Raw genomic sequence first — 121,896 nt, forward strand, 5'->3', positions numbered from 1 at the left:
GTCTGCGCAATTTCATGATGGATATTTTATGTGTAAAATTTTGACATAATTTATCTGAAAAGTGCAGAATTTTGGATGCTCATGGGACATATTCATTGACCAAAAAGTTGGCAACCATGGACACAGCATACCAGTAAGATAGAAAAAAAATCTTGAACACCGAACACCACTGCCTGGAACGCAGACGTAGTGAAATCGCCAAATCTTATGATAAAATCACCAACGGTGGCAACCCTAGTCATGTTAAGCCAAAACACTTTTAGATGAATGAAATTATTGCTAGCTGAAACCTGAAATCAGAGTTACCATTTTTCAAGGCACGTCAGCTTTTCAAAAATTGTTCATTAAAAAATACAATTGCAAAGAACATTTAATTTTGAATCAGATTTTGTCACCCGGAATGACGGGGTACGTACTTATAATGAATTATTTACTTTTCTTTTATTTTAAACAGCACCCCAAATAGTAGGTTGATTATAAAAAAGCGATTAGTAGTTTTAAAGTAATAACTTGGATCAATTAGTTTATTCTGCAAGTAAAAGTGCTTTCATGCTATACATCTACTAAAATGTTTTGAGGGGCTAGTAACTTCAGTTTTAATTTACACATGGAATCAAAGAAGAAGAAAGTTTTCAGAAACAATCAAACAGTTCGTAGTAACGAACTGTAAGTAGCCTAACCAGCGATGTGGCTCAATAGTAACCGCGAAAGTCTAAAAAACGGAATTTTGACATAAAAAAATATATCGAAAGAATTTGCTTATTATGCTGATTCCAAATATATAAGATTGATTAAGTTTAGTGTTACTTATCAAAATCTACGAGCCTGAGAAAATTTACCGGATTTTTGAAACAAGGGGGGAAACTCCCCCTAAAATTAAACAAATCTTAATGAAATTTACACCATCACATATAGCGTATCCGAAAATCCTACTGTTGAAGTTTTAAGCTCCCATCGAGAAAAATGTGGAATTTTGTAGTTTTTGCCAGAATAAGATCACGAATGCGTGTTTATTCCTTTGTTTTTTGTTTTTTTTTTGTTTTTTTTTTAGCTGTTTTTTTCCCTGGAGTGATCGAATAAGACCAATAATCCGAGAATATCGGGAAAGGCCTCATTCAAACTGAGATTAAAAGTTCTAGTGCTCTTTTTAAGTGACCAAAAAGATTAGAGGGTAAACTAGCCCCCCTCCCACGCCTATTTGCACCCAAAGTCTTCCGATCAAAATTTGAGATAGACATTTTGTTCAGCATACGCGGATTATGAATCATCCACTTTAAAACTAATTCTCTTAGTAGAGGATCGTTGGTATTTGGAAATTCATCAGAAAAAAGGTCATCAATTTCGACTGGATTACAGATTCGATCACGAGGACTCATGATCAACAGCAAAGAATCTAAGAATTTAAGAACTAGGTATTTGAGGATGTCTTTATCCCCCACAGCCCCGGGGGAAGGGGTACAAGCTATGAACTTTGCCCATTATTTACATATAGGCCTAGTAATTGATATTGGGAAGCATAAAGACACTTTTCGGGGGGGATTTTATTCCAGAGGTGTTACAGGAGAGCAAGGTCATATCCAGGGGGTTAAGGGGTTTGAACTCCCTGAAATGTTTATCCGACTCGTAAAAACCTAAAAGAAATAAAAATAAACAATTTTTTTATGAGTTTTTTGAATTTTTTTGAGAGCCCCCCCAAAATAGTTTTTGACCCCCCCCCCAAATTTTTTTTGATATGGCACTGCATGAGAGGATCTTTCCACGGAGGAATTTTTTTGTGGGGCAAGGGATTTTCTATGAAGGAGGGTCTGGATTTCCAGGCGTCATTTAAAAATAGTAAGAAATTAAATACAAAAAGGGGTACTCCTGTATTAAACGCACTTTTTTATACACTGCTAGTTTGGTTAATGCTAATGAAATAATATAAAATAGGATGAATATATAATAGTTTAGAAACAAATTTGGGCTATATATTTGCACATTAGGGGTGGGGGGTGGGGGTAAAGTATAGTATATATTATTACGTAACCTAACCTAACCTAGGTACCTTCTCCTCCCCCCAAAGCAAACCCCAAAAACAACAGTTTAAATATCGTATACGCAATGAAAAACACGCTATACATTGTATTACCCTATAGTGGTGTCTTAAATTAACACGTCAAAACCAGTTTTTTCGTGACTGGTATCCATTGCAGTATATGAAAGAGTGCGTTTAATACAGGATAACCAAAAAAGTTTTTTTTCTCAACTGAAAGTAAGGAGCAACATTAAAACGTAAAAAGAAAAGAAATTATTACGAATATGAGGGGATTGCCTTCCTCGATACCTCACTCTTTACACTAAAGTTTTGTGACCCTTTAAAAAAGATTAGGTACTGTTCTATTAGCTGTAAGCCACTTGAGAAGTGAAATTTGGTTAATGCTAATAAAACAAAATATGATGAAAATATAATAGTTTAGAAACAAATTTGCACATTAGGGGGTGGGAGTGGGGATGCGGGGGTGGGGGTAAAGCATAGAATATATTAAATGTGTAACCTAACCTAGGTACCTCCCCCTCCCCTAAACCACAAAAAACTAAAGTTTAAATATTGTAAACACAGTGAGAAATCACTGTTTGCAATCCAATTCTCCGTTGAAAGAACCTTTTTGACTAGTTTCTTTTATCATCTATCTCTCGTGGTTTACAGCTAATAGAACAGTACCAAAGATTATTATTTTGAACTTTATAAAGTTCAAAAAATACCTCGCGTAAAGAGCGAGGTATTTAGGAAGTATTCGTAATAATTTTTGTTTGTTTTAAGTTTTAATCTTGCTCCTTAGTTTCAATTGAAAAATCTTGTTGTTTTTTTATTTAATATACATATAAAGGAATTAGGATTTTATGGTAATTCCAAATTACTCCATGTTTCTGCTTCTATATTTCGATTATATGCGTTTTACTTATTACAAGTCTTTTTATGTCCTTGAATTTGTAATATGGTATTATCAAAAAACATTTACACAAAATTATGTTACTTGAAAATGTACATTAAAACTATTTGTGTTTCATCATTATTTGTGAAATACGATGTAAAGTTTGAAACTATTTTGTCTTAAATGACTATAAATATTTTGCGAAAACTAAGAGTAAAAGTATCACGTTGTTGTTTTTACGAGTAAAAGTATCACAATTTTTGAAAAGCTGACGTGCCTTGAAAGACGGTAACTCTGATTTCGGGTTTCAGCTTGCAATTTCATTCAATTAAATTTGTTTGGCTCAACATGACCAGGGTTGCAACTGTTGGTGATTATATCATAAGAATTGGTGATTTCACTGCGTCTGAATCCCAGGCAGTGGTGTTCGATGTTCAAGATTTCTTTCTATCTGACAGGTATGCTGTCAGGGTTGCCAACTGGACATATTTTATGTCCAAAGGACATATTTCTGTGTGCCGGGACACAATGACATAATAGGGCAAAAAAGGGACATATTTTGTAAGTTTCTGACATAAAATAGAATATTTCCCGCTGGATAAATATTTTTGCTAAAAAAAAATGTAATTTTTCACCAAATCAGTATTAAAACTACTTGTCTAGCACTAAATTTACTTAACTACTTATTTCTACTAATTTTTTATAAACGTTATTTTTTTTACAAACGTTATTATTTTTCAGAGTTGCTTGCTCTTTCCCGCAGACAACTATTTGCAAATACTCTTGAAAACTCTTTACTAGTTTGTATTCTTTCATCTATAAACGAATTTATTTCTCCTTGCTTTTACGCTACAGTCAAGATAATAGACAAGCAGGCACCTTTTTAGTTATCAATCGCTTCCGGCTTCCAATAGTCAGGCAAAAACATCTATTTGTTTATCAAGTATTACTAACTGAAAATGAAAAGTTAGCAAAAGAAAAAAATTAGATTCTTGATGATCTGGAATCAATTTTGATATCAATAGATGTACCAAAAAATTAGCTTTTTGTGCTGATTCCAAATATATAATATTTTTTAAGTATAGTGTTACCCATTAGTGGGCCTCAGAAAATTTGCCAAATTTTCAAAAAAGGTGAAAAACACCCCATAAAAGTCAAAGAATTTTCATGGAAATCACGCCATCAGATTCAGCGTATCAGAGAACCCCACTGTAGAGGTTCCAAGCTCTTATCTATAAAAATGAAATTTTATAGTGTTTGCCAGAAGAAGCATCACGGATTCGTGTTTATTTGTTGTTGTTGCTTTTTCCAGGGGTGATCATATCGAGCAAATGGTACTAGGATTTTGAGATAGCCATTTTGTTCAGTATTGTTGAAAGGTACAAGAGATATGTCTTTGGAGATGACATGCCCCCTCAGAACCACCAGAGGAAGGGCCTCAAGTTATGAAATTTGCCCATTGTTTACATATAATATTTGTTATAGGGAAGTATACCGATATTTTCCAAGGGAGGAAGGAGATCTTCTGGGGATGGATATTCTATGCCGGGAGTTTTCCATTGGGATGGAAGTTTCTGGGGGTGAACTTTTCAGGGGAAATTTTACATGGGGGGAATTTGACAGAATTTGTATACAGAATGTTTTTTATTTGTCTTTTTTCTCGTTGTTGATCCCATTGTACATTTAGAGACACTCTGAGGGAAATGTCAAGGGGAAGTTTTCAGCGGAGTTGGAATTCTCTTGGGATCTTTTTTTTTGGGGGGGGGATTTTCCAGAAGAGAATTTTCCATGCGGGAATTATCACCAGGAGAAATTCTCCATGGAAAATTTCTGGGTGATAAACTTTCTAGAGGGGGATTTCCCAAACAGGAATGTTCCCCAATGACCTTAAAAAGGATCAGAAACTAAATGAATACAAGTCTTTCTTCTAATAAAAGTATGGTAAGGAGTATTTTTCAGGCAGAATCGTAAGCAAAAAATTTTTTGGGAAGGATTCGTAGTAGGGATATAATTGTCCGGGTGTAATTTCCCGGCGGAAGAATTTTACATGGGATGATGGGAGGAACTTTATACAAAGGAATGCTTTGTGGAGAAATTTTCCACAGAGGGGGTGGATTTCCTGGGATTATCTGAAAAACGATCAGAAATAAATACAAAAACTAGTTTTTTCTACAGAAAGATAGGAGTAACAGTAAAACTTAAAACGTACAGAAATTATTCCCTATATGACGGGAGCTACTCCCTCCTCAATACCCCCCTCTACGCTAATGTTCGACCTTCTGTCTAATTTTTAAAGAATGATTCTTGTAACACAAGGGCCGTGCCACCCTTGGAGTAAGTCCCCCACCTTCACCCTTGGTGGAGATGGGTGGAGCAACCCCCCTCTGCACAAGTGTTATTTTCCCTAGATGCATCCAACAGAAATTTTGAGATAGAAATTTTGTTAAAAGTGGTCCAAAGAACATATAACAATGCCCTCAGCGTTTACACAACCCATAAGAGCCCTGGGACAAGGCTTGTAAGTTATGCCCCAGGGGTATATAAGATTTTATGGAATGTGTAGTAGTATAAACTTCAGTTGGGGCTCATTTGATTGAAGTTTAGTGCCCTTTATAAGAGTTAAAAGAGATTTGAGGGCAACCCCCCCACCGATCAGTTCCAGAAACCAGAATCTAATCAGACTTTGTAGACATCTATTTTGTTCAGCATTGTTCAAAGGTTCAGTAATTATGCCTTTTGGGGATGTCACCCCCCTGATTGAAGGGCAACCCAGCATACCTAGCGCTCCGCAACGTCGCTTGACTCCTGGAATGCACCTTATGACATTTACAAGAAATACTCCTATTGGCAAAAAGCTACCAAAAGAAGTGAAAATACTGACCCTCATGCCGGCCATACCTGTCAAGCGGAACTCTCATAGGAAGATGAGCGTTAAGCTCCGAAAATTAGTTTTTTTACTGTTTAAATGTTTTTATGATTTTTGTGCCTTCACACTAGTTAATTTTAAATGGTTGAACTAAATGAATCTTTTGCATTATATTCGATGTTAACTGACCACTTTGAAAGAGGTTTACAAGTCGTAAAAAAACTAGTTTCTGAGATTTCAAGATGGACATATTATAGACAAAATATGGAAATAATTAGTCAAAGAAGAACAAATTTATGAATGATTAAAGGATATATTCGTCGAATCAACCAAAAAGTTGGCAACCCTGTATAATTGATCAGGGCTTCCACTATCCCCAGATTTTCGGGGATTTCCCCAAAAATCTATGTGTCTCCCCGAAAAAAAAAATTTAGTTCCCCGTATCCCCGAAAATCAACCAGTCACGGTGTCACCCCACCCCTAGTGACTATCCCTAGCAAACATTACTTTACATATCATAATTTTTCACTTCTCTCTTGTTCGTTAATTTTCGTCTCCTGTGTTACTTTGCATAAGAACCAGACCGATAGAATTTAAGTATAGACGGTTCTTCATATTTTTGCAAAACTATCATTTTACTGCATTTAGATTAAACCAATGTTATTGCAGTATTCCAAATGTTATTAGGATTCTTACATGTATGTCATTTGTGGTCAAGACAATCTTGACAAAATTAGATAAGAGTATTGCTTTAAGATATTGAACGCTCGGTTGGATTTTGGGTTTGGAAATTGAACTTCTAAAGAGGGAGAATTGTTTTGAAAGCCGAATCGTAAGTTTAAATTTTGTTTTCTTTTGCTATTTTTGATTTTGAACATACTGTATTAATGTTTAATACTTAATGAATGAAGGCATAACATATTGAAGGAATCGATCTTTTTGCCAGGAATTCTTACCATTTAAATTTTTTATTTCATTCGGTGTGTAAAATTTAACTTATTTTCTTTTTTATCTGAGAATTGTATTTGTCAGTGCTCCCCTCACAATTATTATTCTGGTCCCTTCACCCGTGTAATATTTTCAGTGGGCCTAATATTTCAAACTGTATTTGTAGGATCTTTTTACAGTCTTGCAAAGCTGTTAGTTAGGCCAAGGAAATTGTACTGAAAATATGTTCTGCTCAACTTCGAGATAGCCAAGTAAACTTGCTTAAATGTCTAGGCCTACCTTTACAACTTCTAAAGCTTGAACAATTTTAGTGACCCTGTATGAAGGCTAATTCTGAGATAAAAACAAAACAATTTAAAGGAATTGTGGTATAATTTATTTTATCGGGAAAACTGTCCCTAAATATCATATTCTTACCATAAAAAATGCAACACCCCCTCCCCCTCCTAATGAGGTAAAATTTAGCTATAGACTATTTGCAAGGTTGGGGAATAGGGAATTTAAACGGAAATGACCCCAAAAATATTATTCATAAGAAAATTTTCATTACAGCTTAAAGTACGAATTTGATTATTTGACTCATATTGTTTTCCTGTCAAGTTTTATGTTACTCTCGGACTTATTTACCATTAACTGCCGGTTAACAATCCAAAATAATCTTAGTGTGAAAAAAAAGAACAATTATGTTGTACACTATTTGCAGTTTAGATCTATCAGGTACAGGTATTAGCAGGGCTAATATAAAAAATAGAAGGCAATAACTGCGTTATTTGATACATTGTGGGCCAGAGGGTTGGTGGGAGGGGTGGGGGGTTAATCGGTGACTATACAGTAATTATTAGGTAACAAAAGAAAGGAAAGCATAGCAGAAACAAACAATGAAAAAAAATGCATGTATCGAGGGGGTATTTTCCACCGGGTGGGGGGTATTTTCCGATGGTATTTTCCACGGGGGTACTTTCCGCGGAGGGTATTTTCCGCAGGGGTACTTTCCGCGGGGTATTTTTCGCGGAGGTATTTTCAGCGGGAGAGTATTTTCTACGGGGGTATTTTTTGTGAGGGGGAGGGGTACTTTCCGTTTTTTTTTCGTGGGGGGGATTTTACGGGGGATAAACTTCCAAAACCTTAGAATCAGCATGAAACACCAATAATGTGTCAATTTTAGTTGAAATTCCCTTTTAATTTAAGTTTAAATTTACTTGTTTAATCTAATTCTTGTTTGTTTTAAGTTGTAATTTTGCCCTATACTTATAGGTTGAATTTTGTCTATTTAATTTATATATTTAGAAACCGCAAACAATATTTATTTTGAAATATCGTTAAGGAATTTCTCAGATTAATGACGGAATGAAGAACTACTTCTGGTATTTACAATTCACATTTGTTCACTATTTTTTTGTTTTCGAAGTTTTTGCCGCAATAGCAGCAATAAGTATTTTCAGCTATGTTTTCCAATCCCGTGCTCTGGCTCTAAAACCTACTCTGTAATAGGCTTGATTTACTATGCGGATCCAAGCCCTACTTAAGCCTGAAACCGAAGCTAAAACCTATTTTGGCTCCCGAATTCTAGCGACGAAATTCCATTTTGTTTTTTCCGCGAAAATTCCCCGAATCTTGAAGACTTGTCCCCGAAAACTGCCCGAGTTTTTTAAGGCTTGTCCCCGAATTTCAAGATTTGAGAGTGGAAGCCCTGTACTTGCTAGTTGTGAAAATGGAATACCAGCAATATCTAATGAACGGCTGAGGGTATTAAGTTGAAACTTCTATGGCATATTGAGGAGATGTTGAACAGAGATTGGAGGGCACGCATCCAGCCCCCCTGGCCCTTTTTAGTTGCTCCCTTTCGGTATCACTGAAAATAACTTTAAAAAGCGATTTTGCTCAATACGGTCACAAGCTCTAGTAACTATGCCTCCGGGGGTGCAATGCCCCCCACAGAACTAAGGGCAAGGATTGTAAATTGTTCAATTTGCCCTTTCTTACATGCAGGATATATCATTAGGAAAAAGAGGGATTTTTGATTGTGGGTGTGTTCAGAAAGACTAAGGGTATTAAGGCAAATCATCGAGGACTGTTGCGGGGCATGTCAAACTAAATCAAAAGATACTATGTGCGTCCAGTTTATCAAAAGATTTATCTGCAATATTTTAAAAACAGTTTAGGGTATTTAAGTTTAAACTTTGAGGATACGTTGAGGAGGATGTTAAAAAGTGGTCGGAGGGCAACCAGTCCCTCTCCCAATCCCTTTTTAGCTGCTCTCCCTCCAAAGATATCTGATCAAAATTTTGGAATAGCCATCTTGTTAAAAATAGCAGAAAAGTCAAATAACAATGCTTCTGGGATGAAAAAACCCCCCACAGCCACTGGGGCTAGTGTTGTAAGTTATGTAAGCTGCTCATTGTTTATATACAATGTTTGTTATTGAGAAAAGGGGGTATGTTCGGTCCTGAGTCTCCAAAAAGGCTAAGGGTATTAAAGTAAAACTTTCAGGAAATCTTGAAGTGGATGTCAAATAAAATCAAAACACTATATGCAGAAGGGCTGTGAAAGGAAACAACAGCGATGTCTAGGGAACGGCTAAGGGTATTAATCTGAAACTTGAGACGTGTTGAGATGGATGTTGAAAAGGGAAAGGAGGGCAACCATCCCCCCTCTTTCCCTTTTAAATGTACCCCTCAACACTGATAGAAATTTTAAACAGCCGTTTTATTAAAAACAGTCACAATTTCTAATAGATATGCTTCTGGGGATACCATGCCTCCACAGTCCCCGGGACAAGGAATGTAGATCATACAATTTGTCCGTTTTTGACATGCAGGATTAATCGTTAGGATAGGGAGAATGTTTGATCCCGGATGTGTCCGAAAAGGCAAAGAGTGTTGTGGTGAAATTTTTAGAAATGTTGAAGGGCATGTCGAACTAAACCAAAAAAAGCGTATCTCCATTCAAGTTATCAAAAAGGCGTATCTGCAATATCTTATAAACGTGTAATGGTTTTAACTTTAAACTTTCAGGACCATTATTACTACTACCATTGCGGCTGCAAATACGACTGGTTGCGACTGTGACTACTTCCAACGGTGACATATTGATACTGTGACTGCAACTGCTTGTGATCACTACTATATTATACTATATATACTACTATATACTACTATATGTAATCACTACTAGTTGTGACTACTTTCAGAAAATGTTGAGGGGGATCTTGAACAAAATCAAAACATTATGCACCAACTGATTGCCGAAGGGCGCTTCAGCAGCATCTTAGGAATGACTGACGGTATTAAGTTGGAACTTTCAGGGCATGTCGAACAGTGCATGAAAGGCAAAGGGTTCCTTTGCGCTTTTTAGACCCCGCTTAACACTGGTCAAAATTATGAAATAGCCACTTTGTCCAATTAAGTCAATAGGTCTAATAACTATGTCTCTGTGAATGTAATATCCCCCACAACCCCTAGGAAAAAAGGTTGTAAATTATGCAATGTTCCAACCGTTTACATACAGGATTTATCATTGGGAGGAGAGGTCGAATGTTTAATCCTGAGTGTGTCAAAAAAGGCTAAGAGTATTAAGGTAAAACATCATGGAATGCTGAGGGGAGTGTTACACTAAATCAAAAGACATTTCGAGGCTATCAAAAAGGTATATCTTCAATATCTTAGGAGTGGATAAGGGTATTAACTTTACACTTTCAGGATCACTATTGCTACTACTACTGTTACTGCATTTGCAACTATTTGCAACAGCGACAATAAATACTTGGGGCCACTTGCAAGTATGACAACTTCTGACGCCATCTGTGACTATTTCTATCTACTAATAAGACTACTTCCAACTTAATAAGAACTATTATACTAATACTAAGAAGAGTATTTAAGACTGTAACTATTTGTGACTACGAATACTATCGAATGCGGTTACTTCTGACTGTGACTAGGACTACTTGCAATTGCAACTTTGACTACGACTGCTTGCGAGTGAAACCATTTGCAACTGTCATAATTTGCGACCGTGATTGCTTCCAACTACTAAAGCCAACAAATACTTGCAACTAAGACTATTTGCGATCCCAATCACTTACGACTGTGACTGCGACTACTCGTGGCTGCAAAATGTGAATGCAACTCGACTGCTACTACAACTACTTCGACTGTGACTGCTTGTAACTGCGACTGCACCTGCGAGTGTGACAAATTTTCACGAGTGTGACAAATCCTGACTACTATTGCTTACGACTGTGACTACTTCTATTAGAACTGTTATTGCAAGTGTCATTACGACTCTGGCTGTAAATACTGAACAACTTCTACTATTAAGGAAAGGTTTGCGAAAGCATAGGTTGGCTGGCCCCCAGCCCCCCATTGCACTTCCTGGCTGAAGGGCCACGAAACGGAGATCAGCACCGCCGGTTTGGACCTTAAGGGTCTAGTGCCGCATCCTTTACTTTTACCTTTAACTTCTACTATTACAACTAAATCAAAAGAGTTTAACGGCATCCTGCTTATCAAAATGGCGTAGGGCATCTAGGTTGTCAAAAGGTCTAATATGTAACATCTCACGAACGGCTAAGGTTATTAAGCTGTAAAATTGATTGAATAATGAGTAGTATGTTGCTCTAAATCACAATACTCCAGGCGGATCAAAGTTGTCAAAAGGGCGTATCTGAGCGCATCTGTATTTATCTCAGGAATGGCTAAGGTTATTAAGTTGAAACTTTCATGGAAAGCGAAGGGGGAATTTAAACAAAATCAAAAGAAACTATATGCATCCAGATTGTTTAAACGCTATATTTTAAATACATTTAAAGAATAGTTATGGAAGGATAGTTATAGATAGGAAGGTAGTTAGGTTACTGGGCGTAGCTGCTATTGTTGAGATGAAAAGTTCAGGAAATGTCGAATGGGATGTTAAACTAAATCAAAAGAAACCGTATGCATTCTGGTTATCAAAATGTCATGTCTGCAATATCTTAAAAATAGGTAAGGGTATTAAGTTGAAACTTTCAGAGAATGTCGAGGAGGATGTTGAACTTAATGAAAATACAACTAAGCGCATCCCGGTATAGGTAAGGGTATTAAGCTGCAACTTTCAGAGTTGAGGGGGATGTTGAACATATTCAAAACACAACTATATGCATCCGGGTTGTCAAAAGCACGCATGTGCAATATCCGATTATTGACTGGCTAATGGTATTTAGTTGAAGCTTTCAGGGGATGTTGAACTAAATCAAAACATACTATGGACACCCAGCTTGTTAAAATGGTGTGGGCTGTATTTCAAGAACAGCTAAGGGTATTAAGTTTAAACTTTCAGAGAATGTCGAGGGAAGTGTTGAGCTCAATCAAAAGATACATTGTGCATCTCGGTTTTCAGAAGGTCGTATCTACATTATCCCAGGAACGGTTAATTAAACTTACTCAAAACTTTAAGGGAATGTCGAGAGGGGAGTTGAAATAGATTAAAACACAATTTAGATCTAATAAATTAGAATCAGATAATTCAACTCTTACACCGGAAACCTCACAAAACTCCAGAAATATTCATTATGTTAACCAATAACAAAACTTTTGCAACAAAAACGAATTTAAATTAATTAAAAAAAAGCTTTCCGAAAAAGAAGTTTTTCAAAGAAGAGTAAAGAGTCATGTTAAACTGAAGACCAGCAGAAACAGGTACTATTATAAATGAATAATTAAATTTTAAAACAAGTAAAATTAAATTGAATATTCAAGTCAAACTTAAAACGAACAAATATCACTACAAACAGAAGTTTGGCTACTGCCCCTTCCCCGTCCCCAGATCGTAAAAGCATAAAGCTACTTGTTTTGTTATTAATTTTAGTATACTCTAATCTTTTACACATATAAAAAAATAGCTGAATACAGAAAGTGTGAGCCCAAGTAGATAACTTCTTTATCTTTTCAACTTCCTTTCACACAGAGGATAGAAAGTCATTGGTTATAAATGGTGGGAACTTTTATAGATAAGTCAATTACTTCAAAGAATCTCCTATCTGGTTTCCAAGCAAAGGCATATCTTGCAATGGCCATGATAAAGCCATAAATGATTCTCAGTTTGGAAACTACAACTGGTTTATTGAAACAGTTGACGAGATCCAACTGGAGAAAACAGTTCAATTTTCAGTATAGGAACATATATATATATATATATATATATATATATATATATATATATATATATATATATATATATATATATATATATATATATATATATATATATATATATATATATATATATAATATATATATATATATATATGACCATTTTTTACATACTTGGAAACAGCATTAAATTGAGATTTTTTCATGAATATACTGTGATTAAGAGTGGTTTCAAAATTTAAAACAAACTTAGATTATCCCATATATGAGGGAACATTCTATCTCCTTCTACTCTCCACTCTTTACTCTAAAGTTTGACAAGTGTTTTTTTTTTTAAAGATTTGACAATGAAAAAAAAAAACATAGTTAGTTGACAGTTTCCAGTGTTTATTTACTGTTGTTCTTTCAAAACCATTGAACAGAAAATGTTATTGTTTAAAGCAAATGTATATTAATAAGCCCCTTCCTTTCCGAATTACACAAGTGTAAATTATCACATTAAACTTGTGAGCATTCACTCTTGAATATTGGACAATTTTAACTCAAGTTAAAATTAGCTTTAACTTGAGTTGAAATTGAGTTAAATTTAAAAGTACCTTCAAAGTAGCTCAGTACTTTCATTAAAAAAAAATCTTTTTAATTTGAATTGTTGTACATTTTAATATAAAGTTCAATTTTCATAAATTACAAGCCCCCCCCCTTAACCCTCCACTCTTTACGCTGACGTTTACCTTCCGTATGATAATCGATCCGTGGGGATTTACTTTACGCAATACTATATGATCATCCGAAATATTAAATTAATTATTATTATAATATATATAATAATAATATTATTATAATATTATATATTATTATAATATATTATATATTATAATATATTTAATTATATTATATATTATAATATATTATTATAATATTACTATAATAATCATTATAAGCGCCTCCATTAGGCTCTTTAAGCTAAAGTTCAACTTTTTTTTATTAGAATGTTATGATATTCAGAAATACAATTTATCGTTCAAGTTTACTAATTTTCCCAACAAGAAGAAAGTTATCACTCCCTTAGGACCCATATTGCATGTTAGGTCCAAATATAACCCTCCAAATTCAAGGGAGTGCGAGTAAGGCCTATTTTCCTCCGTATTCACTTGAAAGACTTCTAATAAGTTCGAAATAATTGAGCCTAAAAATACAGTTTCAGGGTATTTGGTACCTTGTCTTTACGAAAACATTCACTGAAGTGACAACTCTTCCTAATATTTACTGCGCGATTTTACAATTACTGGATACATTATTACTGTTTAAACTGATCCGTTGTAACCGTTCATTCAGTATGGACTGCATATGTGTTGAGATTAAAATGCACCATCGAACAGCAATATCGATTCAGATATTGAGAGGTTATATAAGTAGCATTCCCGCAGTTTTAAACGAATTGGCTACCCCATGTTTTAAATCGACTTTATTCTGTCCCTATTAAGGCTAGAATTGTTGTTTTGTGCTTAAGAGTGGGCAAAAATCGCACTGTGGTGCGGTGTGATATCATTGTTAGTTAAAAAGCGTCATAAAACTTTAGATTTATGTTTGAATTAGCTCTGTCTCAATATCTTTAACCACTGGTTGGATACGATTTCTCCTGAAAAAAAAATTACAGTAAAAAAATAATCACACATCCGTGATCATCCTTCACACGCCCTTCGGAAATTTATTATTATTATAGATATGAGGTTTTGTTTCTATCGTCAAGAATTAACGATATTCAAAATTCAGTATTAACAAAGTTTAAATTTAAGCATGTGTGAAAGCGTTGTTGGTCATTTGCAGAATCATTTTTTTTAAATAATAGTTTTAATTAGTAAAAAAAATATATAAAAAGTTCTTTATCTTTAATGATATTATTTTAATAACCATTTAAAAAGGTCTACCATTTTTTTCTTCTACTTTCGCTGTCCAGCCTGATGTCAAGGTGCATCAAGGTTGAAGCATCCCCCCCTCCTTGTGTACGTGCGAAGTTAGATCATATCCTAAAAGGGCTTGGTTTTACAAATTCAAAGTAGATGACTGAGTATAGTTTATGATGAAAAAAAAACTTATACTTTAAGACTAAAAGCATCAGAAATACTGCTAATTAGCCATTACAACAGGCTAAGCAGTAATGCCAGAAAAGTCAATTCGGGAAAATACATAGTTCAAGAGCTAATTAGTAAGAAAACGTAAATCTTTGGAAGCAGAACGTGACCCTTATTTCAAATTGATCCGGTATATTAAAACTCAAGCAGTGTCAAACCTAAGAATAAGTATAATGAAAAGTACTTCCATGAAGAAGTCTGTTAAAAATTAACATGACTCTTTATGCCAGGAAAGATGAAAACAACTTATTAATTACGTCTTATTATTGATAAAGAATTTTTCAGTCTGGAATTATAATCGATAATCCATTATGATCATTATCAGCAATTGAGACTTCTGCTAACACCGCTAACTGATCTACTAATTTGACTAGTAATCTTCAAGGTTGCCTTTCAAATATTATTCGTCAGTTTCGGCTACAATGAAAACTTGGCGGTGGGAGGGGCAGGGGTGTTGTAGATTGGACTAAAGGTTGGATCAAAATACAGCTTTAAACAATGAATATACCTATCCTTCTGGACCAAAAGTTAGCAGGGAGAGGGGGATCTTGGAGGGAGCACGGGACTCCTTTACGCCATACGTCGTATATATTGGCAATCATTGCACGTTTCTGATTTAAACTAGGATCTGCCTGCCCACCTTTTTGCCATAAAGTTAGCGGTAGATAGGCTTGGACATGGCTAATTTTTTTTACTGAGTCACAGCTTTTTTTTTGCTTCAAACCGGGATCTGGTTTGTTTTTGCAGAATCATCATTCGACTTTTCCCAATGTGCAACATTTGAATTCTGTGGCAGCTTGCCGCGGGGTGTACGACATATTTGACAGATGTGTATGGTTCCATTTATAACCTTTTACTGTGTCAAAAATTGAGCTAGCCACTGGTGTATCCAGGGGGGCGGCCCCCCCCCCATATTTTTCCTTGCGCCCTCTTATCCTGTGTTTTTCCTTTTTACTCTTTTTGTAGAATAAATTTGTCAATTTGGTCAATAATTGGCCCCTCCAAGATTTTGCTCATTGGCGCCGTTGTCACATTAGGGCTCCCCCAAGATTTTGCTCTAGATCCACCCCTGGAGCTAGTGATTATAGGATATATGAAGGAACAGTTTTTGGCTTCCTCCCCTGCAAAGTGAAGCTTGTCCTTGTGGGCAAGACAAAAATAAAAAACAACAAAAACACTTGACCCCCAACACCAGTAGTACCAAGAAACTAATCAACAAATATACACAACTTTTTTTTACGTCCGAAAATTATATGCCATTATAAATGCTCACACAAGTTTTTTTTTATTTCCTAAAAACTGATGTTCTACAGAAAACAGCTATTTGATCTGATTTCTAAATAAGGAGGGATCATCCACCCCTACCTCCCAAGTTTTTAATAATACCCCTTTTGGTATTTTCATTGAAAACAGTTTTTTGGTATTATGACTGAAAAGATTGAAAAACAGCAAACTTGCCTTCATCGATTTTAACCACCCCCTACATTTCACTGAATTGACACTACTCATGGGCGTATCCTTGACTACTGTTCGGAGGGGGGGGGGTACTTTTTTCCTGGGATGTTCTACAAGAAAATTAAAAACGCACCAAATATTTGTTTATATGCATTTTTACTTACAAGTCGAACAAAAACATTTTTTTTTGGGGGGGGATTCAAACCCGGCCCTTGTACCGCGAGAATGAACATTAGAAATTAATATACAATAAATCATTGAAACAACGAGGCTAACAATACTGCTGCAATCTAAAAATAAACCACAATGTATAAAATTTACGAAAGCCCACAGCCAGCAAAACCTTAAAATTCCGATAACTCTCCCGGGCAGTCGACCCTCTCATCACCGAAACTAATGGCAAGATACCCACCGGGAGTTGGTAATTCCATGTAAAACATTAAGTAGCCCTATTCTTTAGAATTTTCAAATTTTCATGGAATAAACGAAATTCACGATGCGGGATTGTACAAGCCCTGATTAGTTTAAAAAAGCTATGTTTGCCTTCAGCTGATCTATCCATATATACTAGCTTTGGTGTTACTCATAACGCTGGTATTGAATAAGGAAATGAAACTTCCATGAGCTAATTACAAATTTTTAACAATGATTTTTGACATTTCTACACTCATTAATTGAGTTACATACGAACTTCCGCAGTTTCAATGTCTGATTTCTTTGTTCAATACTGAAGGTAATGGTTTAAGGTCCTCAGGTCGAACAGGATGATCGATGAAGCGTATATGATATCATATCAATTGAGCTTTACACTATGTGTTGATTCTCGGCTGACCGATCAATTCGACATGGTTAAAGTTATGAACATATAGATCTCAAAAATATTTGATTGATTGTATTGGAATATATACTTTTCTATATATATATATACTATACGTTTTTGCTCCGTTTTCGAAATGAATGCGTTTGTGAAAGAACTGTTTTGGGCTGTCAAAGGTGATACTCTTTTAAAGAGGGCAACGTACATTCTACGGTTGAAGTTTATGGGCTTAAGCATGGGCGCCCATATTGGGGGGGTTCCAGCCCCCCCCCCCCCTGGCTGAATGATGCTGCTTTATATTTTTGTTTTGAGATTTCTATTATACAGCATTGGCAGTGCCGATTAGACCAGATAACCCCCCCTAAAATTCAGCTTATGGGTGCCAATGGGCATAAGTAACTATACAAACTATGTAGCACTACCTGAAACGGTTAGTTCCTAGTGGAAATGAAGTTTTTGACGAAATATCTTGAAAAAAAGATAAAGGAATCAGTTTGTGACCTTTAAAAATATGTCCCTATCCTGATCGTCATGTAAAAAAAATATCTTTGAGGTTTAGAGCTAATTTTAGGATAAGCTGGCATTGATCTATTCATTTCTTCCCGTTTTTATAGATTTTCATTGTTCTTCCTTCTAGTCAGCTATGAAATCAAGTATTTTAGTATTTGTACTTGTAGCAGAATCAGGCTTGTCCACCTCGTCAGTTATCCAAGACCTCTGACTCCTAAATTGACCATGCTGATTCATCTGTAGTTAGCTGTTCGGCAAAATTTAGCTAATGGGTTTCCCATTTAATAAAATCAGTAATAGTAAGAAAAATAACCACTTTTGAGACCATTAGCGTCAACGCACGAAAATTTAAGGAGGGGGCAAAATTAATTTTTCGGCGGTAACTTTGACGTTTTTTCTTTTCCAATGAAAATATCCCAAAAATGTATTTTCCAAATAAAGTACAGGGGATACAGCCCCCCCTCCAACCCCACTTTGCGCTACTAATTACAATTTTTTGTATCTTTCATCTTTGAACAGTAACATTAGCAAAAAAAGCACTTGATACACAATTTGCATTACAAAATACTTTTCCAGCTCCTGACTTAAAACAAACATTTAAAGGAGTAAAATGATGTTGGTTCATCTTCCAGTTTTGGTTCTATTTTGAATGTATGACTTATAGTTCTTCAACACCCAAAAAAAGATTTCCCCAGACCAGCTATTCTGTAAGTCGAAAAGAGTTTTGTGAATCGGATATAAAAGTGCACAGACTTTAATCCCGGCTTAAACAAACCAAGGAAGCCATGAGCCTCCCCTGACTTCAAAGTAATGGTAAGAAGGCCAAGGTAAGACCAAAATCAGGCCTCTCGTCTACACCCATACTTTGGAGATTGCTTTTCAAACATGAACGAAACAAAATACTGCTAGATTACAATGAATTTCGTCTAGATCAGAAGCGTTGGAGCACATTAAAACTTATGAAACATGTTTAATGGCAATTGTAACCGAGGAATCCCAAATTTCAGTAGCCTCTATGAATTAATTTCAATAAAGTCTTTGAACAGTTTTGAAACTCGTATTGGGTTTACTCGCGGAAATCTTCCATAACTGCGTGGTACCCAGGCTAAAGAACCGTAGTTTATGTTAAAACTTTCCAAGAATGGTGTTGAAGCCGCTCAAAATTAGCAAAAATCATAAGGATATCATTAAAATGTGTTCGGTAAATTGTGCTAGAAAAAAATATATTTAAAAAAGTAAATTTCTTTGAAATAATGGTATTTGTCTTGACAGAATTTTATACTCATTTTAAAGAAGAGCGTCACCAGGGCCCAGGCAAAAAAAGGACAAACGGCAGAGAGCCAGGGCCGGGGCAAAAAAGGGACAAATGGCAGAGAGCAAACAGAACTGGATACAGGGAAGTGTCTGTAAACACACAGGAAAAAGTCTTCGGCTGTTTCTTTTTCTTAGCAATTTCCTTTAAAACAAGTCCCTCAAAAAACCCTCTATGATGTTGCAGTGCGCCGCTAGCAGCGGCGAAAAAAAAACGAGAAAAAAGAGGACACACCACTGCCTCCCACGCAAAAAAAAAAAAAAGATTTTCCTTGTTGTTCAAGCCAGGGGACTGTAAGTTTCATGCATAGGGTTTTCAGCCATGATGATTTCAACGGTGTACTTTTTATTTCGATCTGATTTCAAAATAATTATTTTTGGGTTACTATTAGCCGAGGTTTGCCATTTACTAGATTACACCTACCGCTGCAATCACGGTAAGGATATCTGATGATGCTCAAGTATGAATAAAAAAGCTATTGTTAACATACAGTCCAATATCCTTTATGATACAATGCGCAAATGCTGAAAGAGCCAGTTAGCCTACTTGAAGTCGTCTCCCCTTTAGATTCAACTAAATTTGCATCTAATTGGTCATTGTTTCTTACCTAATCCAAGCTTTCTAAGTTTCTAAATAATCTCTCTGAAAAGTGAAGTACCCTAATGCTTGAGTTCAAGCAATGAAATAGGCCCTCTTCTAAAGACTTCTTCAAAGTTAATAAGCAGACCTCTTGAAACAACCAAAGGCTCTAAAGGTCTTCTCTCATTCTCATGCTCTTAAGATTCTACTCTTTACCAAAGCAATTTTTTTACATAAACGTTTCCAAAAATTTTGCTTTTGGAAATCGGCAGACCTCTTAAAGAAGTAGAGTTTATGCTGCCATTTTTCGAAGTTTCTAAATAAATAAAATTAAACGACAGTAACTTAAGCTTTGTTTATTGTAAAGCCTTATTATTTCTAATAAGCTTGGGAAAAACAACAAAAGAACTTATTTTTCATTATAAACTAGCAGCGAAGCCTGACAGAAAATGCATAACAAAAGAATAATAAAAAAAGGTAGCCCATAGTGTTCTGTGAGGATCCGAGAAGAATTGTTGTCCCTTCGCACACAAACACAAAATGTAAAGTCATCTTGCCCTCCCCAAAACAAAATTGTCCCTAAAAGCTTAAAATTGTTCTCCTGCTAAAGACAAAATAGAGAAGACTTACCAAAAATATAATTTTGAAAACATTCATTTCCGAAGAGAAAAGATCTCTTCCATCTCCTCTCCTCATTCATTTTTTTTATTCTTGATCATAAAACAATCCATTATCAATATTTACTTCACAAACGCAACTTTTACCGGTACTTATATATTATACCAAACACACTCAAGAACTGAAGTTAGGTTAATCACAATAACATATACGAAAAAAATATTAATACTTTAGTTTACATAATAATATAATTTGGTTTATATATTTGCACATTAGGAGGGGGGGGGGGGAAAAGTAACATAGCCAAACCTTACACCCAACCCCCCTAATGTGCGAATATATAGCCCAAATTATATAAGTCCAATGCATTCTATCACCCGTTTTTTGCCTTTGTGGCTATGTTTGGTATAACATATAAGTATCCCTTTACCCAAATAGAAATACATTCTCAATATTTTAGTTTTGACAAATGGGAATAAACGCATAACGTCGAGTTCAAACCTGTGACATCGAGATTAGAATTCTGATACTCTAACTTCTGATCCAGCCGGGATTGGTACATGTTTTTACATATATGCTGTATCATATAAAAATAAACTGGTTTTCTCTAGATTTGCGAAAAATTAAACATATGGATCCTTCTCCTCAGATTTGTTGGCAATAAATGGAATTTGCAGGACAGTCCTTGGAAGATTCTAAGGGAATTCCTTTGAAAAGGCGTTAAGATCCTATATTATGTACCACATTAGAACTGTTCTAGGCATAAAGACGTAATCTTGCTTGAAAACCCTTATTAAGAAACAACGGTTGCAACATCTATTCTTCAGCAGTCGTTTATCAATGCTGCATATTACATTATGGAACTAATCTTACTTTTAAAATGAAATATTTTCAAGATTTCTTGAAAAAGAAATAAAGATTTAGTTCAATAGAGATTCTCTACAATTTTCGCTTGTACAATTTAACCAGTTTTTCAATATAACATTTAATTTGACTTAAACATTCTAGTTAGAAAAGAAAATTCCGAAATAGATGCGTTAATGCCAGTCAAATTTTCAAAAAAAAAACAAGCAAAAAAAAAACAAAACAATTGTAATAAAAACATAATAGGGGTCAAGATCAGAATTTTCCTGTATTGGCTTCTATTCCACTGTTCATGAATTAAAATAAAAACAAAGCTGCAACATTATCATGAAGCGATAAATACAATTAGCCAAATGTTGCACATTTCTAAGGCATTATGTAGATCCTTCAGATATGACTTTTAGCAGATGGACCTGTACCCTGGGATTTTAAATCCATGGATAGCCTAGTTTTAAAAAACGGTACTAGTGCATTAGATGGGCCTTTACAAGAAAACCAGTCACGGAAAACCCGCTACAGACGGGTTAATTCAAGAGACCGCTATAGAGTAATGCAATGCAAGGCGTGGTTTTCATTGCGTTTACGATATTTAAACTGTTGTTTTTTGGGGTTTAGGGGGGGGGAAGGTACCTAGGTTAGGTTACGTATTCAATATATGCTAAGCTTTACCCCCCCCCCTAACGTGCAAATATATAGCCCAAATTTGTTTCTAAACTATTATATATTCATCCTATTTTATTTCATTAGTATTAACCAAACTTGACTTTTTAGAAAGGCCCATATAATGCACCAGTACCTAAAAAACTTCAGTTACAACCTCTAGGTTTAACTGTGGTGAATTTTCAAAGACCTTAAATATTTACCGTTAAGATTTCAACTTAAAGCAGTTTCAGTTTTATTTTAGTAATAAGTAGATTAGCAAAAATTAGCTTTCACTATTTTTTTCAAAAAGGAATTTTTATTCAACACTTGGTTTAGCAAGTTCCAGAACCTGGAATCTAGCAACAACATTAGAAGTTAATATTACACAATATCTTTTATACACAGGCTAATTTCTCAACAAGGCTAAAACTTGGGTGTCACTTTCGGAGAAGCTTAAACGAATTAAAGTGTAGACAGAAAATGGAGCCTTCACTTACCACTAGCAAACTTGAGAAATAGGACTAAACGAATTTTACAAGATTCATAGGACGTTTCCCTCAGATAAGTTTGCAGTACCCATAGGAGAAACTTTACAATTTGAATTTACTCAACCTGTTTTTCAGGCTCTTCAAAGCAGAGGAAAATAGTTGCAACATTTTATTTTTACGGCTAATGTTCCCCTATCAAATCGAGTTCAAACACTCCTATGCTTTCTAAAATAACCAGGTTTTTAAAATATTGTAACTTAAGTACATTCGATTAACAAGTAAGTAAATACTTTAATTTCAGATATGACTTAATATCTAAGCATAAAATTATAAGCACATGAATTACTTTTAAGGGACTAGTGGGACCATTGCCCTGCTCTGGACGCTGCTAACCCTTGGTTCTATTTAAAAAAAATTCTTTCGAATATTTCCGAATTTCTATTTTTGGTGTCATTGCTATTGATATTGTGTTATTTTTGTCATAATCATGTGGCTTATACTAGCAATATATATCTACTCTCTTCAAAGAGTAGAGTTTATGTATGTATGTATGTATACTGTATGCATGCATCGAATTAACGAAGCTACTGAAGCCCTTGCGTCGGCCCTATAGTTTGCTGCTACAGCCAGATTCCATCTCTGGGTCCAAAATGACCAAGGCAGTGGCTGATTCAGAGGGGGGGGGAAGGGGACGCCACCCACCCCAAACGTAGCCTAAAGTAGTGTAATTTACTTAATTAACGCAAGTTTGCGTTAATTAAGCTTGCTCCTAACGCAAGTTTATAGGATCAACCTATTACCCCCCCCCCCCCGCTAAAAAATTCCTGGATCCACCCCTGGACCAAGGTGAGGGCAAACCCGCTGTATGAATAATTTTTTTTTCATGGAAACGGTTTTGAATGAATCCGAACATATGAAACAAAAGACATAGAAAAATATCTGATGTAAAACCGAAGCGCAAACGAGATATGTAGCTACATGCGCCGAAATTTCTTCGATTATGCTAATAAATGATTCGAGAGTCGAATATATACAAGTCTTCTGCGTGCCAAGTGCCGCCATTGAATGTTATTCATTGGGACACTAGACAAAGGAATACCTGTCTGAAGAAAAGTCACATATACAGGAATGCAATACAAAAGATACGTAAAATGTCCAACCCTCAAGTTAACATAAAAATAACTAGAGTAAGTTCAATTAATAACTCGAAAAAATTTAACACAGAAAATCTGCAGGAAATTTAAACCCCTATTCCTAGGTACAGCCATTCTGTACCTAGCAAAAGTTATCTATTGTCGACTTAGTTTCATTTTTTGCTTTAATATAAAAAAAGAAGCAAAAAACGCAGTAAAGTAACTGACAAGCAGTTTAATAGCTAAAACAAATCAAATATAACTAAAACAAACCCCTGGGGATAGTGTATATATATATATATATATATATATATATATATATATATATATATATATATATATATATATATATATATATATATATATATATATATATATATATATATATATATATATATATATATATATATATATATATATGAATATATACAGAAATATATTTCTGTACAATCGTTTAAAAATCAAAATCATGTCTACAGGCCAAGCAACAACGTTCGTGGGTCTTCGATGGCAGACTTAATTTTTCTCAGGAAAGTCACAGCTTCCCTTCCATCAATGAGTCTGTGGTCATATGTCAAAGCTACATACATCATCGGACGGATAACAACCTGAAAAGTAAACATATATCTGTTAGTATATTAATACTAAGAATAATAAAGTTTATAGTACATAAATTTATTAATCTTTCCGACACTAAAGGAAAAAAAGTTTTCCTTCAATTATATTTTTCATATTCTAAACATTGATAAGGTTTCTACGTTAAAAGGGGAAACTCTTACAGATCAATGTTCAGTCAAAGCGAAAAAAACACAACAAAAAGAACGGTAAATTAAGACGAAAGGTATAAAAAACAAACAAAAAGCGAACAACCTCGTTAACAATAAGCGAAAGATGAAATAAAAAACTTTTGAAATTAATATATAAACCACAGGAATTTACTGTTCACGCTAATTGGAAACATATCAAATTCACTAGAATTAAGTTCATGTATCAATAGTTATGAATACATGGAAACTTGCATCGATTTACGCAAGGGACCCCCCCCCCCAAAAAAAATCGTATAAACTTCGGATGGGGCTCATTGAATTCGTAATCAGAAGTTCTAGCGCCCTTTTTAAGATTCAGACTGATCAGAGGATGTATACCCCCCCCAAACTTCGTATTTCCCGAAATGCACCTGATAGAAATTTTGAGATGGCCACTTGTTGTCGTAGAAAATTCGAAGAAAGCTCATTCAATTGGAAATTGAAAGGCCCATTGCCCTTTTTAATAGTCAAAAGTGACTGGAGGGCAACTAACCGCCCTCTCACGACCACCGTTTTGTTCAAAGTAATTGAAAGGTACAGGAATTATATCTTTGAGGATGACAACCCCCATGCAGCTCTCAGGGCAAGAGTTGTAAGTTATACCCTGGGGGCATATAAGGTGTATATATATATATATATATATATATATATATATATATATATATATATATATATATATATATATATATATATATATATATATATATATATATATATATATATATATATATATATATATATATATATATATATATATATATATATATATATATATATATATATGTACAAAAAGGGTGATTGTATAAACTTCGGAGGGGGCTCATTGGATTCGAATCAGAAGTTCTAGCGCTCTTTTTAAGATTTAGAGTAGTCGGAGAGTGGATACCCTCCCCCTCCACACTTCGTATCTTCCCAAAATGCATCTGACAGAAATTTTGAGACGGCCATTTGTTGTTGTAGAAACTTAGAAAACAGCTCATTTGATTGGAAATTGAAAGGCCCTTTTTAATAGTCGAAAGTAATTGGAGTGCAACTAACCCCCCTCCCACGCCCACAACTTCCCCAAACACATCCAATCAAAATTTTGAGATAGCCATTTTGCTCAACGTAATTGAAAGGAACGAAAATTATGTCTTTGAGGATGATTATCCCCCCCAGCCCCGAGGGCAAAGTAAGTTATGCACTAGGGAATATAAGGTATATACCTTTAACAACCCAATACCTTCTCAAGACCAGAATATAATTTGCACTTCACTGAAAAAAAAATGGCTGTGAATTGTCAGTTTAGTATACATATACTGATATAATGTTCCTTAAAGTTTTAATAACTCTTAATTTATTAAAGTTTAAAAAGTTAAAACATTTTAAACATATTTTGTTTATTTGAATCATACAATAAATAACTGAGTCAAACTCAAAACGAGCAAAAATTAACATGAGTAGGGCTAACAACCCCCATGCCTTCTCAACACCAGAACATAATTCGCACTTTACTGAAAACAAAATGTTTTTACTAGATATATGAAGGGGGAAGTCCTCGACCTTGCACTCCAATTACAGCATGAGTGTCTGGCGCCTTTTTCAAGAGAAAAAACATATTGGAGGGCAGACAGCCCTTTTTTCAAGCCCATACATGTTCCAATTGAACCAAGTTAAACCTTTGGTACATCCATTGTGTTCAGACTAGTAAAACGGCTCAGAAACAAAGTCCATGGATATACTAGACATGTCAGTCCCCCCCCACAACTATGCACCTGGTCCATTATGCTTTAAAACGAAATGTTGCTTTAAAATAAATCAAAAGGCAATGTATTTATGGTTGCCAATAAGACACCTCAACAACCTATCGAGAACGACTGGGGTATTGAGCTGAAACTTTTGAGGATACTACTATTACTACTTCTGCTCTTACAATTTAAATAAATAAAAAGAGTGTAAGTGCATCCAGGTTGTAAAAGAGTATAGATAAAATCTTTTGGGATTAATATTAAGTTTTATTTCTCAGGTCATTTTCAGAAGCTATAAAATTAAATTGAAAAATAATGTTTGTTTCAGGATTAAAAATTGTTGAAGAGTTTTTCCAACATACAAATAGCAACCCATATTATGGATTCTTATTGAAGAAAACTGAAAAGATATACAATATTATTTTTTCCATGAAAAAGACTGTGTCAATAAAAAACAAACAGAAATTAATTTAAAAACTTTTCCACAATACAAGTTTTTCAAAGAAAAGTAAAGGGCTCCATTAAGCCAAGAATGAGCAAAAATAAAATAAAATAATTTCCCAAGCGTAAACCTATCAAAAATCACTGTCAATAAATAAATGAAGCTCAAAACAAACATAAATTAAAATAAATAGCCAAGTCAAACTCAAAACGAGCAAAAATTAACATGAGTAGGGCTGATAACCCCTGACCCGAGCATAATTTGGGCTTATGTTCTAAAAAAAAACAAAAAAACAACCAAAAACAAATAAACAAATGACCGTGGATTGTCAGCTTAATTGACATATACTGACATTTCTTTCTTATGTTTTCGATAATTGTTTCTTTACGAAGATGTAAATTGTGAAAACCTTTCAAAGGTATTTAGTTTTTAGTAAAGCACACATGGTATTCTGGTCTCGAGAAGGCATAAGGGTTATCAGCCCTACTCATGTTAATTCTTGCTCGTTTTGAGTTTCACTCGGCTATTTATTTTAATTTCTGGTCGTTTTGAGTTTCACTTATTTACTGATTGTGATTTGTGATAGTTTTACGCTTGGAAGATTATTTGACTTTATTTTTGTTCATTATTGGCTTAATGGAGCTCTTTACTTTTCTTTGAAAAACTTGTCTCGTTCAAAAAGTTTTTTTTTTTAATTAATCATAAAGAGACGGTGCGTTTTTATTTATATACATACACACACACATTCAGATATTTTTCTGACGGAAAGAAATGTCTGAATCTTTTGGCCAGCGAAAAAAAAATCTGGTCATCATAGAAACTGAAATCGAAAACAGTTGTAACCAGAACTATTTATCCATCAAACTTGTTTTAGTTAGAACAATTTAACAGATTTCTGGTAGTTCTGGCATTATAAGTCGACGCAGGTCTGAGCCGTAGGGTAGGGTCCAAACCCCCCAGTAAACTTTACTTTTAGGCTCATATTTTCAAATGTTACGGGAGTGGTTCTATGAAACAATATACACGGGGGGGGGGGCATGTCCCATCCCAAAATTTGTAGGCCTACATCTATGCGTGGTATCATTAACATTGCCAATTATGGCTTATTACAAAATACGAAAGTGATAACAAAATCAAGTTAGATGTAAGCTAGTAAGACTGAGTAAGACAATTGGGCATTGAATGTTCCTGCTTACTAAAAATTGGCCCTACAAAAAGGACTATGCTCCCAAGTCAGGTTTAATTTTTCGTAGGTTGAATGCCTTCAACATGCCTACATCCTAATATACATCCTGATTTAAAAAACATAGAAATAGAGGAACGTAAAACCAGAAGAAAAAACTTGTCGAATAAACTATTCATATCAGATTTCAGGGGGAAAAAGAAAAGAAAACCACCAACAAAGCAACCATATCAACTAGATTGTTCAGCTTGACTACCATACATCTCGACTTTTAAAGAGCTAGTCTTCTTCCACTTAGAACAGGTCTTATAAGCGTTTTGAGTTACAGGTAAATGCTCGTTTCCATTTAGAAATATAAACGGGCATCCAGCCATTGAAACGATAATCTCCCACGGTTTTTGTTATGGACGAGTGAACTTATTTTCAATTTTTATTTCCGGTTACCGCCCGAAGGAAATACCATTGTCTTTTCGCACTAATAATTAAAGTAAAACAAGTAAAAAAAAATAAATAGAAATAAAATGTGACCGTTCAGAGGGCCACATTGAAGTCCTAAAAATAACAACAGGAAAAATTAAACTTGACATAAATATACCCATCGTTTGGTGAAACAAAACGCAGGAATATTCTTATTTTTACTTAGATGTCTAAATATCAACAACACGCTTAGGCGTATATTTTAACATGCAGTTAGTTAAATTAACTTGTAACAAAATTTGTTATCACTTAATGATCAGAATATTTGTTGACATTTTTCTGATTTAAATGCTAGTTGTAGAGAAGAATCAAATTCTTTATGAATGTACAAAGTTAAAAAAAATAATTGAAATATTAATTTGAAAACAAAAACATTGATTAAGATGCATTTTTAGGGGAGGGGGTTCTTTAAAAACTAGTTAAATCAAAACCTGAAGGTATTGATATCGATTTTCAATAGTCAAAGTACTAATATTTCAATTTTGCTCAAAGTCATCTGACTGAATGAACTGCAAGTGCCACGTGACCAGTCAAAAGCGAACCCGGAAGTCCACTCTTGAACGACTTATTTTAAAAATTTGAAGTCATAGGTATTTAGACGACCGGAGGTCCATCTACCCACAAGTGCATAGAGAGCCGACCGATATGGTGGCTCACTGAATTTCCAATCCCTGAAAACTCTTACCAGCTAACACAGGAGATACCAAAGAGGGCATTAAGAGCCACTGAGGAGGAACCTCTCCGGGTAGCCATCAAGAAAAAACAAAACAAGATCTTTTATTGACAAAAACACATGACAAATAAATTTCTAAACTGGTCGACTGAGAGCAGGGCTCGATGTGTCGGCCATAAACAAATATAAGAAAATGCCGAAATAACAAATACAGGATATAAAAAAAAAAAAACAATAAAAAATGTACAAGGTAGGAGATAACAGAGGAGGCCACCCCAGCGCAAGAACACCACAACACAATTCCTACTAATGTCAATTATTTATCAATCCCAACATCCAGACAAAGAACCATTTTTGAAATATGTTTTTTTCAAAGAAGATCTGCTCTTGAAACTTGGGAATATTTCTACTAAATTAAGTTTATTTACAATATGAGGAATCTGGTATCTGATTCAGAATCTAGCTCTTTCCGATTTAATTGGAGGAAGGCGATACTTCTTGGAGCGGACGGGGTGGGCAGGAGAAATGGGAATCTCGATTATAACAAAATCATAGAAATAATTTGTTCAAGATTGAATATCATAATACCACATTGCTGTATGCAGGTCTTTCAAAGATGTATATCTATCAAAAATGTATAAAAATTATTTGGCCCTCCTGGTTTCTTTTTTGATTAAACTTTTAATTTAAGACTTTGTTAAATGTGGTCCTGATTAGTAGCACGGAATATGCCGGTTATGATGGCGTTATTAAAAAAGGGCGACCGTATATTACATTGTAATAATCATCCTATTAGTATAGTACCGACAGCTAGCAAATTTTTGGAAACAGTTCTAGATTTTAATATCCCTCCCCTCCTCCAAAGGCAAGAGCTTTATTAGCACTTTATTTAAAACTAAATAGATTGCTTAAATTAAAATTATTCGGCCAATTGTTGCTTTCTACACATTTGAAAGGAAAATGTTACTACTAATAAATGTCATGCTGCTGCCACTAGCTTCCATTGTTATTCTGCATAAATTTTCAGGTTTCTAGCTTAATCAGGTAAATCGAGTGCACTGGAAAAGCTAGAGTGTCACTCCTATAGAGTCGTTGGTTCTTTATTGAAAACTAAATAAATAGCTTGAGTCGAACATTTGATTCCAGCAAATTCCTTTCTTATATATTTGTAATACCTAAATTGCAATACTAGCTTCACATTTGTTACCGATAGTATCACAAATACCCAGATACCAACTTTGAAGAGACTCAAACACTACCTGTGAAACCTATAAAGCTACTTTGACAATTCCTTTGAATTGAGGCTTTCGTATTGCAATGTTAGCCTTAAGTTTGTAATCAACGACCCTAACACACCTCTAAACATAAACTTAGGTGAAAATCAAGGCGTTGCTTGAGTGATACGTGCTTATTGTAAGTTGATATTGAACTTCAATATTTCAATATTAGCCTCAAATATGTGAACAGGATCTTTTTATTTCATTTATTTCAGTATTATTTATTTATGATCACATAAATAAATGTGAACAGTATCATAAATTTTGTGAATAAATAAATGTGAACAGGATCTTTTTATTTCATTTATTTCAGTATTATTTATTTATGATCACATAAATAAATGTGAACAGTATCATAAATTTTGTGAATAAATAAATGTGAACAGGATCTTTTTATTTCATTTATTTCAGTATTATTTATTTATGATCACATAAATAAATGTGAACAGTATCATAAATTTTAAATACCGACTGTGGAAAAAGTCAAACACTACCTGAGTAATGCATCGTAAAACACTAGTTTGTTAATTTGTTTGAGTTTGGACTTCTTCTTCTTCTTCGACTTCTACTTCTACGACTACGACTTCTACGCGGTGGCACTTGAGTCACTAAATCAATCTTAAAGGAAATATCCTTTTCCTCAATCGACTAATTTTTATTTTCCTTTTCAGTATTATATAATCAAATAAATGGAAATTCAAGCATAAATAAATTCACAACCAAAGAAAGAGCAAAGATAATAGAATTTCATTTTTGAAAACAGAAGGTCATTTATTGGAACACACAGACCTACATCCACCCTTTCTATGTTACACGTCTTCCTACTAAGCCTAAAATAGTTGATTTAGGGGTAGGTTTCCAAGAACATAATTCTGCTGGGGACAGGTTTTGACCTGGACGATACCATTCAGTATTCACGCCCGAAAATGCCGAAGGCGTTCAGCATAGCGTTGAGGATGACCCAACTCTATCCCTGATTACGCCACGTTATTCACTCAAAATTATGTCAAATGATTATGCCAAATTACATAACAGTATCTTTTATACATCAAAATAATAACCTTTATAATACAAAAAAGGATTGATAAAGTGCACTTATTTACTAAAGAGATATTTAATTTCAAAATGATAAAGTGACTTATGTACCACCCATATTGCAATATTAACCCCAGGTTCGCAATTAACAGCCCTTACACATCCCCAAATACAGACCTAAATAAAAATCAAACACTACTTGTGTAATATGTAAGTGTATTTTTGGCTCAAGAAAGTTGGACTTGGCTTCTAAGTCAGCTTTTTAAATCGATATTAAATACAAATAAAAATAAGTTATTTCCATGAAATACTAAAATCAAATATAAATCTTAAACTCACAGAAATAAGCTTAAGCAAAACAAGCCTAAACCACCCAATGTTGCTTGGGAGTCTTCATTACGGGAGCCTTGACATAACTATTTACTTTTGGTATCACATAAATTTGTTTTAAAGATTTCTAGTAGATAATTTCGAAGACAACACTGCCTTTTCATAACGGTAAATAAGTAAAAGTTAAAATAGTGATCAAATCCTTTTAATAGACAGTGATTAAATTTCACAAAAAAAATACTAGATATTTTGGTCACACATGCAGTGACCAAAATATCTAGTATTTTTTGTGAAATTTTATCATTGTTTGTGAAAAATCACTGTCTATTAAAAGGATTTAATCACTATTTTAACTTTTACTTATTTAAAGATTTCTAGGAAATTAGGAATTGGCTTTTAGTTTTCTATCATTTATTCGTATTTCTTATCCAAGCTCTACAGGTTAGGCTAGTACTGCCCAATCAATTCTGAATACTTGTCTCACGCAAATTAAAAAAGTTTATATGTACGAGATAGGGTGATCCTTTAAGGCACCGTATAACCGTAATATTGATTAGAGTGCGAACTTAGCCTAAAAAGACTCAACAACTCATCACAGCGTAAAGCCGTCTGAGGCCAGCCCAGCAATTCAAAGCTGTGTCTTTTGCTTGACTATTTTTCCTGGAAGATAGAACTTATCATATATTAAAGATAAATCAAAGATCGGATGCACGACAAGCAATAAATTGATTGTAGATGGGCAAAGCTAATAATACTACTACAAAACACGATAGCGACAAGCCACCTGCCATTGATACAGTGGCAAATATTCCTCAATTCCACCCTATTTATAGCTTTACTTCAATTACCTCTAACAAAGTCTAAATGATTTCTTTATAGTTATAATAAGTGTGTTCCTTCAATTTTATTTTAAATTTCAAAAAAGTCATGGGTTCGGGTAAGTTTTTCTGGTCTTTTTTTCCTCCAAGTAAAATTTAAGGGTTTGGTTCAAAAATGGTCCTTACGTCATTAATATTATTTCTGATTCCCGTGAATCAAATTTTAGTTACAACGAACTATAATATACAATATAGTTTCAACTATGGTTTCAATTAAAACTATAATATGGTTTCAGCTGAAATATAGTTACAACTATATTTCAGTGAAGCATCCTCCCCCTTTGCACATGTGTGAGGACTTACAATCATGTCTTGACACCCTGATATGTTTTAGATGTTTTTTTTTTCTTCTAAGAACAGCTTTAATTTATGCGCTATGTCCCAAAACTCTTTTTTCTGCCGTATTTGTTTCAGCTAATGACTGTATTTCCAGCTTTAAAACAAACCATAAGCTAAGCCCAGTTTCAGCTATGTATTTATGTCACCAAAACTTCCAAAATTTGAACTCACTGAATTCTCAAAATTTTAAGATATACGTCGAACTTATTTCCTGGCACTATGTTTGGCAAAAAATGTTACATGAAACCGTTTTTTTCAACTGCTTAAACTCTAAATTTGAAATGTCCAAATAGGAATTAACGTTTACAACTTGAAAAATACTGAGAAACAAATTCACTTATAAAACAAAAAGATCATAGCAATTATCTTTGAATGAGTCATAATCTATCCATCAGAAAACAGTGTCGACTTTTATTTTACTATTGCTTTTTATTCCATGAAAGAAGGCAAAAAGGCAACTATTCTTTTTTCAGAGACAAACCATCTTCTGAAAGAGAGAGGGAAAATAGATAGGACTGAAAAGGGGTCAATGTTGGCTTACCTGTCCATTTCTTGCAACAGGTCTATCAAATATACCATGCATACCAAGGATAGCTGATTGAGGAGGATTAATAATGGGTGTTCCAAACAGGCTGCCAAAAACACCCCCGTTTGAAATTGTAAAAGTCCCACCATCCATATCTTCAACAGCTAGTGCACCGGATCTAGCTTTCTCACCAAGAGCAGCTATACCTTTCTCAATGTCCAAATAATTCATAGACTCTACATCTCGTAAAACAGGAACAACAAGTCCCTAAAAACCAAACATATAAAATTACAAGGATTTGGTTCAATTCTCTGAAGTTTTTATCTTACGCAGAAAACTTAAAAAGCAAAAGCGCAGAGATCTGTGTTATCCCAGCATTCATAAACTTAATTACACAGTAACTAACTGTTCAAATTAATAAGTTACTTCGATTTCTTAAAAGAAAAGTTGAAAAATAACTATATTACAAGAATAGCAAACACTGGCAGCATTGGTATTTCAGCAAACAGAGCGTAATGAAATAAGAGGAAAGAAAAATGGAATCAGAAGTTTGTGAGGTCTTCCGCGTCTTTTTCGTCTTCGTATTGAGCTCCAGCAATTATAAGTTAAAACATAGTATCAATAACAAGAATAAAAGCAAAACTGAAAATAGCAAGTTAAAATAAAGACAGACCTGAAATGCTCTTAGAAACAACTTAGCAGCTTATGCATGCTGATTTTCAAACAGTTCCGTCACTCAATCAGATTTCTTTAAATTATTCAGAAAGCAAAATAAAAATTAAGAGAATTTACATTTTGAAAAAAGAGGTACATATGGGCTATGAAACTAAACCACAGGCTAAACGAGATTTCTGCTTAACAAGACCCTAACCAACACTGAAAAAACTTGGTACAACAAAAATTTGTCATCCATCTATCTTTGTCCAAATCCATAGCACTTTTTATTTACCATTTAGAATTTAAATTCTTTTGAAGCAAAAACACACAGCTTCCATTTCTACATTTTTGGCAGTAGACAAATAGTGAAAAAATCCTGCAAAAGTTCCACGTTATCAATTTTCATAAATTATTGCTACTACATCATTTAAAATATTCATCCCACAGGAGTCTATGTTTCTCAGTACTGCAAAAACAAGCTAGCATTTACTATTTTAGGATCTTTTTTTCAATAATACCGACTTGCTAACTTTTGCTCATATTGCAAAATAGGTAATTTCCCATCTTCTTGGAGTTCCATAGATTAACAGGAATTCGGGTTCGATTTCCTTTTTTCTTACTCCAAGAGATTATTGGCGATTTATGACTTATATTTATAAAAGAGGATAGCATTAATCATTAAAAGTGTTTGGAATGAAAAAAGGTGAAATCAAGTTCCGTCAAATCCAGAGAACTGCTCTTCTATCATTTCCTGATTCTAAAGCTAAATGTATCAGTTGCAAAGAAATTTTCTAATCGTCCTGGTTCAGTCTATATTATTTATATTTTAATTGCTTTTAAATCTAGTCAGTTATTAAAATTTAAATTCAATCAAGACAAGCAGGAAGTCTTTCCAAGTGAAAGTAAAGAGCAACATTAAAGTTTAAAACACACAGAAATTATTGTGTATTTGAGGGGGGCTGACCGTCTCCTCACTTCAGGTTTTTTACGATAGATTTTACTAATGGTTTACTGAAAAACGTTTCGTTACAACAAATTTAGATAGCAGACAATTTCAAGTGGTTGATTTGCCAATTGCCTTAAAAAACTTTTAAACTAAAAATTGCATTATTTAAACCAAATTTGCATTAATATTTCTCAGAATTTCCACTCCGTTACATTACAGTCCATTCCGAGACAAAACTGCTGTTCAAAATTGCTGGGCAAAATGCTGGGAATCAGTGTTTTGGTGTAGCGTGGTCTGTTTTGTAGGCATACTTGATAAAGTGGTAATAAACCTTCAAAATATCTGTTGAAAGAGACCTCTTTCAACAGTCTATGACAACTAATCCAATATAATCACCCCTGGGAAAGCAACAACAGAAACAAACACGTTTGCATGACCATCCTTCTCTATAAAAAAAAGAGGAAATTTTATGTTTTTGAACGCCGTAGCTTTATCGTTTTCGCATGTGCTGAATTTCTCTGCACAGTTCTCATCAGGTTCGCATCCCTTTTCGGGGTTGTTTAAATTTTCTCTCTCAAATAATACAGTTTGTCATATGATAATAGCTTTTGATGAAAAAAAATTCAATTATTGAATTTAACATATTATAATCAGAATAAATAGTATATTCTGTCGAAGCATAAACTATAATCAAAACACAATTTTTTAGTTTCAATTTCTATTGGCAAGGCTAATTGCTTACAACGTGTTACTATGAACTGTTTAATCCGAGGCTCTCTTAACGTAAGCATGAATATAAACCCCTCACCAACCCGGTTTTTACATACGATTTTTCGTATAAAAATGCCTCGAGAACGATGATTATCCGAGAAAAATCATACTCCTTCAAGTATTTATCAAATATATTGTCTGAAATATCCAAAATGAATTTTAGGATCTTCGTTTTCATGTTTTTTTCAAGGGATTTATTCGAACAAATATTGTTAAAGGGATGTCTTCCCTAGATCTCGGCCATATATCACATATAAATGTGATTTTTTATATTACACACAAAATATTCATGTGATAAGATGGGATCGGTCAATTTGCAGCACCATATTACAAATTTACTTCACAACTATGGCTTAGATTCTAAATCTTAGAATGAAGGGAGATTAGGAGGGTTAATCCTTCACATCCAAGGCCGTATCCAGGGGGGGGGGGGTTACCCGGTTTGAGCCCCCCCCCCCCCCCGAAATGCTTGTTTGACTCGTAAAAACGTAACAAAATAGACATAAACAAATTTTGTATGCGTTTTTTGAGTTTTTTTTGTGTAGCCCCCCCCCCTAAAAAAATAACTAGTAACCCCCCCCCCCCCCGAACAAAAATCCTGGATGCGCTTCTGTTCACCTCTACCCTCTCTTTCTATATTTATCTGAACATCCAATGAAATCTAGAAAAATTTAGCATAGAAATTAAAATTTTTGAGGCTTCAGCACCCCTCCGTCTCTACCATTGAATATTATTATTATTAATTTTACGAAGCCTCAAATATTTCTAAAGGGATATCTTCCCTACATGTCCATCATATATCACATATAAATGTGATCTTTCATGTTACACTTACAATATTTTTGTGATAAGATAGGATCTATCACTCTGCAGCACCATATTACAAGCTTACTCCATAATTATTGGTTAGATTCTAAGCCTTAGAATGAAGAGAGATTAGGAGGATTAATTCTTCGCCTATACCCTTCTTTTTCTATATTTATCTAAGCGCTGAATGAAAGCCAGAAAATTTTAGCATAGAAATTTAATTTTTGAGGATTCAGCCACCCATCCCCTCTGCAAGTAAATACTATTATTAATAATTTTATAAAACCTCAAATGAGCTGAAAACTTGCTAATGAGCTCTGTCTCAAAATTTTAAGACCATTCGTTCAACACGATCGCTCCTGATAAAAAAGTAAAATTAGATGAACACACCACAATTAGGGTTCTCCGATATATCGAATTTGATAGTTTAGTTTCCACCTATTAGATCAATCCTTTTTTGAAGCTGTTTTTCCCCTTTTTAGAAAATTAGACAGATTTTCTCACAGCGTCGGATAGGTAGCCTTAAACTTAAAGAATTTTACGTATTTGGGATTTCCATAAAATGCAATTTCTTTTTATATATATATTTTTATCAAAATTTCTTTTAAAGGTTTCGGTTACTATTAGCACGAGTAGGTCCTTATTTACAGTTCGCTATCACGAACTCTTTGATAAGGGTTATCTTAGAGTAAATAATACATTCTTTTGTGTTTTTTTAAGAGACAAATTATGTAGAGAAAAAAAAAATACATTAAAGAGACTTGCAAATTAAATAATAGCTGCAGCCTAGTAAATAGCGAGCCACAGCCCTTAGCAACCGAAAGTCTGAAAGCGCATTTGAAATAAACCATAGCAAGAAAAAATAGCCATCAGACGATTCAGAATGGAAACTATTCTTCCGATTAATCCTAATAGAAAAATTATATTGCGAAAATAAATGATGGGGGGACAAAGAAAAAGAGCCTGTAATCTCTGCAAAGTGGCGTCAGAATTAGTTTTGTGAATGGAAAACACTGATTTGTCTTTTTTTCTTTTTTCTTTTTTTTTTAATCCCAGGGGTGATTATGTCAAACAATTGGTCGTAGTATGGTGGGAGAGCGCTTATTTGAAAGAAAATCGCAACATCTAGTGCTCTTCTTACGTAGGAAAGAAATCGTGCCACAGCAGAGTGACATTTTCTGTAGCTCGTGCCACAAAACATCGATTTTTGGCCATTGAGGGCGAAAATGCCAGAGAATGGAAATTCTAAGAAATCCAATTGATTTCCCGTGATCTAGGCCCTAAAAAGTGGGGTTTGAGCCCTCATCTTGAAAATGCATCTAAACTATAACATAAATGCAGCATCGAATCCCGTGTTTATTCATAAATCGTCAGCTGATAATAACATAAATGCTGCAGTGATTACCAAGGTTTTTGATAAAAAGTCAGCAGACGATGACGTTTTTCAATAACGACAGCGATCATGCGACAGCAAAGTAGCGTTTTCTACCATTTTGCGCCGCAAAATATCAATTTTCAACCAAAGAGGGTAAAACTACCGCGAAACCAAATTTTAAGATTGCCAATCAATTTGTCATAGTTTAAAACCCTCAACTTAAGATTTTGAGTCCCATCCCCTTCTTGGAAAACCAATAAACGATTTTTTTTTTTTTTTTTTTACTGTAGACTGTTACAATCAATTCGAAATTAAAACCTCCTGAAGGCTAGAGATCTTGAGATTGATTAGGTGGAGTTTCAAAACGGGTGACTAAACCAGTGCTTTTGCTAAATTTAGATTAAGTATTAAATATGGAAATTAACAGTAAGTAAAGAACGAATTAATTAAAATTTCGTGCGAATTACCATAATAGAAACTTAGACATCCTATCCCTTGGGCGTAAATACAGGCGGAAGAGGAAGAAGGCCATTCGATTGTACACTCAGCAGGACCCACCGACGTGTGTACACGTCCCGTGAGCTACAAACCTTCCCTCAGCAGTGGGTTAAATTGCATGGTGACGCAGAAAACCATAGTGGGAGGATCCTCTATAGGAGGACAACTGCGACAGGGCGTAAGATCCAGATCTATGGACAACGCCCTCTGCAAAGGGCTGCATTGACCCTGTCAGGGTACACACAAGACTGGGGACCTTGCTGTCAACTCTATTCCCACTTGAGGAGTAGCGCTCCTCGAAGAAATTATAGCCTAGTAAACGACATAGCATTTACATGGGATATTTGTTACACAAGGTATTTCATACCATTAGACACAGCATTTACAAATATATCTGTTACACAAGATATATCTACAAAGTAGCTCAAATAACCTGACTCGTCTTACTTTCCTACATCTGTGGGGAATACTAGCAATTTGCTGAAAACTAGTTTGGCTCAAGGTTTTATTTTAGGAAAATACAACTGTATAAACCCCGTGCAAGTGAAAGACTAGTAAGGGCCTTATAAATTAGTCATCTAATTTCAACACTCTACTTATGGAAATTTCTGCTCCTTTGAAAACATCTTGTATTCTGAGGCCAGTTCAGTGTTTTCAGTAAAGCGCTGGTTCTAAGAACTTTACATATTTCGTAAAATATCACAAAAGTCGGTTTATTTGAGCTAGTTTTGTAGATATACCTTGCGTTATCTGCGAATCAATCATATTTGTTCGTTTTTAGTTTCAACTTCGCTGTTTACTTCCGTAAAAAAAACAAAAAAAAAACTATACTTAACAAAAATAGTCTCTCTCACAAATGAAAGCCATGTAAAGAAGATTGGGCTAAAGTACAAGTTTCGGTATGATATCAATAAGCAGTCTCTTTAATCTGTGATGTCTAAACTAGCGATTGACATAGCCACACCAAAGGCGTAACTGATTCTAGGCTAATCAACATTCCTATTCAGAGGGGAGAGGAGGTCGCTTAAGAGAAATATCATTATGATAGGTTATCACTACTACAAGTTACTTAGTATAAGTAACTTAGTATAAGTGATAACTTAGGTTATCACTTACTACAAGTTAGTTGGTATAAATACCAACTAACTCCATTACCGACAAAAGAGATCTAAAACCCCAGAAAGCACAGGTTTAGACTCTAATAATTAATCAAAGCTGGGCCTGATGAAAATAAGGCTTTAAGTAACAGCTCTATAGGTAAAAACTGACCAAAACACTGTGCAAAAGAAAATAATCAGAAACAAATGTATGTCGTTTATTTTTTTGTTTTTTTTTTTTTTTTATTTTTTTTTATTTGTTATACGAATTTTGACTAGGAAGGACAAAAACGCAACACAACTGAGCATGTATTTGAATCTAATGCATTTTTACTCATCATAGGTAGATTACCTTAAAAATATGAAAAAAATAAATAAAACTTAATAAATCACTCTTGTTTGAATCTTGATCGAAGTAAAGCTAGTCAGTAAACAAAAAATAAAGTAGCTTTTAAAAAATACCTTGGGAGTCGCAACAGCAACAGAAATATCAACATAGTCCCTATAAACTATATCTTGTCCCTCGATGACTGCATTAACAATAGGCTGGTCAGTAAGGGCATAAGCAACTGCTTTAACAAACGCAGACATGAAACCAAACTTGATTCCATGTTTCTTCTGGAAGGCTTCACCAAATGTTTTCCTCAACTCAGCAATATTACTGAATGAAAATAAATACATATAAACGAATATCAGCACATTTTGGAATAAACTAAATCATATTAAAAAAAAAATCTTCAACTAAAAAAGATCTATACAATAACATAACAGAATCATTCCAATGTCGTATCTTTTTTAATTAGAATATCTTAATTTCAAAATGCTGAAGATATAAAATCTACATAACGTAAGCAACCAAGGTCAAAATGATATAAATAAACCTAAGGTCAAGAAAACTTTCAGCGGTCAAAATTTAAGTCTTACCTCTTTGATACTTTGCATAGTATACAAGCTTGCATGAACTACTGAACATGTTTTAAGGCTGTTTATATAACTCTCGAAAATTGAAGTCTCAATTATTAAGCTTTGGTGGGTCAGCATTGAATAAGCAATCATTTTAGTGTTAATAAACCATTTTTCCATAAATGCACTTATGACGCTTTTACCTCCTATCAATGCTTTCAAAGGGATATTTAGTTTCAGATCAAAGCCTCTGACGGAACTTTATTTACATTTTGCCACAAGGAACTCTAAAAACTATAATTCCTAAGAGTAAAAAAAAAAAAAAAAGAAAAAAAAAAAAAAAAGAATTTTTTGGAGTAAATTTATGCAAAAGGTTAAGCAGTCTCAAAAGCCGTAATCGATAATAATTCGCGTTTTAACTAAGGTATTTAACTTTGTAAACCCACAAGGTTAAGTACCAGTTCTGCTGTGAAATGCTCACCAGAACGCTTATCAACATGTTATTATTAAATTGATAGTACCAACTTCGGAACAGGAGATATGGGAGGCTATGAAATCAGCTAAAGAATCAGCTAAAGAAAGTTCCACTACCAGTATAGAAAAAGGCAAAAGAAGTATGCATACCCGTTTTAGCTGTCGTTTTCAGCCCCATATTTTTATTGTGCAGCTGGCCAATAGAATGGACAATATGTATAGCTTGACCATTATATAAAAGAGGAAACAGCAAAGAATCGTCGAATTAGCGACTGATCCACATTTCTCCCATAGTTAGCAATATTTTTTGTAAGATAGTAGATAGACGGCTAGGTAAAGATCCAGAAAAATTAGGGAAATTCATAGAGGAGCAGGGCGGGTTTAGGAAAGAAGGGGGTACAATAGAGCAGGTTTTTATTTTACAGAGTATAGATAGAAAAGGAATAATGAAAAGAGGGGGTAGGATTTACGTAGCGATTTACGTTTGGAGATTGGATTGCCTGTAAATTTTGCTAGATTAATTGTATGAATATATAGTTCAGTAGGCCTAGTTGTTAGATTACTAGGCAAGCTATCCGGGAGAATTTTGACCCGAATAGGCTTAAAACAGGGATACCCACTGTCACCGATTTTGCTCAACGGGTATATTAATGATATAGTCGATTTCTTTAAGGAGATATGCACCCCGGAACTAGCCTACTGATATGGGTTTCAAAAATATGCATGCTTTTCTTTGCTGATGACATTGCTCTCATAGCACAATCGGCAAAATAAATGCAAACATCATTAGACATAATGACGGAATATTTGGATATGAATGGATTAAAATTAAATAACAAGAAAACGGTAATTGTAGTTTTTAGGAAAGGTGGAAAATTAAGGAAAGATTATGAATTTAGATTTAAAGGTGATTTTATAGAGATTGAAAGAGGATTCGTGTACTTACGGGGTAAGTTTTTTTGGAATGATAAGTATGTAGGGGGGGTTGAGCATAGAGTACAAAAGGGAAATATGTAAATGAATTTAATTTTTAAAAGTTAGGTTGGAAAGGTTAGGGATTTAGCAATACATGAATATTTATTTCGAACTAAACTCCTCTCGGTTATGCATTACGGGTGTGAGCTGTGGGGTTTTAGAGAAAGTGAGGAGTTGGAGAGAATGCAAAGAAATTATTTTAAGAGAAATTTTTGGGCCCGTAAATCTGCTCATAGGGTTGTACAAGAGGGAGATATAGGACTAAGTAGGCTAAGAAAAAATAGATTAATAAGAATGGTAAAGTTTTGGGTAAAAATTTTAAGAAGTAAAAATAGGCTAGCGAAAGAAGCATATTTTAGTTTGTTGGAGGAGTAAGATAGAGGTAGGGTGGCAACAAGAAATTAAGAAAATTTTAGATGAAGTAGGATATTCGTATTTTTGGAATGAAGGTCAGGGATTGAATTCGGATACAGTGGTTGATAAGATAAGGAAAGGTTAAATGAGCAAGGAATACAACAGTGGCAGGCTCGGAAGGAGGCTTCGGGATCTTTAACTCCATTGAGTTTAGTAAAAAAAACGTGGGGGGAAGAGGTTTGTCTTAAATGTGGGTTGCAGGTGAAGGAGTAAAAAAAATTTTGAAACTAAGGGGAGGGTTACGTAATATTGGGGAAATAGACAGGATATTTAGCGGTAGAGATTTAACCCAGTCCCCCGTCCGATGTGAGGGGAAGATGATGAGGATATTTTTCATTTTTGGGGGAATTGTAAGGAATTGGTGGATCTGAGAAACGAGTGTTTTTCGTTAGTGTTGGCAGATAGAAGGCGGATGGAAGGGATTGTAGGATCACGAGTTATAATGACATTAAAGGAATTTGGCTAAGTATGTTGATGAAGGACTGATACATCGTGAAAGATGTATCTCCTTATAAATATTTTCGTGAAGATTCATATATAAGTACGTTTCTTCTTTTTAATTTATTTGTTTTTTTCTTTTTAATTTATTTGTGTTTTTTTGTTGGTTTTGTTATGTTTATGTTCTGTTTTTTTTTTCCTATGATCCGATGGCTTTTTTTTGGAAATATATACATACATACTTGCTACCTATAGTGACCAGAGAAAAAAAAACAGCTTTTTTCATTTTCCTAAGCGATACTAATAAATATTTGCGATTTTTTAAATGTCTTAGTAGATGGTTTACCGACGAAATGTAATTTTGGGCTATTACAACAATCGATGACAATATTATTTATACAGAAGTTGTATATTTTCAAAACCCCCAGAGGGTGCAATTTACAATGGTATATGCATATCATTTGATTTTTAGAAAAATGCTAGCCAAACTATGCTTATTTAAAGTCAAAATCCTGTGTATACCGGCAGGCAGCGGGTTCATTGCAATATTTAGATTTTTTTATTCCTAAGGAACACGGCAAAGGCTATCCTAAGGAACACGGCAAAGGCTAATGGCAGAAAATGGTATAAGATGGAAACATAAAACTCTCCTTGACTTGGATTATGCATATGACTAGAGAATCCTAGATAAAAAAAAATGAGTTCTGGAGATTTCGATAATTCAGGGTACAAAAAGTGTCTGAACATCGAAGTTGAGAAAACTAATTCACTTGGACTAGCAATAAATGAGGGTGAAGAGGCAATACTAGGTGACAAAAAAATCAATCAAGTGGGCATCTTTACTTGCTCGGGTAGTGCTGTAATTAACGACGATAGACGCAGTGAAGATATAAAAAGTAAAATAGTCGAAGTTAGTATGCTTTTTTTGCAATTAAAATTTTTTTGGAAGACTTGCAAACTAAATCTGTGAAATAGAATTAGGATATTGGAAACCAAGGTCATGAAAGTGGTCAAGCATGGTTATGAGGCCTGGGTGCTTCGAAGGCTTATGTAGATTTGCGAAATGTTTCCCGAAGGATATTTCGAAGAAAAGTTTCAGATACTTGTTTAACTGACATCAAACAATAAGCTGTACGAAAAATGTGGTTCGCTCACATCTTCTGGTCTAAAACGAAAGAAAGAATAATATGAATAGGCTACATTTTACAAATGAAAGATGTTAAATTGCCAAAGACTGTGCTTTTCAACCACTCATCTAGGACAAAAAGAAAAGCAGAGCGTCCCCAAAGCAGCGTTGCTACCACCGTCATAGGTTTCCTGTGAAATTTCACAATTTTTTTTGTACTGTCACAGGTTCGCAGGTTTTTGCCGTGTAATGGTAGAAAGTGTGTGTATGAATGAATGATACTTGATTAACAAGCAAACTCTCACAACATTAAACTGCAGAACTTGTTGCTTTCTGACAGGTAGCCTACATTATAAAAAAAAAAACAAAAAAAACATAAGCATATTATAAAAACATACGGCGATGAACCCTACTGGCCTGTCAAATAAAAATGAAACAACCAAACTGACACATTAACACTAAACATGATACATTAACATGGTATATTACAATTTTCATTTGTTTATAATTTCAACGAACACTGGCACAAAGCTCTTTCTGTAACGCCCAGTTCCTGCATTAATAGGATTTAGAACCGGGATTTTTTGTGTTTTTGTACGAGGTAAACGGGGCTTTGGTGGGCAATTAGGGGCTGGGAGTATACATTGAAAGGGTGGATTACGACCCAGATTATTCCCGAAATTAGAAAAAAGAGTAACACGTCTGGCTGCGAAGGTAGGGAGACGGAATTCCTTGAGGAGGAGAATGTAAGGCACTTTGCCCTGACCGTAAATAATTATCAGGGCTCTCTTCTGGATAATTTCTAGCCTATCAGACTGATCCACCGTAAGACCAAAATGCCACACCGGGCAATCATACTCAAGCAGTGGACGGATAAAAGATATGTAAAGGCGGAGGATATGTACTTTTTGGCATGAGAATTCAGCAAATAGCTTAAGGAGAGACAGAGATGCACTAACCTGTTTAACAATAGAGCTCCCATTTCAAATCTCTAGTCAGTGTGACCCCTAAGAGTTTAGTTTTTGTTGTGATTATTTTATTAGGTATTGGAGTTGTAAATGATGGCTATGATTTAATAAAACTAAGGGTCACACTATTAGATTTATGGGAATTCACTTTAATTTTCGACCTTGGCGCTTCACTTGCAACATCTTCGAGAATTTCCATTGCACTACTCTTAACATTTCTACTGCACTTTTCAAGCAATGACATGTCATCCACAAACTTCCATCGATCAGCTGATTTATTAGCAAGATTGTTAATCATTACCAAAAATAGTAAAGGACCTAAAAGCGTACCCTGCGGACATCCAAAAGAAATAGGGAGTGAATCAGAATAAACATTTTTGTACTTAACAACTTGACTTCTATTTGACAGAAAAGATGCAATAATACTGACTAGAAAATGAGGTACTTAAAAATTCGTTCAGCAATTTTTCAACTAAAACGTTATCAAACAGTTCGTTGCAACGAACTGTAAGTATGGAGCGACCCGGCTCAATAGTAACCGAAAGTCTAAAAAACGGGATTTTGATACCAATAGATACATCAAAAGAATCAGATTTTTATGCTGATTTCAAATATATAAGTTTCATCGAGTTTAATCATACCTATCAAAAGTTTCGCACCTGAGAAAATTTGCCTGATTTTCGAGAAAAGGGGGAAACACCCCCTAAAAATCACAGAAACTTATTAAAAATCACACCATCAGATTCAGCGCATCAGAGAATCCTACTGTAGAGATTTTAAGCTCATATCTACAAAAATGTGGAATTTTGTATTTTCTTGCCAAAATAAAGATCATGGATGCGCGTTTATCTATTTTTTTCCCAGGGGTGATCGTATCGACCCAGTAGTCCTAGAATATCGCAGGACGGCTCATTCGAACGGAAATTAAAAGTTCTAGTGCCTTTTTTAAGTGACCAAAACAATTGAGGGCAACTAGGCCCCCTCACACGCTAATTTTTTCCTAAAGTCACTCGATCAAAATTTTGAGACATCCATTTTTTTTAGCATAGTCGAAAAATACAATAACTATGTGTTTGAGGATGAATCAATTCCCCACAGTCCCCGGGGTAAGGGCTGCAAGTTATGAACTTTGCCCATTGTTTACATATAGTATTGGTTATTAGGAAGTATACAGACGTTTTCAGGGGGATTTTTTCTAGTAAAAGGGGGGGGGGGTGGATCGGGGGTTACGTGGGAGGATCTTTCCATGGAGGAAGTTTTCACGGGGGAAGGCACATTGCTATGAAGGGGGCGCCGGATTTCCCAGCATTATTAAAAAAAAACAATCAGAAGTTATTACGTATATGATTGGTTTCGCCCCCTAGTCAATACCTCGCTCTTTACGCTAAAGTTTTTTTAGTACTTTCATAAACGCTATTTATTCTAATTAACGGCCTTTGTGATTAATGGGTCATTATTAAAGAATTGGAACAAAATTCTAACTTTAGTGTAAAGAGCGATGTATTGACTAGGGGGCGAACTCCCTAATATACATAATAAAAATATACGAATATAGAAGTTCGTTACGTAAGTTAATTCGTAAGTTACGCATATTTATTACTAATAAAATCGTTCATAAATAAAATTAAACAACTTTTGAGAAAGCCATTTAACCAAAAAAGGTAAAATGAATATGCAAATTTCGTTTTAATTATTCATGTAGGGTTAGCCAAAATCAAAATCTGCATTAATTCAAAAATGTTCAGAAATTAAATAAAAAAACAAGTTTTTTGACTGAAAGTAAGGAGCGACATTAAAACTTAAAACGAACAGAAATTATACCGTACATGAAAGGAGCTGTCGCCTCTTCAGCGCCTCGCTCTTTACGCTAAAGTTTGACTCTTTCTTACAATTCTATTTTCTAAAACAATAAGAAACTTTAGCGTAAAGAGCAAGGCGTTGAGGAGGGGACAGCCCCTTTCATATACGGTATAATTTCTGTTCGTTTTAAGTTTTAATGTCACTCCTTACTTTCAGTTAAAAAAAACTTGTTTTTTTTTTAATTTAATGACTAACAAGATCAAAAGCATTTTGGAGGTCAATTAAAAGGAGATCGAGCCACGTATCTGGCTCGTCAAGTAGTTTCTAAACTGAATCGAGGAGACTGACCAGGTAATGTGTCGTTGACAAGCCTTTCATGTTTTCGAATTGTTGTTCATCAATGAGTTCAAGGATCGTCTCTTTAAGCCAATCTGCTACGCAGCTCTCATACAGTTTAGAGAATATTGGTATTAATGTAATTGGTCGGACTCCATAAAAACCCAACCTAACACCTTTTTTCTGTATAGATGTAATAAATCATTTTTTCCAGCACTTAAGAAATGAACCACATCTAGTTATTGTATTAAAAATATTTGATAAAGGTTTTGATAATTTATCAGGAAATGCTTTTACTAAATCAATTGGAATATCAAAGGGGTATATTGAAGTTCTCTTTAGTTTAAGTATTTTTGCCTCAACATCAACAGGTTGTATTACTGGGATATCCTTGTCTGGTACTGGGAGGTAGGGAATATTACATGAGAGAGAAGGGAGGGTTAGTACACTAGTGGCAAGATGTTTATTTAGTGAATTAGCTGTAGTGTCAGAGGGAACATCAAAATTAAAGTCAACATTTTTGACAATTTTACCACTGATTTTCTTGACTGTATTATACCACTGCTTCGGTCTTGCTTTAAAGAGTGCATTTACTCTGTTACGGTAATACTGCGCTGAAGCTTTCCGAATCTACTTCTTTAGAGATTTTCTCAGAAGGTTAGCTTCTTCAGTTTTTCCTTGGCGAAACAGTCTTACTTTTTGTTGGATTAAACTTTTTATTGTATTACTTTTATATGGCTTGTCATTAGAAAATCTTTTCTTTTTCACCTCTGGAAAATGAAGTAAATAGTTTTTGATAAGCTTTTCTTGGAAAAGTTCGGCTTTCTTATTCAATTCGTAGTCAGCGAATACATCTTCCCATTGCTCTTCTGAAAGCCATGTTCCAACGATTGAGCAGACCACTATCAGTAATTGGTCGATACTTAAATTCATCAAATCTATATTTGCAGATACGATCTTGTATCGGATTTAGCGAAAGCGTAAAATGGTAACTGCCACCAAAAGGGGGGAGGGAATTGGGATTTGATAGAATTCATGCATGTTTGTGCAAATAATGTCAAGGGAAGTACCACCTTCTGTTGTTGGGATATTAACATTTTGTTTTAAATCAGCTTCCCGACAAAGACGACTTGTGTTTAATTCATTTCCGTCACCAGTAAGTAGGATCCCAGCGTTTGGATGTAATCAAGCGATGCATGGAGTTTTTCCAAGAAATCTTTACGCTGCTCCGATATTTGACCGGATGAATAAGAAAAACAACCAACATGGCTGCCAACAAAGGGACATTAGCGCTTTTATGACAACATTTCACCTTTGGTGACAATTTAGGGTCTGAAAAGGAGACTTTTGGCATTTTGTCCAATCATGTATTTTAAATAAAAAGAAACTATTCATGCTGCAGTCCTGAAATTTTATTTTTATAAGACCAACAAATTGCTCGATAGCAACATGTTTCCCTTGAAAAACAAATTGTTTCCAGCTTATTTGACATGTGTATTCATTTACCCCGTATCGGGTTCGGTTAAACATTCAATGCATCTTCAGTTATGACTTATGAGACCGAATGCTCAGTTGCTATGCCGAGAAAACAAAAATATCTTGCAGAACTTTGATTTTTTTTTTCAGTCATACATTAACTACGAAGAAGGAATTTACTAAAGTTAGAAAGATAAATAATTTCAAAGATAAAGAAAACATAGGTAAATTGTATAATTTATCATACAAAATATAGGTAAACATTATTAGAAGTTTTTTAAAATAAAATATTACAAGATGGGTAATGAATTGCTATTTGGGTAAACTATTCTAATAATATTATTCATATTAAATTCAAAAAATACCTTCTCCAAGATTGTTTTTTATTGGATTTACTTGATCACATCAAGTTTAATTGTTTATTAACTCCTCCCTCTCCCTTTATAACGCTGAGATACAATCTGAAGTCAAGTGAGTCAACTTGTTGTTTCTATGAAAGGCTACATGCAGCCCCTAAGGATTCTTTTCCATATTAGGCTTTAAAAAAGCTTTTTAAAGGGGATGTTTTTATTGTAAAAGAAAAAGTTTATTTGTATTTTTATTGAAAATATTGAAATGCGGCGAACCTATAGCCCTTTCTATGTTTTTCTTTATGTTGAGATCACTTCGCACACTGGGGAAAGGGGTAGCAGTGTATAGCCCAAATTGTGTATTTCCCACGCTTTTTTCCGTTTCTTTATTTCGTCAACGTTGATTCAATTTACGGGAGTTAAGATGAAACATGGACGACGCATGGCAAAATATATGGAAAATACATTATTTGGGCTATATATTTGACCATCGGGGGGGTTACCTGAAGCGCTTTTAGGAATCATGTAAGTATTTTAGGATTTTGAAGAATTGTTTTAAGAATTTTATAATATTCCCTTCTCAATAGCTTCAATTGCGCATTGATACTATAGTAACTAATAGCTTAATGTTTCAAACAAAACTTAGGGACGTTAATTAGTAATTTTTTTGAAGCAAACCGTCTAATTATAAGTAATATCTAGTTTTCTGTATATCAAAATCAAACAGTTCCTGATAACAGTTCGATTGTAAGGAGCGAGTCAGCCCAATAGTAACCGAAACTCTAAAGAAATAAATTTTTATAACAATTAATACATCAAAGAATTGGCTTGTTATGCTGATTTCAAATATATACATTTTCTTTGGTTTAATGTTACTTATCAACATTAAACTAAAAAAAAAAAAATCATGCGTTTTTTTAAATGTTTTTTTAAGTACAACCCCCCCCTTCCCCCCGATCAAAAATTCCTTCTGAACAACTTTTAAGGCTGTTTTGATATCTCTTCAAAATTAAGGTCTCAATTGTTACCCTTTGGTGGGTCAGCATTGAATAAGCGATGATTTTAATGATAATAAACTATTCTTCCATAAACGTACTTATAACTCTTTTACCTCCTATCTAAACTTTCAAAAGGATTTAGAGCAAAGTAACTGACGGAACCTTTTTTATATTTTGCCACAAGGGACTCTTAAAAACTATAATTCCCAGGGTAAAAAAAAAAAAAGAAGAAAAAAAGAAAAAAAATTGTTGGACTAAATTATGCAAAAAGCTGAGATGAGCAGTCTCAAAAGCCATAATCAATAATCAATAGCGTTTTAAATAAGGTATTTAACTTTGTATACCCACAAGGTAAAGTACATGTTACCGAAATGCTCACCAACACGCTTATCAACGTGCTACCTACCGTTAACAGAGGAAAAAAAACACAGTCTTTTTACCTTTCAAAGCGATAGGCTACTATAAAATATTTTGAAGTACGACCCCCCCCCCCCGATCAAAAATTCTAGCTACAGCCCTAGTCACAGGTTTTGGACGAATTCCACAGGTATTTTGGTTCTTTTTTCACAGATTTTGGAAATTCGTGGTGGCAACACTGCCCCAGAGGGGTTGAAAGAGAACATTAGAAAAGATTTAAAGAAAAATGGAACGTCACGGAAGGGGAAGAAATGTGAAGCTTTGAACAGATGAGGTTCGAGGAGGAAAGTACACAAATGTGTTGGCCTCAGGCGACTTGGTGTTGCAGTTTGTTTTGGGTATTAGTAGTTTTTCTTCCCCTACGACACTAAGTCTCTTAAGGGATGTTCGTGTTAATTTATCATTTTGTACCATTTAGTCTTGTTGTGATTACGTTTACCGTATCCTTTACGTACATTATAAAATGAATTTGCTGCCAGGTCTAACCCATTTGTCAGTTTCAAAAAAGACCAAGAGCGATAGAGTCTTTACGTAAAAAAACACTATGTTGCAACGAAAATAGCCCCTAGACTACAGGTTATGAAGATGCAAGCGCAATTTCCTTATAATACTTCGAATAAGCATCATCACTTGACATAATACAAAAAAAGTCCTTTATAATAGTTCTTATATAAGTCACTTATTAGATATAATAAGTGACTTACAGAAGAACTTCGCACCCATAATAGTAGAAAGAAACAGATTTCGGTTTATAAGTCAAGCTTGCATTAAATTTTACTCTTGCTAACCTCTGACAAGACCAAAAAACAAATAGCAAGACAAACTATTGAAGAGGAAATCACAGAATGATTACCCTGACGGGATACCCAGACCATGTTTGTGTCCTGTTGGGAAAGAAGAAAAAGAGCATAAAGTGGGGACGAAATTTTTTGCCGTTAAACAATGGCAGTCTGTTGAAAAAATATTTAAAAAATGAACAAACCTCATATCGATTTCGTTGAATGTTGTGAGCATTGCGTTTGTATTCTGTGCGTCCTTAAGTCGTTGTGCGATTCTTTGTCTCATTCGATTCATTTTAACACGTTGCTCAGTCCGTGTTCCAGTTATTCCCTAGACGGAGATAGAAAAATTGTATAAGCTATGTCTGAACTCGTAATTTTACAAAAGAAGATGGGATTAAAAATCAATGATAAATTCATAAACAAAATTAAACAAAAACAGCCAAAAAAAATTTTTTTATTTGCAATCAAAATAAGAAATTTCTAAGAATCTGTACTACAAAAGCTAAACATCATACTGAACTACCGTGCAACTGAACCACCGTGCAACTGAACCCTCGTGTAACTGAACCATCGTGCAACTGAACCACTGCACCGAAGCAGGTAATTAACCTTTTCCAAACTAAACGATAACAACTACGAGCGTAGAAAATACCCAAAAATGAAAACAACAAAATAAACAAAGTGGTAAAAAAAATTACAGTATGTAGACGGTGAGAGCCACCGTTTACCCCCCCCCCCCCCCACAAAAAAACATCCTTTAGGGAAAATACCCCGCGGAAAATACCTACCCGTAGAAAATCCCGCCCCCCCCCCCCAAAAAAAAAAATACCTCTTGCGGTTGATTAGTCTCCAATCACTTTCGGCTTATAAAAAAAGTCTAGAAATGCCTGGGATTATCAAACAATTTCTATACCCATCCTCCTGTCGTCTCTCCCTTAGAGCTAGTTCTGTATTTATTTGAAGGCTCAATGAGAGCTGAGATGTTTTGGCATCCAAATGCATCCTTTGAGATATCTCCCTCTCTTCCTAGGTACAAAACAATCAGATAACCCAATTGTAGAAGTTTCAGTTCCTTTTTAATTTTTTTTTTATTTGTCTATTGCATACAGATAGTATTTGTCATTGGGAAACATACGGAAATTTTTTGTGTGGGGGTTTTCTGGAGGATCTTTCATGAGAAGAAAGTATTTGCACTGAGCGGGGGGGGGGGGCAAGATTTACACATAAATTCCGCTTTTCCACTTCCCTTGGAACTTCTCAATTAAAAAATAACACGACTAAAAGAAGATTTTTAAATTTTGAAAACCATAATTTCCGCAAGGGCGGTATTTTCCAGGTGATGAGGTTTTCGTGGGTGGAGGAGGGGAAATTTTCCGTGTAGGAGGGGGGTAAACACTTAGACCCGTAGAAAGTGACAGGGTGAAGGGAACCCCAAACAACAGACATAAAAAAGAGACATAAACCTTGATTTCAGAGCTTATGACGTCCGATTTTCTTTGTTTTGCGACAACAAAACAGAGCATTTTTATAAATCCTCTTGACAGTAATTTATATAAAGACTTAAAAAAGCAAACAATTCCAACAAGGTTGAACATGTAAAGATTCTAACTTGTGTTTTACCCAATGTAAGTATGGTGGTTGAGTTAAACGAGGGTTCAATTGTACGGTGGTTTAGTTGCATGACGGTTCAGCTGTACGGTGGTACAGTTACACGGGAATCCAGTTACACAGTGGTTCAGTTACACGGGGGTTAATTAAAATGGGTTTGAGTTGCACGAGGATTCAGATAAAGGGGTTTAGTTGCATGGGGGTTTAGTAGTCCGAGGATTCAGTTGCACGGTGGTTCAGTTGCACGGTGGTTCAGTTGTAGGGTGGTTCAGTTGCACGGTGGTTTAGTTGCTTGGGGTTCAGTTACACGGGGGTTCAGTTACAATGGAACCGCTAAAAACATGATCTAGAATAAAGTATGAAAGGAGATACCAAACTTCGAACGGCACCATCTACAAAATGTTAAACATTTCGACTTCATATGAAAAATAACGGATATTTTGCCTAAATTTATTTTCAAAATTGCTTTAGCCTAAATCTAAAAGCATTTTAAAAGCATTGATTAATTATTTAGGAACTAATGACTGAAGCTTTTTAAAAACACAAATTTACATCACTGGCACTGTAGGCCCCCTTCAGCTTCATGTTTTTAAATAGTGCCGCCCAAAGCCTAATGATTATCTGCTAAAAAAAAAAAAAATCAACAAAGTGCATGTTTTTCTTTATATTTAGGTTATTCAAAATAATTCTTATAGTAAAGAACTTTCAAGACACCCTATACAATTTAAATTGCTATAGTTGACAATTCAATTTGAGATTTTCACCCTAAATATATCGAAACTATTTTTATCGACACGATTGACTACATCTGTAATTACTAGCTCAGGAAATATTGAACTAGGTTAAAAATGATGCAATTAATTTAATTTGAAAAACACTGATCAGTCATGCAGCAACTGGGTAGGATATTTTCATTCAGTTAAAAAAAAGAATAGACTAGTAACAAAATATATAAAAGTTGAAAATGATTTTAAATACTACCTCCCTTAAATACATATTTACCTTCATAAATTTAAGCTATAAAAAGAAAACCGAAACAGCCAAAGGAGTTAAAGAACTGAAACATCCATACCCACAAACAGTGGCGTATTTAGGGGGGAGGGGCTCTGCCCCTAAAATTCCCAAGGAATTTTTTTAAGAGTTTAACTTCTTTCTCTCAACAGTCCCCTTCATTTTGTGTTGTTTACTTTGATAATATATTGGAAGTGCTGCACAGCAATAAAATTTCTCTCCTTTAAAATTCTCTTATTGCTTTTATATATCTGACTAGATCCTACACTTTTAAGATCTATTTCACATCCTTAGCCAGGAATCGTCATTGCCTCTGTCATTCCATCTTTTTGGTCGAGTCTTATTTCATACTTATTGTGATTATGTTTGGTCAGGTTGAAAGCAATATAAGCTTCGTTGTTAGCATTTGTGACTCGACGTGACTCAGTGATACTTAAACAGAAAGTGAATGTGAAAGAAAGAAAGTGACTGAATGGTACTTAAATAAGAAAATATATAGACAGATATCATAATGGCGAAACGAAAATGTCAACAATCTCTGTACAATTTTTTTTTTCTTCAAAACACTGCGTATAACTGATGAAGACGGTGCTTTGACTCCTACTGTTCCAGCTGTTGAAGAAACGGTGGAACGTACTCGCCTAATCTAATTCTTGGGAAAGCCATACCACACAAAGGGATTAATAATTAATGGCCATTTTTTATTGCAGCTTCATACACCATTTCCCCTTTTTCACGTTTTTAAATACACGAGAAAGATTGGACCTTAAAAATGAAACAGATTAGTCCTATAACAGCATGGCATTGACACTAACCGTCCAGATCATTTCTCTATTAGAAGTAGATCTACAGTTATTGTCAACATGAAAACCTCACCAACAGTTTAAATACCTTATATCACTTCAAATTCTAATTGAATATTTTACTTGCAAATCCTAGCCTTAGTAACACAATAACTTTCTTTAATACCTTAAAGAAGTTTAAAATTATTCAACATTTTTGTAGTTATAAAGCAGCCACCAGAAATCCGTAACTATTGGAGAAGCTACACTGCACAGCGGGTTAGTTTCTTCGACAGAGGATTTTTATTAACTCAGTAGTTTTAGACAATAGATATATTGATTGTCTAACTGGTCTTTTTCCACAAATTTAATTTCTTGGGAAAGATGGGGTGAAATAAAAACAGATACAAGAACTAAAGATACGGTGGGTGTTTTATATCTACCAAATTCCTAATTTCGAGACTCAAACTTGGAAAAAAATACAGCTTACACGATTGTTGCTCGATTTTACAACTATACCATAAAATCCTTGTTGAAATAGAGAAAAGGATTGTCTATGAGCCAAGGCACACAAGAACGGATTGTTAGACAACAATAGTTGCACTTTTTGTCCCCCGTCTTCTGAGGCCTGGGTTCATTTTCCCGTTTTTTGAACCAAAAGCGTTCTCCTAAGGCCTGCAAAGAAAGGAGAGCGGCGACTATGAGGTCACTTATCCTATCTCTTCTTGGAATTAGCGTAACAATAAAATAAAATATGAAACATGGATGACAATTATGCAGGTGTGAAGGTCAAAGTTGCGGGAACATTTCGAATAATCGGCAAAAAACACAAAATATGAATCTCCTCCAGCGCAGAACAATATCGTCGATAGTGTAGGCAGTGTATTTCGGGACGCAATTTTGAAAAGAACAAAAAATGCGAAATGTTTTTCAATATTGGCCGATGAGACGAGTGTAACTTCAAAAGAACAGTTTGTTCTGGTCATTCGTTTCTATGACGATCATCAAATAGAAGAAAGGTTTTCAAACTTCGGCACTGCAAATAAATTGAGTGGTGTAGGTATGGCAAAGCAGATTATTAGACTGTGCTTATATTTTGAATTAGACATGAACAAGTTAGTTGGAATTGGCTTTAATGGAGGTAGTAACATACCCGGTTTGTAAAGGGTGCTTAAGCAGAGATACGAAACCAGTATCCACTTGCCATTTACGCGCAATGTGCTTTGCACTGTTCAGACCTTGCCTTAGTGAATGTCTCCAGAATATATTCAATTCAAATGCTAAATGGATACTGCGAAAGTCATTTTTTCCTTCTCCCCCAAACGAACTGAGTCATTAGCTTCTGCTCTGCCATCTGTTCAGCCGCATACAAAAAAGCAAACACTCCTTCGCTGTTACGACACATGGAAGGTTGAAAAGCATGATAGTGTTATCACTTTTTTGGAGCTTTCCCCTGATGTTGTTGAGTACTGGAGAGCTTTGTTGACAATCAGACAGATTCTGGTCTAATGGCTAAAACCAGCTTCTTAGCAGCAGCCGTAACTGAGTTCAGCTTCATTTTCTCTCTGATCCTTGTTAAAAAAAATAAGCTCGATTCTGCTTTCAACTTCTGTTTCCCTGTCGAAGGAAAATTTAGATCTACTTGCCAGCTGTAAACATATCAATCTATCCAAGTCTGCATTAAAAGGGCTAGCGGAAAAGAAATCTTCCTTCTATTAATGGAAAAGCAGTCCAGACAGCTGAAAGTATCGGAACACTTGACTCAATAATAAGGCGACATTGTCAGTCATTCCCCTCTTCTAAAACTTCTCTTTTTTTTACAAATACTTTGTCTTTTCCCCACATCGATCAGCAATGTGAAGAACTGAGCTACAACATTTCAAATCCAACTTCTGCTCCCTTGTTTTACTGTTGAAGGTGTATTAGCCAAAATTGTGACGAAGCTGCCAAACTATAAGCAGTTCTGTTTCCTTGAGACTAGTCTTCTTACTCAGCTGACGGTCTGGCAAACCAACTGGAGGTCTATAGATAAGTCTTATTATCCTAATATAGTTTATGAAACTCTTGGTGTGTACAACAACCGCTTTTTTCCAACTATGCATTCGCTCTTGATTGTATTCTCCACTCTCTCTGATACCACTGTATCTGCATAATCTTCGTTTAGCTTCTTAAAGCAGCTTAAAGCCGCATCTACATTTGGCGTTTTCTGGAAATCTGGGATGCATGTAGGAGTCTACACTGGTAAAAATCAAAAGCAAATTCCAAAAATCAAAATGCAGCCATGTGATACATTTATGATGGCTTTGGCCCAAAATCATAATTCAACAAACATAGATCAACATTTCCTATTTCTTAACTAAATCTGAGATTCTCGTATGTACATATATGTGTATGTCTATTCGACACCAAAAGCTCCGCACAGCCATGGTCATAAACGACAAAAGAAAAAAGAAAATAACATAAACAAATAATTAAAATATTCAATTAAACAATTAAAAAGTGAAAACAACATACAATATTAATTAAAAGATAAAAACTAACATAAATATAATCATCAAAGAACACCCTCTCATTGGGTCGTGCCCATTCGAAAAAACCGCACCAGATTCCTAATGCTCACAAAACACTCATACTTCAACAATTTGTTCGCTGACTACTCTTCCCCCTCGCCCTCTTTAAAAATTAATTTCTAAAATCCCTTACCCCCCCCCCATCCATCCCCGAAAAATACAACACATTTTCCCTCCACTCTCCATACATTAAACAGCTGTAAGGACAATTTTCTGTTCTAACCCTTTCTTAAATATCTCCTTCTTTCCCCAGCGGCAAAACAATTACCTATACAAGAAATCACCCGTTTAATATCATCCCTAGACAACCTAGCTATAAAATATTCCTCAATATTCGTACTGGTACAGATCACTAATAGGTAATGAGCTCTTAATTTGTGCATAACTATCAGAAAACACAACTTCCCCAGTTAGATAATTTAGGTAGTACAACGTATATGTGTGAATTATGGTTGTAAAAATGCACTAGTTTTGACACATGAACATTATTCTCTTCATAATTTTAGGGGAGGGGATCACTTTTTTCATTTATAGTAGTCCCTCAAATATAGTAGACTCAGGTCTTAATCTCCACAGTTTTTCTTTGTGGGAATAAATTATTTCTCCTTGATAACTCCTCTGCCATGGCCATATAAGTTTGGACTTTATATCCTATTTTTCTGTAGGTCATCAAATTTGTCCTTCCAAATTTCAATTAGTTAGAAAGTTTCTTCATTCGACCATTTCTGAGAGATTTTACAAGCTTCTTTATTTTTCCTTGTAAGTCCGATGGCTTTATTATAAAATGTATTGCTTGATTAAGCTCCCATAAAACGGAACAACCCGTCTTGACTTCCTGATTTTTAGCATACCGGCCCATTTTCGGCATTTTTTTTTTTTTGTCGTACACAGAAACGGAAAAATGGAACGGCGGTAGCAGTCTACAAAACCCAGTTTTCCGTCCCAGTTTTCCAGAAAACGCCGAATGTAGACGGGGCTAAAAACATACCTCCGAAATCAGACAGGAAAGGGCAGGTTGAATAGTCATGCACACATGTTTATCCATCAATGTTTATCATGTTTATCAAGTGAGTATGTTGTTTTTTTTTGTCCGAATCAAGGATTAGCAAGCCTAGATCTCTTCTATTTGGTTAATAGAGCCGAATATTTTAAATTTTTCTTTAGTAGCAATTTAATAAATAAGCTCAAAAAGAAGACTATGACAGTAATATATTTAGTTTCTGGTAAGTTTCTGGACTTCCATTACCTTTTAGCTTGTACCCTCCCCCCCCCCCAAAAAAAACGAAAATCCTAAATATGCCACTGTCTACAAATAGGGGTAAGAGTTGGTACTTTCCCTCCGGGACTTCTGCTAGTGCATATCTATGGGTTTTTTTTAGTCAATTCAACTATATTTGGTCTCATCTACTAATTTTATTATAGTCCATGAACCACATATTTAACAAGAACTTCATATGGGGATGGGGTGGTGGATAGGTGGGACTCCTGAATTTACTCCTCAGATATACACAGCACAAGAATAATAGTTCTTCTACTGCAGCTTCATTGGAAAAAATAACAAAATCATTTCCCTTAAACTGCCTAAGCTAAGGATTTTCAGGCTGTTAAATGGCTTTTCAAGACAAAATTTCAATATTGCCTCTGCCATATTACCCTTAGGTTTGTATTTGAAAGTTCGAGCGTGCTTGAGAATGAAGTCCGAAAGGTATTGTTAAAATTATGGCTTGAAAAAACAAGTTGAACCCCTTCAAATTTAGAACTCAGACAGCTTAAACAACATTTATATTTTGTTTGCCTAGGATAGAACATAGCAATAGAAATTATTTCTGAATTCCTTTTCAGTTAAGGTATTAAAGTCCAACACAAATCTTATACTTGTTTACAGTCGGTTTCTTTCAGACTAACTGCCTTATGCTCTTTAATTACTTTATGTAATTTAAACATCAGAATGACAATGATTTCCACCTCATATATTAGTATCCCAACAAGGTTATTAAGCTTATATTGTCAGTGCAGTCTGTCAAAGCAGTCCTAGTTCAGGAAAATAAGGAAGAGAGAATAAACCAACAAACCTTAGTATAATCTTCAGGAGGAAGCTTTACGGTAGCTGCTTGTAGTGGAGTAGCGCGTATTGGCTTAATGCTTTCAGCTGGAATGGAGCTCATGGGCCCTTTTGGAAGGGGAGGTATGGGTGGAGGAGTTGTCGGGATTGGTCCAGAGGCAGGAGTAGGAGTCTCGGGCTTAGGTGGAGTAGTTATTTTTGGAGGCTCTGGCACAACACCTTCTGGTGGGGTAACTTTCTTCACCTCTGGTTCCACGGCTGCTGGCGATGGTTTTGCAGCTTCTGCGCCTATTAGAAATCAATTTTAAAATAAATAGTGACTTTTGGCTCTTTCAGCCTTTCCCCCTTTTTACATGCATCATATGTCATTTCAGTTTTTCTTTTCTCCTTTCTGTTCTTGTCAACTTTTCTGCAGTTTCTTTAGGTTATTTGCTAGTCAGAAATGTAAAATACCAAAAGAAAAAGAATACTCTATGCAGAAAACAATAGTAAAAACACCATAGCATAATAGCAAACATAAAAGCAAAACAGCAAAATCCATGCAATATGAATTCAATCACATATTATACTGAGTTTTGAATAGCAAACTTTTTAACAAGAGACAATTTTGTTAGAGGATAGAGGAAACTTATTTCTCCAAAATTATGAAAAAAAATAAACGTTGATTTCAATTCTAATAAGGGCGTAAAGTAAATTAAAATCATTAAAAATTTAGAATTTATGCTTAATGAGAATTTGAGGATTCAAATACAGATAATTTATGCTTTGAAAACTGTTTATGATGCTTTTACAATTCTTCTGCACAACAGAGCCTCATTACCTTTTAAACTTTATCAAGTTTTCTTTAGTGATGGAGGAAGGATGGCTGAATCACAGCGATTAGTGCTTTAGTTTTTTTTTCCTGGCAATGATGATTCTCCTGACTATAAGAAAAAATTACTCCAGTCCAACTGTGTACAAGAATCTAAATACAAGAAATTGATTCTTACCTGAAGGAGCTAAGGTGAATAGTTTCATGCCACTTTGCACAGTAGCACCATCTTCAACAAATGTTTCTTGTATAACACCAGATGCGGGTGCGGGTACTGGGATTGAAGTCTATAAAGATAAACTACCAAAATAACGACGAATTTTCCCTCATGTACTTGAATGTAAAAACAAACTTAGATACATACAATTATAACTACGGTTACAATAAATCTGACATTAAAATTTGAAGCCCATAGTGGCATTAATTACAACCATGACACCCACAAGAGCCAATGTCCTAACAGACAAACGTAGAACAAATCAACGAATATTCGTGTTTTTTTTTTCTATTCATAACACAAGACACATTTTAATTTATTCTTGTCAGTTTATTCTATGGATTTTTTAAACTGCGTCTTTCTTAGAAGGTTAATACTTTTAAGGCTTTTCTAAATCTTTTTCTAGACAAATTTCAATTTACTGCATTAGAAATTGAGATAAAAAAAAACCTAAGACACTAATTTCAGAAAAATAAAAGCAATGAAAATAATTAAACATGTGAGTTTTTTTCTGAATACTACACAACATATAATGATTTTGTTTGTTCATTCGAGAATATTAATATTTCTTTTATATTTTTAAGTGGGTTTTTCAAAAACTTAGGGTCCAAACTAAAGTTTAGAGATGACAATACTGTCATCTTTATTCATGACAATAAAAAAGAAAACAATAGCTACAACCCTTGAAACATTCAGAAAATAAAAAAATTTAAAATCCCACAATATTATGTCGTTTTTCTACCAGACAACCATAAATTTTTATTTATTTATAAATAGTGGTAATATATCAGAACACGTCTCTAAAAAAAAAATAATAATCTTCTAAGTCATACAAATTAAATTAACATTCCCGTAATGACTAACAGAAGGTTCAAGCTTTTTTTAAAAAAATTAATGTTTCTATATAAATTGGTTTTTAAAAAAGCAGTGGTATGCTTAAATCAGCATTTGCAGTAAACACATCGTTCTGATCAATTTAGCCAATTTCATGCACTTAGCTTTGATATTGTTAAGAAACCATTGATCGAGTCTCACAATTAAATATACGCCACATGTTAAATTAATACATTAATATGATTAGTATCCTATTATCGATAAACAAAATAAATCTTCCATGTCATCAGTGAATTTTCCGTAAAAGTTTCTATTTTTTATCAATATTTTTTCCATAAGGAATTGCCTGCAATGAGAGAGTAAATTAGCCACGAAGGAAGAGAGAGAGAGGGAATACAAAGAAAGATGATACTTACCTTATCAGTTTCAATTTCACAGACAACTTCGTCTTCAGCGACACTATCTCCAACACTTTTCTCCCATCGCACATCACCTTCACTAACAGAATCAGCAAATTGGGGTACTACAACAACTTTGATCTCGCTCCCTACACATTGAGATGAAATAAAGTAAATTAATAATTCTGATATTTAGTTGACCCCTGTCAATTATCCAATGGATAATCTGTCAACCAAAGGATCGCCAAAGTAAAATAAAAAATATGATGAACTCTAGCTTGTTCATTAGCTCTTTATGTTTAATTGTCAATATCCAGCAATTGAATTGTGTAACACAACATATTGCTGAATTTAAGCTACTCTAGCGAAAAAGCAAAGCTAGTTTGATATATAATAATAAACATGATTAATGAACAAGAGTAAAGAGGTAAACATAAAGTAATTCATTGGTATACAACAAGCTACTACCCCAGAATATGACACGGGAGCATCATTGAACAAGAAATCTTTTGGATGACCAAATGTTGAGATTTTGGAGATGGCTGAACTTGACAGGACTGCCAACAGACAATAGAAAAAAAACGCATAAGATGCCACCGAATTGCCTAATTTAAGGCCACTTGTGACAGAAAACGCTACTATTGAACACAACAAATATTATTATGCTTCTATTTCTTTGTGGAGATACGCTTACAGGGTTTGGAATGATTCCTGCTCATTAGAAAAGTGACTGGACGATCTGCCAAGTGACTTATAGGGTGAAAAAATGGACCAATAGGTACCAAAGTTGGAAGGGATTTTGATTGCAATTCATGGTTAAAACATTCCTTTGCTTATGAATCAGAAACAGTGACCAAGTCGCCCTAAAAATAGTCATATTCATGGGCCTCGGAAAAAACTCATTTTCCCTGGAGACGGGTCAGTTGTCTCTGTTTACCCATCTTTTTTTCATATTTTCAGTTGGGTTTACTAAAAAAAAAAAAAAAAAAAAAAAAAATCCATAAAATTTCAGCTTATAAGCTAACCCATTCACTTCTCAGACTTCTTTGAGAGATTGGCGAACCTGCTTATGAAGTCTGAATTCTTCTTTTGTATGTCCTTCCCAGCCCGCTCTCTTTCATCTGAATCGTTTTTTTCATGTTCTAGTGCTTTCATAACATTCTCTAGTAGGGAATTGGCCAAGGCGATGTCAACGGAATCCTTTGAAGCCACCGCTCTCTGTAAGTGATCGGCGCTTTCTTTCAAGAGGGCATCAACAATTGCTCATTTTTGTTTTTCAGAGGCCAGCTTTTCTTGCAATAAATCCTCCAGTCTATCTTGCTTCTTTTTTTTGCTAGAGATATCAACTACGTTCAGCTTCCTTTCTTTCTTTTGGACGCTTCGTTCAGCAGCTTGTTCTTTTGCCTTCCTATCCAAATAGTCTTGGTATTTTGACCATGCCAACCTAGCCAAAGTTAACAATTCTTTGGGAATATAGGAAACCTTTCGGGTTTGCCTCCATATGTGTTCAATTCGTCAATCAAACACAGCTTCGTATTCAGGACTCTTTCTGACAAGGAGACTCTGTCCGACGGAAGAAGTATTTCTGTGAGCAACAAACCTCTCTCTACGTCAGCACAGCCGTGTTATAATGTCAACACAACTTTTACAAGCTTCACCAAAGGCATACACTTTTACCCACCAAACGCATCTGTCATAGAGAAGATTTGATGCCAATAATGGCCGACCCGCGAGGGCGTTGGTTCTACTGAGTTCTCGGCTTGCAGCAATACCCACTCACTGTTAACATCATTAAAACTTACTCCAACTGGGATCTCTCGAGCAATTACAACTATATCTGATAGACTTCTACCTCTTCTTCTTTCCCTGGTATCCAGGCACCTAAGCGCTTCAAGAAGGCTATTAGAAGAGATAGGGCGCTTCTTGATCAAGCGTTCGGCAGCCGCCTTCGCGCCCTTCAACGGAACCCTTGTCTTTCCACCAATATGAGTTTCTGAGCATCTAAACCAAGCTCAAACTACCCACCTACAATAGTGTCCTGCAAATAGTTGTCAAAATTCTCAAGCAAACTGGTAGACATTTCATCAGCAGACATGAAAATGTCTTGTTTCAGAAGTCTCACCAAAACAGTGGGAAGAAAGTTTTTCAGCTCGGCATGAAGAGCGTAGGTCTACAAAAGGGCTCCGTTCTACTGAATAGGTGCCCAGGGCCCGGGGGCAGTCGTTGTAAATTATGCCCTGTGGGCACATATGGTTCTTATGGAAGAGATGCTCGTATAAACTTCAGAGAGGGCTCATTTGATTGGAAATTGAAAGCTCTAGTTCATTTTTTAAGAGTCAAAAGAGATCCAAAGGCACCAGCCCCCCCCCCCCCCCCACGCCTTTTTTCCCCAAACCGATCTAATAAAAATTTTGAGATAGCCATTTTTAACGAAATGCCTATCTCAAAAATTTTATCTGATGAATTTGGGGAAAAGGGCGTGGGGGGGGGGGGCTAGTTGCCCTCCGATCTATTTTGACTCTGAAAAAGTGAACTAGAACTTTTAATTTCCTATCAAATGAGCCCTCTCTGAAGTTTATACAAGTATCCCTTCTATAAGAATCATATTTGTCCCCAGGTTATAACTTGCAAAGCTTGCCCCTGGGTCCTGGGGACTTGTTTCGACCCTGGAGTTTTTGTTATATTTCCGTACAACTACTATTAACAAAATGGCTACATAAGAATTTTTATATTATGCATTTGGAGAAAAAAGGGTGTGGGGGGGGGGCTAGTTGGCCTCCGATCACTTTTGACTCTTAAAAAGGGCACTAGAACTCTCGATTTGCAATCGAATGAGCCCCCTTGAAGTTTATACGACGACCCCTTCCATATGAAGTGCCTCTGGTAAATTATTTTTCTAATGAAAACGAGACGGTATCCTATCAAGGTGGTATCCAGAGGGGGGGGGGTAGGGAGGCATTACATTTAAATGATAATATCTCGAATTTTTTTTTATTGAAAGCAGAGATCCCAAAAAGTTAATTTTTTTTAATTTAAAGTAGATACTGCATCCTATCAAGGTGGTATCCCGGGGGGGGGGGGCATAGGAAGTTATTATATTTAAGTGATAGTACCTTGATTTTTTTTTTATTTTAAGCAGGGATGCCAAAAAAGTTGAAAAGTTGACAGAAATTAAAAATATTTTCGTGTGTTATACTTGATACAGCACTAGCATGGCTTTATCGTCCAAAGGAAAAGGGACATATGCGTCCAATCCGTTTTTTTTTCTTATTGATGAAACGGGTTTACTTTGAAAACATTCATTCATAAGTACCAGGCAGAATCACACTAAAACGAATTGGTGTGACGAAAGCGATACCGACATCTCCACCTAACATTGCACTCGAGTAACAATAGCGCCCTTGGTCCAGTGCCCAAGCTACATTAAAAGGCCAGGTCATAATAAAAGCTTTCAATTTGGGAGGTTCAAGGAGGAGTCGTTGACAATCTTTTGACCTCAGGGTACTAGATGTTGCAAGGTTCTTACGTATCTACAGTGGTTTAAAAAAATCGATCGCCCCACAAATGATTACCAAAAATATGCACAAATATAACAAATGTAACATTTGGAATATTATAACACTTTTTTAAAAGCTTTGAAGAAAAAAAAAAAAAAAAAGCTAAATACCCCTAACTTCACTTAAAAGCTATTTTAAAAAGAAACTCTTTGGAGATTTCCATGGAAATGACCATAGCAGAAGCTTTGAGCCTGAGCGGGGATCAAAGAAGAGTCTTTGAGTATTTTGACCACATGTGACTTATTGTTGCGACTTTCTTAAATTTGGTAATTTTTGTGAGCATTTGGAAATCAAATTTTAAATTCGGAAACTGATAAGAAGTGTCCTAAGGTTCTGCTTGGACTAAAAGTGACGAACTAGGATGAAAATCCCAACATCTTCCTGGAGCTACTTCAGTCTGCATATTTCATTAAATTACATTTGAAACGGATGAGCTTTTCATTTTTTACCTAAGAAAATAGCTAGCACTTCATTTTTCTTCATACCGAATAAACCATTAAGTGTTCTTTGTTTCATTGTAATTGAAATGTTCTCATGTGAAGTGTTCATCATGTATTTTTCAATTTGATAAACTTACTCCTTTTAGATGCAGTTTATAATTTGATTGATATTAGGTATTTATCTGTTTATAATTTGGAATGAATCACCAAAAGAAAAAATGAATAATATCCAAAAGAGCAGCCAAAACCAATAAAAAAGCAGCAGTTCAGCCTTAGCCTACATGACATATATTCTATAAAGAAGCCAAAAAAAACTTTAAAATGCATTATTTTTTAAATTGTTATTAAAAACCACTTTTTAATACAAGAAGGCTTTTTAGGAATCCAAAAGAGCATAAAAAACAATCAATATCAAAGTCGCCCATTTCAACTGTTTTAAAGGTGACAAAACAGATATAGGCAAAGGGTATTATGAAAAAATTAAGCTTCTAAGTTCAAAGTTTTATTCAAAGTTTTTACCAAGATAACTGACGAATTTTGTGATACGGTATTTGAAGTTTTGTATGCAGTAATGCTCGATGAAAAAAAACCTACTATTTTGATAATTATTTATGTTAAGAATACATAGCTAATAGATACTTCAAGTACTCATATTATGCAAGGGTTCTGAAACGTCACAGCCATTTCGTTTCTACCAGATTTCTACTTCTCTTGATGAATTACGAAGAAGACCAGTTTCCAGCCAGCGACTTGTGAATTTTTGAACTCATGAATAGGGTCGAATCTGTTGTGAATTTAAGCTGTGATTTGAGAAAGACTGATGAAAACATTAACGTTTGCGGTCAACATTGATCGCGCCGGCGGCGCGCCGCCAACATCATACCGGCGGCACGGCGTGGCGCATTATTTTTGGTCCCGCCGCCGCCGGTCTTCCCTCATCGGCGCGGCACCGGGGTCTAGACACAGTCCCCAAGGCCCGGGGGCAGGCGGTGTTAGTTATGCCCTTGGAGCATATATGGTTCTTATGGAAGGGACACTCGTATAAACTTCAGAGAGGGCTAATTTGATTGGAAATTGAAAGTTGTAGTTACTTCTCAAGAATCAAAAGTGATCGGAGGGCATCTAGCCCCCCCCCCCTAACAATTTTTCCACCAAATAAAGCAGATAAAAATTTTGAGATGGCCATGTTGTTAAAAATAGTTCAAGGGTCACACAACAAAATTTCCTGTATCAACACACACCCCCCCAGGGACCGGGGGCAGGCGTTGTAAGTTATACCCTGGGGGATATATGGTTCATATGGAACGGATGCTCGTATATATTTAAGAGACAGCTAATTTGTTTGGAAAGTGAAAGTTCTTGGTCGCTTTTTAAGAGTCAAAAAAGAGCGGAGGGCAACTAGCCCCCCCCCCCACGCCCTTTTTCCCCAAATGGATCAGATGAAAATTTTGAGATAGCTATTTTGTTAAAAATAGTTCAAAGGTCAGATAACAAAACTCTGGTGTCAACACAACCCCCAGGGCCTGGGGACAGCCGTTGTAAATTATGCCCTGTGGGCACATATGGTTCTTATGGAAGAGATGCTCGTATAAACTTCAGAGAGGGCTCATTTGATTGGAAATTGAAAGCTCTAGTTCATTTTTTAAGAGTCAAAAGAGATCCAAAGGCACCAGCCCCCCCCCCCGCCTTTTTTCCCCAAACCGATCCGATAAAAATTCTGAGATAGCCATTTTTTTTTTGAATAGTTCAAATATCAGATAACAAAAACTCCAGTGTCGACACAACCCCCCAGGGCCCGAGGAAAGGCGTTGTAAGTTATGTCCTGAGGGCATATATGGTTCTTATGGAAGGGATGCTCGTATAAACTTCAGAGAGGACTTAATTGATTGGAAATTTAAAGTTCTAGTTCACTTTTTAAAAGTCAAAAGTGATTGGAGGACAACTAGCCCCTCCCCCCTTCTCGCCTTTTCCCCCCAGACCCAGCCGATAAAAATTTTGAGATGACCATTTTGTTGAAATATAGTTCAAAGGTCAGATAACAAAAAATCCAGCGTCGACACAACCCCTCAAGGCCCGGGGGTAGGCGTTGTAAATTATGCCCTGGGGGCAAATATGGTTCTTATAGAAGAGATGGGCGTATAAACTTCACAGATGGCTCATTTGATTGGAAACTGAAAGTTCTAGTTCACTTTTTCAGAATCAAAAGAGATCACAGGGCAACTAGCCCCTCCTTCCTCCACGCCTTTTTTCCAAAGACCTATCTGATAAAAATGTTGAGATGACCATTTTGTTAAAAATAGCTCAAACATTAGAAATAAAACTCCGGGGGTCGACTAAACCCCCCAGGGCCCAGCGACAGGCGTTGTAAGTTATCCCCAGGGGAGCATATATGGTTCTTATTGAAGGGATACTCGTAGGCTATAAACTTCAGAGAGGGCTCATTTGATTGAAAATTGAAAGTTACAGTTCACTTTTAAAGAGTCAAAAGACATCGAAGGGCAATTAGCCCCCCTCCCCGACGCCCTTTTTCCCCAAACCCATCCGATAAAAATTTTGATATAGCCATTTTGCTAAAGATAGCTCAAACATCAGATATTAAAAACTACGAGGTAGGCACAACCCCCCAGAGTCCAGGGGCAAGTGTTTTAGGTTATGCCCCGGGGCATATAAGGTTTTATGTAAGGAGAGGTCGTAAAAACTTCAGAAGTGGCTCATTCGATTTGAAATTGAAAGTTCTGGTGACCTTTAAATGAGTCAAAAGGTGTCAGAGGGCATCTAGCCCCCCCCTCGCCCATCTCCACGCACCTCTTTTTTCCCAAACGCATCCAATCAAAATTTTGAAATTGCTAGTTTGTTTGAAGTAGTCCAAGGATCAGATAACATAAACTTCGGGGTAAACATACCCCTTCCCCCGAGCTCGGAGGAAGGGCTGTAATTTATGCTGCGGGGGCATATAAGGTTTTTATGGAAGAGGTAGCCGTATAAACTTTAGAGGAGACTCAAATGACACCCCCTAGCATTAAATCCGACCCCCTAATATCCTCGCATTTGCAGCACAAATCGGAAGATAGCTCTATATAGCTTACTGCTTGTGAGTGGTTATCTCTTATTTACAGTTAATAATGCAATTATTTTTTCTGTTACTAAGTTTTAGACAATAGAAAACTAAAGGTCATAAAGGCAATAAGGTATTGATAAGGTTTTAATTGCTTTCAGCAATTAATGGCATTATACATCAAATATTCAGTTTAATTTATTCGTTCTTTCTAAGATTGTTCAAGAAGAATATACTTTCACTACAAACAAGAGTTCGGATACTGCCCCCTTCCTTAGTTGTAAAAACCTAAAGCCTACTGCCTCATTGGCGCTTCACTGAAAACGAATTATATTACAAATATTTTCTTTTCTAGTTCTTACAGCATTGAAAATGAAAATAAATATTACAGTGAAATAAAATCTTGAACTGATGGATCTTTCAACAATAAATATCATTATACATCTAGTATTCATTTTGATTTTGTTTTTTTGAAAAACTTCTTTTTTGGAAAGTTTTTTTTTCAATTAATTTCGTAAAAAGATCAGACGATAAATGCACCAGTTTGAGCTATACAAGTATATCTTTCCTTTTTAGGTGACTTACAATCTTGAGGTACTGTGTTGACGACGCGACATTCTTTAAATGTTTCTTTGATGGCACCTAATGCAAAAAATACTTAAAGAGTGCCGACCACTGATCAACCGCTCAGCGAACAGCAGAACCCATCGTCAGCCACCTTGTCGGGACCTGCCGAATGAAACTATTTTATGGCCTTTCTTTTTCCAGCATTCTCAAAAATCCTCGCATTGTACAGGCGAACCAAGGCAAAATGCCTCAAGATGACAACAAAATCTGATGACTCCTCGCCAAATTCCTGGAACTCTTTCTGAATGCGCTGTGCACAACATGGATGTTACACGTTCCAATGTTCACATGCTCTTTCGAAGACTTTTTCTTCTTCAATTGATTCATTTGCGAACATGCCTTTTTATTAACATTAGGCCTATCTACTTATCGTTATTAGTCTTTCAAGAGGTAAATTCTTCCAATGCATGACATCAACTTTTTTGCAATGTCCTCACCAGTTGCATATCCCATGAAATACGTCACCAGATCGCGGCACACAACACAAGACCAAAAGTTACTCTAATCTACAGCTCTTTTTTCCTTAACTGTTTTTAGTTTCGTCGTATTCAAGAACAAAGTGGGCTTCACCTATATCCTTCATACGACTCTGTTTACAGTGTGGGTGACACGCATCAGTTATCAATTACATGGTTTTCTTCGCTCTGTTCGACATTCCAGGTGGTAGCTTACCAGGGAACATGGCTTCAAAGACACAAATGATTGGGTCACACGAAGCTGCAGTTAGAAGCTTGCAAGGACTTGAGTACCCGGATGATTTCTGATTTGTATGCAGCATCTTTGTCACAAAACATCTCAAGAATTTTACTTCCATTGCTAGATGATGGCTCTTCTGATTGGGACTGCCTAGCAGATCCACACAATCGTAACTGTAGCAGATTGAGATGGACCGCAACCTTTTTCTTGTGCTCGTCTGACGAAGCATGCTGTTTCAAAGTATGGTACTTGAGTATTATCTCAAACACACTCAAGAAGTTTTTTTTTATCTGAGTAAAACCAATTTTTCTCTCAAATTCGGTTATAATTCGCTTATTCTTTCGTGGAATAAAGTACGATGAAGGTATATTTTAATTAAATATTTAATATATAGAGTTGGTTAGGCTAAAGATTTAATATAGTGCGTTCTAGGCGACTTGCTTTCCATATTTCTCTATAGTATTTCTCTAATTTTTTTACTAGAGTATTATATCTTCATCTTTTTCGGAATATTTCATTGTGATTAACCTAGCCTCACTTCTTGAATGTGTTCGGGATAATAAACAAGTACCCAAAGTCTTTCCGAAACTTGTGCCTTCTTTATTTAACCGGGAGCGACAAAATCTGCAGTTGTTCATTGTCTTTCCTAAATACATTTGAAGGACTTGAAAGACAAGTAGGTCTAAACACAGCAGGGAAAACACTGAGTATGAAATTTTTGCCATCAGAATATTCCACCCATGGTACTCTCCTCTTCTTACTCAACCTGTTATTATTATTATTAACTAACCTTTAGGGGGAAAGAATATATAGTTTATACCATTGGAAAACAAGTCAATTCAAACAAATTTCATACTGATATTGTTCATTTTATCAAACTATAGGAAATTATCTATCCTTGAACGTTACCAAGATATGACCAATCCGGTTCTAGGCGAATACCTCCCCCCAGAAAATACCCCTCCGTGGAAAATAATGCTTTCCAAATTTGAGAATTTTATTTGAGTTTTATTTTTTTAATTTCGTAGGGGGAAGGAATTTTGGTACTTGTGTATCATGTGCCACTCACTCAAGTTTACGCTCTGTAAAATTCAAGAACACACCAGTTTTTTTGTTAGTTTCTTCGTTACTTTAAAAATAAATTTCCGCTATAGGGATTCCGCTATAGGGGGGGGGGGTATTTTCCGGGGGGATAAACGCCGGCCACCGACCAATCCATCCCACCCACCCTATTGGCCAATGTTACTCTCTACCCTTGAACAGTATTGCAATGTGACCCATCTATCCCATCCACCATATAGGCCAATTGTGTTCCATTATTAGCTGCCTGTGTTTACAACAGTTAATAGACGCTTTGGCCAAAGACAAAGTTCCCACTGTTTTGCTGCTTCCTCCTGAACAGCAACGGCGTAATCAAGTTCTCAGCACAACAGGATTTGTGGAGAAGCTACATTATCTAAAGAGGGTGTCAAATACTTCATGCTCCTGTTTTCAATATACCATGCTACCAAATGGGGAATTTTAGGGACTTTTGGGGGGAGTTAAGGGACTTTCGGCATAAAAAGGGACTTGAAAGGGACTTCAGTCAAAAAAAGGGACTTTAGGGACTAGTTCCGAGCTTTGTGCTAGCATGTGCGGCGTATTGAATGTATTTCGTATTGAACGGCATTCAACATGTTTGTTGTTGTTGACTTTTTTCAATAGTATGATGTTTCTGCATAGTGAAATTCATGTTTTTTTTTACTCTTAGTTTATCAAGAATGGGGCAACGCCCAGCAAATTATCCATATTTTAGTCTACTAGTATCTCAACATCTTCAAAATTTTTGGCAAATATTCCCATCCGAATTTCTTACCATGTGTAATTAGATAAATAGAACGCATTTTTACCTAAAGAAGATGTCGTGTAAATGAACCGAGTTGGGTTAGTAAGCTGTCTGCATAAATGATACTGTCCTCTTGTTCCATTTTTCGACAACAATAATATACTTCGACTTCCAGCTGGTGCAATATAGCTTCTAGTGAAATTCTGAAGAAAAAAATTTATTGTAAGTTTATTTTAAACTTGCACTCATGAACTAAAATTTGGGGTAAGATGAAATAAATTTAACCTAAAACCGTCTAACACAAGCAACATGTTAACGAAACCGTATTTTGCAAAAAAAAAAGAAAAAAAAGACACACGTAACTCGAAAGCATTCCTTAATTAAAGATAACTCAAAATTAGGTAAGCTTTCAATATAGCCATCACATAACGAGATAAGTAAATAAATAATACAGTAATTCAATCACATAAATTAGCTAAGTAACTAAATAATACAGCGAGTCAACAGCTTATATGATTAAGTAAAAACAGTTAAAAAAGATACATTAGTTAAAAATTCAAAAAGTCAAATATAATTAGACCACTGAAATAATACTCTCTGCCACAAGAGGGCTGGGCAGCAGAGTTAAATACAGATTGCATCTTAGCAAGAATTTTTAGCCATTTGATCAAACTGGTCAATAGATAAAATACAAGTCAAATCTTTTAAGTTTCCTCTTCCATGGAAGTTTTGGCCACCAAATGGCAGTCTTGAGCTTAAACGGGACAAAAAGGGAGAATATCTCACATGAACTAATCAGAGCCGAATTTTTAGAAAAAAAGCAACAGATTTCAAAAATCATTTACTTGTTTACACTGCTGGATCGTGAGTAGGTAATAAACCCGCCACAGCAACAATAATTCCAGCTACCTCCGTGTCAATTCAACAGCCTCTTCCACTGGACTCCTCAGTTTTGACGGTTGAACTGGCAGCAAATATTGAATTTCTGAAGGCTGTCAACAATATACGTTCCCACTTGCATAAGGTAACAATCTTCTCAGATTCTTAAGCTTATTTTAAACTTATGGATAAAATAGCTTTGAATGCAAAGGACACTCATTTGCATGAGATACCCTCTTGCAAATCAGTTCTATTTGATTATACTTTCGTATACATATGAATATTTTGCACATTCAATATTATTTAAAACAACAGGAAATCACTATCAATAAAAAATTAACCCAAACGACCAGAAATTATAATAAATAACCAAGTCAATTTTCAAACGAGCAGAGACTACCACAATCAGGAGTAGGATTGACGCTTTCTCTACCTTCTAAAGACCAGAACAAAATTTGCACTTTGCTGAAAACAATTTTTATTTCGAGCAATGTGTATTTATCCCTTATAAAATCAAGAACAAAATCGCCATAATAGCCAAGATTCCTGAGAAGATCAAATGAATGTGGATTGGAAATTTAATATATACTGATATTCATTCCTGAACTCAACCATTTTGGATTTATTAACGCAATAAACGATGAGACATTCAAAGTACATTTTTTTTTTGTATTTTAGTAAGCACAAATTACATTCTGGTCTTTTATCCTCAAAATTTCAGCTCAATCCGATCACTCCTTTCCTGTTTTCAAGTTTTTTTTCAAGTTTTTTTTTATCTGACACGCCTACAGGCCACGGTTGGCAACGGATCCGGGTGAATGAGGGCTCATTCGAAGCGGAATTCGACCTGTTAGGGCCTTTTGATATTTTCAGACCGAAAAAATTATCCCCCGAATTTACATTTACGAAAAACCTCGTTTTCCTGTAAGAGCCCATGTTAATTTTTGAAATTCCTAAAAGCATAGTATTTCATTATTAAATTAGATCAAAATAAGCCTCTTAACCTGACAAGACCGACTGCAAGCTTCCAAAAATTTCAGCTCTTTCCCAGAAGTTTTTTTGTCGAAAAACGAAAATTTTACTTTGTATTTGCTTGCGTCGAAAATAGATTGCAGAAACTAAAAATAATTTAACAAGTCTCTGATGGTACAGTGGTCACTATTCCTGTTGTCATGCGGAAGAGCCGGGTTCGATTCCCCGTCAGAGTAATTTTTTTAAATATTGAATTTAAAGTAGTATCTCTTAAATTTAAAGTTTAAAAAAGAAACTCAGTAGGCTATCTTTTTTTAAATCCAATCTATTAAATCCTTCGGCTCAACAGGCGTCTCCAGAAGAATATCACAGTCAGGCTTCAGCTTACAGGTAAGTCTCCACTGCTTTGATAACATGCCGTATACCCGCATGCTCGAAGAAAAGTTGAAAAAAGAAAATATTACTGTGCATTTGATTTGAGTATTCAGGAATTAAAAGCCTTAACACAAGAATCTTCAAAAGCGGGGGGTTTGAGGGCGGCAGCCCCCAACATTAACTCCTGACTCGATCAGCTAACAGTTAGTCAAGCAATAATAAGTAATAAACTGTACAAAAACGTGCAGAAATTATTTGAAAAAAACTACGTTTTCTAAAGAGTTAAAGAGGCTGAGTCATAAGTTCGAACCTTAAAACATACAGGGATTAGGAGGTAAAGTTGGGGGGCTGCCGCCCCCAAACCCTATGCTTTTGCAGCCACTTTTGTTAAGGTTTTTTAAGTCCTGTAGCCTGCAATCAGTTGGTCGTACCAAGTTCATCATATTATAGCTTGTTATCGGTTAGGGAAAAATCTCCTGTAAAAAATCCAGCAAACAGGCTCAGTACTGTTTCTAATCAAAGAGATGCAATAGGATGTTCTTACGGTAAAAAATTCAAGCAGACTTCGTTCGTGTTGCAAAGCATTTCTTTGCAAGGGAAAAAGCGGGGGTTGAGGGAGGCGGTAGACCCCCAAAATAAAAATCTGAACAAAAGAGGCTGCAAAAGCGGGGGGTTTGGGGGCCGGCAGCCCCCCAACTGTACCTCCTAATCCCTGTACGTTTTAAGGTTCGAACTTGTGACTCAGCCTCTTTAACTCTTTAGAAAACGTAGTTTTTTTTTCAAATAATTCTCTATAAGAATCAAGATTTTGGCTTACTACATGTATGTTGGACAAAATATTGCAATAAAATTCAATAATTGTTGTACTATAGTGCCTTGTTTGGATGTATACGAGGAATAACATTCAAATAAATGGGTTGAAAATCTGCATTGGGGTTCTAAAAGACTGAAGAAATTCTAACCCTCATCATGTTACAATAATGAGTATAGACAAATATTAATCAGCCATTCCTTTCAACATGCCTGAACAATTCAACTTGATTCCCTTAAACTTTCCAGAGATACTGCAGATATACTCTTTTAACAATCTTAGATAAAAATACTTTCTTCTGATGTATTTCATCTTCCCTCTCAAAATACCCTAACAGTTTTAATTAGATACCCTTATTTGCTCCTGACATACCGCATATACGTCCATTTGGAAAATATGGAATAAACATAATGTCTTTTGATCATAGGTGCCGCAGTAGCTACAGACCACAGCTCATAGTAACCAAAAGTTGAAAAACGCGTTTTGAAAAAAAAAACGCCTTATGAGAAAAATTTGCCAACTGATACTAATCCAGGAATGATAACTTTCATTTCAGTTAATCTTAAAAGTTAATTGTGAAAAGCAATTTAGGGTGATTTCAAAAAAAGCCTGAAACCCCTCAAAAATGACGCCAGATCGAAATGAAAAATGCACCATTGGAATCAGCATGGTCAAAAACCTTGTATATAGGAATTACAGTTCCCCATCTTGAACAACAAGGAAAATCACTTTTCTGCATTGCAAAAAAGGAATTTTGTTTTTACAATCACTAATGCATCTCCTTTTTTTCCTTTTTTTTCCAGGACTATCAGGTTACCAGAACATCATAGACATATGTTTAATCGCTCATTACTGGAAGTTTACAAGAACCCCTCATTTATACCCCCCTCCTGACCCTTTTAGTAACTTCTATAAACCGTCTACTCACCAGGAGGCTACTGCAACATTAGCAGGACTAGTAGGCTGCCGCACATATTTTGAGAAATGTTTAATGGCTCATTTAAAAGCTATTGCTCATACCTACGTGCTTTTTAGAGATTCCACCCATAAGCAAGTTCCATATGGCACTAAAAATGACGCTTTTTATGCCATTTCTCAAGTAGTGGGGCAAGCAGGCTACCAGAACATCGTAAAGAGATGTTTAATAACTCATATAAGAGCTATTGCTCATATCTAAGTGATTTCTATAGATTCCATCATCTGCAAGTGCCAAGGAACTTGCACTGCCAAGGTACTAAAAATGGCAATTTTGGTACCATGTCTCAAGTAGAAAAGCTGGGGCTAGTAGGCTACCAGAACTTCATAAAGAGATAAAGAAAAATCTTCTTTTTGGAAAGCTTTTTTAAAATTATTCTTGTAAATATTCCATCCAACCACCTTGGTGTTTTCGCTAAAATTGAGGTAGTATAAGACCCCCAATAGTAGTTCACCACCTAATCTCGGACTTAACCCTGATTGAAATGTATCTTTTCCTAAATATAGACAACAGGTTCCTAATCTTGGACATGATGTATATAGGATTAGATATTTGAGATTAGATGATAGTTCAGAATAAGGCTAATGGGGATTGGCTGACTACAATCTCAGGAAACTTTGTTTTGCAATATTAAAATTTGCAGAGGTAACCCTTACAGCCTAGCCTATTTGAATACAACTGCTTTGCTTCACAGCACTTTTCTCAGATTAGATCTGTCCAAAGTTGAGTATGTCCATGATTTAGATACTTCATTCTAACTTGAAGATCCTTTGTCCAAGACTGGAACAAGGCATGGAACAAACAAAATTAAGAATAACACTGAATTGTAAACGAAATTTTGAACAGTGATCTTTGGTTAGAGACTGGAAAACGTGTATTTGCTATCTACAATATTTTAAGAAATTAAATTAGATGATGGGTATGAATCTAAACTGCTAAAGCAAAAGGTGTGGAAAAAAAAACTTCCTGACTGAGGTAAAGATGAATGAAAATTGACAATAAAATCAACAGTTGGAAAACAAGGAATAGAGATGACTGGCCACAAAAAGAATTTAAATAGGGCAGGACTTTAAAAAGCCACAGCACTCGGCACGTGGCAGGCTTCTATATATAGATTCTTACCGTCGCTTGTGTTCTAAAAGCAAACAATTTGAGCCGTTTCTTGATGTCATGACGTCCAAATGGACCTTAAATTAGAAGTGGTGGCTTTGTTAAATTAAGTTTTTTTTGTTGGACCTTTATCTTTTGCCTTGGCTTGTCTTTTGTCATTATGAAAGACATATCGCCGAACCTTTGTTTCTTTCAATTGTTCAGGTGGTGGGAAAAACTTCTTTTTATTCCAACGATTTATCTTGTCCAGGTTTTTGATTTTCAAAGGTATGGAAGCCAGTGACGACAACCTTTGTTTCTTTTAATTGTTCAGGTAGTAGGACAAAACTTCTTCTTTTGCTTTGGTTTGTCTTTTTTCATTATGAAAGACGTACCGCCGAATCTTTTGTTTCTTTTAATTGTTCGGTTGGTGGGACAAAAACTTCATTTTCTTCCAACAGTTTATCCAGTCCATATTTTTGAGCTTCTAAAGTGTGGTAGGTATTGATGACCTTATCCATGTCAAAATCCAAAACCCAATCACCTTCGCTATCATTTTCAATTTGTTTGGTTCGTTACAGCTCGGCTTATCTTTTGTCATTATGAAATACATATCACCGAATATTTGTTTTTTTTAGCAAAGGTATGGGGCATATGTCTGGTTTCTATACATAGGTTCTCACTGTTGCTTGTCTTCTAAACGCGGATAATTTGAATCTTTTCTTGATGCCACGACGTCCAAATGGACTTTAAGTTAGAAGTGGCGCCTTAGTAATTTTTTTATTTTTTTTATTGGACCCTCAACTTTTGCCTCAGCTTGTCTTTTTTCATTATGAAAGACATATCGCCAAACCTTTGTTTCTCTTAATCTTCTTGTTCTATTTCACGCAGGTGGGCTTTTTTCAGACAAGACCATGCAGCCCTTTTCCTTTTGCTTCAGTCTATGAGAAGAACAGAGCCCCTGACTTGTCTGCCTCTTATATTGGATATACTCAGAGTTCTTTCAGTAAATCTTTTGACTCAAGGAGTTGAAATATAATAAGATAGATATCGACTTCTGTGCTCTATGTGCAGGTATAGTCAGCTAGACTCTTGGCTGATAGTGATATTTTGTGGTGTTTGAAGCACTTTAAAAGTTTAAAATGCAAGGTATACTGTGCAGACGTCAGCATAGTATATTCAAATAGGCAATGGTCAATTGTCTCATTATGAATATTACAGTGCCTACAAAGAGGGGAAGAGGGAACTGAGCCGCTTGAATTAGCGAACTGATAAGAGAATGCCAGAAAATTTAGCCCATTTGAGCCAGATCAAATTCTATGATAAATTTTAGAAAAAAAACCGTTTTGGGAAAGGGAGATAGAATTGGATTATTCTTATTAAACATAACATCCGATAGTCTCTAGCAGTAAATATCTCTAACGTAGATTAGTCTCCCACTTGGTTGGTCAGTATTTATATCATTTTTTGCTATTTCATCTGCCTGATGGTTACCAGTTATACCTGAGTGGCTAGGAACATACTGAAGATAAGTTCTTATACCTCTTGAAGCGAGATTATCAACAATGCTAAGACAATGATAAGTGTCGATATCCATCTTATACTGAGGAGCTCAAGACAGCAACTCTAGACTTGACAATTAGTCAGAATAAACTATAATATTATGTGGATTAGCAATTAAATGTTGATTATTCATAAGGTGCTCTAATGTCATGATTATGGCGTTTAACTCTGCAGACATTATAGATACATTATTATACATTCTTTCACCAATTCCAATATTAAGGTGAGGAAGGAAAGCGCCACTTCCTACCTTCTCATTCAATTTGGACCCATCAACAAAAATTTTGAAGTGGTTTTCATATGTGATTGTATTAAATTCAGCAATTTTTTTCTGAACAAAAGCAATGGGGGTGAATTCTTTAGTCCACTTTGAGAAATCAGTATTTATTATGGGAATTGACCAACTCCATGGAGGGGATTGGGGAAAAGTAGGTGTAATAGACTTTGCGGGCATAGGGAACTTCTTCTGAGTATTGGCATACTAATCTGCAATGCCTCTATACATGGCTGGATTTCTTAACCAATTATGCAGGGTGTGTTTGCTTCAATTTTTGTAAGACATTTTATCAAGAGAAAGCAACGTCTCTCCTTTATTGTTGTTAATCCACTCTCCAAAAGCAGAAACTTAGTGCTTGTGGGTTTCCTAAGGCCAAATATGAGACGTATTATATCATTTTGTGTTGTTTCAATTTTTGCCTCTGGGTCTTAGCACAGACACCATACACGATGAGCCCATGGGGTTTTATATGTGACTTATAAAACTGGAGTAAGGTTTTCTCCTTACAACCCCAGGGTGTGGAAAGAAGTCTTTTTAGTATTCTTGTTTTTCTACACCATTTTTGTTATTGTGTTTGAAATGTGGAGGTGGAAGTTAAGTTTTTGGTCAAGTATGAGACCTAGGTAATTAATCTGATTATCTTCTTGAATAGTTGTTCCATTTAGAGTTAATCTTGCATTAACATAATTTCGCTTGTGGTGAAATTGGATTATTTTCGACTTGATGGGTGCAATAGGTAAATCTGAATATTGGGAAAAATTTTCAAATTGGAAGTGACTTTTGCAGCTTTGACTGTGCAATCTAAAAGGTGTTGCCGGATGACTATAGTACCAGCTCGTCAGAATATTGTAGATTAGGGCGGGGGAGGTTCTTGTTCTTGAGAGATAGGGCAAATGGTAGGAAGCTCGGGACTATACCCGGAGGACGGACTCTGACTCTGGTTTTTTGGGGCGAAGAGTCTGACCCACAACAAATAATTAAACTTTAATGTTTTATGAAAGATTTTATAAAAGAAACTAGCTTAAGGGGTAGTCCAAGGTTTGCAAGTTTGGTAAAAAGGATTTGGTGGTTCACATTGTCATATGCCCCTTCAAAATCTAGGAAAGCTGCAACTAAGTCATCATTTTTTGAAAATGATTTCTGTATTGCATTTGTTAACAATATAAAAGCATCTGTTGCGGAGTGGTGTTTCCTGAAACCAGTTTGGGTGTGAGGGATCATATTATTTTTTTCAACAAACCAGAGGAGTCGATGATAGATCATTTTCTCTGTTACTTTTCCCATCACAGGAGTAATCATTATAGGCCTATAAGACTCATGGGTATATTTGGGTTTATTTTTCTTTAAAATTGGTAGGAGGGATGAACATTTCCAGATATTGGGGAATGTAGATGAAACAAGCATGATAATAACAATTTAGGAGTTCCTGTTTATATGAAGGGGTGAGATTATTTATCCATGTAGGGTATATATTGTCATAGCTGCTGGTAGCCTTGGCCCTAATATGATGTATTGCATTATTCATTTCCTAGATTGAAAACGGACTGGTTATGTACTCAGATCCTGGGCGAGGTTGGTAAATTGGATTTATAAGAATTGGGGAAGTGATGCTGCAATTATTTGATGTTAGCTTATTAACAAAAAGAGTTGCAAAAAACTTTGCCTTTTCATTCTCATTGTCATAATGGGTATTATTATGTATTAGCTCATACTAGAGTGGGTTGGAGAAAGTTTTTTTCCCACAGATGTGGCTTATGAGTTTATGTATAATTAGCTCATGTGTTTCTCTGGAAACACTATTTGCAAAATTATTCCAGTAATTATATTTAGCATTTATTAGAGTCCTTTTTAGATTAGATTCTGCTTGTAAATTCCTTAAATATGTAGTAGGAGATGGATTTTTTAGGAATGTTCTCCTAGCTGCCTTTTTTGTTCTCCATTTATTTTGGCACTGATTCGTCCATCATGCTTTGGAAGTGTGTTTGGGGACCGTTTTCCTGGGTGTTGTCCTGGGGATAGCATGATTACCTGTATTTATTAGTATGGGTGCCAAAACTTCAGCATGTGTGTCAGCTGTTGCATTTGAGATGCATGATTTTTGGGTGAAACTTGTAATTTCATCATTAAGCTTATTTTGGAGCATAGACCAATTTGCTTTAGTGTTAATATATTTGGAGGTATGCGACAGAGTTTCAGCTGGTTCATTTAGAGAACAAACTATGGCAGTGGTCTGTACATAGGTTATCAATTTTATTTATATATATTTTATTCAAAATATTCAATGACACAATTGGTAGATCAGTTGTAGAGAAAATGCCACTTTTGGGGTTGAAATATGTATTTAGGTTAGGAGGGCTAGCAACTTCGAATTCAGTATTATGTGAAATCGAACACTTGAGATACTTACAAGATTTTTTTTCTGGTTTATCCCTCCACAAAAGGCTGTGGGCATGCCTATCTCCACAAATAATGAGACTTTTCAACATGTCAGGATGGCGTCTATAAATGAAAAAGTCCATGGTTTGGCCATTAGGGCTATAAAACCTTATTATGTAAGTTTTTGTATTATTCAGCCAAACACTGATACCACTTGTATCAACATCATTTACAAAATCTGGAAAGTTGATACCACAAGATTTTATATTATTATTAATTATGAACGCTACTCCACCTCCTTTTCTCTCTGATGATCTATTCTTTCTGAGGATAGTATATCCCAGAGACTTAATTTGTTGATTTTGGGTTAAATGAGTTTCCTGGAGGAAAGCAATATCAATGGATTTATTATCCATAAAAGATATTAGTTCATTCAACTTATTTTCTGAAAGTGATCTTACGTTCCACTGGAGTATTGATATGTGTTGTTTTGCTGATGTATTTTTTATATGTCTGTGTATCAATATTAAGCTGTGTTAATAGTAAAGCAAGATCTTTTTTTGCTTGAATGAGCATATGGTTAGGTATGTAGGTATTTGCAAATTCAGCTATGATTTTTGTTTTCTCTAGTTGTTGTATATTCATGGCCTGGACTGCATTACAGTTTAGAATGAATAGGCATATATTTGGAGTTGGCATGTTTGGTTGTACATTTGGCTTGTTAGTGTTTCTGGTTTGTTTCTTCTTGGGAGGGGGGGGGGCAGGCAGACCTTATCTCAATAGATGAGGAGGCTTGTTGGCTTGGTGATTCTTTCTGATAGAGATGTGAGCTAGGGGGCTTAAATGATGGAGTTTTGTGGGGGGTGCTTGTTGCATTGGGAGGGCTTAATTTGGGAGTTTTGGTTGATTTCATTTCGGGTCTTATTTGGTGTGGTTGGGCAGCATTTGCTTCCATAGCTGCTAAAAGGTATGGAATGACCTTCTCTGTTGCTATTTGGAGTGTTAGTGCTCTTTTTTTATATGCAGGGCACAGTGATTTACTGGTAGAGTCATGTGGGCCTTTGCAATTTATACATGTAGGCTGGGTGTTGTTACAAGTTGTTAATTCTTTAGGATGGGAGCCTTTACAATTACTAAAGGCTTAGAGAATTTTGCAGCATTTGTTTGTTGTGTGTCCCAGTTTCAGACACTTCTGGCACTGCATAGGCTTTGGCCTGTACACCTTATGTGGTTTGATTTGCCCAAAAAGGAATGACTTTTCTGGGATATTAATTTTTTCTTTCAGTGTAAATAAGAAAGATTTGCTTGTTTTTAGGCCATTAGAGTTGGGTTTACCCAGTCGGGTGACATCTTCAACAAGGATTGTGTTGCCAGCTCTATCTGAGAGTCCTTCTTTTAACACCTGAATAGGTATTTCTGGGGGGATATTGTACACTAGTATTTTTGTTGGGGATTGGTTTGGGCTCCATGTAGTAGAGTTAATTGGGATATTCAGCCAAGATTTTAGATTGAGTATTATATCTGCTGATTTCTGATCTTGGACAGCTATTAGCAAAGATCCATCATGGTTAATGTTAAGAGAGAACATTGATTTTAACAATTTGAAAATTGCAACCCTTATTGTAGTAATCTTAGTTATCTCAAAGGGGGTAATAGGAAAAAATTTGAGGTAAATTCCTTGGTTTTGAGAAGGAGAAGCTTGGGCAGGAGGGGAAATACTTTTGATCCTTTTTTTGGACCTCCTAGAAATGACCTCTTGAAATCCATTTTCATTGATAGTGACATTAGCCCCAACACTAATCATTGTCTTATTCTCTGAATTTGAACTATCATGTGAGCTTTGAGATAGTGAGCTTGACCAGCCAAGATGGGGCTTAAATGGAATATTTTCATTAGTATTTGGGGTAGGGTCTGGGGGGGCTTTTTTAGGGGGAGGTTTTTGCACTACCTATTGGAATGAGCTTTAAGCAAACAATAAAAGAATAATACTATGATACCAGACCGTCTGCACCCTACCGTGGGGAGAACTTCACAATCCACAAAAGAAAACACCACAGTATGGCCCAGAGGAGGGTTTTGAGCACGATTGGTTCGGTAGACAGCTGATAAATTGAGAAAAATATATCACAAGAAATTTTATTGTAAATTTTGTAAGTTTCTTAAAGTGTTGCTGCTGTGACGATTGTTCAGGTGGTGGGACAAAAACTTCTTTTTCTTCCAACGATTCATCTATTCAAGGTTTTTGACTTAACAAGGTATGAAATGCAATGACGACCAAATTTGTTTCTTTTAATTGTTCAGGTGATGGGGCTAAAACTCCATCTTTTGCATTGTCTTGTTTTTTGTCATTATAAAAGACATATCACCAACCTTTTGGTTCTTTTAATTGTTCAGGGGGTGGGACAAAAACTTCTTTTTCTTCCAACAATTTATCCAGTCCATATTTTTGATTTTCAAAGGTATGGTAGATATTGATTACCTTATTCATGTCAAAATCCAAAACCCAATCATCATTGCTATCATTTTCAATTTGTTTGCTTTGTTAAACTTTGGCTTATTTTTCGTCATTATGAAATACATACAGCCAAATCTTTGGGTTTTTTTTAACAAAGGTATGGTAGGCATTGATGACCCTATCCATGTTAAAATCCTAAACCCAATCATCATCTCTACCATTTTCAGTTTTGACATGTTTTGATTCTTGCTGTCCATGTTAATTTTCATTGACTCACTGCTCTTCATTTTTGACTCGCTGCTCTTCATTTTCATATTTGACTCCCTCACTTTTTAGCAATGGCTTTGCTTTAGCTACCCGTTTTTGTATTATCATAATTGATTGTTCAGGTTGTCAAATTTCACATCTTATCACGTTTGATAGTTCAGGTGTTGTTTCCCAAGAATCATCATTTATTGTAAGTAACTGCAACTGCAAATTTTCGTTTTTTGGGCCTTTCAACAGACATTCTATTATATAAATAACTGTTGCCTTGGAAACTCAACAATCTTAATTATACTATGCATGGCATCTTATAAGAAAATACTCATATGATGCCATATATATTGTCATAAGAAATTCTTATATGATGTAATAACACAGTGAAAGACGTCATTTGCAAATAATAAAACTAAGGCTCTTAACGAATTTCTCAGACTTCTAACCGATCTAGATCGTTTATTATGCAAGAATATCCCAAGATAACCATTTTCCCGAAAAAATATGGAGCCGTTTTAGAGAAAAAATACATAAATACATACACAATTATTACTCACATATAATGATAGTATATCATTAGCCATATATATATATATATATATATATATATATATATATAGACCAAAGAAGAATGATCCTCTTGATCATACCTATCTATGGTCACTGCTACTGATTGGGCTTAAATTGTACCTATCCTAGCACACTCCTTGTCAGAAGGCATGTCATTGGGCTGTAAGCACAGTCAAAACCCTTTCTTTTTTATGTGTTCTGTTTAAAGTGTTTAAACAGTCACAATCTCAACAACAGAGCTAAACAGGTCCAATATTGGACCTTATTTTGCTCCAAAGTGCAAGTTGAGGTAATATATACAACTCAGAGAATGAATTTAGACATTAAGGGGGTGTAAGTTAAGTTCATTTTTGATACAAATGAATATTATATTTGGATTCAAGATAAAATACTGATTTTAAGGGTATGTATTTTTCTAAGCTATCTCATTAGTGAGTCAATCAGAAAATTTACCATGATTATAAAAACCAAACAAAATCTGAAGTTTAATGGTCTCTCTTGAGAAGGAAAAAACTTGTCCAAGGGATTGGCAAAATATGCTAAAAAAAACAACCAGTCCACTAAATAGTTCCTAATCAGCAATTGGAACCTCAAATTTTACAACTAAAATAATTAAACAACATAAGCCTAGAATTAGGACTTTTGAGAAAAAAAAAATACCAAGAAAACAATTCTCACTTCATAATATACAGAATAATTCTAGTTAATACATTTTGACTGCAATCCCACTATACTTTACCTCCCCCCTTTAATGTGCAAATATATAGCCCAAATTATATACTTCCCATGTGTTTTTCTATTTCTTGATTTTGTCAGCATTGATTCAATTTACAGGTATTCAAGTTGACACAAGGGTGATGCATGGCAAAAGGCATGGGGAATATGTAGTTTGAGCTATTATTATTAGTATTTATTGAAAAACCGTCTTCATACAACAAAGAAAATGACAGAGCACTACAAAGAGAAAAAACAAAATAAAAGTAAAATATCACTATACAACTATGACAACGTAACTAGATTTGAAGAAGTTGGTTCCAAGCAAGTCTTGAAATCTTTTGCTTGTGTTTTTTATAAGTTTAGCAACAGCCATAGTAGGATCTGCTATCCACAGACTATTGATGAGCTTTGAATTGCATTTCCAAATTGGATATCTCAGTAGGTATTTTGCAAATCAGAAGTAAGTGGAGTCGATTTTCAATTTATCAGCATTAGTAAGAATCTTCCAGAAGGTTGCAGTGTAGAGGATGTGGAGGAGAGCAACAGTGTTGTACAGCATTGCAAGATAACAGTGACTGAAACAAAACTTAGCAGAGACTATGGAAGCATATGAAGCTGATATGCAGTGTTTGATGCCTTCAGTTAGGAGATGACAAGTGTGAATAATGGTATTTCCAATGAGAATACCAAGGTAAATGATCTGGTCAGAAGAGCAGATCTTTGAATTCCCAAATACAATTTCATGAGGAAGTGGCCCTTTCCAGTTAAAAAGCACTATGTAGGACTTTTCAGCATTAAATTCAAGACCAAATTTTAATATTCTGCTTGCAGTTTTTGGTATGTTTCAGAAATTTTGTCCAAAGATTGACTGATGTTAAAAATGTCATCAGCATAAGTGACTAAGGAGATATTGAGGCCAGAAAGGACGCAAGAAATTTCACACTGGTCCTGAGCCTTCAGGACATAGTTATTGAAATAAAAAAGTGAAGCAATTGCGCCTTGCCTGGCTCCTATCTGAACTGGTACAGTTCTATCCAGTGTCCTTATATATATTTGTACACCAAAGTGATTGGGTTGAAAGTATAGTTGATTGCAGTTAAAATGTGTTAACTATATAATTGATTTCTTGACATGTTTCCTTATCAACAACTTCAATTCTAGGCCTATACTTTTGCCCTTCCAGTCTACCCTATTAGATAGAATTATTCTGCTTCACAGTGCTTGTCTCATATTGAATCTGTCTGTGATTCAGATACTTTGTTCTAACTTTATGATCCTATGTTCATTTGTGGACAATATTTTCAAAGATTAGGCTCAAGCTTTAAATATGTATAAAAAATTAGTCTCAACTATTGACTATAATTGAACTTAAAATGTTTTGCATTGTATGTGGTCAAAATGTTTAAGCTAAATCACATTCTTTTTCAAGAGATTTTAGACACATTTCCATGGTAAAACAATCCAATTTCTAGGTGGCATAATAGAGATTTTACAGTAATAAACTTTTGAAGTGGTGATTAGCTGTCTGAAAACTGGTATTTAACCCAACTTCCTCATAGGCATTCTGAACCAAATCCCAGGGCTATAGGCCAACCAATCATCCAAATAGTATTATTTTATAGAACACATACAGGCCAGACTATGGAAGAAAATGTACACAACCAAATGCTATTATGGGACATCGTATATGGGTAGGTAAGGAGAAAAATAAGTGAAGGATTAAGACAAGTTGAGAGAAAAAATGCTTAAGGTTTTCCATGTTGCATAGGCTAGAAACCAAAGTTATATGAACAAAATGTACATTGCACTTTTTCATTATTTTCTTAAATTACACTTGCCAGTGATAAGGACAAGTCCTGTAGACATCAGTCAATGATGGTGGAGGCTCAGCTATTAGGCACATCCCATACTGTGAGCCAAAGGTTCCTGCAATGATTTCTGTCAACTGGAGATTTGAAGGCCTCAACACTAGGAGACATAACTGCATTCTGGCTAAAGGAATTCCATAGGCTGACAACATAATTAGAGAATATTTTTTTCTTTTTTTTTAGTCTAGTTTTAGTGTGCTTTCAGTAAAGATTCTAGGGGTTGCCACTAGCCCTTGAAATACTGTCTGTCTGGAACAGGTTTTAAATTGTATTCAGATACTAATTTTTACACCAATAATACATCCTATCCCCTATGTTTATATGTGACAGATAGTATTTTGAACCTTTAGAGTCCAGTAGAATATGAGAGATGTTGAAAACCCATAATGTATTTAGTTGCTGACTCTGCATTTCTCTGGATATTAAGTTCTAACTGTCAGGATTTTGCTTACTTTGAGAATTCATAAGAATCAACTTGAATGACTTTGGTACTTTGTGGGTCATGGATGGGACAAATTATTTTGGGATCATCTGCATATAAGCAAATTTTATTTTTTATGACCAAAGACACATCATTGATGAGAATATTAAAAAAAAATTAGACCCAAAACAATTCATAGATGCCCTCTACTTTTTACATCAGTTGATTCTGGGAACAAAGTTGATCTGCCATCTCAAAATACCTTTACCACTTGCTTTCTATAGGGAAGAAATTGGTTTGTATAGTTAATAACATCATTGTGGAGGCCCATTGTACAGAGCTTAGACTTTAGACTCCTGTGGCATACATCATCAAATTCTTTGGTTAAATCCAGTAATAATGTGTCAACTGGAGATCTCTCATACTTAAGTTTTGTGGCAAGCTTGCATGCATCAATGAGGTTAGTATCAACTGATTTATTGGGACAAAATCCATGCTGGCCAGGAGATAGTTGCCTGTTAACATTTAAGTGAACCATAATGGCTGAATTTACTATGCCTTCAAAGAGTTTCCCAATTGCTGATGTCTGACTAATTGGGTTATAATTGTTGGCTTCATCTCCATTACCCTTTTGTGAATAGGTATGACATAAGCATCCTTCTAATCCTGCAGAATACACTTTGTGCTTAAAAACTTTTAGAATAGAAGAGTTATGACGTGAGATAACAGTGTATACATCTCATTTAAGATGCTGAGGGGGGGAATACTCCATCAGGTCCTGCAGATTTATATGACCTTTTCAAAGAAGTTACCATAAAAAACACAAATTTAACACTTGCATCATTTTTCTCTCCAAGCAGAGACATCCAATCAATTTGAACCAAACTATTTTTTTAGTTTTAGAAGGGCATTATGATAAAAAAAGGGATCTGAATTTTTTTTTTTATGATAAAAAAAAGGGGGCAAGAGGGATCTCTATCCTGATAGTCAAGGGGCATGGGATATATGTAATAATTTTTTTCTCCACATTATTTGGGGGGTGGACTGCCCCCCCCCCACAAATGACATCCCCAGTGTTGTAAAAAACTCAGTGAATAAAATTGGTAAAATAAGGTAAAATTAGGTACTCCCTAGGAAATACAGGGTAAAATGGATGTTTTACAGCTGTAAGCAATACTTACAGCTTTTAGTGAAATTTTTTAATGATTCTGATTTTCCTTGCCTTAAAAAAGGTAATGCCCCTTCATCTAGAGTTTCACCAATTTAATTAACTGTCTAGTTTATCCCTTTGGTAATCTTGTGCATAGGGTAATACCTCAGCAATTGAACGGTGCCTGATTTCAGACATCGATTTTGTAAAAAATAAAAAATAAAATTAAATAGTTAAAATAAATTTACCATTATTTGGGAGTAAAATCATATTAGTCATTTTTTCTACCTTTAAACCAAAGAAATGTTATCCTAACAGCCTTTCATATTTAAATAGCCATATTCAGCCACATTCCTCATATCATATACATGTTATTTTTCATTTGTTTATAAAAGTACCAAATACAAGTAAAAAAAAGGTTTTTAAAACTTTGATGACTTTGATTAACTAAGCACTGGATCATAATAGCAGAACATTCAGTCACTTTCACAGTCATTAAGACTATCTTCAACAGGATTTGCTTAAAAATTTAGCTCCTCTCCTTCAGATTTAGATTCTGACTCAGGTGACCATGCCTGTTCCAAAGGCCCCCCCCCCCCAAACAAAAGTCCTAGATATAGCCCTGAGGAATATATATCAATTTCTACCTCCACCTTCCCATCATCTCTCACTTAGAGCTAATTTTGTATTTATCTGAAGATTCTTTCACAACAACTACTGAAACAAAAGGACCATTAAACTAGACTAAGAATTTCTTTTAGACAATGTAGTCAGTAACAACTGATTTGGTATTAATTGATTGAAACAAATCTATGCATTGGTTTCTAAATCTTAGAAAAGGGGAACTGGAACTATTGATTTCCAACTGATTGAGCCCCATCCATAGCTTATTTGACCACCCCTTCACATGAAATGTCTTTGTGAAAAAATAAATGAACAAATATTAATACACTGAACGATGATGGGTCTTCAATATAGGTAATAAAATACAATTGCCCCTGACTTAAACAGGTGAACAGGAATCCCTTCTAATGAAAAATCCGGAATTATCCAAGGGAAAAACAGGGGGAAATTTTTTGTGGGGGGGGGGGTAAATGCTGGCTCCAAGGGAAAATTTGGCATGAATACAAGGTTTCTCTGAGATATTAAATTTAAAACAAAGATATTGATTCTGCTTTTGCCCCCCACATTGCTGAAAATCCAGATCATGTAGTTGACAAAGCAACTTTAATATTTGAAGCAAACAGCTTCCTCCATTCTTTTAGGGAGGCAATTAGATTCACAAAATCCATAAATAGGGACCTTGCTTTAAATAGAGATACTGGAGATATTCCTATAGACCCAATTTACAATAGCTTAAAATTAAAGGATTCAAATAACATTTTTCTTAATTTAAATTAAGATCATCTCACCACACTTTTAATGAAAATTAAGTCATAAACAAGCTAAGTCAATCACTAAACAGAACCCAATGTAATTGGTGAATACTCTTTCATTTATTCTGGCTTGGTTTTTTGGTTTGTGTGATTCAGTCTTTCTTCTGCTCAGTTGGAGCCAATTATTCCAGAATTATCCCAGAATATTTTTTTGGGGTGTGGGGGGGGGGGGGGGTAAACACTGGCCCCCTGGGAAAAGATGACATGAAGACAAGATCCTTCTAAGGTATGACATTCAAAATAAAAATGAGGATATTGATTCTGCTTTTGCCCTCCACTTTGTTGAAAAACCAGATCATGTAGCTGATGAAGCAACTTTATTATTTGAAGCAAACAATAACTTAAAATTAAAGGATTCAAATACAAATTTTTTTCAATTTAAATTAAGATCATCTCACCATACTTTTAATGAAAATTAAGTCAGTAGACAAGCTAAGTCCAAAAAGTTCCAACTTAACTCTATAGTCAGAATTACATCCTCAATCCAAATTTAACATTCTTTTGCAACAGAAATGAGCTTTACCCTCATTTCTCTAATGTGCAAATATATACCTGAATTGGAATATACCCTGAACTGGTATATATATATAGGGGTAGGGGTAAAGTCCATTTCTGACAAAAATGAATGTTAAGTTTGGATTCAGGATGCAATTCTGACTATAGAGATAAGTTTGTTTCTAAGCTCCCTGAATAGTCTGTTAATATAAACATTACCAAAATCAAATCAATAGGAAGAGTTTTATCTAGTAGCTAGATACAGAGCAAGTATAGCCAAAGTAGGGACAATGTACATACTGAATTCTCTGTAAATCATTCTTTTCTTCAAATTGATTTATCTGTTTGTCAAAATAATGAAGAATATTTTGCTTATACAATTGTATAATTCAGGGTAAATATTGTCACACTAGGGTAGCAGAGTTCATTTCCAACACAAATGAATGATATATTTGAATTATGTGGTAAATATGAAGGAGTTTAAATTGCTAACCTAGCTAAGAAAGACATACCTTTAGAGTCAAATATAGCCTAATATTCATTTTTATAAGAAATGAACTTTATCCCCCCCCCGATGTGCAAATATATTGATTGAATTAGGTTATATATATAATTCAGGGTATATCTTTGCAAATTAGGGGATGGGAATAGAGCAGAGGGAAATAAAGACCTGATTTTGACCTGAGCAAATGTTGTAAAATAGGAAGTATAGAACATTTTTGCAATTAAACAAGTTCACCTATTATCTTGGTAATAATGCTCTGGGGTCATATCTGATATGGACATATGGTGGGAAATTGGAAGTTTCACAGGCAACATATTTGCATAAATGCTAATCTGGAACATATTAGGAACTGTAGTGAATCACTATTTTGTGTTTTATCTTATTAACTAGCTTCTTGTATGATTTATTTGATTGAATTATGAATCTGCACACTATATAGTGAAAAATCACTAGACTTAGGAAAAAATCACTAGTTTTAGAACAAAAAACACTATAAACCATAAGCTAGAAAAAAATCACTAGGCAACATAAAAAATCACTAGAAATAGTGCAAAATCACAAGGGGTGGCAAACCTGGGGTAGAGTTTATTTGCAAGGCAAATGAATGTTAGGATATATTTGGATTCAGGGTGTAATGCTGACTCTAAAGATAGGTCTAAGTCTATTTCTTAGATTTTTCAGTAATTTAAACTCCTCTATGTTTACTATATGGCTGTTCTTTTACTCATCTATGTGCTAAGATCTTAAATCTCTTGACAATGAATGCTTAAAAGTGAAATCTTAGCACTAAGATCTTACATCTTATGGTGTTCTTTTGCAAACATCTTTCATCATTCTGCTCTGATCAGCGGTCTGAGAACAATGATGAGAATATCATCAAAGTTCTCTTGTCATTGTTCAATATAGCAGAAAGATGGCATATTTCACAATTTTTGTTAACATCAGTGAGCTGTAAGATCTTGGATGTAAGATCTTAGTGCAAAAGAATGGGCCAAAACTTAATTTTGCCAACTAGCTGGAAAGAAACATTGCCCCAGAAAACAATTCATTTTCCAACTAGTTGACTAGTAACTTCTCCCCAGCAAAACTTTATTTTTCCAATTAGTTGACTAATAACTTCTCCCCAGCAGCATTTAATTCTGCCAACTAGCTGGAAACAAACATTGCCCCAGAAAACAATTTATTTTCGAACTAGTTGACTAGCAACTTTTCCCCAGCAATACTTCCTTTATCCAACTAGCTAGAAACAAACTTACCCTATACACACTTTTGTTAGCCATCTATTTGGCAAGTAACTTTTCCTCAGAATAATTTCTTAGCTAATGACATGACATAAAGAGAAAACAAAAAAAATATACTATTCCCGGTCCAATGAAAATTGGCAGTATGTGCTTTTAACAAATGCGCTACAGTTAAGGTAAATCAAACAAACTGAATTCAGGAGTAAATATTCTTTAAGCCACAGAACTAAAAGTTTTCTCCTTCTATAAATGAATATATATATATATATATATATATATATATATATATATATATATATATATATATATACATAAATAAATATATCTACATATATATATATATATATATATATATATATATATATATATATATATATATATATATATATATATATATATATATATATATATATATATATATATATACATAAATAAATATATCTACATATATATATATACATATATATATATATATATATATATATATATATATATATATATACATAAATAAATATATCTACATATATATATATATATATATATATATATATATATATATATATATATATATATATATATATATATATATATATATAAGAACAACTACAGAAATGGGCATCAGACAGTGAATGGAACTTGGCAGGTTGCACAAAAATGGGCATTGTTGTGTGAAATTGCATCTCTGTCATTGTTGCATGAAATTGCATCTCTGTGAACCTGGGGTAAGACTATCTTGCAGAGTATTGCCTAAGATTGGAAAGCACACTTAAAGAAGGAGAAGACTTTTAGTTCTGTGGCTTAAAGACTATTTACTCCTGAATTCAGTTTGTTTGATTTACCTTAGCTGTAGTGCATTTGTTAAAATCATATACTGCCAATTTTTATTGGACTGGGAATAGTATGTTTTTTGTTTTCTCTTTATGTCATGTTGTTAGCTAAGAAATTATACTGAGGAAAAGTTACTTGCCAAATAGATGGCTAACAAAAGTGTTTATAGGGTAAGTTTGTTTCTAGCTAGTTGAATAAAGAAAGTATTGCTGGGGAAAAGTTGTTAGTCAACTAGTTCAAAAATAAGTTGTTTTCTGGGGCAATGTTTGTTTCCAGCTAGTTGGCAAAATTAAGTGTTGCTGGGGAGAAGTTATTTGTCAACTAGTTGGAAAAATAAAGTTTTGCTGGGGAGAAGTTACTAGTCAACTAGTTGGAAAATAGAGGTGGGGATAAAATTCATTTCTGACAAAAATGATTATTATATTTGGAAAGAGCATAAAAAAGGGCATCAAGGGGTATATTCACTTTATTTGTAAGTCAATTATATGATTTGGTAAAAATTTACAGTAAAATTTTACTTTAGTTACTTTTGGCTATCTTGGAAAGGGGTTGGTTTAGGAAAATGAAACTTTCAGGAATGGGTCTACATGCTAAGGTATGTCCTGGGAAGGTACTTTGAAGTACCTACCTCTACTCCTCCCCCCTCTATATAATGGTAAATTATTGCACATTACTAGTTGTTTTAGCTCACATTTCATCTTACATTACAAAAAAGAATTTTGTATAGTAATGCTGTCAATACCCCCAGTGTAACATTTCCCCCAGAATATTCACTCATCTGGAATTTCCCTCCCAAAGGAAAATTATTCCCTTAGAAATCCACCCCAAGCAGAACTTCCCCCCTGGCTAAGGTGCCTCTTCGCACTTTTAAACGTTTTATGGAGAGTCTGTAACTACCGGAAGTCCGTGCTAGTGTTTCAATAAACTCAACATAAACTTTATGAGTGCATGGACCTATAAAAATAAAAACATCTTCTCATAACATAATTTGTCCTCTAAAAACGATTCAGATTTTTTTACTGGTCAATCTCTTGCCAAATCCTTTCCCTAATTAATAAAGTTTAAATGGCTTATCAACACACTGTTAAGTTATACCCCTGGCACCTGCATGCTACCATTGAAGGGGTTATGATTAGCAAAGTTGCAACATCACAAACATGGTTCCATAAGCAATGTCAGCTAGATAGTAAATAAGTTAAAGGGATGACTATTAAATGAAAATAGAGTCTTGGAATATATTTTAATGAACAAGGTTAAAAGCTGAAGTTGTGTAAGGTAAGCAGTGATTTAAAATTATGATAGTAATATAGGATATATTACTATATTATATCCTTTTAGTTCTGTGGCTTAAAGACTATTTACTCCTGAATTCAGTTTGTTTGATTTACCTTAGCTGTAGTGCATTTGTTAAAATCATATACTGCCAATTTTTATTGGACTGGGAATAGTATGTTTTTTGTTTTCTCTTTATGTCATGTTGTTAGCTAAGAAATTATACTGAGGAAAAGTTACTTGCCAAATAGATGGCTAACAAAAGTGTTTATAGGGTAAGTTTGTTTCTAGCTAGTTGGATAAAGAAAGTATTGCTGGGGAAAAGTTGCTAGTCAACTAGTTCAAAAATAAATTGTTTTCTGGGGCAATGTTTGTTTCCAGCTAGTTGGCAAAATTAAGTGTTGCTGGGGAGAAGTTATTAGTCAACTAGTTGGAAAAATAAAGTTCTGTTGAGGAGAAGTTTCTAGTCAACTAGTTGGAAAATAGAGGTGGGGATAAAATTCATTTCTGACAAAAATGATTATTATATTTGGAAAGAGCATAAAAAAGGGCATCGAGTGGTATATTCACTTTATTTGTAAGTCAATTATATGATTTGGTAAAAATTTACAGTAAAATTTTACTTTAGTTACTTTTGGCTATCTTGGAAAGGGGTTGGTTTAGGAAAATGAAACTTTCAGGAATGGGTCTACATGCTAAGGTATGTCCTGGGAAGGTAATTTGAAGTACCTACCTCTACTCCTCCCCCCTCTATATAATGGTAAATTATTGCACATTAGGGGAGAGAGGGGTGAAACCGTACATTTTGAGGATTTTGACCCCTAAAAAGCGTATTTCTAAAGATACAAACTTCCTTTTTACATGAATGGATAGCTCAATTATTCACTTTTCTTGGTGATTTTTTTCAATGACATCCATCAAGTTGTTTCTTGGTGAGACCCACAAATGTATGACCTCTTCAAGTGTCCAAAATCACCCCAACCAGGGGCTGACTTCGGAAACACATGGGGCATTTCCGTACATTCATTATTTCATGCTTGTAATTATTGATTCAGATATTATTAACATTTAATTCAGATAATATACAAGTTAAATGTAACATTAAATCTATTTTATAGGAAATTGGGCCAAATCACAGCCAAATACAAGAGCTTTGGCTGTTCGCCCAGGTCCTCCTACTGATACCGGTGCGGGAAGCTTCATAATAATGTCTTGAAAGTCAGTTTCTGCACAATCTCGACATTCAGGGAAGATGAACTTACTACCAGACTTGCGGAGGTAGTTTATTTTTGCTACCCTGCCATTTATTTCTTCTATTTCACCAACATAGTAAACAGCAGAGTTTTGCTTCTTTCCAACCGTAAACCTCACAAGCACAAAATTTCCACAAGATAATTCTTCATCTGTCTCAAACTCACTGATACTTCCACAATGTAAAGACTCGTCATCTGACTCGTCATTGAGCTGTATATCTATGTCTGAAATGCTGTCTCTAGTTTTGTCAGCCATGAGTGAAACCTTTGACTTTTTTAGCGACTTCTTCTTTTTCTTAGCAAGCCTTAGCTCAGTCTCTGCTTCTAGTGCCCTTTTTTCTGGCGTTTCTGTCAGAATTCTACTTTTGCCTTTTTTACGGTTTTTGCGCGGACCCACTTGCATTTTTGCCTGTGGATATGGTCTGATGCTTTCAGGAGTTACTGCCGTAGGTAAGTTTGACTGCTGTTGACCCATCATGACAGGAGATGAATCACAAAATCAACCAAGGTGAGGATCATCCATATTGGAAGTTTCTGGGGCATTCTGTTCAGCTGGATCTGGGCGGTTTGTCACCTCAGCTGGCAGAAAATCGACTTCTGTGAACACATTTGGATTTAAAGGCCAAATTCCTGCCTTCTCAAAACCAGCTGTGATGTTTTGAGGATTCAGCTTTTCCAGAAAGGGATGCTTAGGCAATTTTGCTATTTCATGTATTGAAATTCTCTGACCAGGGTTTAATTGCATCCAATTGTCAAATGAATCCCTGATTGCTTGCTTCAATGGTGCATACACTGAAACATCAAGGGGTTGGAGACGATGGGAGCAATGGGGAGGAAAGGTTAGGAGGTGGATGGCGTTATCTTTACAGTAGGAAACTAATTCTACTGAAATATGGCTTTCATGATTGTCAAACAAGAGTAAAACAGGGTCTTTTTTGCTGGGTTTGACCTCTTTTAGAAAGTGTTCCATGGAACAAAGGAAATTGTCCAATGTCATCCATCCACTGCGATGGGCTAAGCCAATGCATCCTGGTGGTCCATCTCGATACATCCTTTCTGGAGCTTTGACTCATGGAAAAACAAACACTGGTGGAATTGTCTGACCAATTGCAGATACAAAGCATAGCATTGTGGTATTTTCCCCTCTTTCTGCTGACACAGTCTGTGCCACCTGTTTTGCTCCCCTTTTAGCGATCACCTTTGGGGTCTGAACAACTGTGGGTACTCCTGTTTCATCACAGTTCCAAATTCGACCAGGAGGAAAATGATACTTGCAATATAACTCCTGAAGATTTCTAAAGAAGACACCAATTACAACGGCGTTAAAGCCGGCAGCACGAGTCTGGCTTGTATTTTCGGGTTTTCTGATGGACAAACTGGCGTTCCGCTTGATGAAACCTCTTAGCCAATCCATTCCTGCTCTCTCATTCAGTTTCCAGCTTGATGGGAATTTTATCTTCAATGCTATTGCCCATTGGTAGGCTAACTTTCTTGTTACATAGGGAGTCAGCCCATGGTTAAGTAGTGAGCATTTTTTGAGGTATGCAGCAATCTCTTTCTCTTGTTTGGAAGTAAAAACAAACTTAGTGCTCTTCAGAACAAAGTCATTGTTAAAATTGCTACCACTAGCACCACTCTGCTTGCGAATTTGCAATTTTGCCTTGTATCGTTTCACGACATCCACAAGGGTCCTCTTCTTCAGGGAAAATTCTTCTGCGGTTGCTCAGAAAGACAACTTCCCATGTATAAATTGAATAACAGCACGCCTGACTAATTCTGGATCAGGAGGACCACTCCCCTTTCGAATGTAGGTGCGAACCATCTGTAAAAGAAAATTATAATTGTCAGAACCTCAAGAGAACAACATGGAAATTAACACAGGTCACACCATGCTTTGAGGTGTGCTTTGAGACATAGAATGGAAAGATGCATGCAGGCAGCGTAATGTTTAGTTTAACATTATAATACAAAACATTAAACAAAAAAACTTTAACAAACCACATCAAACATTTGTTTATATTAATTTTTGTTATGTTTCTACAAGTCAGACATGCATTTCGGGGGGTTTCAAACCCTCTACCCTCTTGGATACAGCCTTAGACTCTACTGTTTATCTTTCTGATATTAGTAGGCATTGAACAAATGTTTATTGTTCAACATAATAGTAAATCATTTAATAATAAGTATTATTTTTAAATATGATGGGTGAAAATGAATTGAACTGATCTGCATAGCTGTGAAGGTGTACTGTAAATCTAAGCTTATATAATTCTCACATGACTCCTTTTGAATTATCACTGTCTAATTATAAGTTCCAATCACATATATTATAAAACTAAACATTATAATATATAAGACAATAATCCATTGAATGTATACAATTCAGACTATGTATTTTAAACAAGGTGGGGTGGGGGGTGGTTAAGGTTTATTGGTACAGTACACCAGTTAGAAAGTATTGAAGAATATTCGATTAAGATTAGCTTGAATATTTTTGCCATAAACAGTGACATGTTGAGACTATTTTAAACGCATAGACAGTCAAAAGTACGCCTTAATTTCGGATAGAAATTAAAGGTTAAGCTTAGCCAAATCATAGAAAATGCTGTCCAATCTTGGACACAGGGTCTTAAAGTTGGAACAAAGTATCTAAATAATAGGCGGACTTAATCTTGGACAACTTTGATTCAAGACAAAGTTTGTTATATTTAACAATTTTGTTCAGATAGGCTAGGCTGTAAGGCAAGGGTTAACTTTTTTCAAAGTGTAAAGGCTGAAAGCAAAGTTTGATGGGCAAAATAAATTACTTCAGTTTTTCTATAACACAACAGAAATACAATCAATTTTACCAATATTCTGCTTCCAGCTACATATAGTTCCATTTTCCAACTTATGAAAGACTTCCGTCAGAACAGGGCGAAACCGGACACCACAAAAAGTGTCCGGAATCACCCCAAAAAAAGTGTCCAGAGTTACCCCATGTTGACGCCATTTTGAAAATTTTTTTTCGTAGATAACGGCCTGATATTTACTGATGAAAATTACCATACAAATAGCAGGGGTATACCTTGTCTGATCCTGCTAACTCACGGCTCAAGAGCTACAAAACTTAGAAAATATTTGACAAATACTACATGTGTCAGGATTTCCAGCAAGTATATAAAAACTTCCTTACCTCTTTTCTCGGCTGTCTCTTTTCTCCAAAATTTAAAACTTGCGCCAAATGAGCGTTACATGAAGGGCATCTAGCGTGAATTTTTTGAAAGGCTTAGCTCAAAACCTTTAGACGACAGGTCAAACGTACGGAGTCGCCCCCGTGCGGTATCGCCCCTCTCTCCCCTACTAGTTGTTTTAGCTCACATTTCATCTTACATTACAAAAAAGAATTTTGTATAGTAATTCTGTCAATACCCCCAGTGTAACATTCCCCCCAGAATATTCACTCATCTGGAATTTCCCTCCCAAAGGAAAATTATTCCCTTAGAAATCCACCCCAAACAGAACTTCCCCCCTGGCTAAGGTGCCTCTTCGCACTTTTAAACGTTTTATGGAGAGTCTGTAACTACCGGAAGTCTGTGCTAGTGTTTCAATAAACTCCACAGAAACTTTATTAGTGCATGGACCTATAAAAATAAAAACATCTTCTCATAACATAATTTGTCCTCTAAAAACGATTCAGATTTTTTACTGGTCAATCTCTTGCCAAATCCTTTCCCTAATTAATAAAGTTTAAATGGCTTATCAACACACTGTTAAGTTATACCCCTGGCACCTGCATGCTACCATTGAAGGGGTTATGATTAGCAAAGTTGCAACATCACAAACAGGGTTCTATAAGCAATGTCAGCTAGATAGTAAATAAGTTAAAGGGATGACTATTAAATGAAAATAGAATCTTGGAATATATTTTAATGAACAAGGTTAAAAGCTGAAGTTGTGTAAGGTAAGCAGTGATTTAAAATTATGATAGTAATATAGGATATATTACTATATTATATCCTTTTAGTTCTGTGGCTTAAAGACTATTTACTCCTGAATTCAGTTTATTTGATTTACCTTAGCTGTAGTGCATTTGTTAAAATCACATACTGCCAATTTTTGTTGGACTGGGAATAGTATGTTTTTTGTTTTCTCTTTATGTCATGTTGTTAGCTAAAAAAATTATTCTGAGGAAAAGTTACTTGCCAAATAGATGGCTAACAAAAGTGTTTATAGGGTAAGTTTGTTTCTAGCTAGTTGAATAAAGAAAGTATTGCTGGGGAAAAGTTGTTAGTCAACTAGTTCAAAAATGAATTATTTTCTGGGGCAATGTTTGTTTCCATCTAGTTGGCAAAATTAAGTGTTGCTGGGGAGAAGTTATTTGTCAACTAGCTGGAAAAATAAAGTTCTGTTGGGGAGAAGTTACTAGTCAACTAGTTGGAAAATAGAGGTGGGGGTAAAATTCATTTCTGACAAAAATGATTATTATATTTGGAAAGAGCATAAAAAAGGGCATCAAGTGGTATATTCACTTTTTTTGTAAGTCAATTATATGATTTGGTAAAAATTTACAGTAAAATTCTACTTTAGTTACTTTTGGCTATCTTGGAAAGGGGTTGGTTTAGGTAAATGAAACTTTCAGGAATGGGTCAATTATATGATTTGGTAAAAATTTACAGTAAAATTCTACTTTAGTTACTTTTGGCTATCTTGGAAAGGGGTTAGTTTAGGAAAATGAAACTTTCAGGAATGGGTCTACATAATAAGGTATGTCCTGGGAAGGTACTTTGAATTACCTACCTATACTCCTCCCCCCTCTATATAATGGTAAATTATTGCACATTACTAGTTGTTTTAGCTCACATTTCATATTACATTGCAAAAAAGAATTTTGTATAGTAATTCTGTCAATACCCCCAGTGTAACATTTCCCCCAGAATATTCACTCATCTGAAATTTCCCTCCCAAAGGAAGATTCTCCCCTTAGAAATCCACCCTAAGCACAACTTTCCCCCTGGCTAAGGTGCGTCTTTGCACTTTTAAATGTTTTATGGAGAGTCTGTAACTACAGGAAGTCTGTGCTAGTGTTTCAATAAACTCCACAGAAACTTTATTAGTGCATTGACCTATAAAAATAAAAACATCTTCTCATAATAGGCTATAATTTGTCCTCTAAAAACAATTCAGATTTTTTTACTGGTCTATCTCTTGCCAAATCCGTTCCCTAATTAATAAAGTTTAAATGGCTTATCAACACACTGTTAAGTTATACCCCTGGCACCTGCATGCTACCATTGAAGGGGTTATGATTAGCAAAGTTGCAACATCACAAACAGGGTTCTATAAGCAATGTCAGCTAGATAGTAAATAAGTTAAAGGGATGACTATTAAATGAAAATAGGATCTTGGAATATATTTTAATGAACAAGGTTAAAAGCTGAAGTTGTGTAAGGTAAGCAGTGATTTATAGCCTAATTATGATAGTAATATAGGATGAAATGCAAGCTAAAACAACTAGGCCTAGTAATGTGCAATAATTTACCATTATATAGAGAGAGAAGGAGTAGAGGTAAGTACTTAAAAGTATCTTCCCGGGACATACTTTAGTATAGCCTAGGCCCAGTCCTGAAAGTTTCATTTTCCTAACCCCACCCCTTTCCAAGATAGCCAAAAGTAGAATTTTAACAAATATTTACCCCAAATTGATTTTGAATAGGCTACCCCAAAAATTTTCCTGAATGCAATGACAAATTAATTTAGGTAGGTTAGGCCTAACATAGCCCATTCCATTTGTGAGGAACAAAAACTGTCAATTGTTGCCCTAAATAGATATATCAAATGACTTACATTTCCTTTTCTCTTTAAAAACTTAGAGAAACTAGAGTAGAGTCGAGAATTTGCAGCCATTCTTAATCAGTCAATCAACTGTAGAAAATTTGCTACAAATTTAATATTGTGGTCCTTCTTCTTTTACAAGCTATGCTAATTGCCAGTGTTGCCAGAAGTTTGTATTTGTGGTATGTCAGAGCAATTTTAATGGAGATCCAATGGAAGATGCTAAAACTTCCAATTGAATGAACCCCTTCCCAAGTTTCTATAGCTACTTGACAAGACAATGGGGCTGGGAGATAAATAAATCGCTCTTTACTTTGGCAGCACTACTCTGGCACTTCTGAAACAAAAATCTAGTATGATTGTAATTCAACGTGTGGCGCTCACTTGAAAGTGAGGAGTAGACATATAAAAATGTCATTAAGTTTTCAAATACTTTACTATTTACTTGAATATACCCTTTTATGAGTACTTAAACACTTTTTCTTTTGATTTTTTTATTTCAAGCTTCTTAAAACTCATCACAAAATTAAAACAAACTTCAAGATGTTGGTCTATATGCAGCTGCAAAAAGGCTAATTAGTGGTAAAAAAAAATCCACCTGGAACATTTTTTCATCATAAGCGAAGAAGAAAAACTATCGCTTGCAAAAATTTCTTCTCAAGTAATTTTTGAGTGGTTTTGTGCATTTGTATAATCTTAAAAATAGACAAATTGAAAAAAATTAAAATAGAAAAGTTTTCAGGGAATCAAGAAAACGAAATGCAGTTGAAAATAGTCAACTAGGTCTTGACTTTGAATAAATATAGATTTTCTTTATTTTTCTTGTCAATATAACTGGATTTTGAGGCAACTCCTACCTTGTTCTCATTTGTGTGATAAATAGCAGAATTTCAGGACAAGAAATACAAAAACAGCTATACAAAATAAACTTCTTATTTATATAGCCCACGATATCGACCTAAAAGCCAATATCTATTGAAAAAGCCAGTTAGGAGTACTGATTGGTAATGCACAACGGAAACAGAACTAAAGCCTATTTTTGTCAGGTCTTAAAACACCCTGTACGGCTTGTTGATCTTTCTACACGAACGTAAATAATGCTTAAGTATTATTTTATTTTTTAAGTTTTATATTATAGGCAGCGCAATTGCGCTGCCTAGGGTTTTAAGTAATGAACGATGTTGGCACAATGTATTATTTTTTTTGTTTTTCCATACCAGGGCACTTCGTATCGAAGGAGTTGTCGTAAGAACTTCAAAAAGGGCTCATTCGATTGGAAATTGGAGTGGCTTTTGCCCTGTTTAATAGTCGAAAGTGACTGGAAGGCAACTAACACCCCTTTCACGCCCACCATTTCCCCAAACACATCCAATCAAAATTTTGAGATTGCCCTTTTGTTCAGCGTAGTTGATTTCTAGATAGAAATTATGTTTTTGAGGAGGACACTCCCCCACAACCCTCAGGGCAAGGGTTTTAAGTTATGCCCTGGGTGCATATAAGAACGATGTTGGCAAAATGTACAATTTATTGGTTTTTCCTTTAGACCAGGGCACTTCGTATCGAAGAAGCTGTCGTATTAACTTCGAAAAGGCCTCATTCAACTGGAAATTGGAGTGGCTTGTACCCTTTTTAATAGTCGAAAGTGATTGGAAGGCAACAAACACCCCTTCCACTTCCACCATTTCCCGAAACACATCCAATGAAATTTTGGAGATTGCCATTTTGTTCAGCGTAGTTGATATCCAGATAGAAATTATGTTTTTGAGGAGGACAGTCGCTCACAGTCCTCAGGGCAAGGGGTGTAAGTTATGCCCTAGGGGCATATAAGGTTCTTATAGAAAGCGTTGCCGTAGAAACTTCAAAAAATGCTCATTCGATTGAAAATTAAAAGGTCTAGTGCCCTTTTTAATAGTCGAAAGTGATTGGAGGGCAACTAACCCCACTCTCACGCGCACCTTTTCCCCAGCCACATCCAATTAAAATTTTAAGTTAGCCATTTTGTTCAACGTAGTTGAATGTTCAGGAAATTAGGCCTTTGAGGATGACAACCCCCCACAGCCCTCAGGGCAAGGGTTGTAAGTTATGCCCTGGGGGCACATAAGGTTTTTATAGAACGCGTTGTCGTAGAAACTTCAAAAAGGACTCATTCGATTGGATTTTGAAATGGCTAGTGCCCTTTTTAATAGTCGAAAGTGATTGAAAGGCAACTAACACCCCTTCCACACCCACCATTTTTCTGAACACATCCAATCAAAATTTTCGAGATAGCCATTTTGTTCCACGCAGTTTAAAATTCAGGAAATTATACTTTTGAGCAGGAAACTCCCCCCACAGTCTTCAGGGCAAGAGTTATAAGTTATGCCATGAAGGCATATAAGGTTTTTATAGAAATCATTGTAATAGAAGCTTGAAAAAGGGCTCATTCGATTGGGAATTCAAAGGGCTAGCACCCTTTTTAACAGTTGAAAGTGATTTGAGGGCAACTAAACCCCTCTCATGCCCACCTTTTCCCTAAACACATACAATCAAAATCTTTAGATAGCCATTTTATTGATGAGAGATGAAAGTTTTAGAAATTAGGTCTTTGAGGATGACAACCCCCCCCCCACAGCCCTCAGGGCCAGGGTTGTAAGTTATGCCCGGGGGGCATATAAGGGTTTTATAGAAAGCGATGATGTAGAAACTTCAAAAAGGACTCATTCAATTTGAAATTGAAAGGGCTAGTGCGCTTTTTAATAGTCGAAAGTGATTGAAGGACAACTAACCCCCTTCTCACGCCAACCATTCTCCCAAACACATCCAATCAAAATTTTGAGATATCCATTTTGTTCAACGTAGCTGAAAGTTCTGGATATTAGGTCTTTTAGGATGATAACCCCCTCAAAGCCCTCAGTGCAAGGGTTGCAAGTTATGCCCTGGGGGCATATAAGATTTCTACAGAAAGTTGCTGTAGAAATTTCAAAAAGGGCCCATTTGATTGGAACTTGAAATTTCCCTTTTTAATAGTCAAAAGTGAGTGGAGAGTAATTAACCCCCCTCTCACGTCCACCATTTCCCCAAAAACATTAGATCAAAGTTTAGAGATAGCCATTTTGTTCAACGTAGTTGAAAGTTCTGGAAATTATGTGTTTAAGGATGACAAACCCCCTAGAGTCCCCAGGGCAAAGGTTGTAAGTTATGCCCCGGGGGCATATAAGGTTCTTATAGATAGAGTTGTCTTAAAAACTTCAAAAGGGGTTCATTCAATTGGAAATTGAGAGGGCTAGGCTCAAAACCCCTATGCCTTCCCAAGGCCAGAACATAACTTGCACTTTACTGAAAAAAATATAAATGTTTTTACTTTATAACTTTGATAAATCAAATAATATTAATATTTTGATTACTAAATATCAGTATATGCATATTAAACTGACAGTGCACATTCATTTCTATTTTTTTTCAGTAAAGTGCAAATTATGTTCTGGCCCTGGGAAGGCATAGGGGTTTTGAGTCCAACTAATGTTAATTTCTGCTCGTTTTGAGTTTGACTCGGTTATTTATTGTAATTTCTGTTCGTTTTGGGGTTTCATTTATTTATCGATGTTGATTTGTGGTAGTTTTAAGCTTGGTAGATTATTTGATTTTATTTTTGCTCATTTTTGTTTAATGGAGTTCTTTACTTTTATTTGAAAAACTTATTTTGTGGAAAAAGTTTTTTAATTAATATTGATAAAAGTCAGTAGCGCTCTTAGGCCTCATAATCTGGGGGGGGGAGGCAAGGTATACCGAAGGAATATAAAATTATAACATTAAAGGGATGTAATTCCAGATTTGGACAAACTACCCTGGGCTAGAAGAGCTACTGATAAACTACTACTACTAATAACTCACTGCAGCACCAAGCCACCTGAAGCCAACACAGCTAAGCAGAGTTCTCCTTCATCCCAATCTATTCAACGCTTCCCTCTTTACCCTCTCAGAGGAAGTTCCCATTTCCCTTACAATATCCTCCCACACTAATCGGAGACGACCTGTTTTTTGTTTGGACCTAAACAGTTGGCCAAAAAGAACAATCTTTGGCACTTTGTCATCCTTCATCTACAGAAAGTGACCTAGCCATCTCAACTCTTCTATCATAAGTACATCTAATGCAAGTTTCTACGTTTAAAGATCATATTTTTAAGTCAAATTTTGACAAATCTATTGAGAGAGAGGTTGTCTTTAATGGGACTAAACATGTTCCGTCTTTGATCAGCTTGTAACATACAGTTCATATAGACAGAGCGAGAAGGCCTCAATGAAGACAAGCTATTCTGATGATCGGTTGTACTGACACCTAAAATTTGGCCAACAAATTCTATTTCCTCAAATTAGCTTAGACTTAAAAAGACATGTTGACAGACACAAGGGAACCTCAATGATGACTAAGTCTATGGCAAAAATTAAATTTTTTTTTTCAAAAATAGGCCAAACGTTACTTTTCTGCAGTAGATGTGAAATTTTCAGAGCTAGTAGACTAGACCTATGGCACTTTGACGAGCACGATTGGTTTTGAATGAAAAAATTTAAACCATCCATTTTCAGCTTGAAAATCTGAAATTTTTAAGGCCTTATCTGCTTCAAAATATTAGAGCATGTAGGCGATTCAATTAAAATTTAGGACGAAGAGAATCAACTGAAACCAGAAAATTAAGGAAACCAATCCGGTTCTTTTGCTTCGTAACTTCCTCTTCTATTTAGCAACACAACAGAATCCTTTTTAATAAACTACCTTGATATATACTTTTCAACAAAGAAATTGTTACAATAAAATATATTACAAAATAAGACTATTTAATAAACAGTGGATTAAGTATGAGAACTTTCAAGAATGTCCATAGGATGGGGGGGGGGAGGGGTCAAGAAGGCTTCATACCTTTAGAAAATCAAAACTTAAGCCAACTTTCGGTTCATTTGAATAATAATCCCCTCCCCATCAAACTGAAATTCTATAGTAAAAGCATCATTAAGAGTTTATAGCGTAAAACTTTTGCTTACGAAAAATTTGACTGAATATTCAAACTTGGTTGAGTGTTGAAATTAAAATGAAATAATTTAATTCTTAAGCAGAAACACTGGACAGAATTTACAAATATACTAAGCATTAATCAATAATAATGAGACTGTTTCCATAAAACTAATAGAAATTAATTTCAAAAATGTTTTTTTTTTAAAAAGAAGTTTTTAGAAGAAGAGTAAAGAGCCAAATTAAAATCAATAAAGAACAAAAATAAAGTCGTCCAGAAATCCAAAACAAGAAAAAAAAAATAATCAGAAATTACTATCAATGAATAAATGAAACCCAAATCGATCAGAAATTAAAATTAATAATCAAACCAAACATACAAATAAAATATACTGTAAGAAATAAATAAATAAATCTAAAAATGAAGAGAAATGGATATGGACAATCAAGTCAAGCGCAAAACAACCATGAACTTTAACAGAGCAGGAGAAGGACTACTCCCCCTTAAGCCTTTCAGAGGTCTGAGAGGCTTTTTTACTTTTCAGAAAACAAAACATATATGCAACATTTTCTATTATATAGTTAAAACACTGGAGAATAGAAAATGCTTGAAATTTATGAGAATTAATATGATTACATATAAACCAACAAGTTTATTTTCATTAGTAATTTTCAGTAATCACAATTATTTTGGCCATTTTCATCTTTTTATTTTTGTCGATATTGTAACTACTCTGTTCAAAACACATAGCAATTCATCAAAATACAAATAAAACCAAAGCTATTCAGCAGGTTCGAAAGAGAGAGGTTAATCAATCTTATCTGTGTACCTTGATTAGCCTTGCGGTGGTCTTTGTTGCTGTTTTTTTTGTTGAGTTATGAAAAACAAAAAAAACACTTCTCAAAATACAAATTGTTTTCTTTGAAGTATGAATGCCACTCTGGCCTTTAAAAATTTTAAGGTGAAGTAGCCCTACTCCTGTTTGGGTCAATTTCTGTTCTTTTTAAGTTTGACTTGATTCTTCGTTATAATCCTGTTCGTTTTAGGTTTCAAATATCCATTGGTAGTAATTTTTGTTGGTTTTAAATGTGAATATAACTTCATTTGGGCTCGTTTTAGTTTGTAAAATCAATAACTGCTTTTCTTTGAAATGGTTCGTTTTCAGAAAACCTTTTTATTTATAATTAATAATCACTAAAAGAACGCTCATGTAGAAAGGTTAGATAAAGTTTACGTTGTTTATTCAAACTGAAGAAAATACAGTTTTGAAAGTACGTTAACCATATCAAAACCAATTTTTTTTGACGACCTTAGCAAACTCGTTACACCTTGGATAATAAAGGCTTCTTCATTCCATACGGTGCCAAAATGGAGTTTTTTACTGCTAGGATCAGTCTAGCTCACGCTAATACCTTCTTTTTTGTCAAAGTGGTATTTGGCATGAATTGTGGGCTCCATACCTAAATTGCTATCCATTTCATCCTGGAGAGATAGTTTTCTAACAGTTGATGGTAATGAACTGTAAGTAACGAGTGCAATGTAACCGGCTAGTAGTATCCGAAATCCTAAGAAAGAGAGTTTTGACAAAAAATTGATACATAAAAAGAATTGGCTTTTGATGCTGATTAAATAAAAAAAACAAGTTTTTTTTAACTGAAAGTAAGGAACGACGTTAAAACTTAAAACGAACAGAAATTATTCCGTATATGAAAGGGGCTGTCCCCTCCTCAATGCCTCGCTCTTTGCGCTAAAGTTTTTTATTGTTTTAAAAAAATAGAGTTGTGAGAAAGTCAAACTTGAGCGTAAAGAGCGAGGAGTTGAGGAGGGGACAGCCCCTTTCATATACGGAATAATTTCTGTTCGTTTTAAGTTTTAGCGTCGTTATTTACTTTCAGTTAAAAAAACTTGTTTTTTTATTTAATTTTTGAACGTTTTTGAATATTTACACCGTACATGAATATTTAAAACAAAATTTGCAAATTAATTTTACTTTTATTTGGTTAAATGGCTTTCTCGAAACTTGCTTAATTTTATTTACGAACGTTTTTATTAGTAAAAAATATACGTAACTTACGAATTAACTTATGTAACGAACTTCTATATTCATAGATTTTTAATACGTATATTAGGGGATTCGCCCCCTAGTCAATACTTTGCTCTTTAGGCTAAAGTTCGAGTTTTGTTCCAATTCTTTAAAAATAACCCCTTTATCACAAAGGCTGTTAATTAGAATAAATAGCTCTTATGAAAGTACTAAAAAATCTTTGGCTTAAATAGCGAGATATTTACAAAGGGGTAACCCCAATCACACACGTAATATTTTCTGTTCGTTTTAAGTTTTTATGTTGCTCCTTACTTTCAGTTGAAAAACTTGTTTTTTATTTAATTTCTTATCTCTTTCTTTAATAATGCTGGGAAATCCTTCACCCCCTTCATAGCAATGTCCCTTCCCCCATGAAAACTTCCTTCATGGACAGATCCTGCCATATAACCCCCGACCCCCCCCCCCCACCTACCAGAAAAATCACCCCTGAAAACGTCTGTATGCTTCCCAATAACGAACACTATATGTTAACATTGGGTAAAGTTCATAACTTTCAGCCCTCCCCCCGAAGACTTCGGGGGATTAAGTCATCCTAAAAGACATAGTTATTATATTTTCGACCATGCTGAACAAAATGGCTATCTCAACATTTTGATCGTGTGACCTTGGGAAAAAGATGAGCGTGGGAGGGGGTCTAGTTACCCTCCATTTTTTTTGTCACTTAAAAAGGACACTAGAACTTTTAATTTTCGTTTTGATGAGCCCTTCTACGATATTCTAGGACCACTGGGTCGATACGATCACCCCTTGAAAAAAAGAAGAATAACAAAAAACAGAATAAACACGCATCTGTGATCTTTCTTTTGGCAAAAAATGCAAAATTCCAAATTTTTTTTAAGTAGGTGCTTAAAACCTCTACAGGGTTCTCTGATACGCTGAATATGATGGTGTAATTTTCATTAAGGTTCTACAACTTTTAGGGGGTCTTTCCCCCTTTTTTGTAAAATCTGCTAGATTTTGACAGGCACTTAAGTTTTGATGAGTAATACAAAACTTGATGAAACTTACATATTTGAAATCAGCATTAAAATCTGATTCTTTTGATGTATCTATTGGTACCAAAATTCCGTATTTTAGAGTTTCGGTTACCATCGAGCCGGGTCGTTCCTTACTTACAGTTCGTTACCACGAACTGTTTGATTTCATATACAGAAAATTTATTATGTTTAACGTTACTCGTCAAAAGCTACCAGTCTGATAAATTTTTTGGGATGTTAGAAAAAGGGGAAAACATCCCTAAAACGGGGTGCTATCTTAATTGAGACCATGCAATGAAATCCAGAATGTATGAGAAACGTAAAGATACACTCTGAAAAATATGAGATTTTTCTTTTTTCTTGTAAAGTGTATGATTGTAAAAACCGAACTGCAAGTAAAGAGTTACCCGTGCTAATAATAGCCAAAACTAAAACTAAGTTTTGAAAACAATATCATAGGCAGCGCACTAGCGCTGCCTAAGTAAACAACAATGTGGGCACACTGTTTTTTTTGTTTTTTTTTCTCCATACCCGGGCACTTCGTATCGAAGGAGTTATCGTAGAAACTTCGAAAAAGGCTCACTCGATTGGAAATTGGAGTGGCTAGTGCCCTTTTTAATAGTCGAAAGTGATTGGAAGGCAACTAGCCCCCCCCACGCCCTTCATTCCCCCAAACACATCCAATCAAAATTTTGAGATAGCCATTTTGTTCAGCATAGTTGATTTCCACATAGAAATATGTTTGTGAGGAGGACACTTCCCAACAACCCTCGGGGCAAGGGTTTTAAGTTATGCCCTGAGGGCATATAAGAATGATGTTGGAACAATGTACTATGTATTATTTTTTCCTTTAGAGCTGGACACTTCACATGGAAGAGGTCGTCATATGAACTTCAAAAGGGGCTTATTTGATTGGAAATCGGAAGTTCTAGTGCCCTTTTTAATATTCGAAAGTGATTGGAGGGCAACTAGCCCCCCCCCCATGCCCATCAAGACATCCAATAAAAATTTTTAGATATCCATTTTGTTCAGGGTAATTGATTTCCAGATAGAAAATATGTTTTTGAGGAGGACACTCCCCCACAACCCTCAGGGCAAGGGTTTTAAGTTATGACCTGGGGGCATATAAGGTTTTTATAGAAGGCGTTGTCGTAGAAACTTCAAAACAGACTCATTCGATTGGAAATTCGAAGGGCTAGTACCCTTTTAATAGTCGAAAGTAATTGGAGGGCAACTAGCCCCCCCCTCGCCCATCATTCCCCCAAACAAATCCAATCAAAATTTTGGGATACCAATTATGTTCAGCGTAATTGATTTCCAGATAGAAAATATGTTTTTGAGGAGGATACTCCCCCACAGCCCTCAGGGCAAGGGTTTTAAGTTATGCCCTGGGGGCATATAATGTTTTTATAGAAGGTGTTGTCGTAGAAACTTCAAAAGGGGCTCATTCGATTGAAAATTCAGAGCTAGTGCCTTTTTTAATAGTCAAAAGTGATTGAAGGGCAACTACCCCCCCCCCCCGCGTCCATCCTTTTCCCAAACACATCGTTTTCCCAAACACATCCTTTTCCCAAACACATCCAATAAAAAATTTTTATATAGCCATTTCGTTCAGCGTAGTTGATTTCCGGATAGAAAATATGTTTTTGAGGTGGACACTCCCCCAGAACCCTCAAGGCAAGAGTTTTAAGTTATGGCCTTGGGGCATATAATGTTTTTAACGAAGGTATTGTCGTAGAAACTTCAAAAAAAGCTCATTCGATTGGAAATTCAAAGGGCTAGTGCCCTTTTTAATAGTCGAGAATGATTGGCGGGCAGCTAACCCCCCCCCCCCCCCACGCACCCATCATTCACCCAAACACATCCAATAAAAATTTTTAGATAGAAATCTTGTTCAGCGTAGTTTATTTCCAGATAGAAAATATATTTTTGAGGAGGACACCCCCCACAACCCTCAGTGCAAGGATTATAATTTATGCCCTGTGGGCATATAAGGTTTTTATTGAAATCTGTCGTAGAAACTTGAAAAAGGGCTCATTCGATTTGAAATTCAAAGGGCTAGTACCCTTTTCAATAGTCGACAGTGATTTGAGGGCAACTAACCCCCCTCTAACGCCCATCTTTTCCCCAAACACATCCAATCATAATTTTTACATAGCCAATTTATTCAACGTAGTTGAAAGTTTTGAAAATTAGGTCCTTAAGGATGACAACCCCTCCCCCCACAGCCCTCAGGACAAGGGCTGTAAGTTATACCCCGGGGGCATATAAAGTTTTTAATGAAAGACAACTAGCCCTTCCCCCCACGCCCATCACTCCCCCAAACACATCCAGTCAAAATTCTGAGATAGCCAATTTGTTCAGCGTAGTTGATTTCCAGATAGAAAATATGTTTTGAGGAGGACACTCCCCCACAACCTTCAGGGCAAGGGTATTTAGTTATGCCCTGGGGGCATATAAGGTTTTTATAGAAGGCGTTGACGTAGAAACTTCAAAACAGGCTCATTCAGATGGAAGTTCAAAGGGCTAGTCCCCTTTTTCATAGTCAAAAGTGATTGGAGGGCACCTAGCCCCGCCCCCACGCCAATGATTTCCCCCAACCAATCCAATCAAAAGTTTGAGATAGCCATTTTGTTCAGCGTAATTAATTTCCAGATGGAAAACATGTTTTTGAGGAGGACACTCACCCACAACCCCCAGGGCAAGGGTTTTAAGTTATGCCCTGGGGGCATATAAGGTTTTTATAGAAGGGGTTGTCTCAGAAACTTCAAAAAGGCCTCATTCGATTGGAAATTCAAAGGGATAGTGCCCTTTTTAATAGTCGAAAGTGATTGGAGAGCAACTAGCCCCCCATGCCCATCATTTCCCCAAACACATCCAATCAAAATTTTTATATAGCCATTATGTTTAGCGTAGTTGATTTCCAGATAGAAAATTTGTATATAGCCAGTATGTTTAGCGTAGTTGATTTCCAGATAGGAAATATGTTTTTGAGGAGGACACTCCTTCAGAACCCTTAGAGCAAGGGTTTTAAGTTATGGCCTGGGGACATGTAAGGTTTTTAAAGAAGGTGTTGTCTTAGAAACTTCAAAAAGAACTCATTTGATTGGAAATTCAAAGGGCTAGTGCCCTTTTTAATAGTCGAAAGTTATTGGAGGGCAACTAGCCCCCACCCCACGCCCATCATACCCCAAACACATCCAATAAAAATTTTGAGATAGCCATCTCGTTCAGAGTAGTTGATTTCTAGATAGAAAATATATTTTTGAGGAGGACACTCCCCCACAAACCACAGGGCAAGGATTATAAGTTATGCCCTGGGGGCATATAGGTTTTTTATTGAAATCTTTGTCTTAGAAACTTGAAAAAAAGCTCATTCAAAAAGCTCAGGAAATTAGGTCTTTAAGGATGACAACCCCTCCCCCCACAGCCCTCAGGGCAAGGGTTGTAAGTTATGCCCCAGAGACATATAAAGTTTTTAATGAAAGGCAATTAGGCTTTCCCCCACGCTCATCATTCCCCCAAACATATCCAATCAAAATTTTGAGATAGCCAGTTTGTTCAGCCTAGTTGATTTCCATTAGAAAATACGTTTTTGAGGAGGACACTCCCCCACAACCCTCAGGGCAAGGGTTTTAAGTTATGCCCTGGGGGCATATGTGGTTTTTATAGAAGGCGTTGTCGTAGAAACTTCAAAAAAAGCTCATTTGGTTTGAAATTCAAAGGGCTAGTGCCCTTTTTAATAGCCGAAAGTGATCGGAGGGCAACTAGTCCCCCCCCCACGCCCATCATTCCCCTAAACACATCCAATAAAAATTTTGAGATAGCCATTTTGTTCAGCGTAGTTGATTTTCAAATAGAAAATATCTTTTTGAGGAGGACACTCCCCTACAACCGTCAGGACAAGGGTTTTAAGTTATGCACTGGGGGCATATAAGGTTTTTATAGAAGGTGTTGTCGTAGAAACTTCAAAACAGTCATTCGATTGGAAATTCCAAAGGGTCAGCGCCCTTTTTAATAGTCGAAAGTGATTGAAGGGCAACTAGCCCCCCCCCACAGCCATCATTCTCCCAAACACATCCAATCAAAATTTTGAGACAGCTATTTTGTTCAGCGTAGGCTAGTTGATTTCCAGAGAGAAAATATGTTTTGAGGAGGGCACTCCCCCACAACCCTCAGGGCAAGGGGTTTAAGTTATGCCCTGGGGGTATATAAGGTTATTATAGAAGGCGTAGTCGTAGAAACTTCAAAAGGGGCTCATTCGATTGAAAATTCAAAGGGCAAGTGCAGCTTTTAATAGTCGAAAGTGATTGGAGGGCAAGTAGCCCCTCCCCCACGCCAATCATTCCCCCAAACACATCCAATCAAAAATTTGAGATAGCCATTTTGTTCAGCGTAATTAATTTCCAGATTGAAAACATGTTTTTGAGGAGGACACTCACCCACAACCCCCAGGGCAAGGGTTTTAAGTTATGCCCTGGGGGCATATAAGGTTTTTATAGAAGGGGTTGTCTCAGAAACTTCAAAAAGGCCTCATTCGATTGGAAATTCAAAGGGATAGTGCCCTTTTTAATAGTCGAAAGTGATTGGAGAGCAACTAGCCCCCCATGCCCATCATTTCCCCAAACACATCCAATCAAAATTTTTATATAGCCATTATGTTTAGCGTAGTTGATTTCCAGATAGAAAATTTGTATATAGCCATTATGTTTAGCGTAGTTGATTTCCAGATAGGAAATATGTTTTTGAGGAGGACACTCCTTCAGAACCCTTAGAGCAAGGGTTTTAAGTTATGGCCTGGGGACATGTAAGGTTTTTAAAGAAGGTGTTGTCTTAGAAACTTCAAAAAAAACTCATTTGATTGGAAATTCAAAGGGCTAGTGCCCTTTTTAATAGTCGAAAGTGATTGGAGGGCAACTAGCCCCCACCCCACGCCCATCATACCCCAAAAACATCCAATAAAAATTTTGAGATAGCAATTTTGTTCAGCGTAGTTGATTTCCAGATAGAAAATATATTCTTGAGGAGGACACTCCCCCACAACCCTCAGGGCAAGGATTATAAGTTTTGCCCTGGGGCATATAAGGTTTTTTATTGAAATATTTGTCGTAGAAACTTGAAAAAAAGCTCATTCAAAAAGCTCAGGAAATTAGGTCTTTAAGGATGACAACCCCTCCCCCCACAGCCCTCAGGGCAAGGGTTGTAAGTTATGCCCCAGAGACATATAAAGTTTTTAATGAAAGGCAATTAGGCTTTCCCCCACGCTCATCATTCCCCCAAACATATCCAATCAAAATTTTGAGATAGCCAGTTTGTTCAGCCTAGTTGATTTCCATTAGAAAATACGTTTTTGAGGAGGACACTCTCCCACAGCCCTCAGGGCAAGGGTTTTAAGTTATGCCCTGGGGGCATATGTGGTTTCTATAGAAGGCGTTGTCGTAGAAACTTCAAAAAAAGCTCATTTGGTTTGAGATTCAAAGGGCTAGTGCTCTTTTTAATAGTCGAAAGTGATTGGAGGGCACCTAGCCCCCCCTCACGCCCATCATTCCCCTAAACACATCCAATGAAAATTTTAAGATAGCCATTTTTTCAGCGTAGTTGATTTTCAAATAGAAAATATCTTTTTGAGGAGGACACTCCCCTACAACCGTCAGGACAAGGGTTTTAAGTTATGCACTGGGGGCATATAAGGTTTTTATAGAAGGTGTTGTCGTAGAAACTTCAAAACAGCATTCGATTGGAAATTCCAAAGGGTCAGCGCCCTTTTTAATAGTCGAAAGTGATTGAAGGGCAACTAGCCCCCCCCCCCACAGCCATCATTCTCCCAAACACATCCAATCAAAATTTTGAGATAGCTATTTTGTTCAGCGTAGGCTAGATGATTTCCAGATAGAAAATATGTTTTTGAGGAGGGCACTCCCCCACAACCCACAGGGCAAGGGTTTTAAGTTATGCCCTGGGGGCATATAAGGTTATTATAGAAGGCGTAGTCGTAGAAACTTCAAAAGGGGCTCATTCGATTGAAAATTCAAAGGGCAAGTGCAGCTTTTAATAGTCGAAAGTGATTGGAGGGCAAGTAGCCCCCCTCCCGCGCCCATCATTCCCCAAACGCATCAAATCAAAATTTTGAGATAGCCATTTTGTTCAGCGTAGGTTAGTTGATTTCTAGATATAAAATATGTTTTTGAGGAGGAACCTCCCCCACAACCCTCAGGGTAAGTGTTTAAGTTATGCCCTGGGGGCATATAAGGTTTTTTATAGAAGGCGTTGTCGTAGAAACTTCAAAACAGGCTCATTCGATTGGAAATTTCAAAGGGATAGTGCCCTTTTTAATAGTCGAAAGTTATTGGAGGGCAACTATCCCCCCCCCGCCCCTCAGTCCCCCAAACCCATCCAATCAAAATTTTGAGATAGCCATTTTCTTCAGCGTAGGTTAGTTGATTTCTAGATATAAGATATGTTTTTGAGGAAGACACTCCCCCACAACCCTTAGGGAAAGGGTTTTAAGTTATGCCCTGGGGGCATATAAGGTTTTTATAGAAGGCGTTGTCATAGAAACTTCAAAAGGGGCTTATTCAATTGGAAATTCAAAGGGCTAGTGCCCTTTTAATGGTCAAAAGTGATTGGAGGGCAACTAGCCCCCCCCCTCGCGCCCATCATTCCCCCAAAAATATCCAATCAAAATTTTGAGATGGCCATTTTGTTCAGCGTAGTTGATTTCCTGATAGAAAATATTTTTTGAGGAGGATACTCCCCCACAACCCTCAGGGCAACGGTTTTAAGTTATGCCCTGGGGACATATAAGGTTTTTATAGAAGGCGTTGTCTGAGAAACTTCAAAACAAGCTCATTTGATTGGAAATTTAAAAGGGCTAGCGCCCTTTTTAATAGTCAAAAGTGATTGGAGGGAAACTTGCCCCCCCCCCCGCCAATCATTCCCCCAAACACATCCAATCAAAATTTTGAGATAGCCATTTTGTTCAGCGTAGGTTAGTTGATTTCCAGATAGAAAATACGTTTTTGAGGAGAACACTCCCCCACAACCCTCAGGGCAAGGGTTTTAAGCTATGCCCTGGGGGCATATAAGGTTTATATAGAAGGTGTTGTCATAGAAACTTCAAAAGGAGCTCATTCGATTGGAAATTCAATGGTCTAGTGCCCTTTTTAATAGTCGAAAGTGATTGGAGGGCATCTAGCCCCCCCCCCCCGCACCCATCATTCCCCCAAACACACCCAATAAAAATTTTGAGATAGCCATTTTGTTCAGCGTGGATGATCTCCAGATAGAAAATATGTTTTTGAGGAGGATACTCCCCAACAGCCCTCAGGGCAAGGGTTTTAATTTATGCCCTGGGGGCATATAAGGTTTTTATAGAAGGCATTGTCGTAGAAAATTCAAAAAAGGGCTCATTCGATTTGAAATTCAAAGGGCTAGTGCTCCTTTTTAATAGTCAAAAGTTATTAGTGATATTTTTTGTTGTTGTTGTTGTTTAGACCAGGGCACTTCGTATCGAAGGGGTTGTCGTGGGAACTTCGAAAGGGGCTCATTCTATTGACAATAGAAAGGGCTGATGCCCTTTTTAACAGTCAAAAGTGATTGGAGGGCAAATAATCCCCCTTCCAGTTCCATCCTCCCACACCAACCCTCCCATATGCCCATTATGTTTAAAAACTAAATGTTGCCTTAAGATTAAATCAAAATGCACTGTGATAATGCTAATTCCCAATAAAGCATCTAGGCAGTATCCCAAGAACGACTGAGTATCCCAAGAACGTATTATGTTCAAACTTTTGGGGCTACCTCTGCTCTTGAAATTTAACCAAATCAAAATAGCGTAATTGTATCCAAGCTATCAAAGAAAGTAAACAGATTTTTTTGCTAATGGTATCAAGTTTTCCATTTCAGGTCAACTAGAGGAGGTATGAAAATAAACTAAACAGTACTATTTGTGTCCAGATTTTTAAAAGGGTGTATGTTGTTAAAAATTGCTGAAAAATTTTAGCCTTTGCCGCTTTTTTAGTCTTCTTTGGTAGAGGGATTGCTTGAATGTTGGGCAAAACGCCACATTGGGCAATGGTAACCCCCGAGAGGAGCTTGTTCAGTTCTTCGTCGTTTCTAATGGTAAGTAGGTAGGGTTATACTAAGTAGTAGGGTCATAAGTAGGGTTATTCATCGAAGATTCATATTAGGCCTGTTTTTTCACTCATCAATGTGCTAAGATCTTACATCTTTTGTCACAAAACGCTTAAAAGTGAAATCTTTGAACAAAAATCTTACATCTTTGGTCGTTTTTGTGCAAACATCTTTCATCATTCTGCTCTGATCAGAAGTATCAGAACAATGATGAGTAGATCATCAAAGTTCTCTCATCATTGTTCTATATGGCAGAAAGATGGCGTCTTTCACGTATTTTGCCAACATCAGCGAGCTGTAAGATCTTAGAACAAAGATGAGTTGATAAACGATAATCTTTGCAGAAAGATGTAAGATCTTAGATGTAAGATCTTAGTGCTAAAAAACGGGCCTATTGTAGGCTTTTCTATTTTTCAATAAGTCGTTAACTTGATAGGCAGAAATCCTGACTAAACAATTTTCTTTCCAATCTAGCAACCTGGCTGAAATCAACAGAGGACAGATTTTCAAACAAGAATTTTTCTAAAGATCTTCTTTCAAAAAAAATAGTGTATCTTTTTTGTCTTTAATAATATGTGCTAATGATTTTAATTGTAGTGAATGAGCAAATTGCTCTTTTTTCCAGTTATTTAAGTGCAATCTGAATCTTAAATAGTTGGGAATAAGATTTTCAAATTTGCATATCCCAAGAATTTTTGTTGGTTAATAATATCAGCGTGTTTTTTGCCTAACTAATAAAATAAAATATATCATTGGTCAACTTCTCCCCATAAGGGAGACGTAAATAGCAAAATCCAACACCCAATTTTCAATATGTTTCACATAAATATTCGCCAGTAACTCGGAGAGAGGTGCGCCAAACAGTAAACAATTAATTTGCTGGTAAAAGGAATTACAGAATTGGAAATGCATTGAATACTTGTTACAGAATTTAACCAAGGTCATTAAGACCTCACAATCTATTCCTGCTGCTGAAACTTCTATTGAATGATAATTTTCGTTTATTTTATTTTCTAGTAATTGTTCAGATACTGCTACATCAATATTAGAGAAACACCTACAACAGCATAAAGATAATATCACCAAAGCTTTTGTTTCTTTTTATTCTACTTTAAGCAGCCATGTATTTGAAAGTCTTAGCCACAAAATACTTTTTGAAGAATCCTTCCTAATTAGCAACGAACTAGACATTAAATCAGGTAGTTCGAGAATCAATTGAAATCAGACTTAAAATTGAAAATAATATTTCCTTAAATAGGGAAATGGCTGAATATTCACTAAATGATCTATGCACAAATTTAATTAAAAAGGATCTTCCAAAATATTTAGTAAAAGCCAGTAGAGATTAAAACAGAACCAGTCACAAATAGACCTTTGAGGTTAGCTGCCAAAAAGACGAGATTAGCAATAAGAACCTGTTTTAAATTATTCTTCTTTCATTTTAATTAATTGCTTCGTTTCATCTCACTTTATTTACCAGTCCTGGTTGGACTTCGCTGAAGTATGGATGCTGGGACTGTTAAAAAAAAAAAAAATCATTTTAGTTTTGATTGGTTGTATGTTTTTGGAAGCCTTTCTTCTTTTATATATTTATGTTTAGCTGAGGACGTAGACATAGGGCCGAAATGTTCATTCAAAGAATTTCCACTGTCTTACGAAAAGAATTCCCTATTTTTCTTCTTGATTTCTATGTTTGTAATGGAAAAGCAGCGTGATCTTCGTCGCTATTTTTTCCATGGCCTTTTGCTTTAGCTTCTCTGAATTATTTGGCTTCACGTATAATTTCACATGTGTCATAAATACCAAAACGAAATGACCATGCTTGGGAAAAAATAATATATTTTGCTCTTGACACATTAGCATAATTGTTGCGTTATTCTTTAGTTTTAAGTCATAGGGTAGTAAATCTGTAACTTCAATTAGATTAAAAAATTCTCGCGTGCATTCATTTCTTCCTTCCTGTGTGTCTCTGCAGACGCTAAAATAACACATTCCTTCATTCCAGGGTGTCAAATCAGGAATTTCAACTGAATCAAAAAATTCTAATTTGAATTCTAATCCTCCTTCCCGCTTACCCTCTATAGAAACTAAACTAGCATGTTGCTTCATTCGATTGTAATTTTGGTTTGTCTTCTGGCCGCAAATATTTTGGCGCAACGTTTTCGTTTGCAAATCAATGTGATTCTTGCTTTCGATTGTTCCATACCCCTGGTAAAAGCGATACGACCATCCCTGGAAAAAAAAGATGTAATCTTTGCTTTTGAAGTATATAAATGTGACGTCATAATCATGATAGATTTTATAAATTAAGACTCTAAACGAATTGTCTCAAACTCGTGACCTATTTAAACTTTCTTTTTTCAGGCCAGAAAATCTCAGTGTGCCACAGTTCAAAAAAATATATATCCGTTTTTTAGATAAAATATATAATTAAATTCATAAATACATGCAATACACATTTGCTCGCTTAAAGAAAGTAGATTGAGAGGATTATTAATTATTCTTTTATTTTCTACAGACCACACGTTTCCATTGTTGTTTTATTCCGTTGCTTCTGTGTTTCAAACAGTTCGTGGTAACGAACTGTAAGGAAGGAGCGACCTGGCTCAATGGTAACCGAAACTCTAGAAAACGGGTTTTTGATACCAATAGATAAATCAAAAGAATAACATTTCAATACTGATTTCAAATATATAACTTTCATCAAGTTTAAAATCGCCTGAGAAAATTTGGCTGATTTTCAAAAAAAGGGGGAAAGACCCCTTAAAAGTGATAGAACCTTAATGCAAATCCCACCATCATATTCAGCGTATCAGAAAACCTTACGGTGGAGGTTTCAACCTCCTATCTACAAAAATGTGGAATTTTACATTTGTTGCCAGAAGAAAGATCACGGATGCTTGTTTATTTGTTTGTTTTTTTGTTGTTGTTTTTCCCCAGGGGTGATCGTATCGACCCAGTGGTCCTAGAATATCGTGAGAGGGATCATTCGAACGGAAATTAAAAGTTCTAGTGCCCTTTTTAAGTGACCAAAAAAAATGGAGGGCAACTAGGCCCCCTCCCACGCTTATTTTTTTTCCAATGTCACCCGATCAAAATTTTGAGATAGCCATTTTGTTCAGCATGGTGGAAAATATGATAAATATGTCTTTTAGGATGACTTAATCCCCCGAAGTTCCCAGAGGGAGGGCTAAAAGTTATGAACTTTACCCAATGTTAACATATAGTATTGGTTATTGGGAAGTATACAGAAGTTTTCAGGAGATTTTTTCTAGTAGTGGGAGGGAAGGGTGGGTCGGGGGTTATGTTGGAGGATCTGTTCATGAAGGAAGTTTTCATGGGGGAAGGGAAATCGCCATGAAGGGGGCGCCGGACTTGCCAGCAATATTTATTGCTTATTGGGAAGTATACAACCATTTTCAGGAAGTATTTTTTCTGGAGCGGGGGGGGGATAGAGGAGGGGTTACTCTGGAGAATATTTCCGTGTAGGATGTTTCTTTGGGGTAAGTGACATTTCTATGAAGGGGGCGCCGGATTTCCAAGCATTATTTAAAAAACGATCAGAAATTAAATAAAAAAAACAAGTTTTTTCAACTGAAATTTAAGAAGGAATATTAGAACTTAAAACGAACAGAAATTATAACGTATGTGAGGGGGTTCTCCCCCAAGTCAATACCTCGCTCTTTACGCTAAAGTTTTTTTTAGTGCTTTCAAAAGAGCTATCTATTCTAATTAAACAGCCTTTGTGATTCAGGGGTTTGTGAATTAAAATTCTTTTTAACTTTTAGCGTAAAGAGCGTGGTATTGACTAAGGGGAGAACCCCCTCATATACGTAATAACATATACGTAATAAAAAACAATAAAAAAAACAAGCGATACGGCTCAATAGTAATCGAAACTTTTAAAAACGGAATTTTGATTTCAATAAATGTATCAAAAGAATGTGTTTATAATGCTGATTCTAAATATATAAATTTTATATTTAGCCATTTTGTTCAGCATGGTGGAAAATATGATAAATATGTCTTTTAGGATGACTTAATCCCCCGAAGTTCCCAGAGGGAGGGCTAAAAGTTATGAACTTTACCCAATGTTAACATATAGTATTGGTTATTGGGAAGTATACAGAAGTTTTCAGGAGATTTTTTCTAGTAGTGGGAGGGAAGGGTGGGTCGGTGGTTATATTGGAGGATCTGTTCATGAAGGACGTTTTCATGGGGGAAGGGAAATCGCCATGAAGGGGGCGCCGGACTTGCCAGCATTATTTATTGGTTATTGGGAAGTATACAACCATTTTCAGGAAGTATTTTTTTCTGGAGCGGGGGGGGATAGAGGAGGGGTTACTCTGGAGAATATTTCCGTGGAGGATGTTTCTTTGGGGTAAGGGACATTTCTATGAAGGGGGCGCCGGATTTCCAAGCATTATTTAAAAAACGATCAGAAATTAAATTAAAAAAAACAAGTTTTTTCAACTGAAATTTAAGAAGGAATATTAGAACTTAAAACGAACAGAAATTATAACGTATGTGAGGGGGTTCTCCCCCAAGTCAATACCTCGCTCGTTACGCTACAGTTTTTTTTTTTTTTTTTAGTGCTTTCAAAAGACCTATCTCTTCTAATTAAACGGCCTTTGTGATTCAGGGGTTTGTGAATCAAAATTCTTTTAACTTTTAACGTAAAGAGCGTGGTATTGACTAAGGGGAGAACCCCCTCATATACGTAATAACATATACGTAATAAAAAAAAAACAATAAAAAAACAAGCGATACGGCTCAATAGTAATCGAAACTTTTAAAAACGGAATTTTGATTTCAATAAATGTATCAAAAGAATGTGTTTATAATGCTGATTCTAAATATATAAATTTTATTAAGTTTAGTATTACTCATCAAAGGCT

The 121,896-nt window shown here is 35.4% G+C and overlaps 1 protein-coding gene across 1 annotated transcript; it reads right to left on the reverse strand.

Moving 5' to 3' along the window:
* Positions 1–23,800: 23,800 nt before the first annotated feature.
* Positions 23,801–100,929, reverse strand: LOC148950339 (dihydrolipoyllysine-residue succinyltransferase component of 2-oxoglutarate dehydrogenase complex, mitochondrial). Its single transcript, XM_089092307.1, has 9 exons — positions 100,812–100,929; positions 71,263–71,401; positions 61,017–61,147; positions 59,728–59,836; positions 58,749–59,026; positions 50,906–51,033; positions 39,711–39,909; positions 33,113–33,364; positions 23,801–24,012 (listed from the first exon to the last, which is right to left on the reverse strand). Exons 1-9 carry the CDS (start codon positions 100,869–100,871, stop codon positions 23,878–23,880), a joined length of 1,431 nt encoding a protein of 476 aa, XP_088948433.1. The 5' UTR covers positions 100,872–100,929; the 3' UTR covers positions 23,801–23,877.
* Between the last annotated feature and the right edge of the window lie 20,967 nt (positions 100,930–121,896).

The sequence above is a fragment of the Artemia sp. Qi Xiang Cuo genome, chromosome 7 (assembly GCF_049724085.1).
Source record: "Artemia sp. Qi Xiang Cuo chromosome 7, ASM4972408v1, whole genome shotgun sequence".
Classification (NCBI taxonomy): Eukaryota; Metazoa; Arthropoda; class Branchiopoda; order Anostraca; family Artemiidae; genus Artemia; species Artemia sp. Qi Xiang Cuo.

Coding starts and splice junctions, on each gene's coding strand:
- LOC148950339 (XM_089092307.1), bottom strand. CDS start 100,871: ATGGCTGCAAATTCTCGACTCTACTCTAGTTTCTCTAAGTTTTTAAAG. Junction 51,034..58,748: donor CTCCTGAAGATTATACTAAG/GTTTGTTGGTTT, acceptor ATCTCCGTCTAG/GGAATAACTGGAACACGGAC. Junction 39,910..50,905: donor TTCAACGAAATCGATATGAG/GTTTGTTCATTT, acceptor ATTTTCATTCAG/TAATATTGCTGAGTTGAGGA.